At 38.6% G+C, this 130,682-nt stretch overlaps 1 protein-coding gene and 3 pseudogenes across 1 annotated transcript; 3 read left to right on the top strand and 1 right to left on the bottom strand.

Moving 5' to 3' along the window:
* The first annotated feature begins 9,145 nt into the window (after positions 1-9,145).
* On the top strand, positions 9,146-33,573 carry LOC141499436 (uncharacterized; annotated as a pseudogene).
* Positions 33,574-35,075: 1,502 nt separating this feature from the next.
* Positions 35,076-50,844, top strand: LOC141499435 (uncharacterized; annotated as a pseudogene).
* A 1,328-nt stretch (positions 50,845-52,172) lies between these two features.
* LOC141500085 (uncharacterized) lies at positions 52,173-101,566 on the top strand. The gene is given in 6 exon segments (XM_074202982.1): positions 52,173-52,301; positions 54,971-60,112; positions 64,890-65,016; positions 67,037-67,153; positions 70,310-71,919; positions 93,884-101,566. Coding segments are annotated over 5 exon segments (2,856 nt in total). The 5' UTR covers positions 52,173-52,301; positions 54,971-60,076; the 3' UTR covers positions 94,850-101,566.
* On the bottom strand, positions 57,860-58,734 carry LOC141499434 (small ribosomal subunit protein eS4-like; annotated as a pseudogene).
* Positions 101,567-130,682: the final 29,116 nt, after the last annotated feature.

Here is a 130,682-nt window from a genome sequence, read left to right as displayed (position 1 = left end):
GAGTTGAGAGCTCAAAGATAAATTGGAGAAAAGAAAGCACTTACGTGGGGGGGTGGGTGGTCAGGAAAGACCTCTTAGATTAAGGGATGGAGATAAGGGAAAATACCAAGAGCAACAATCAGAAAATGCCTGGAGTTGACAAATAGAGTGTCTTAAACAATAAAGAAGCCAGTGTCAATGAATCCTGGAGATTGTAGAGGGAGTAGATTGTAAAAAGACTGGAAAGATGGAGGTGGGAGTGGTATCAAGTTGTAAAGGACTTTGAATGCCAAACCAAAGATTTTATGTTTGATTCTGGAGGTGATAGGGAGTGATTGGAATTTATTCATTGGAGTAGGGTGACATGGTCAGATTTGTGGTTTTAGGAAAATTAATAGCTGAAGTGGGGGTATAGAATTGAAGTAGGGAGACCAATAAAATATTGCTGCAGTATAGGCTTGAAGCAAAAAGGACCTAGCAGTGTATGTGGTAGCAGTAACAGGAGAGCTATCAAGATAAAATTGGGGGCAGCTAGGTGGCACAGTGGATAGAGCACTGGCCCTGGAGTCAGGAGTACCTGAGTTCAAATCCTGCCTCAGACACTTAATAATTACCTAGCTGTGTAGCCTTGGGCAAGCCACTTAACCCCATTGCCTTGCAAAAAAAAAAAGATAAAATTGACTGGCCTTGGCAAACAGATTGGATATGATGAGAGTGAGAAGAGGAAAATACCTAGGTTTTGAGACTAGGTAAACTGAAAGAATGGTGCTAGACCCCAAGATAACCATGTCAGCCCAGACATTTCTTCTTTGTTAATAGAAATGGTTCAAAATCAAGGACTATTTTTCATTTTGTGTTTGTGTTCCTAGGGCTTAGAATAGTATCTGGCACACAGTAGACATAGCAAATACTTGCTGGATTGTAAGGAACTAGAGGCTAGGAAGACACTTAACGGTAATGAAGTAAAGAAGGCTCTTCCAGATTTATTAATTAGTTCTGAGAACCTTTTTTTGATTCTGAAGTTTTAGCCTTCAGCAAGATATAACAGTCAGCTGGGTATTGTATATCTAGAAAACCTTGCCAATGAAAAAATCAAATGAGTTAATTAAATAACTTTAGTAAAGTAACAGAAAATAACCAAGCCTCCCCCACCACCACCATCTGTATTTTAACCTATTAACAGTAGTAAGGGAAGTTAGAGCCAAGTATTTTCTTTTCCTATAGGCTTATCCTTAACATTTGGGTACCTCCCACCCAGGGTAAGACAAGAAGGGGGCATGGGGATAGAAAAGTCCCAAATACATGAGCCTTCCCCTTTCCCCACCCCTCACCCCCCAGGATGTGCCCTAGGTACTGGGGGAGGGACAGAAAGGACAGTTATCTAACTACCAATTGACGGGTTCACTAGTGGGGATTCTTCACTGTATCTCACTTAGGTCCTGGCTGTCCTGTAAAAAAAAAAATAAGATTTTTATGGGCAACCAGTTTGTTAGGCAGATGGAAGATGGAAGAGAGGGGAAATGGACCCGATTGAAAAAACGTTTCTTGGGTAAATAAAGGGGAGCCAGGATCCGAGATTGAATAGATCCTGCAGTTTAAATGTGTTTAAGTGATGACAGGGTCAGTTCAGTAGGTGGGTCCGCCATGAGCTCGCTAAGTCATGGGCCTGGATCTGCCCCACAAGTGCCAGCCGCTGTCCGTGGTCCTGCCCGGCCACAGAAAGGCGCAGCTTGTGCCAGGGCTGGGAAGAGTGCGCGGGACGGTGCCCAGGCGGACGCGCCTGCCCGCCCGCGTGGGAAGGGCCATCGGGTCCTGGGGGGCTTTGCTTGGTCCGGCGGGGTCCTTGACAGCGGCGCCAGGAGCACCGGGTGGGGTTCCCAACCATGAGAGGCTTCCCAAGGCGGACGGAGGCAGCGGGAGCCGGGCAGCCCCTCGTGGGACAGGCTGCAGAGGGGTTCGGGGTGCAGTCCCTGAGGAGCTATCAGCGGCTCGGGCTCCGCGACGCGGGGGGCCAGTGAGAGCCACGGGGGCCGATAGCTGTCAGCCTGGGACCCAAGTGAGGGGCGAGAACACGCACCGGCCTCCGCCCTCAGCAGCTGGGAGGAGCCCCGCCGCGAGGACCCCCTGGCACTAATGGTCTGTCTCGGGGCGCCAGGAGAAAGGCAGGGAGAGGAGGCTTCCCGGGAGCCGCAGAGGGGAGCTGGCGGGGGGCGGGGGTCCCGAGATCCCGCAGCCTCCCGGCGCCCTGGCACAGTCTCCCAGGACCAAGCCCGCGCGCCGCCCGTTTCCACGCGGCTCGCCCCAGTTGAACTGTGGGGACAACCAGAACTCCGCCCCCTCGCCCCCTCCCCGGACCCCGCGCGCCCCGAGTCGAGGGTGAGTCGGGGCCGGGGGCGCTCCGGGGGCCGCTCGGGCAGCGGGGAGAGGTCCCTAGGCTGGCAGGCAGCGACATCTCCGTCCGGACCCCGCAGCTCCACCACTGCGTGATCGGGAGGAGACCCCCCTCTTTGGGGCTCAGCGTCCCCTTCTGTAAAAGACCGGAGGGTCTCCCTGGGTGGTCTCTGAAGCTCCTCCCAGCCGGGCCCAAGGTTTGATTGTGGGGAGGGTGGTGGGGGACAAGGGGCCTCAGTGCTGGTCCTGGAGGCAGAAGACTCGGGTTCAAACCCGGCCCTTGACGGGGCTAGCACTATGGCCCTGGCAAGGCGAAAAGTCTGCTCTTGTAAAATAGGGATGATGATGTCCTCCGGGGACTGGGAGGCTCGGAGGAACTCATTTAGGCAGAGGGTTTCGCAACTTTGCAGCACTTCACTGACGTTATCTTCATCCCTGTATGCCTAACACGCTTCCTGGTACAAGTGGGAGTTGCAAATCCTACCACCAACCCTTGCTGCCTCCCTGGCAGAGGCCGAGGCAGTGCTGCTTACAGGCAGTCAACAAACATTTATTAAGCTAAATAAGACAACACAATAGGAGTGGATCAGTCCGTGCCTTTAAAGGAGCTTATATGTGGTCTCTATTAATAAACTGTCATTTCAGTGGTTAAAACATTTGCTAAGTATGACCCTGGAGGTCATATAAAGGAAAATAGATCCAGGACCTGCCCTTAAGGAGCTTGTAGTCTACTATAGGGAATAGGACAGGTACTCAGAAGACTATGAGGCAGGGTAGAATGTCTTAGAAGCAAAGGAAAGTTACGAAAATTTGAGTAGGGCGAGAGCACTCTTGGTTTGGGAATAGTATGTAAACATAAATTTTATGAAACAATTAGTATCTGAGCTGAGTCTTGAAAAGGACTTAAGCTGATCTTATGGTTCGCTGTGTGGTGCAGTGGATAGAGAGGGGCCTGGAATTAGTAAAACATGAGTTCAAATTAGGACTCAGACACCTACCTGCTGTGTGATCCTGGGTAATTCATTTAATCCTGTTTGCTTCAGTTCCTCATCTGTAAAATGAGCTGAGAGGGAACTAGCAAACTCCAGTATTTTTGGCATGAAAACCCCAAATGGGATCACAAAGAGTTGGATATGACTTGACAGTGTAATATACTGGACAAGTAGTTATATGATCTCTACTTGAAGACCTCCAAAGAAAGAGAATTCACCACCTCTCAAGGTAACCTATTCAACTTTTAGATAACTCTGTTAGTTTTTTCTTGACAACAAATCTAAATTTGCCTTAGTGGGACTTCTATTATTTCTAGTTCTTTCCATAGTGGTCAAATCTGATTACTCTTGCACATGACAACCCTTCAAGTACTTGAACAAAGCTATCATATTCTCCTAAACCTTCAAGCTAAACAAATTTCTTCAACTAATTCTCTGATGAATGAAAATGAGACCATTCACCTTCCTCCCTCATTGCTCTTCTTAGTATGCTTTCCAGAATTTTAGAAGACCCCCAAATGAACTCAGTACATCAGATAGGGTCTGACTGGGACAGATTACAGAGAAACTTTTCTTTTATTCCTATGCCTCCAGTAATACAACCCAAAATAGCCTTAGCTAGCATGCTGCCAACTGTTATTGAGCTTGTTCTTCTCTAAATCCCTTTTATAATTTTTGGATAAATTATTTTCTATCCATACCTTCTCTAGTTTATATTTGAGAAATTGATTTTTTGATCCTCAGTATAAGCATTTACATTTGTCTCCATTCAATTTCATCCAATCAGTCCAATGCTCTACAAATATGATGAACATGTCATTTTTGTCTTATTTCAGGGCATTAAAAATGTTATAACACAGGTGCATTCACATGTCCCTTTGGACACAGTTGGAGATGAAGAAACTGAGGCAGGAAGTGGTTAATTGAATTTCCCAGAGTCACCCAGTTGATAAATGTATGAGGCAAGATTCAAACCCTATTTTTCTTGACACCAGATCCAGCACTCTATCCACTCTGCTTCTACCATCCTGGCCCATAATTTTGTAAATGAGTTAATACATTAAAATAAATTGCCCTTGGCTGTAATGGCCTTGGCAAAGAAATCAAGTATTTCTTGGATGGACCAGTTTATGGGATCTTTTTTTTTCACTTCTACTCTGGGAATTAGTTCAAGAGTAAACAACTAGATTGGTATGTGATTTCTAGGAAAGTTGTCATATGGGAGATCTTATTCAAGATAAGAAGACTTAGAAGGATGAGGAGACTGGTTATTTAGACATCCTTCTGAGCTCTCTTTCTGCTCAAATCAGAGAAGCTACCAATTTAATGATGTGCTTTACTGATAACATTCTTTAAAAGGTGGATGAACCAACTAGGGGAAATTCTAAATGGGAGCTGATTCTTACTGACAGAGAGGAACTGGTTGGAGGCAAATAACTGTTCTATTCTAGAGTTTATTATTTTCTCTCAAGAAAGCAAAGTAGACCAAAATAGCAAAACTCTAAGAGGTAAGAGGAAGATAGGATAGATTAAATTGTATAGGAAAAGTCAGTTCAGGAGGGATGGAACATCTCTTGATAATAAAATTCTAGGGATATAAGAGAATAGTTCTAATGTGGGGGAAAAATGGAAGTTATCTGAAGAGATTAATGTAAATGCACAGGCCACTCATCTGGAAGCAAAGACAGGTTACAGAGAATGAGAAGAAAAACATTGCATTGTCTTGTAAAAATAGTATTAGGAGTTAAAGCTCAGAATGAGTTAAGGTGGATGAGAAAGCAAAGAGGACTTTAAAAATTTATTTATTAGAAGCTATATTGGGGGGAAAGGGTGGACCAAAGAAGGGATAGGACTGCTACTTAGGGTGAATAGGATGATGATGATTGAAAACAGAAAACAGAGTAGCTCAATTTTTATTTTGCTTCTCATTTACACCAAAAAAGAATACCCTTGCACTAGGAAAAACAATACAAATGAATAATGAGGAATTGATAACCCAAAGTAAGCAGAGAGATGACTTGAAAAATTCCAATCACCCAGATGAATTCAGTATCAAGATTACTGAAGCACTTTATTCCTTTTTTTTGGCAAGGCAAAGGGGTTAAGTGACTTGCCCAAGGTCATAAGGCTAGATAATTAAGTCTGAGCTCAAATTTGAATTCAGGTCCTCCTAACTCTAGGGCCAGTGCTCTATCCACTGCTCCTGAAGTATTTTCAGTAATAATTGAAAGATCTCTGAAAATGATGGAGATATTAAAGGACCCTTTATTCTTCCCTTTTGGAAAAAAACCCCTGTTTCTGTTCAGTTTTTGCAGATGAGGACTTTTCCCTGGGAGAATGGCTTTCCTAATTTCAAAGACAGAGATAGAATGAGATACCATCATCTTGTCTGTCTTTCCCACTGGTTAACCTTGTGGCATTTTCATGAAAAGATTCCTTTCTTGGAATCAAAGTTTCTTTGTCACAATTCACCTAGCTTGCTGATAGGTTTATAGTATTTATAACAAGAGGCTTTTAGAAATCATTTCATTCAACCTTTTCATTTTATAGTGAGGTAACAAAATTAGGGCAGTAAAAGGACTTGTTAAATGTTACAGAGGTGGAATTTGAAGAGCTTGGATTTAAACATAAGTTCTCTTAGGCCAAATTCAATATTTTTTCTATTTCACTATGCTAGCTCTCCTTTTTCTTTTTTGTTAGCATTCAATTTCATTTCTTTGATAATTCTTGTAGTCCTAAAAACAAAAACAGAACAATTCCCCAAAACCTAGCTTCTTAACAATATCAAATTTTTTCTTTTGAATATTTCAAATATATTCTAACAAAATAATAATATGGAATATAATAATTACCATTTAGATACCATTTTGAAGTTTTGCAAAGCATTTTACATTTGATATTTCATTCAGACTTCACAACAACAATAGGTGCTTTTTATATATGGGGAAATCAAGATTGAGAGGTTAAATGACTTGCTCAGGGTCAGCTTTTATAATCAGTTATTTCCTGAAATGAGGCAAACTCATACTGGCTATATATGATATATTCCTATTTCCATTCCCAGGTTTCCTATATCCATGACACAGGTTGTGAGACCTCTACAACTTAATAGATGGTTATGTAGAATTATTGTGATCAAAAATTTTATCACTTTGTGGTCAACATGGTGAAGATCTTAGACTGATCTAAGGCAAAAGACAAAAGCACTGTCTTGAAGCTTTTCTAGCTTTATAGGATCTGTTGGGGCTCCTGCTGAAATAGCCTCTGACAAGTCAGGATTGCCTGCAAGCCTGGTAAACCATAAGATTAATACTTTACTGCTGTCTTCAGTCATCATCATGCATTCTGCAATATAATATAGAAAGAGGTAAATCAGCCAGTAAGCATTTATTAAGTGTCTACTATGTGTCAGGCACTGTGTGGGGAAATAGAAAGATGGGAATACAAAAAGAGGCAAAAGTCACTTCCTGCCCTCAGCAAACTCACAACCATGCAAACAAATATGTACAAACAATATACATACAGGATAAATAGGAACTAATTTACAGAGTAAAGGCACTAGAATTAATAGGGATTAGGAATGGCTTTCTATAGATGGTGGGATTTGGTGTTTTACTTGAAGGAAGCAAGGTAATCTAGTAGGAAGAGATTCTAGACAAAGAGAAGTTTCTTCAATTCTAGACAAAGAGAATAGCTGAGGAAAATGCCTAGAGCCAGGAGATGGAAGGTCTTATTCGTGGAACAGCCAGGAGACCAGTGTCACTGGATCAAAGAAAATATGGTGGGGAGTAAGGTGTAAGAACATATAATAGAAGGTGGGGGGGGACTGTTTATGAAGGGCTTTGAACCTCAAACCATATTTTGTATTTGAGCTGAGAGCTGATAGGAAGTCAGTGGAATTTGAGTAAGAAGGTGATATGATTGAATCTACAATTGTGAAAAATCATTTGGTTGACTGAATAAAGAATAGATTAGCATGGGTAGAGACTTGAAGCATGCAGATCCCACCAGAAGACTATTCTAGTAGTTCATATGTGAATTGATGAGAGTCTGTATGTCAGAGGAGAGAAGTGGTTATATTCAAGAAATGTGTTGCAAAGGATAAATGATCATTAGGCTTCTACTAAAAATTTCTACTATGCCCAATCATAAGGGAAAAAACAACTTCTCCACAATGTTCTCTAGTGCTACCTTGGAGCTAGGCTGAGTTAGGAATAGGAACTGACCTCCTTTTCCCTATCTTAGCAGTCCTTTTTTCCTCACCTATACTTTATTTATTTTTTTAGGTTTTTGCAAAGCAAATGGGGTTAAGTGGCTTGCCCAAGGCCACACAACTAGGTCATTATTAAGTGTCTGAGGCTGGATTTGAACTCAAGTACTCCTGACTCCAGGGCTGGTGCTCTATCCACTGCGCCACCTAGCTGCCCCTCTCATCTATACTTAAAGAATAATAGAAACCTTTAGAAATCATCCTTTGACTTGCATGAATTGATGCATTGTACACATTGACAAAAATATGGGGTGATGATCAACCAGGATGGACTTGTTTATTTCAGCAGTACAATAATCAAAAGACAAATTTAAAGGCTTGTGAAGGAAGACTCGGAGTTTAAATGAAGACCAAAACTTCAATTTTTAAAAGTTGTCTTATGTATTGTCATTTTTTCTTCCCTAATGTTTTCTTTCTTCCATTTGGATCTGTCTTCTCTCACAACATGTTCAATATTGATCTGTTTAGCATGGTTATAAATATAGAATTTATATTAGATTGCTTTTTGTAAGGGGAAGGGAGGGAGGGAGAAAAAACTAAAACTCAAAACCTTGTCAAAAAAATGATTTGTAGAAACTACCATTGAATGTAGTTGGAAAAAAAAATAAAATATTTAAATTAAAAAAAGATTTGAGGGAAAGTTATACTCTGAAAGATATGCAGCAATGTAATTTGAGTTAGAAAAGGCTCAAATCTATAAATCAAAGATGAAAGGTTTCACTCAAGGAATTATATAACTCTCTTTTGTTAAAAAGAAAAAAAGAAAAGAAAAGAAAGAAATCATCCTGTGACAAATTTTTATCCAGCCTCTGATGAAATACTCTGGTGACAAAGAACTCATTACCTTATAAAGCATTATGTTTGATTTCTGTATAATTCAACTACTCCCGCATCAGATATTCTTATTTACCTACTCAGGCCATCTCATCACTGTCCATACCATCCATCACATAACTTAACTGAAAACTTATCTTATTACCCTCACACACACTGCTTATACCTCAAAATTTCTTGTTCCTTCCCAGTTCTCTCGCCCAAGCTGTTCTGCTGATCAAATTTTTACTGTCCTCAGCTGGTTCACTTTGTGTTCACTGTGCCCCATAGCTAGATTATACCTCTACTTAATTCATCCTGTTTCCTAGTTCCTAGGGTCTTTTTAGATTTTGTTAATTCTGACAATAAGTAAAGTCACATATAATGCTTATATAAAAGTATCAATGATGTTATTCCTATTCTAATAATTTTTCTCAGCATAAAGCACATCATATTTTCAATTTCTTGTTTCAGATAAGAAGGAACTGAAAATGAGCATTTAAATGAAAGAGGGGAAAATTTCAAAGGAATAGAGTCAAATGGAGAAACACTGGAAATAATCTTTAAGAATTTCTCCGTGGAACATGAGTTTGGAGAATATTTTGAGCCTGAGAGAAGCTTAAATATTTATCAGAGAAACTCTACAACAGTGATTTTGAGGAAATCCTCATCCTTCAAAAAAGATTTTAGTAAAGCCATGATGACTCACAAGAAAACTGCAATAGAGGACATTGCCAAAAAATGTAATGAACTTCGGGCAGAATCAACACTCACTGCACATCACAAAGGAATAAAAAAAAGAAAAAGTTCACGAATATGATAACGGTGGCAAAAACTTTGAGCAGAATTCAGAGCTTATTATACACCAAAGAATTCACACAGAGGCAAAATCACAAAAATGTAATGAATGTGGGAAAATTTTTAGTTGAAGTTCAAACTTGACAGAACATAAAAAAATTCATACGGGAGAAAAACCATATAAATGTAATAAATGTTCAAAAGCTTTCATTTGTAGCTCATGGCTTATTCAACATCAGTTAATTCACACTGAAGAAAAACCTTATAGGTGTGATAAATGTGGTAAAGATTTCAGTCTGAACTCACAAATTAACAGACATCAGAAAACTCATACAGGAGATAAACCATTTGAATGTAATGAATGTCAGAAAACATTTAGTCAGAGATCACACCTTATTCAACATCAAAGAATTCACACTGGAGAGAAACCTTATGGATGTGATAAATGTGGAAAAGCCTTTGGTCAGAATTCTTGACTTGTCTTACATCAAAGAATTCATACAGGAGAGAGGCCTCATGCATGTAATGAATGTGGAAAAACTTTCAATCAAAGATCACTACTTATGAGACATCAAAGAATCCATACTGGAGAGAGACCTTATAAATGTAATGAATATGGAGAATCATTTATTCAGAACTCACACCTTATTCTGCACCAGAGAATTCATACTGGTGAAAGACCCTACAAATGTAAGGAATGTGGGAAATCATTCAGTCAAAGTTCACCTCTTGATCAGCATCAGATAGTTCATACTGGAGTAAAACCATACAAATGTGATGAATGTGGGAAAGCCTTCAGCTGGAGCTCACATCTTTTTCAACATCAGTTAATACACACTGGAGAGAAACTGTATAAATGTAATAAATGTTCAAAAGCTTTCAGTTGCAGCTCAGGCCTTATCTTACATTAGAGAACTCATACTGGAGAGAAACCCTATAAATGTAATGAATGTGGTAAAGGCTTCATTCAGAGTTCACAACTTATTCAGCATCAAAGAATTCACACTGGAGAAAAACCTTATGGGTGTGATGAATGTGGGAAGGCCTTTAGTCAAAGTTCACAATTTACACCAGAGAATTCACACTGGAGAAAAGCCTCATAAATGTAGTGAACGTGGAAAAGCTTTTTGTCAGAGATCACAACTTAGACTACACTTGAGAATTCATACTGGAGAGAAACCTCACAAGTGTACTGAATGTGGGAAAGTCTTCACTCAAAGCTCACTTCTTATTAGGCACCAGAGAGTTCACACTGGTGAAAAGCCTTATGAATGCCATGAATGTGGGAAAGCTTTCAGTCAGAGTTCAACTCTTGTTCAGCATCAGATCATTCATACTGGAGTGAAGCTTTTCAAATGTAATGAATGTGGGAAAGCTTTTAGTAGGAGTTCTTACCTTATTCTGCATCAGATAATTCACACTTATGATAAATCTAACCAAAATTAATTAATATAAAGAAGTTTCTGTTATTACAAGCCATATAAAACTGCTTGGAAAGAAACTGAATGAATGTCATAAGAATAGGAAAGCCTCAGATTGTAATTCACACCTTAAACTACATTATAAAACCAATATTTGAAAAAAAATTATAAATGTCATGCATGCCAATAAGCCTGCAGTTGCAATATCCATCATTTAATTTATATCAGAATAGTCATATGACAAAAATCAATGAGATTGTTGGAATGGCTTTAGCAATTCCTTATTTTTAGATCTCACAGTTTTTCATAGATGAAAGGTCCTCAGAAGTCATCTTGTCTCAACCTGTAAACAAAAGGCATCTTTTCATAGTATCCCTGTCAAATGGTCATCCAATATCTGCTTGAAGATTTCCAATGATGGGGAGTCTCCTACCTCCTGAGGCAGCTTATTACCATTTTAGGCAATATTTTATAAGAAATTTGTGTGGAAATCTGCCTATTTATAATTTTAAACCATTGCTCCTAGTTTTGCTGTGGTTCCAAATTTAATCCCATTCCCTTATGAAGTATCCTTCATGATACTTTAGGACGACTATCATGTCTTTTCCAAAGTTTTAATTTAGCTATACCAATGGTTCTCAAAATGTGTTCCAGGACCTCTTTTTTGGAGGTTCCTCATAATAAAGTGTTTTAATTTTTAATAAGGTAACTATCAGTAGATATAATCTAAGTAAACAACACTTTTTGGCAGGAGTTGGTCCTAATCTTTTTTTTCATTTTTTATTTTATTTTAGGTTGTTTTGTTTTATTTTTTTTGCAAGGCAAATGAGGTTAAGTGGCTTGCCCAAGGTTACACAGCTAGGTAATTATTAAGTGTCTGAGGTGGGATTTGAACTCAGGTACTCCTGACTCTAGGGCCAGTGCTCTATCCAGTGCGCCACCTAGCTGCTCCTATCAGTAAAAACTTTTAAAAATAAGGTTGGACAGCCCTGGTGTAAAATATAATTATACTCTGTTCTAAGAAAGCTTGAATAGTCTTGTCTATACTGAGACAATGCTTACCATCACCATCCCAACAATCAAAACTCAACCCTTGGCCTTCTTCTTTCTCTTAATTCACCATTGGTGATCATATTTCCCATTAGTTAATTTATCTCTATGCAGATGAATCATAAACAAACACATATATAAATATGTGTGTGTATAAATATATATGTGTATGTGTATACATATATGAGCACAGTTTCTCCTGAATTCCCATCTGATGTCACCAGTTGCCTATTGGACATTTTGAATTTGATACCCCATAAATATTTGAACAGACTACTGTGTTTAAAGTCAGGAAGATCTGGATTCAAATCCCAGTTTAAGGAGTTATAAATCTAGGAACCAAAGATTCTAGTGACCTTCTTCTGAATCTTCCCTCTTTCCTTCAAAGACTTCTAACTCAGATTGACAACCTCAGTCAATTTATTGCCTCAGTCTGCCTCATCCAAATATCCAATCAGTTGCCAAGCGTATGACATCTCTCAAGTTTATTCCCCATCTCTTCATTGGTACTTCCCAAGTTTAGACCAATCACCTCTCACTGGGACTGTTTCTTTTGTTGGATTTTCCCTCTCCCCTTTTCATTTTCACCACATCTTCCAAAATGACATTCTTAAAACATTCTAAAATAGGTTTGACCATACCACTCCCCTACTCAATAAACACTATTGGCTCCATGTAATTTCTTTGGTATTTAAAGCTTGTTCATGATGACTTGACTCCAATCTCTGTCTTATGGCACATTGTCAAGACCAGACAGAATGACATTGCTGTTCCTCCACTTGACATTCCTCATCTTCCAGCTCTAAGTCAGCTTAGCATGCAGTTCTCACCTGTACCTCTTAGAATCCTCAGCACTTCTCAAAGCTCACACCAATGCCACCTCCTACATGAGGCCTTTCTTGAGTTCAAAATTGCATTGTATTGTTCATGTGGAAAGTTGATCTCCCTTGATGGAATGTAAACTCCTTGAAGACTTGGCCTGTTCTGTTTTTTCTTCATACTCTCAGTACTAAGCATATTGCCTGACATATGATTAGAAATTTAGTGAGTGCTTCTTAACTGATTACAAGGAGTTCAGTATCCACTTGGTCCAATACAAATCCTAAAAGTAATCCATACTATAACTTAGCTGACAAGTAGCAATACACTTGTTTGAAGACTCCTATTGAGAGGAAATCCATAACCTGATGCAGTCCTTTCTGCTTATGGAAAGCTGTTTTAAGTGTTCTTTATGTTGTCTCTTGGGAACTAACAGAAGAAGTCTAATCTCCTTTTCACATGCCAGCCCTTCCAGGACTTGAAGATATCTAGCAGGCTTTTCCAGGCTCAATGACTCAAACAAGCATTTATTAAGCACTTACTGTATGTCAAGCATTGTGTTAAGCACGAGGCAAAAAAAAAAAAAAAAAAGCAAAAACAGTCTCTTCAAGAAGCTGACATCCTAATTGGGGAGAGAGTCTGTATGTGAATGAGTATGTACAAGACAAATATGGAATGGATGTAAAGTGACTTAGTATGTGGCAGGGATTGGAAAAGGCCTCCTGCAGTAGGTAGGAGAAGATGAAACTCATGATGAATGTGCTCAATTTTTTTCACTGATGTTGAAGAGGTTCACAGCTGAAGGGATGGAAGGGAGGGAGAAGTGAAGGTTTAGTAAAGTTGTGAGTGGAATGGATAATTGGTTATAGGGAAACAGAACATCCCCAGTTGCTTCAGTCAGCAACCATTGATCAAATAAACAGGTGTTGGACATTGTAGCTACAAAGTCAAAAGATGAAATATCCTGCCATCAAGGAGTTTATGATCCTCATGTGACATGGAATTTTCAAGGAATTCCACCTTTCTCAGAATACTCTCTCTCAAGTTCATCTGAAGTCATCTCAATCTGTGCTGCCCAGGACTTGATGCTGTGTTCCAGATACAGTTTGACTATCACCTCCTTAGTACTAAAAAGCCCCAAGTCCTTAAATATTTTTGGCAGCCATATCACAATACTAATTTGGTGAGCTTCACTCCACTGAAATCTCCATAACTTTTATAGACAAACTCCTAACTGACCATGCTTTCTTTAACCCATAATTTTTTTAGGTTTTTGCAAGGCAAATGGAGTTAAGTGGCTTGCCCAAGGCCACACAGCTAGGTAATTATTAAGTGTCTGAGGCTAGATTTGAACTCGGGTACTCCTGACTCCAGGGCCGGAGGTCTATCCACTGCGCCACCTAGCCACCCCAACCTATACTTTAAAAAAATATATTTTGTCTTTCCAATGACATACAATGGTAGTTTTTACCAATCATTTTTTTAGGTTTTTTGCAAGATTTATCCACTGCACCACCTAGCCACCCCTTACGAATCATTTTTTAAACAAGGTTTTGAGTTTTATAATTTTTTCATCTCCCTCCCCCCCGACAGAAAGCAATCTGATATAAGCTCTATATTTATAACCTTACTAAACGTAGACTGATATTGAACGTATTGTGAGAGAAGAATTAGACTCAAACCAAAGAAAACATTAGAAAAAAAAGGAAATACATAAGACAGCTTTTAAAAATGGAAGATAATAAGCTTTGGTCTTCATTAAAACTCCACAGTTCCTTCTCTGGATATGGATGGTATTCATCTCACTCAGCATCAATTCATAGAAGTCTTTCCCAGCTTTTCTGAAACCTTGTCCCTCATGATTCCTTATAGAACAACAGTGTTCCTCCCATACATATACCACAATTTGTTCAGTCAATCCCCAATTGATGGACGTTCCCTCAATTTCCAATTCTTTGCCACTACAAAAAGAGCTGCTATGAATACTTTTGTACATGTGGGATTTTTAAGCCTTTTTCAAGATCTTTTCAGGATACAGATCCAGTAGTATTACTGGATCAAAGGATATGCACATTTTTATTGCCCTTTGGGCATAATTCCAAATTGCTCTCCCAAGAGGATAGATCAGTTCACAACTCCACCAACAATGCATTAGTGTCCCAGTTTTCCCACATCCCCTCCAACATGGATCATTTTTCTTTTTTAGTCATATTATTCCTTCATCTGAGAATTGCCTTTGACCATTTATCAATTGGGGAAATGACTTTTTTTTATAATTTTTTTTCTTAGGTTTTTGCAAGGCAAATGGGGTTAAGTGGCTTGCCCAAGGCCACACAGCTAGGTAATTATTAAATATCTGAGTCTGGATTTGAACTCAGCTATTCCTGACTCCAGGGCCAGTGCTCTATCCACTGTGCTACCTAACCACCCCTCTTTTATAAATTTGATTCACTTCTCCATATATTTTAGAAATGAGTCATTTGTCAGAAGCACTAGTTGTGAAAATTGTTTTCCAGCTTACTACATTCCTTTTAATCTTGATTAGAGTGGGGTTTTTTGGCATAAACTTTTTAAGTTAATGTAATCAAAATTATCCAGTTTGTTTTTTATAATTTTCTCTATCTGTTCTTTAATCATAAACTGCTCTCCTTTCCACAGATCTTGACAGGTATACCATTCCTTGTTCTCCTCATTGGTTTTTCCTGACCTGACCTACACTTTTGAAGTTGATTTTTTTAACCCAGGAGGAAGACTTTCTATTTATCCCTACTGTATTTCAACTTAGTAGATTCAGTCCAATATGCTAATGTGACAAGATTTTTTGTAGATCCTGATTCTATTGAGACTTCTTAAATTTGTTGAGCATGCTGTCTGTGCCTTCATCTAAGTCATGGATGAAAATATTATGTTGCATAGGACCAGACATATATCTCTAGAAAAGGATTTGAAGAATCTCCCTTCGTGGGCCTCACTTCAACTTCTCCAAACTTAAGAATTCTTCAGGCCAGGGGTGGAAGAGTGAGTATGTTCTCCTGCTTTGAAAACTGTACTATTTACTAAAGAAAAGAAGAGGTCTGAGACAGCCTTCCTGTTGCTACCTATGTACCTGCACAAAGATCCATAATCTCATCCCCTTCTCTTTAGTTCACAAATTTGATTCAACAGATATTTATTCAGGCCGACTATACAGAACCCTGGACTCCATGCTAATATTGCAAAGAAGAAGAGGAAAAACCATCTCCAAGGAATTTGTTATAGAGGAAGCTGAAACCTAAATACATTAATGTCAATGCAAGCTGTAATGAGAAAAATGCCTAAGAGAGATCAATCTGAGAGGTCTGAAAAATTTGTTGAAAGGAATCTCTCCCTATTCCTGTTTTATCCTCAGGTGGGCATCTTGCTGGACAATTATCCCAGTGACTATTTCAAATCTTTTTTTTTTCTTTCCTCTCACCATCATTCCTGTCCCCAAGTCCTTTTATTATAGCAGATGATCTATCCTGCCTCATTGAGTTTAAGACGATTCTTGGGGTGGCTAGGTGGCATAGTGGATAAAGCACTGGCCTTGGAGTCAGGAGTACCTGGGTTCAAATCCGGTCTCAGACACCTAATAATTACCTAGCTGTGTGGCCTTGGGCAAGCCAGTTAACCCCCAATTGCCTTGCAAAAAAGAAAAAACAAAACCTAAAAAAAAAGACCATTCTTTTATGAGTTTACTTAGTTATGTCTATATGAGAGATAGGGCAAATGGAAAATATGCTTGCTTTGTGGTCACACCTGGCCCTACCTAATGGGGTAACCTTGTGCAACATCTGTAAAGTGGGGGGTTGAACTTGATATCCTCTCAAAAATTCTGACAATTATCATCATCTTATGCTATAGTTTTTCTTCCCAGTAATGGGAAAAAAGAACATCCCTTCTAAAATCTTAAGACTAATACTCTACTTAGGTTCTTAACCCCATCCTTACCTATTTCCTATATTACCTGGGCGGCAATGCCTTTCTAACAGATCATGACAATGGAATTGAAAGTACTTTACATTCTATTATGTATCATGTTGGGGAGTATAAGGTCCTGGGAAAGGTTTTCTGAAGGAAGGACAATACCATTGATGACTTGAGTGATCTGAGTAGTCCTGTGGAGATTTTCCAAATTCCCAGAAAGACATCTAGAATTTTGTCTGCAGACCATTTCTGAAAAGCAGGCACTCTGGTATAATTTTGAGGATTGCATTTTTAAACTAAACTGTATTTACCTTTTGATCCAACAATACTGCTATTTAGCCATTATTCCAAAGAAATTAAATAAAGGGAAAATAGCTATATAGAAAAAAAGATTTCTTTTTGTATTGACAAATGTGTGGTATGTAGCCCACCCAATAAACCTTGGAGATCTCTCAAGGTATTTAAAGTTTTTATTCAATTTCTATGGAAGTGGACATCACCCCACTATGTGTATGGTAAAATGAGGCTCTGAGTACCAGCAGCAAAAGTAATACGTGATTCCTAATGCACCCCCCCACTGACCATCCTCCTTAGCCAAGAATGTAGTCTTTAAAATCTAAGCATGTAATTTTTAATTTTTAAAGCAAAGCACATGATTCAAACAAAAACATGTTTTTCTTCCTGCTCTGAGGAATGTATGGGTGTTTGGACTGAATAGATAGGGAGCAAAGTCAGTTTGCTCTTTACATTCTGGTCATGCCCCTCATTAAATTATGTATTTGCATAATAGGGGATGCATGAAGAGAAAGTAATAGAAGAAAGTTTGTAACCCAGAGGAGAGAGAGGCCAATCTAGCCCTTGGAAGGCAGGAGCTGCGGGCATTGCATCCTTCTAATCCTATAAAAGCTGCTTTATTCCTGAGGAGTTTCCGGTCAGAATCGTAGGATTTCTCTCCTTCGGATACTTCATGGGGTCGAGCTCTGAGCAGCCCTCACATCTTACCCATGAGAAAACCGAGGCGGGCAAGGCTCAAATGATTCGTCCGAGGTCAGCATTGGAACTCGGATCTTTTAAGTTTTTTTTAGGTTTTTGCAAGGCAGCGGGGCTAAGTGGCTTGCCCGAGGCCACCCAGCTAGGTGATTATGAAGTGTCTGAGGTCGGATTTGAACTCAGGCCCCCCTGACTCCAGGCCCGGTGCAGGCACCGCGCCACTAGCCGCCCCTGAACTCGGCTCTTTTTGACTCTAGTTCTGGGGCGCCACCCGTCGCAGCCCCTTAAGGAACCCCTGAGCGAGTTCTGGGCTTCGAGTCGGCGGAAGCTGGGGCCCTTCCTGGTTGGTCCAAGCGGCCGAGGGCTGCGGGCCTGGGGCTGGGTGCGAGTGTGTCTCACCTCCATCGAGGTTGGGGTCACGGCTGCAAAGGTGCCCGCGGCGCCGCCACTGCAGGCGCCGCTTCCGGGCCCGGGCCAGAGGGCGAGGCCTCCGCGAGGCGCTTCCGGCCGGCCCGGACGGTCCTAGCTTACTTCCGCGTGTGGGTGGGGGAGGGGAGTCGGCCCGGAAGGCGCTCCGGGGGCGGAGTCGCGGCGTCCCGGAACTCCCGGCCTCTGGGCCCCGTGACGTCAGCTCCTGCACCCATTGGCCCGTGGCGGCAGACTGAGCTGCTCTCCGCCCCGCCCCGCCTCCGGAGACCCGGGCGCGGGGCCGGAAGTGTCGCTCTCGGTGGAACGTGCTCCATCTACTTGAAGGTTGCCGCCACGACCTCCGGGGAAGCCGCTTCTACTTTTGGATACTTTTAATTATTAGTTTTAATTATTTTTTATTGAATTATTTTTAATTATTAGTTTTCTCTTATAACCAACTGCCTCCTCTCCATTTGTTTCTCTCCTACTCTGTGACCAAACAGGATAAGTCGGGTGCCTTTTCCATTTTACTCTTCATATACCTAAATACATCTCTCTTTTCCCCGATAATTCTTCCCTTTAATTCCTTCATCTCCAATGACACGAATTTAAGATTCTTCACCATCCTGATGACATACTCTATCATCTCTCTAGCTTCCTAGAGCTGACCACATTAGTCCTGATCAGGGCAGAGCACTTTCGAGCTTCTCCAGCCTTGGATGTTGTGGTTCTCTGAATGTGCCCCAAGGTTTCATGAGTTGTTTAGGTTGCCCAGTCATGCTGGTGATGGATTACTAAATCTAGGTTCAAAAAAAAATACCTAAGGTCAGTAATTTAATTCAATATTTCAAAAATCCCTACTATAATAAATGACAGCCCTTGTTTTCAGGGAGCTTTCAGTCTGGTGAGAGACATAGTTGATAGAATCCTAAATTTAGAATTAGCAGGCTTGGGCCTTGTATCCAAGGGCAAGTCAATGTCTCAGACTTTTGTTTCCTTGTCCGTAAAATGGCTGCAGGTAAAAGTCAAGTTGACAAACATTTATTAAGCATAATTAAGTAGAAATCACTGTGCTAAGTGCTAGGGATACAAAGAAAGGCACAATCCCTGTTTTCCAGGAGATCACAAACAGTTTTGTAAATTCAAGATATACTCTAGATAAATTGAAGGGTAATCTCTGGAGAACCTGAGCACTGAGGGGAACTGGGAAAGGTTCTTGTAGAAGGTGATATTTTAGTTCAGACTTGAAGGAGGTCTAGAGATAGAGAGGAACAGGGTAGCTAGGTGGCACAGTGGATAGAGCACCAGCCCTGGAGTCAAATCCAACCTCAGACATTTAATAATTGCCTAGCTGTGTGGCCTTGGGCAAGCCACTTAACCCCCATTGCCTTGCAAAAACTTTAAAGAGAGAGAGAGAGAGAGAGGAAGAAAGAGAGTATTCAGGCACAGGGACAGCCAGGAAAATGCCTGGAGGTAGGAGATGAGTATGTTCAAGGATCTGCAAGGAGTCTGGAAGTCCTGAGGTGAAAACCTGCCTCATACTGCCTCACACACATCCTGAAGTCAAAACCTGCCTCACACACGTCCTGAGCTGGGTGGCCCTGGGGAAAAAAATCACTTAATTATCCTCAATCTCAGGGGTGCTCATCTTTAAGATAGGGATGACATCAGCACCTACCTCCCAGAGTAGTTATGTGGTAAGGGCTTCACCAACACAAGGGTGGGTGCTATCATCATCATCATTGTTATCATCACAGTCACAGTTGTCATCTACATTGACCAGAAGGGAGATCATATAAAGGGCAATAATGGGAAAGCTTGGAATCCATACTTTGAGGGTTGTGAGTGCTAGGGTAAGCATTTATTTTAGAAAGAACAAGGAAACAGTTTCTGAGCCAGGGAGTGACAAAGACTATTTTGGCAGCTGAGTAAAGAGTCAGAATCAGCAATCTCTTATCAGTCACCTTTTATGTATCAGATATTATGCTGTTGAAAATTCAAAGAAAGGTCTGATAGTCCCTGCCTTCTAGGAATTCAGCAACCAAATGGGGGGAGATAACACTTAAAAATATGCTGAAAAATGGGCTGGGGGAAAAGCATGCCCCAAAATAGGGCAGGATGAAATCCTACTGCCAGGTGGAAAAAGATCTTAGGAGGTACAAGTTTCAGAGTTGATTTCATCTTGCAGATAGATGACTTTCTGAAAATGAAGTCTAGGAAAGCAGGCAAGTGGGAAATGCTGAGGTGAATTCTCTGGATACCATAGACTATTTTGGTAACTTTTGGAGACTAGGAAGAAGACCAGTTTGGAGTCTAACATTGGAATCTTTATTGAGTTGAATAAGGTAAAAGAGCAAGATTTATGGCCTATAGGGGTGATGAACCCCACCTCCATCATGAATGTGAGGAAGGGTCATAGAGATGAGAGGAACAGGATTGTCATCTTAATAGTCAATTTGACTTTATAGAGAAACTTGCAGCGGAAGCTGCCGCATGCTATAATAATGACAGTAATTTTAATAATAACCTTTATATAAGGTATTAAGGTTTGAAATCCATTTTATATATATTATTTAATCTGGTTCTCACAATAATCCTAGGAGGTAGGTACTATTAATTATCCCTGTTTTACAGATGAAGAAACAGAGACTGAGAGAGATTGACTTCAGATACCCAGTGTCTGAGGCTAGATTTGAACTCATGGCTTTCTTACTCCAGGTCTAGCACTCTATGCATGCACTATTTAGTTAACTCTGACCTTTAAGAGGTAAATATCATGGTAGATAAATAGGTTTACAGAAAAAACTTAGAGAAGAGTGACATTGCCTAGTATTACCATAGGTAATAAGAATATAACAGGTTCATCACCTAGGAGATTTTCTATTAGAATCAAGTGATGTGGCAAATGTGGACATTCCAGAAGTAGCACAAGAATAAGAAAGTGGAGCAGTGGAGGCAATAACTGGAAGTTTGTGTCAGAGAAAGTACTGGACAATATGTTCCAGTGCTTGGTTAACCAACATAGCTGAATAGCAAAGAGGAAAACAGATGGGAAAAGGTTATTTTTTAATTATTATTTTTTATTTTTGCAAGGCAATGGGATTAAGTGACTTGCCCAGGGTCACACAGCTAGGTAATTGTTAAATGTCTGAGACTGGATTTGAACTCGGGTCCTCCTCATTCTAGGGCTGTTCTATCTAGCTGCTCCAAAACGTTGTATTGATTTGAAGAGGGAGAAGTATTTGATGATAGGTGTGGATCATATGTGGGGCTAGGGTGGAGTCACTCTGGAAGGATTCTGAAATGGCTCTTCGAGGAATTCAGATTTTGAAAATAAACAACCCACACTTAGCTCCTGAGAAAAGAGGGAACAGCAGTGCTCAATTTGGATTCTTTTTTTTTTAAGGTTTTTGCAAGGAAAATGGGGTTATGTGGCTTGCCCAAGGCCACACAGCTAGGTAATTATTAAATGTCCGAGACCAGATTTGAACTCAGGTACTCCTGACTCCAGGGCTGGTGCCCTATCCACTGCACCACCTAGCCACCCCTCAATTTGGATTTTTCTTTTTTTTTTTTGCAAGGCAAATGGGGTTAAGTGACTTGCCCAAGGCCACACAGCTAGGTAATTATTAAGTGCCTGAGATCAGATTTGAACCCAGGTACTCCTGACTCCAGGCCCAGTGCTTTATCCACTACGTCACCTAACCACCCCATCAATTTGGATTCTTAAGTGGTGTTGTGAGTGTTGGGTGAAAGCAAGATAGAAAAGGGTCCAAGAAAATATGTGACTAAACGTCAGTGACAGAGGGGAGAAAATAGAGATCAATAATAAAGTTAAAAAACTGAGTGCAAGATGTTGGGCTACTGGAAAAGTAAATCAATAACTGTTTAGTCAGTGACATCAGAGTTGACTAGTTTGTGGCAGTAACAACTTCCTAATTCCTCCCTCAGAGCTCCTATTGGGGAGTTAACCCTCTTCCTTATATCTGTATCATCTTTGAATCTTTTTTTTATCACTTTCCCTGATTCCCTTTCTCACTCCTTGAAACTCTTGCCAACCCCAAACATACCTTCCTCATTCCCTTTTGATCACCCTTTGAAATTCCCATGCACATCTATGTTCTCCTAGCAGGTTATTCCTATAATAGTCTTCTTCCCTTCATTCTCTGACTACCCTTTTCTATGGGGGCCACTCCTTTCTCTTGTTTCACCTCATTCTCTTGTTTCAATTTGAACTACAACTGCCCCTTCTCCAGGTTCTAAAGGCAATTTTGAGATCTGTTAAAGTCTTATCTTAGAAACTAATATTAGTGTCTAACTGCAAAATACTATGTAAATGTGATCTATTTTTCTTTTTTTTCAATAATTCTTTTCATACACCAACAGTTTTTTTTTCCAGGTTAAGAGATAGATGACATTTTCTTATTTTTTCAGATTGTGAAAAAGGGACTGAGAATATGTGGTCATATGGAAAAGAAGAAGCTTCAGAAGCTGTACAATTGCAGACTCTGTTGCATGGAAGGCCATCAGAATTATTCCTAATGGATATTCCTCAGAATCATAATTTTGGAGAAGTTTGTAGATCTAACAGGTTAGGAAATCATCAGGGAAACCCTCCTGGGATGAATTTGAGGGAATCCCTTTCCCAAGAAAGGCAATTCAAGCCAATAAACATGATTGACAAAAAAATAGCTGAAGGAGAGAGAGCCCAGGAATATAAAGAGTTTGGGAGAAACTTTGACCTGAATCAAAAATGCATCCCACATCAGAGATGTTATAGGAAAAAGAGCCCATAACTGCTATACTTGTGCCAAAAGCTTCAAATATAATTCTGACCTTATTCTACATCAGAGAATTCATACAGGTGAGAAACCTGTATGATGTGATGTTTGTGGGAAAGGTTTCAGTTGGAGTTCACAACTTATTGGACATCAGAGGACTCACACTGGAGAGAAACCCTATAAATGTACTGAATGTTGGAAAACCTTTAGTCAAAGTTCAAATCTTAATCAACAACAATGAATTCATACAGGTGAGAAACCTTATATATGTAATGAATGTGGGAGAGTTTTCAGTTGGAGCTCACACCTAATTCAACACCAGAGAATTCACACTGGTGAGAAACCCTATAAATGTAAAGACTGTGGTAATGCATTTAGTCAGAGAACCAATCTTATTAAACATCAGATAATTCACACTGGAGAGAAACCTTTTGAATGTCAGGAATGTGCAAAAAACTTTAGTCAGAACTCTCGACTTAATTAGGCACCAAAGGACTCACATAAAAGAATTTACACTATGGGGTGGCTAGGTGTCGCAGTGGATAAAGTACTGGCCCTGGAGTCAGGAGTACCTGGTTCAAATCCAGTCTCAGACACTTAATAATCACCTAGCTGTGTGGCCTTGGGCAAGCCACTTAACCCCATTTGCCTTGCAAAAACCTAAAAAAAAAAAAAGAATTTACGTCAGAGTTAAAGACATAAATGTAGTAAACATTGAAAAGTTTTTATTTAGAGATTATATTATTCACAATTCACACTGGAGAGAATTCTATGAGTATAAGGAATGTTGGAATATGTTTGTTACAAGCTCAACTTTTATTTCATTTTTAAGAATATTCATAGAAAGAAAGTTGACCAGTGAATATAACAAGTGGGGATGACTTCAGTCAGGCTTGATGAACCTGTGCAGTATTGAAAGATCTCTTGGGTCAGGGCCTGTGTCTATGTTAGCAAAACTGTTAACTCTTGGTCATTTGCCAGGACTTTTGGGGGACTTGCTAAACAAAATTATTCATTGAAAATAGCATTTTTAAAAGATAATGTTTTTACCTGTTGTTGAATAATTTATCAATTATATTAGAAGGAACCATTATTAGTGGAACAGCTGACCCATTCTCTCTCTTTCTTTTTAGATTTTTGCAAGGCAAATGGGGTTAAATGGCTTGCCCAAGGCCACACAGCTAGGTGATTATTAAGTGCCTGAGGTTAGATTTGAACTCAGGTACTTCTGACTCCAGGGCTGGTGCTCTATCCATTGCTCCACCTAGCTACCCCCATTCTCTCTTTAAAGATACCTCAAGCATTGTGAACTGAAGGAACCAAGACACTATTTATGGGATATATTTCCCCTTTAGATCCTTTGTCTTCTGAGTTCCTGAGTTATATCTCTTTTGGGCATATATTTGGGAATAGGCATAAGGGAGATTTTCTGCCTGTTTTGATTGTCATGGCTTTGATGGCAGAATACTGTAGCTCTGAATGCTTTAGCATAGCTTCATCTCTTCCCCTTTCAACCCATAGTTTTGGACAGCCCAGTATCAGGGGCTGCATTGATCTCCTTGAGCTCACATTCCTCTGGCTCTAAGCAGAATTATGAAATAAGTGAAATTTGTCTTCTGGTTTCTTTACTTCCTTTGGTAACTGATGCTCTCACTCCTTTATCCCCAGTACCCAGGGATCTAAAGCTTTCTGATCTCCTTCCCCTAGCAAAACATTGATTCTTTTGAATGTGAGTTTTATTCATGTAAATGTCTCCTCTGTATTTGCACTTTACACCTAATTTGTGATACTGGGCATAGTTAGGAGTTAAAAAGGTGAACCATTCAATATAATAGGCTACAAATTAGGGTTATTTTCATAGCCAAACCCAATAATCATTTTTCCTCTTTTCAATTTTATAACTTTCCATATACTTTCTATTTCAGCTTCTCCTTGATCCCATGTATCAGAGAATCTTTATGAGTTTTACTTGAATATGATGGTAAAGTAGGATCAATTGTCAGAGTTGCTTATATAGCCCAAATTGATCACCGGTCCCCAGTTTTAAGGAATTAGAAGAGGCTTCTTCTGGGGTTTTCCTTGAAGAAACAGCCCCCTCAAATTTTCTGCAGCACTTTGGCTAAAGCTCACCTTCATCCTTAACTCCACTTCCCTTTGTAATATTTTGTTATATTAGGGTCTTTGCCCCACAAAAGTTCTGGAAAGCAGGCCTTTTCAAATCTATCCCTCCTATGCCTGGTTACAGACCTTGAAGAAGTAGATGCTTAAGTCTTTGTTGAAGCAAACGGAGTGGAAAAGATTGTTCGATCTGCAGCCGGGCATTGTTGTGACTGGAGAAGTCACTCAAGCTCTCTGAGCCTCCGTTTCTTTAGCTTTCTCTACTTTGCACTCCCTAGCTGTGCAGACTTGTGGGGAAAGAGCTTTGGGGCCATTAAGGCGCTTGCAGAAATGTGATTTTGTGTGATTATGAAAGCAGCTTTTTTTAACATGATCAGGAAGGCGACCCCGGGGCTTGGTACGAATTCTAAGAGCTGGGGCGGGGGGGCCTGGGCCTGGGCGGGCCTGGACAGCACCGCCGTTGGGTCACGCCCACTCTCCTCCTCCCTGAGCTGTCATTGGTGCGGGGCCGGGGCCGGGGCCACACTTCATTGGCTCCGAGAGGAAAGTGAGCCAATGACGGGGGCCCCGACACGGGCGGGGGTGCAATTCGAGGTAAGGCGCCCGAGCCAGTTCGGCCAGTCCCCGAGCCGAGCGCCCTCTGCCGCACGCCGGCCCCGGCCCCGGCCCCGGCCCCGGCCCCGGCCCCGGCGCTCCGCCGGCCTGCGGCTGCTCCCCTCCCGAGGGCCGCTCCTCGCCGCAGGGGGAACCTGGAGCTGCGGCCGCAGACCCCGGACCTCGAGCCGAGCGGGGCCGAGCCTCGGGCGCCCTCCGCTAAGGGTCGCGGGGCTCCGGGGACCCTGGAGCGGACCCGGCCGGGGCCGGCGGAAGTCGGGTTCCGGCTCTCGCGGCGGTGGGGGAGGGGAGGGCCCCGAAGGCCGGGGATTGCCGCGCCCGCGCGTTGTGCCGCCGCCACGTGTCTGTTAGCCCCCCCCCCCCCCGTGGGTCCGCCCGGCGCGTGGGGAGCTCAAAAGCGGCCCCACGGGCGAGACGGAAACCTCGGGAGCCGCCCCGGGCTGGGCTGGCGCGGGTCCTGCGGGCGGCGGGGGCCCCGCAGCGCCTTGTGGCCGGTCACGGCCCCCTTCTCCCGTAGGGACCCGTAGTGGCAGCTGCTTAAGGAAAACGTCTCAACCTTATACCCGCTCGTGGGCCCTGTCTCTGTCAGCTTTTACTGTTTGTAATCAGAGATTTGTAACCTGGGATTCGTGCGCATTTTTTAAAAAAATTTACTTTGATAACTGTATTTCAGTATAATTGTTTTCGTTATAATCATAGGCCTTTTACTTTGTGAATTTAAAAACCTTCTGCAAAAGGTCCACAAGCTTCACCAGACTAGGGACTACAAAGGGTTAACAGTCTTGTATCTGATGATGCCCCTTTGAGGGGCTGGGGAGAGTCCTGGCAGAGATGGGCCTCATGCTCTAAGGTGGGAAAAGTCCTACCCGGGTAAATTCAACAAAAAGGAAACGAGCCATTTCAACAGACGCCGACGTCTATATAGCAAAGCAATGTTGAGAATATTGAAGAAACGTGAAGGCCAATTTGTAGAGGGCTTTGACTACAAGGCTGCGAGATTTCTATTCAGTCTTAGAATCTCAGAATTAGGTCTTAAGATCCGGTTTGAGCAGCACGGCAGTGGACCGCTTTTGACATCTCTGCTGTACAGGAAGAAGGCACTGGAAACAGGGATGTATCCATTAGGAGGCATTTGAACATCATAGATAGAAATACTGATGATCTGGACCAGAGCCGCTTCGGTAGGAATGGAAAGAAAGGGTTATATTTAAAAATTACTTTAAAGGAAAGATTGGGCAGAGTGCCCTCCACGGGTGCCGTCCGCGAGGTTCGAGTCCCCCCCAGCCCTGAGGTCCCCTCCGAGGCCCGCTGCCTGACGCTGCGGGTCGTGCTGCCGAGGCCCGGCTCGGGCGAGGGCTGTGGGGAGCAGAACCGCAATTCGAACCCAGGCTCCAGAGCCGAGGCCGCCCTGCACACACAGAGCCAGCTCCTGGCCCTGGGGCCCACCTCCCCAGCCTCTCCTGGGCCCCGGCTGCGGTAGTGGTCTCTTGGGCCTCCCCTCTCTCCCTAGGGATATGAGTGCCCCCGAGCCTGGCCTAGAGACATGTGCTTCTCCTCTTCTGTCTACACAGCCTCTCTTCTCACTACTTTCCCCAATCCCCCCACCTACCTACTCTCCGTTCCCATATGTACGCAGCAGCCTTTCTACCTCCCAGATAGTTTCTGCCTCCGTCCTTAGCATTATCTTTGTTCTTCTTTCTTCTCATTTCACATTTTTTAGCACCATGTTCATTTGGTCAAGCTTCTTTCTCCCTTTTCATAATGGAATGGAAATAATAGTATTACTATCTCCTACTCTATACCCTCATTAAAGATTATTAAAACCATCTAGTTAGGTATTAATTTCAGTGATAATTTTTCTTTTCTGTTTTGATACATTAGATTCTAAAATGAAGACTGAGAACAAACAATCTAATGAAAAAGAGGAAATTTTAGAATATGAACAATCTCATGAAACAATCTTTAGAATTTCCCTAAGGGATATATCTCAGCAATCTGATTTTGTAGAAGATTGGGAATCTGAGAGATGACTGCAGAAACAGAAAGTGTATAGATATTTCAAAGAAATCCTTTGTCCAGGAGAGAGACTGGAAAATGATGATGATCCACAAAAACCCTCCTATAAGAGAACAGCCTCAGGAACATAAGGAATTTGGGAGAAATTTCCCTCTTAAACTTTCTTATACAAAAGAGCAGTACTATAGGAGATAGAATCCATAGATGTAATACTTGCGGGAAAAGCTTCAAAATACAATTCTGACTTCAACATCAGAAAATTCATACAGGAGGAAAATCTTATGTTTGTGATAAATGTGTAAAACCTTTAGTCATAGCTTACAGGTCCTTCAATATCAGAGAACTCATAAGCAGAAAAACCTTATAAATGTAATAAATGTTACAAAGATTTCAGTAGAACTCAACCCTTATTCAGTATCTGAGCTCATACTAGACAGAAACTATGAATGAAATGACTGTGGGAAAGGCTTCAATTGCAGCTCATGTGTTGCTCAGCATCAGAGAATCCATACAGGACAGAAACCTTACAGATATTATGAATGTGGGAAAGGCTTCAGTTTGAGCTCTCATCTTATTCTACACCAGAGAATTCATATTGGGGAGAAACCCTATGAATATAGTGAATGTGGGAAAGGCTTCATTTGTAGTTCACATCTTGCTCAAAATCAGAGAATTCATACAGGAGAAAAATCCTATGGTTGTGAAGAATGTGGTAAAACTTTTTGCTTAAATTCATGACTTATTCAACATCAAAGAACTCACAGTATTAGAGAGAAATTCTATAAATGTAATGAATGTGGCAAAGCCTTCAGTCAGAGCTCTCATTAAGCATCAGAGAATCTATACAGGAGAGAAACTTTATGGGTTATGATCAGTGTGGGAAACCCTTCAGTCAAAGCTCAAACCTTATTTGACATCAGACAACTCATTGGACTGAAACCCTGTAAAAGTCAACACTGTGGAAAAACTTTTATCCAAGCCTCTCTACTTAAAAACCTATCAGAGGGGGCAGCTAGGTGGCGCAGTGGATAGAGCACTGGCCCTGGAGTCAGGAGGACCTGAGTTCAAATTCGACCTCAGACAATGCTTACCTAGCTGTGTGGCCTTGGGCAAGCCACTTAACCCCATTTGCCTTGCAAAAAATTTAAAAAAAAAACCACCCAAAACAAAAAAAAACCTATCAGAGAATTCACATGCAAAACTTTATGGTAGTAAAAAACTTGAATCATAATGACTAAAAATATGTTAGAGCTTACTCTACTCAATATGAAAGAAGCAGCATGGTTTGGGAGAGAGTGTTGGACTTGGAGGCAGAAGAAATCTTGGCCTAATGCAACTGAGTTTGGGCAATTAGGTAATTGAATATTAACCCACACACCTCTTGTGATGATTGGAGTTCCTTAGCATATCATGCATTGTATGATGTGTGGGGGGGATCAAATTAGGGGCATGTCATGGAATGGGTGGACCTTTTAGATTGTAATTCAAACTCTGAGAGCCTATGAACATCCAAGAGGGAGGGGAAAGAGTTTCTGAAGACCATAAATTACCTGAGATTCCAAGACTAATTCGTGCCTCACCCCTAGGTGTGAGGTACCTGTACCTTGTAAGGTGTATCTTGCAAGGTTCGTCAATAAAATATACAATCTTCTCTCACTCTAGCAAGTTTTTCTTTTCATTCATTTATAATAGGTAGATAAAGGACAAAACTTTTCTTGAAGGGGAGGAACAAAGCAATGGCAAAAGCCACATTTTTTTCCCCTTGGGAACTGCTAGACCATGAAAATAGGAGGGTCTCCTTATCTATAAGGGTTCCTGATGCACAAGTAGTTTCTGGGCCTGGTACAGACAGCCAGCCTATCACCTGACTTGACTCCCAACTCAGGATGGGGGTTTTATTCTTGACACTTCATAAGCCCCTGCATACTGTTGAGTTCAGAATTTTTGAAAAATGTGGCAATTCAAAAAGACAAGTTCAAGGGACCTTTTAACATTCTTTAATTGTGATGAATTTCAATTGGCTACCTACTTCTTTGAGGCAGCTTTTGTCATTTGAAGTCTAATTGTAGAATGAATGACTGTCATCTCTTAAGGTCTTAGTCTTAGTATGTCAATAGGGAAAATTTTTGAGAACAGGGTACTTAATGAACCTAAAAATCATACTCCCTACTGGTAAGACCAGTGCTCAAGATAAATTTGTATCACTGATCTAGGATACCAAGGAGAGGGAAGAGGATAATCCAGTGGCTGAGCTAGCTGTAGCTGCTAGAGGCATCTTATCTGCAACTTTGGGGAATGGAGGAACAAACCTTCTCTACTAATTGCTCTGACTTGGCCCCATTTTTTCTCCTATAGTCCCATTCTTTCTCTTCTCCCTTTGAGCATCCTGAGCAACCATCAGCCTCAGATGAGCCTTCAGCAGGTCCTAATCATTTTGCATTTGGAGGATTCTTGTCTCAGTGTTGATGGCCACTGACTGGTCAGAAGGGTGGTTGCTGAAGATTGGGGTTACTCTGGATAATTTCTAAGACAGCAATGAAATTTATTGCCTAGACTCATTCCTCCTTTCACTTGAATGCTTAGAGGACATTGTAGGGTTATTAATTAGTGTACTTTCAATATTGTTGTGTCTTGCGGAATAGAGAGACCGAAGGAGAGGGAGAGAAACAATGACTGTCCAGTAGAGCAATTATTAAGTTCCCCATATTATAGGTGCAAAGGCAGCCCCAAAATAATTACAATGGTAACATCAAAGATCACTCACTGACTACAGATTACCATAATAGATATAATAATAATGACACAATTTGGAATGTTGTGAAAATTACCAAAATGTGACCCAGAGACATGATATAAGCACTTGATGTTCTTACTCAAAGCAGGGTTGCCATAAAACTTTGACTAACAACTAAAATTAAAGAGCACAATGAAGCAAACCATTATAAAACGAGGTTTGCCTGTACGTGATTTTAAGATTTTCTAAGGTTACTCATATGTTAACTCATTTGTTTCTCATAATAACCCTGGGAAGTGTTTTTTTTTATTCAGTCACTTTGGCGATTCCCTTTCTTCCTTCTACTTCATTTTCAGATTCCCTTTGTGGGTTGTCTTCCTCTCTTTTAAACTGTAAGCTCTCTGAAGGTAAGGACTCTCTTTTTGTATTTATATTACCAGCTTTTTAGCAGCATCTGGCCTATAGTAGGCACTTAACTTTTTTTTAATTTAAGGCAATAGGATTAAGTGACTTGCCCAAGGTCACACAGCTAGGCAATTATATGTCTGGGGTCAAATTTGAACTCAGATTCTCCTGACTCAAGGGCTGGTGCTCTATCCACTGTGCCACCTAGCTGCCCCCTATAGTAGGCACTTAATATTGGTTGATGTGGTTTGATAACTGACTGAATCTCCTTGTTGGAAGGGACCTTAGTCTAACTTAGGAATCCCTTCAGAGTCTTGAAAGGTTGTTTATACAGCCTCAGCTTTAACATTTCCACTGATGTCATCTCCACAGTGAACTCAATACATCTTCACTACTGAACAATTCTTATTGAACAAAACTTGTTAGGCAATTCAAGTTTATGTTGGGCTAAAATCTGTCTATTTCTCTGGTCCTGTCACTGATCTCTGGAGCAATGTGGAATCCATTTTCTCTTCCACATAAAACATCTTCAAAGTCAGAGTGATCATGTATTTTCTTTTTTCCACTTTAAATATACATGGCTCCCTCAGCATTCTGTATTTGAGTGACATTTATGGTTTCCAACCCCTTCCACATCCAGCCCCGGTGTCTGGTTCCCAGGTCATATTGCACAATAGAAAAGGTGTCATTTTAACAAAGAACATTTTCAATGTATAAAGGTCTTTCAAACAATCATTTTTATGTCCTGGACTGATAGCCAAAAATAATAATACTTTATCATTTTTAGTTTTAAAAACAACACAGTGCTCCAAGAGAGATGGTATTACAGTGTGAAAAGAAAACTGACTTCAGCATATAGACCAACCACAAGAAAGTCTTGGCTTCAATACACACTAGTCAGTGAATAAAATGGTATAATATATTATGAAGATGGAGTCACTGGGTGAAAAGAGAATATACTGGGAGAAAGAGAAAGGAGAGGTAGAATGAACTAAGATATTTCATGAAAAAAGAGTCAAGAAAAAGCTTTTGCAATGGAGTGGAAGGGGAATGAGTGAGCCTTAATTCTTATTGGAAATTGCTCAGAGAGGAAATAACATGCACACTCAATAAGGTATAGAAATCTATCTTATCCTAGAGAAAAAGGAGAGGAAGGGAATGGGAGAGAGGGACAGGGGGAGGGGATGAGGGTGACAAGAGAGAAGATCGTGGGACAGAGTAGTCAACACACTTTTGATGAGGGACTGGGTGAAAAGAGAGAATAGAATAAATGGGAGAGGGGAGGAATAGAATGGAGGGAAATACAGTTAACAATAGCAAGTGTGGGGGGGAAATATTGAAGCAACTTCTCTGTAGGACTTACGATAAAGAATGCAGCCCATCCCAGAGACAGAATGCAACCCATCCTAGAAAACCAATGGTATCTGAACAGAACACACACTTTTGTCTCGGACTTAATTTCCCTCGATGTTTCGCTATTTTTGTGGGGGAGGGTGATTTATTTACTTTCACAACAAAAGTATTGCAGCAATGTGAAAATAACTAAACCATTAAAAAAATACACACTAAAGCCTTTACGATTATGAAAGTGCCAGAGTGCTATGATTCAATTCAATAAACATTTAAATTTATGAAAATTTACCAAGTGACTAAACTTTTCCCATAGTCATATTCCCTGGATTACTCTCTGCTGTAATCACAGTGCTCCCGTGATTGAGATAATCAGTGAAGACTTGCCTGTATCCACTATATTCACAATAAATGAGGGGGCTGGACCAGGTGACTTCTAAGTGCCAGAAATCAGATTCTATGAAATCTTCCATCTTGTAACAATAATATTAACTGCTTGGTTGGCAGAGACTCTGGGGTGGCTTGCCATTTCCTTCTCCAGATCATTTTACAGATGTTGTGTCATATGTATTCCAGGCTAAGAGCTATGAAGGGTCAACACAGAAATAGTTATGTGCTTTAACCAGCAAGATGTACTTCAGAGCTTAGATAAGGGAGTAGCTGCATGTCTGAGCTAGGAGGTGTATTCCCAGGCTCAGATAGATAGCGCATTCTGAGATAATTACCTTCTGCACTTTGTTTATCAAATCACGGTTTGGTTCTCAAAACAATCTTCTCTCTGTTTAGCAGAACACTGTTTAGTTCTCAAAACAATCACCTAAGACATACACAAGGTATGCATGTGAAAAAAATGCTTGCTAAAACGCTTATGTAATTGGTTACGTAAATGTAGAGTATAAAAGTATGTATCCTGTGATCAATAAACGAACCAGCTTATGCATCATATTGATGTCGGCCTGAGTTCCCTCCTCCGGACTCGACATACAGATGAGGAAACTGAGGCAAATAGTTAAGTTGTTTCTGGTTTCACAGCCCCGGGTTGAATTTGAACTCGGGTCTTCCCGTTTTAAGGCCTGGCACTCTTACGGACTGTACCTGCTACCTGTTCGTTGTTGGGGGTAAAATTTACCTGGGAGCCCTTCCGGGTCCCTGAGCTGCCTGGACCCTGGCTGGCTGGTAAGGGAGGGGGCGGGCACGTGGGCGGAGCTTCAGCGATGGCCCCGCCCCAGGAAGGGACTATCGTGATGACGAGCCTTGGGGGGGCTTAAAGTGGCGCATGCGCACTCGGACGGGAGGGGAAGGCCTGCATCTCCGGGGCCTCGGGTGAGGATGGTTCCGCTTCCGGCCTGGATGCTCCGTCCCTCCCCTCCTCCTCCCCGCTTCCGGAGGTTCTTGGGATCCGCCCCGCCCCCTAGGCAGAGCGCCCCCTGCCACGGTGCTGGAGGAGCGGGTGCGGGCGCCCGACCCATGCCCGGCCGCCCGACCCATGCCCGGCCTCACCCAGGTGCGAGAAAGCTGGTGGACTGCGGGGAGAGCCCACCCTGACCTCGGGGAGGGCCAGGCCTGTGCCCCGGGGTGGCCTGTGGGGGCAGGGGTGCCCAAGATCTGGGCCTTTGCCCCTGTGTTCAGAGGGGATGAATTCCTTGCCATCTTCAGGCCTCAGGTTCCTCCTCTGTAAAAAGGGGATGACGCCTAGATTACCCGTCTTACAGGATAAGACTCAATTGAGATAATGTGTCTAAAAATAAAGCATTGCCCATTGAGCCCTCTTATTACACTTATTAACCATAAGTGACTTTCTCTTTTCTGACACCCAGCCTGGGGACCTTTGCCAGCTTTCTCTTTGTTTTTTCCTTTTTGTTTCCTGGCTTATTTTTTTTTTCTCAGGTTCCTCTGGCAACTAATGATACTCTAGAACTAGAGGCAAAACAAACAATTAAATATGTACCCAGAAAAATCATATACGGGATAGAAAGGAAAAAAGAGAGGGAAGGCACTAGACTTAAGGAGGTTTGGGAAAGGCGTCTTGTAAAAGATGGGGTTTTAGTTTAGTTGGGACTTAAAGGAAGTTAGGGAAGGCAGATAGAGATGAGGAAAGAGAACATTTTAGGCATGGGGGATCAGAGAAAATGTCCAGAGTCAAAGAGGTCAGTATATGGGAAAAAGTAAAGTTCACTAAGATTAGAAAAGGGTGGGGTGGGGAGGATATGGCCACTAGGTTATGAAGGACTCTGAACATCTGGAGGAAAAGGGAGCCACTGGAGTTTATTCAGTAAATGGCATAGTCTAACCTGTACTTTAGGAAAATTGTTTTGGTAGGATGGTAGAAATGCATGGAGGATGAACAGTAATGGGGAAGAGGCTTGAGGCAAGCAGATCCACTAGACCTGCACCATGGTGGAAGCAATGTCAAGAGGAGAGAAAGACAACAAAACTGGATATGGGGAAGGGGGGGAGAGAGAGAACTTGAGGTTAGGGACTGGGGGGGTGGGGGTGATGCTGTTCCCTTTGCAGTCATAGGGAAGGTAGGAGGGGAAAAGAATTGAGGGGACAAGTTGACATGTTAAGTTTAAGATGATTACTGGACATCCAATTCAAGATGCCTCAAAGGCAGTTGAAGATTCAAGATTAGAGATCAGAGGAGAGGTTAGGACAGAATACATAGATTTGAGAATCATTAGCATTGAGCATTGTTGATGAGCTTACCAAATGAAATAATAAAGAGGAAAAAGAGAAACCAGAACAGAATTCTGTGGGATACCTAATAGAGGATATCATCTGTTTGAGCATCCAGTCAAGAAGGAGCCATCAGAGAGGTAGGAGGAGAACCAGGAGACACTGGTGACTTCACACAGCCCCCCTCACTCAAATCCAATTCATGTGCTTGTCATGGCATCACCTCCTTGATATTGTGGTCTTCAAAAATGAAGGACATAATTATTATTAGTGCCCTGAAAACCTAGAAAAAAGGAAGAGAGGGTGATCAACAGTGTCAAAGATTATAAAGAGGTTAAGGAGAACGAAGCTGGAGAAAAAGAGAATGAAGTTGGTGATCATAGGATAATTAAGGTAATAGAGGATGACAGTTGAAAGAGATGGGAAGGAGTGGAATTATAAGAAGAATTCGTTTCTGTAAGGAATAAAGTCACATGTGAGACAGGTGTGGGAGGAGGAGGAGAAATGGCCGTAGGTATATGAGTAATATGAGATGAGAAAAAAAGAAGAGCAAATTCACTGTGAAGGGCCTTAATTTTTTCTGCAAAAAATGGGACAATATTCTCATCTGAAGGAATGAAAGAAGGTGCCAAGGGAGATTTGAGTAGAGATGAAAAGCTTTGGAAGAGCTGCTGTGAGAGAATGGGAAAAAAAATTGATGAAGATTTTTAATAGAATTGCCTAGTTGAGGTTGTGTAATAAAAATTTGTAGTGGAGGCTCAATAAGAACAGTTATATGATTTTCTCCATTTTCATTTAGTGTTTGTATAGGAGTGAAGGTGTCAGATGGTGGGAGTGATTCAAAGCTTAATAAAAATGTCTGGAACAAAACATATATATCAGGTGAATACAAAAAAAAACCCCTAGTCTTCACACTATCAGATGAAGAAAAATTGATTATACCTGGGTTTTTTTTCTTTGGTCATGACTTTCAGGTATTTGGGTGGTTCCTTCTGAAGTTGCTTTTTGTTCAGTATACATACCTAGGTCCCATTACCCCTCCTTACTCTGAACTCACTCCACAGCAAATCCCGTCCTCAACTTTGACTCTGTGACCCAGAACTGAATAGGATATGACAATGATACTTGGCACCTATTCCTGCAGCTTGCACAGTCAAATATCTCTGATATCTTGCCCCCATATAATTTCTTCTATGATGAATTGCTCTACCTGATTGTTCCTGGATGGACCCTATCACCAATGTCCACAGAACTTGTATCTATTTTTGTTCACCTGGGCTGGAAAAATGATGTATCATACTTTTTTCCCTTAGATTTACTAATTAGGACTCAACCTGGCACATTTTCTAAATCAAAATGGCAGAGTTGGGGAAGGACAGAGCTTAGGTGTACTTCATCTCGCATCTTGGCCACAGTTGACTTTTGATTTTAGTTCATGACTATAATATTGTCTTAGTATTAGTAAATAGTTCCAAATTAGAGTGAATAAGTTACTTTTTGAAAAAACTGCCACTAGAGAAACTCAAGACTTGTCAGGAGAGTAGGGGTTGCAGTCCAGCAAATAGACATATCAGTATGAAAACAGGGCTATTCTCTCAATGAGCTCCTGTTGGGTAGAGAAGTCTCTTCAAGTCTCTCAGAAGTGTTCGGTAGAATTAGGTTCAGATAGCCAAGAAAGGAGAGTTAGTCTTCTTCCTTCTTCTCAGGGGCAGGGTAAGGGGCATCTACAGTGAGTGCTAAGTCTCAACCATTCTTAGCTACCTATCATTACTATTTCCTTAACACTTTCTTCCTGTCATCCTTTAAAGTCCATCACTGTCAAACTCTGTCTTGCCTCCTTTGTGTTTGCTTATCCCTATCTCTTTCCTTCTTATTCCTCTAGCGAAACTTCTGAATTGATACAAATATCATTTCAGTTTCCTCCTTAGGCAGCCTTTTCCCCCTCTTTTCATTCTCTTTCTAGATTGAATGTAGCCTCAGACATTAATTTTAATTATCTGTGTCTATTGTGTTTACTTTATCCTACCACAGGAAACAATGTATTTTTGTTTACTATTTCAGATTCTATGATAAGGACTAAGAACAAAGTTTTATGGGGAAATATGACCTTTTAGAAGATTCATGAATCACAAGAAGGGACAGTGGATGTTCCTTAGGATTTGTTTTAAACAACATTGAAAAATAAAAGTTGTTGGGGGCCCTTCACAGCTATAACTTTGAGAAAGTTCCCTCTCGAGTGACTTTCATGTCTTGCAACCATGAACCACAAGAAAACCCTTAATGAAAAAAAGACCACAAATTTAATGAATTTGGGATAAACATCAGTTTTAACTCAAACTTTGCCATACACCAGACTGGAGACAGAGCCCATAAATGTAGTGTCTGTGAGAAAAATTTTAAATATAATTATGACCTTATTCAGCACCAGAAAATTCATACTGGAGAAAAACCTTACATGTGATAAATGTGGGAAAACTTCGGTTAGAGCTCACAACTTATCAGACATCAGAGAACTCATTCTGGAGAGAAACCTTATAAATGTAATCAATGTTTTAAAGAATTTTGTAGGAACTCAAATCTTATTCAACATAAGAGAACTCACTCTGGAAAAAAGCCCTATGAATGCAATGAGTTTGGTAAAGGTTTTATTCACAGTTCACAACTTATTCAACATCAAAGAATCCATACTGGAGAGAAAACATATAGATGTAATGAATGTAGGAAAGTTTTCAATTACAGTTCAAACCTTATTCAACACCAAGGAATTCACACTGGAGAGAAACCCTAAAGATGCAATGAATGTGGTAAAGCCTTCAGTCAGAGGACTCACACTGGAGAGAAACTTTATGAATGTAATGTATGTGGGAAATGTTTTAGCTGTAGCTCACATCTTGCTCATTATCAGAGAATTTATACTGTAGAAAAAACCTACAGATATAATGAATGTGGTAAAGTTTTCTGTTTGAATTCACATCTTATTCAACATCAGAGAACTCACTCTGGAAATAAACCTTATAAATGTAATGAATGTGGGAAAAGCTTCAGTCAGAGCTCACATCTTACCATCAGAGAATACATATAGGAGAAAAACACTACAGTTGTGTTGGATGTGGGAAAGCCTTTAGTCGAAGTTCAAGCCTTATTCAACATCACACATTGCACACCAGTGAGAAACCCTGTAAGTAAGTGTAAGGACTGTGCAAAGCCTTTATTCAGAACTCGCAACTTAATAAACATCATAAAATTCACATTCAAGACTTTACTAAGAGAAAAACATAAATGAAATCAATGTGGTGGTGCTTTCAGTGCTTTATTCAGCATAAGGAATTTCATATGAGGAATTTCAACTTGTGAATGTGGGAAACTCACATCTTGTCAATCAACCTTTATTCTATATCAGAGGTTTTATGCCAGAGACTAATCTAGAGAATGCAATAAATTTGAGGAAAAATTATTTGAATAATATTGTGGATAGTAAAAGGTCCTTGAGGGAAGAGTCATTATTTATTTGGAATTTGTTAAAAAAATTAAATGAATAAAATATAATTACCCTCTTCTCCATTCTAGAACATAGAAATAACTTTGTTAAAGATGAAGAATAAAAGGAACACAGTCTTAAAAATCAAGAGAGTTCAATTTTTGTCCTAGCTCCACCACTAGTTTTGTGACCTTAGGCAAGATGTAAATTCCTGTGGCTCAGTTTTCTCTTATGTAAAATGAGAGTATTTAGATGAAAACATCTCTAAAATTTTTTTCTAGCTCTACCCTCTATGTTACTCTCCAAGTGACCTTTGTTAACATGGAATTTTCATATGTCAAGGAACTTAAGATTAGTTAATTAGTGAAGATTGATTAATATCAATTAATAATGATTAGTAATGAACAGACTAATATTTTATCACCTAAAGTGAGAGATAAATGTTTAATTCTCACTCTGATTTGATCCAGATGTTTTTTTTAAACAAACGACAAGAGAAGTCCAATAAACCTGAGGAAAAGTGAATCAGACAAGTCACATAATGTCAACATTGCCCCCTTGTTCCGGAATCCTGGTTGGTCCATTTTCTCCCTTCCTTCCTTCCTTCCTTCCTTCCTTCCTTCCTTCCTTCCTTCCTTCCTTCCTTCCTTCCTTCCTTCCTTCCTTCCTTCCTTCCTTCCTTCGTGATGTTTTCGTGGACTTGGTAATTTAGTTGTTTTTTGGTGAGAATGTTAACTGAGGAGATCATAGAATATTTTTTTGGCTTCTCTTCCGCAATCAAGGAACAATTACCTCTAATTTTATTGTGGAACAACAGACCTACAAATGTCTTAAGGAAACCTAAAGTGTCTTAACTTCCCACTTATAATAAAAGTGACACAGGATGTCACTATCCTCTTTATTATATGCAGCTAGATTTTGAAGCCATGGGAAAATGGAAATTCTACAGTATTTTGGGGGGTGTCCTTTACAAATTGGAAATCACTTCGATTGTATGGAGATGCAAGAGTATATTGCACATGACTTGACTTGCTTATAAATTATCTTCTTTGGTATGCTTTGATACAAAACCTAGAAAAAATAAGATTAACTTCCCCCCCTTCTAAGGCCTTCATTTGTTGTGTACAGTATAATATACCTCTATATTCATTCTTGATAAACAATTCATAATCCAGCAAAAGGAGGTTGTGAATGTTTCCTAGCAACTTCATCCTTTCCTTTGTATTTCCCAATTTGACCCACAGCGCTACTGCATTCTTTTTTTTTTTTTTTTTGAGACTCAGTGTTCCTAACCCTCCTGGGCTACAAATGCAACAGTTGCTTCTGATATGCTCACAGCGTTAGAACTCGGGCAACTCACAAACCTCAGGCTCCACAGCTGTAGGGACTACAAGTAAGTACCATCATGCCTGGCACTACTTTATAATAAATTCTTTCAAAACTGGGTAAGAATTATTCCTTCTTAATGGATACCTATTATATAGAATTCACAGAATTTCAGAGTTGAAGGAGTCCTAAGAGTTCATCTACTCCAATCTGTATTTGAATAGGAACACTCTTTTTAACATCATCCAACCTTGCTAGAAGACTTTAAGTATCTCATTCCTCTTTTAGATAGATCTAATCATTGTTTTTTTTTACATTGATCCTAAACTTGACTTAGAAATTCTACCTCATTCTGCCTTTAGAGTCAAGTACAGCAACTCCAATCCCTCTTCTTATGTCATCCCTTCAAATAATTAAACTATTAAAATAGAATTATTATATCCCCCCCAAATCTTTGCTTCTTCAGATGAAACATCTTCAGTTGTTTCAATTGATCATCTTTTGGTAGCCTCAAGTCTCCTACCTGTCCTAATCATGCTCCAGCTTCTCAGTAATGTTTTTTCTTAGTCAGTGTGCAGAAGTAAGCATGGATCAGGTCTGACCAAGGAGAATATAATAGACTCATCACCTTCCTTGTAGTAGACATAGCACCTCTTTTAATAGGGCAAATTGAATTAGAGTGTGCTAGGGTTTTGTCTTTGGGGTTTGGGCTGGTTTGTTACCTCTTTAAACTGTATTCACACTGATGTTTCTGTTCTGATCTGATGTTTCCCATCAGAAAGACTTCCACAAGAAAGCATGTAGGGGAGATGTCTTTTACATTTTGAGGTAGATTAACTTTCCTAATTTCTTTGAAATCAGACCACCATTACTGGTATGGTCAAGGAAGTTTGTCATTTTAAAGTTTCTGAGCATAGAGTGATCAGAAAAAAAAACCCATTTATTCCCTCTAGACTATTCTAAACCAGGACATAAACCCACCCACTGGAGACTTCTTCTGGTCTCTGGATCTGCTGGGAGTATCAGAAATTTTTCTGGCTGTTTTCCTTTTCTTTTCCCTAGTCCCTCCCAGTATCTTCACCAGCCTATCTCAATGCTTTACCCAGTTCTAATCTTTTCATCTAATCCAGGATTCCCAGGGCTAAGATCTCAGAGACCTTTCTTGCCTTCATCAGCCTAGAAAGAAGAGCCTCTTCTTTCCATAGTTAGATTGAAGATAGATTCTACATAGCTTAGACTCTGCTACCTCCACCCTGCTGCACCTGGTCATCCAGTCCAGGAATCAGTGAGCAGTCTCATGTGCAAGATTCTTAATTAGAGCCTAGAATTCAAGAAGTTCTTGGGCTCAGCCTTAGAGGTAGAAGGCAGGAGCACTGGCTATTAAAGTCTAATTCTACTTTGAATTGTGCGTTCTGTGTGATAAGTGGTATCTGTTCTCAATGAAAATTGTTGACAGTTATCAAAAACAATGAAAAATGAACCAAGAAGAATCAGAGATTTATCAAGCACATAGCATTATGCTAAGTGTTAGGTACACAAATACAAAGAATAAAACTCTGCTTGTAATGATTTTGTAGTCTAATGGGGTGAACAACAAATATACATGAGAATATATATATATATATGTACATATATATATATATATAAAATGAGTACAAACATAAAATTTGCACACATTTATATGTACATGCAGACAAAGTAAATACAAGGTAGTTGAATAAGGAAAAATTTCAAGCAAAAGATTGTGCCTCAGCTACATCTTAAAGGGAGAGAGACTGAGGCAGAGGTAAGAGAGCATGCATTACAGTTGTGGGAGAAAGCCAGTACAAAGGGATGGAGGGGTGTGACAAAGTAGTCAGAGGCTGTGAGAAGGTCAATTTGGCTAAAGTGCAGAGTTTGGGAGCAGAAGGGGTCATGTCCAGTGAGACTAGAAAGGCAGGCTGGGGTCACTGATTTAAAACCTGAACAAAGGAGTTTGTATTTTAATCTAGTAGGGAGCCACTGGGATCAACTGAGTAAAAGAATCTCATAGATCTGTTGTTTATTTGTTTTTGACTTTTCATGACCCCTTTTAGGGCTTTCTTCACTGTGACACTGGTTTGTTGCTTCCTTTTCCAGCTCATTTTTTTCCTTTTTTTACAGATGAGGAAACTGAGGCAAACAGCGCTTAAGTAACTTCCCAGGGTTACATAGCTAGTAAGTGACTAAGATCAGATTTAAATTTAGGAAGGTGAACCTTCCTGGTTCAGCCTGGTATTCTATCCACTGTGCCACCTAACTGCCCCTGTCAGATTTGTGCTTAAGAAAAATTACTTTGGAAGATGGCTGAGAGAAGCCAGGCACTGTGCTAAGGGCTCCTGTTTTCCCCTCAGAAATAATATGAAAGAAACCTCTTAACAGAAATTCGGTTCACAAAACCCAGAAAAAGAAGCTAGGAGAAAAACACCTACCAAGAAGATCTGTCTCAGGGGACCAAGGGTGATCCAGGAACAGAGAGCAGAGAGCCAGCCTAGGATCAGCAGCAGGGTGAAGCCACTGAGGCTTTAGCTGTGGGAGCAGAAGTCTGGGGAGTCCCAGTGGGGCTGGAGGGTGAGTTCCAGCATAGAGAGTTGCAGGGAAAACTGCCCTGATATGGAACTAGAGAACAGGGGCAGCTAGGTGGTGCAGTGGATAGAGCACTGGCCTTGGAGTCAGGAGTACCTGAGTTCAAATCTGGCCTCAGACACTTAATAATTACCTAGCTGTGTGGCCTTGGGCAAGCCACTTAACCCCATTGCCTTGCCAAAAAAAAAAAAAAGGAAATTGATGGAACTAGAGGACAAAATAGTTATTGAAAGAATACATTGATCCCCTCTGGAAAGGGATCCTAAAATGAAAACACTAAGGAATATTGTGGCCAAATTCCAGAATTATCAGATAAAAAAGAAAATCCTGCAAGCTGGACAGTGATCCACTTAGCTCGGCTGGTCTAGAGGACCAAGGCCATGAGCTCCATACTTTCAGCAGAGTCCTTTACCGGGAGCAAACATGGTACCAGCCCCACCCCACCCCCCAGGCTCAGGCATAGGCAGCAGAGCTCCCTCAACTGAATAGGGAGATTAACTTCCTCACCCTAGCCCACATTGTTCAAGGTTAACAATATCCAGCTGGGTTTCACCCCCCCTCCCCAGGCCTAGGGAGAGGGCTTCAAAGTCACAGACACTCCAGAGACTATAATGAGCACCCCCTACTGGCTGGCCAACTTGGAGTTACTAAACCCAGTGAACAAAGCCTCTAGAGTTTTCAAAACCAAAAGTCTGTGAGCCAGCCCCCCCCAACACAATATCCTAGGAAAATGAAGGAAGGCTAGAGGAAAGGAGGCGGGCAATGAAAACTACTTTGAAGGTAAATATTCTAACCCAGAGAGATCTAGAACTTCTGAGGAGAATATGAATTGGTCTCCAGCCCAGAAAGAGTTCCTTGAAGAAATCAGAAAGGAGTTTAAAAATCAATTGGAAAAATTGGGAAAAGAACCTCAAGAGAAAATTAACACTTTGCAAGAGAAAATTAACATCTTGCAACAAGAAAACAAAACCTTGGAAAATACAATAAAAAGAAAATAATTCTCTCCAATTCTTAATTGGGCAAATGCAAAAAAGAAAATTCTCTCAAAACTACAATTGGGCAAATGGAAAACTCCAAAAATAGAATTGACTGATTGGAAAAGGAGTTGCAAAAGGTAAATGAAGAAAATTATTCTCTAAAAAAATGGAATCTGTGGAAACTAATGACTTCATGAGACAACAAGAATCTATTAAACAAAACAAAAAAATTGAAAAAAGAAGAAAATGTAAAATACCTCATTGGCAAAACAACTGCCTTCAAGAATAAATCCAGGAGAGACAACTTAAGGATCATTGGGCTTCCTGAAAACATTGAAGGGAAAAAAGCTCTAGACTTAATATTACAGTATTTAGTGATGGAAAACTGCCCTGATATCATGGAACTAGAGGACAAAATAGTCATTAAAAGAATACATTGATCCCCTCAAGAAAGGGATCCTAACATGAAAACACCAAGGAATATTGTGGCCAAATTCCAGAACCATTAAATAAAAGAGAAAATCCTGCAAGCAGCCAGAAAGAAACAATTTAGATACCAAGGAGCCACAGAAAGGATTACGTAGGACCTGGCTGCATCAACATTAGGGGATTGAAGGGCCTGGAATGCATTATTCTGAAGAACAAGGGAGCTTGGAATGCAGCCAAGGATTCACTGTCTGGAAAAATTGAACCTTCTCTTCCATGGAAAAAGATGGACATTTAACAAAAAAGCAGACTTCCAACTTTTCCTGATGAAAAGACAAGAGCCAAATAGAAAATTTGGACATCAACTAGGAGACTCAAGAGACACATGAAAAGATAAAAATATAAAAAAGAGTAAAGAAAAAAACTGCTATCCAATAAGATGAAGCTGGCTATATCCTCCACCTGGGAGAAAGATTCTCATAACTCAAGAACTGTAACTCTATTATAGAGAATATACTTAGCCAGAAGTGATAGACACTTATGACTTATCTGTGACTCTGATAGAATGATTTAAAAACCATTATCTCATTAAAAAGGGGATAATAAAGAGAGGGGAGGATGGAGGAGATTGAATGGGGTAAATCACATTACATAAAGAGGTACAAAGGACTTACTGCAATAGAGAGGAAGAAAGGAGGTGGTGAGGAATGCCTGAATCTTTTTCTCATCAGAAAAAAGAAAAGAGGAACTACAGAAGGGAGAAGGGGCAAAGAGAAAGGGGAAAGAAAGAGGAGAGAGGTTGGATACAAAGGGACAAACACACTGAAGGTGGTGATATTCAGAAACAAAATACTAGGGAATATGGATAAAGTGAAAAGGGAAAAATATAAACAGAGGGAAGATAGCATGGAGGGCAATAAAAAGTTAATAATTATAACTTTGAATGTGAATAGGATGAACTCTCCCATAAAACATAAGCAAATAATAGACTGAATTAACTAGAATCCTACAATATGCTGCTTACAAGAAACTCATTTGAAGCAGAGAGATATATATAGAGTAAAGGTAAAAGCTTGGAGCAAAATATTTTGCTTCAGCTGAAGTGAAAAAAGCAGGGGTAGCAATCCTTATCTCAGACAAAACAGTTGCAAAAATAGATCTCATTAAAAGAGTTGAGGAAGGAAACTATATCCTCCTAAAAGGTACCATAGACAATGAAGCAATTTCAAGACTAAATATGTATGCACCAAGTGGTATAGCATCCAAATTCTTAGAGGAGAAGTTGAATGAGTTACAGGAAGACATAGACAGCAAAACTGTCTATGTGGTGGGAGACCTCAACCTCCTGCTCTCAGATCTAGATAAATCTAACCAAAAATATACAAGAAGGAAGTTAAGGAGGTAAATAGAATGTTAGAAAATCTAAATGTGATGGACCTTTGGTTCTAAGTTGGATGGGGATAGAAAGGAATATACTTTTTTTTCTCCAGTATATGGCCCTTACACAAAAATTGACCATGTACTAGTGCACAAAAACCTAATAATCAAATACAGAAAGGCAGAAATAGGGAATGCATCTTTCTCAGATCATAATGCAATAAAAATCACATGCAATAATGGGCCAGGGAGATAGATCTAAAACTAATTGGAAACTAAATATCTTCATTTTAAGAATGAGTGGATCAAACCACAAATTATAGAAAGAATGATTTCATTCTAGATAATGACAATAATGAGACACCAAAACTTATGGGATACAGCCAAGGCAGTTGTCAGGGGATATATTATCTTTAAATGCTTACATGAATAAATTGGAGAAAGAAGAAATCAATGCAACTAAACATGCAACTAAAAAAAATTAGAGAAAAAATACTTTGACAGAAGTATGCTTAGGATGGACCTAATTTGGAGTGCAGATTAAATCAAGGAGACCATTTAGGAGACTAGGAAAGAGATGATGAGAGTCTTAAGTAAGATGATAGCTATGTAAATGGAAAGAAGGGGTTCAATGTGACAGGTGATGAGAAAATAAAAAAGGATTGGCAATTGATTGGTGATGTGGAACGAGAGTAAGGTATTGGAAGGATGATGGAATCTTTAATAGAAATAAGGTTTGGAAGAGGGAAGGTTTATAGGGAGAGATAATGGGTTCAGTTTTAGATGTGTTGAATTTAAAATTTCTCTGAGAAATCTCCAGTAGGAAATATCCAATAGCAAACTGGTGATGCTTGACTAAAGCATGGGACTGGATATATAGATTAAGGTGATATCTGCATAGAGATGATAGTTAAACCATGGGACCTGCTTAAGTCACCAAAAGACAGTATAGAGGACAAGAGACAGACTCAGGTCAGAACTGTGGGAAATGCCCATAGAGGCATAATTGGAATGATAAGCAAACAAAGGAGGTAGAGAAGAATCAGAGAGGTAGGAGGTGAACTAGGTAAGAGTAGTACAACAAACCTAGGGAATGAAGAGTCCAGGAGGAAAGAATGATCTCAGTATTTGACACTGAGAAATGATCAGGTCTGGCAATTAAGAGATCATTGGTAACTCTGAAGTGAGCAATTTTACTGATTAATATCAAAAGCTGGAATTCAAAAGACCAAGCTTTGAATGAGAGGAGAGGAAGTGGAGACAGCAAGAAGTAACAACTATTTTAGGAAGTTTGTTGACAAAGGAAGAAGGAATATAGAATATAGAATGATAGTGTAGGAAGGGGCAGAGTCTAGTGAAAAGGATGGGGGACTTGAATATGCTTGAAGGCACTAGGAAAATAGTTGGCAGGAAGAGTTTCAAGAGATGTTTAAAAAGGAGAGTGCTTGAGGAGTCAATCTACTATAGAAAAGGGTAGGGCAGGGGATCCAAGTGGACATGGAGATAGGTTGACCTCAGTGAGCAGAAAGGACCCTCTCTGTCAGTGCCTGGAGAAAAGGAAACAAATAGTTTTGAGATGAAGAGAAGGGGTAAAAGGTAGCTATCAATTTGCTTCAATTTTTTTTTACTCAAGAGATGTCTTTAGCTAAGGAGGATGTGAGGACTTTGAGGAGGGAAAAAATTGTTTTGAATAGTTTCTGTAGAAAAAGAAAAATTCAATTAGGGAGGAATAAAAGGACCTTGCTTCAGTGAGGGCCCAGTTGAAGTTGGGAAAATATGAATTTGTAATATACTCAGCACAATTGTAGAATATAACACTGGAGATGCTGTCCAAAGAATTCATCCTTCAGGCAGGGATTGCCTACTTAGATACCCTTTGAGGTGGGCAGCTAGGTGGTATAGTGGATAGAGCACTGACCTTGGAGTCAGGAGGATGAGTTTGAATCCAGTTTCAGACATTTTCCACTTATTAACTGTGTGACATTGGGTAAGTTACTTAATCATGATGGCCTCACATCCAGGGTCATCTCCAGTTGACCTGATTCATATCTGACCACAGGACCCAGTTCACTCTAGAGGAGCAAGTGAGACTGATGACCTAACATAGTAACTCCTCACTCAAATCCAATTCATGTGCTTGTCATGTCATCACCTCCCTAATGTCATGGGCTTCTTTAAGGATGAAGGACAAATATCACCCTTTGAGGTCCTACCTATCAAAAGAATTGTATAAATTTTGTTCCTCTGTATAATTGTTAAGGATCACCATCTCATTCTTTCAGTAAACATTGAGAATTAGTAGTACAAGGCATAATTTGTATGAACTGCTAACTCTTATACCTGTTTAATGAATTGTGGAGGGGAGAGGAGAGAAGACAAACAATGATTAATTGAGTCACTGTACTGTGAAAATATTATCTCACTTGATCTTAGCACTGTGATGTAGAGGCTATTCCTATTCCCATTTTATAGTTGAGGAAAACTGTGGCAGACAGCAGTTAAGTAAGTGAGGCCAAATTTGAACTTAGAATTCAAGAAGTTCTAACTACTGAATCACCAATATATGTTATATTTTTTTCTTGTAGCCAAATCAAGTTTATTTTGGAATGATTATTATTTTCTTTTTATTTGATTTTATTTTCTTTCAAGGAAAAAACATGCATTTTAGAGTACCTGTAAAAACATAAATAAGTTTGGATAACTTTATGAACTCAATATTTTTTTAAAATGTTGGAGATACTATGTTAGGTCCTATGTGGTTTGAGCAGTATAGATTGGCGAGCAGAGAGACTTGAGGTAGGAGGATCAATAAGGACAGTCCAGGTGACAGGTGATAAAGGCTTGAATTAGAGCATTGACTGTGTAGATACAAGGGGAGGAAACTGAGAATTCTCACCTTATATTTAAACATTACCCTTTAAATCTTTGCAGTACCAAGAGCCATGAGTAGAAATTGCAAACATGAAAGTTTAAACTTAATGTCATGAAAACAACCACCAATTAGAGCTGTCTCAAAGTGGAATGACCTACCTCAAGGGATCTATTTTCCCTCCTTGGAGGGACTGGACTACTGCTTGTTAGCTGTGTTCATATTTGGGATTCCTTGGGGCAACTAGCTAGTGCAGTAAGTCTGATAACTAACAGTAGTTAGGGGTTGTAATGTTTCATATTAAGAAGGGCAAAGTGGCTGGAGACTTTTTCAAAGGCACCAACCTAACATAAGCAGATTTTAGGCACTTCTTGAATACACAAATGATAAGTAACTAGAACCTGAGTTCATTGATTTTACATTCATTATCTACCTGTCCACTATCTTCCCTTTGGGAAAAGAGGCTAACCCTGTTTAGACTATAATACTAGGTTTTGTTTTTTAGTTTTAGGGACAGAAAAGTTTATTTAAGTATTGCTGTGATTAGCAGAAGCTAAGGAAAAGAAAGATTAAAGTAAGGTCAGGAAACCACTGATCCCTGAGCAGCCTAAACACCTAAGTACCTAACCATTATGACAGGTTTAGAAATAAGGAGACCAAGGGGCAGCTAGGTGGCATAGTGGATAAAGCACCGGCCCTGGAGTCAGGAGTACCTGGATTCAAATCTGGTCTCAGACACTTAATAATTACCTAGCTGTGTGGCCTTGGGCAAGCCACTTAACCCCGTTTGCCTTGCAAAAAAACCTAAAAAAAAAAAAAAAGAAATAAGGAGACCATAAGAGGAATCATGCTTCCCCCAGATTAGGCTGTCCCAAAGGAGGAGGGGCCATCAGGGTATAAGCAGTAAGAAAGGGTATAGGAGTATGAGAGGTTTTTTGGGAGATGATACTCCCCAAGAGTGGACTAGCTTCCCAAAGGAAAAAAAACCTAAACTATGATATTCTTTCCCTAGATTGATGAAATATATAATTGTATCACTTGTGCTCTTTTCAAGTAAATTGTAATGATTCTTTAAAAATTTGCTCCTTTATTCAAACAAGCATAAAACCCTCCCAACACAGAGACTTTCAATAAAATCAAAAAGTATGCCTAAAACATTAATATAGTCATTGTATTTGGTGTATCTCAGGAAAGATTATTACTAGAAATAATTTCAAAACTTCAGTCATTGCTATTTGACTTCCTTGGTTCCAATTTGGTCCCAGTTGGACTGGAAGAACTGTCTTATCTTTTAAGTAGGCAGTCTATGATGTTGCTGTGAGAGAAGTGGCCAGTTCATTAGAGAAAAGACTTAAGCAGTATTCTGTCATCTGGTCTTTCCCCACACTTTGGATTGTATACACATGCATTCTGGTCTTCCTTGTCCTGGAGAAAAAAACAGCATAACCCCCAAATTCTTGAGACCTAGTGCCAAATGTATGTTTATATCCCTGGTCAGCAGATTTCTCCAAATTTTTTACTCATTCATGAACTAGTTTTGCCTCTCTACATTAGTAGATATTTAATCTTTATGTAGCTATCTTCTGGTCATACCTCTCCTTGGTATCATGGTTATCCTATATATTGAGACTTAACTTCCATCATTTTAGGGTGCCTTCCATTTTCAACTTCAGTAAGCACAGGTATAGTTTGTCAAAATTAATAATCTTTCAAAACTATAATCTTGGTAAAAGATTGATTTCTTCAAAATGGTTACCTTGCCAAACTAGTAAGAAATGAAAGACACCTAGGAGAAATAATAGACTTAATCTATCATTAATTACAAACTCAGGAGGACAATGATCAAGATGCTGGAAGACTTGTCCTGCCAAGAAGAGAAAACAAGAGATCAGATAGTATTGTACAAAGATAATAGTCTTTGAGAAGCTTTGGGCAGAGATATTGTACAACTTTTATGGTTAGATAATAAAGGCAATTAATGATTTTCTAATTCTCTGTTTCTGTATAAAAAACACTTCTTTCCCAGTTGAAGGAGTGGTCATTTTTCTGAAATAGCCTTCACCTTAAGGTGTAGAGGTAAGACCTAAATAAAGAGAATAAAACTTAAAAATGTCTAACTTATATTTTCTGCCATTTCAGTTTAACCCTATATTTTTTTAAAAAAAATTTTTTATGCAGGGCAAATGGGGTTAAGTGGCTTGCCCAAGGCCTCACAGCCAGGTAATTATTAAGTGTCTGAGGCCGGATTTGAACCCAGGTACTCCTGACTCCAGGGCTGGTACTCTATCCACTGCACCACCTAGCTGCCCCAATCCTATATTTTTAAGATTCTTTCAGTTTTAGGGTTGACAAACTGTTTGCCATACACTTTTCATTTTCTATTTGGCATCATTCTTTTGGCCTCTATCATGCCCCTGTATATGTTTCCATTAGATTATGATCTCCTTGACTGCAAGCACTGTCTTTTTCATATTTGTATTCTCAGGATTTAGACCAATGTTTGATACCTAATAGGTACTCAATAAATGTTTATTGACTGATGGTCATCTCCCCTCATCCCTTCACTAGGGCACATGGAAGAGAGCTCACCATCCTCTTAAAGTATTCTGAATAACGATTAGAGAGTCCCCAAGGATAAGCAGAAATTTAGTCATTTATGTTATTCAGCCAAAACAATACATTTAGATATTCAGCCAGCCTCCTCTAGGTACTAAATGAATCAGAAGTTTCTTGGAGACCTGAAAGTGGCTTCTCAAGTCTCAGTTTCCCAGATAGTTTAGAACAAGCATAACAGGTCATCAAGAAGACTACTCAATTCCTGACTAAATCTTTTTTTTTTTTGACAAAAGAGAGTTCACTGAATTTATTGTCTTACTAAATGCTTAATAAAGGCTTGTTTATACAAAAAAATTGAAGAAATGTCAAAAGTGTATGAAAAGTCAGGTGTGTACAACTTCTTGTATTTATAGTGACAGGGAGACAGAAGCATCAGTGGCAGCAGCTACAGCTCTTGGCTCTGGGGCTTTTCAGATACAACTTTGGGCACATTTGGCACATCCTATTGGACAGCAGGAGCAGCGGCTTTTCTTGCAGGAAGCACATTGGCAGGATTTACATTTGCAGGAGATTGCACAGGTGCAAGAACCACCAGTCTTGGGGTCCATGGCTGGCAGATCGATGTCAGACACACAGTTCTCAGAGGAGGATGACTCTTAAAGTGCAGTAATGATTAAAATAGCCTTATAAAGCCTGATGCTTTAGCAGAAATTCCTCAATTTGGAATAGCCTGAAGGCTGTAGGGTAAGATACTGTGGGTTGGACCAGAATGTTGAAAACCTTGACCTGAAGCTATGATGCACTTTCTCTCTGTCGCCCCTCCCCTCCAGGGCCTTCTGCTTTGTAGAACCTAACCCTAACCTAACCTAACCCAATCTAACCTAACCTAACCTAACCCTAACCCTAACCTAACCTAACCCTAACCCTAACCCTAACCCCTAATCCTAACCCTTGTCCCAGACTCTTTGACTTAAAACACTCCCACAATCTGAATCCAATTTATTTTTCCCACATCTCTCACCACTTCCTTTCATGGGCTAGAGTCCAGCAAAACTGAACCTTTAGCTGATATCTTATTGTCTGATCCTGTTATCTCTTATTCTTTATGTTTCTTCCTTAAGGATATGATTTCTCTCTCATCACACTCAATTTGGATCAGTGTATACCATGGAAACAATGTAAAGATTGGCAAATTGCCTTCTGTGGGGGGTGGTGCGGGGAGGGAAGTAAGATTAGGGGAAAAATTGTAAAACTCAAAATAAATAAATCTTTTAAAAAAACCCAAACTGAACCTTTAGGTAGGTCTGCCTTCTTCCTCTGTGTAACGCACAGCCTGCCCTGGACCATTGTTCTCATCCTACCTTATTGAAGCCCAGTTACCACCTTCTCTAGGAAAACTCCAATACCTTCAACAGAACTTTCCTGGCACACTTTGGATCTTTCTTTTGGTTCTATTTTCTACTTTTTATCATTTGTGTTCCTATAGCTGCATTATTAGACCGCAAACAAATGGGGATCTGGGACTATGTGGATTTTCATCCTTGAAATCCCAGTTCTACAAAGCAGAAGGCCCTGGATCTGCCAGCACCTAATTGAAACAAAACAAAACAAAATGTTTAGATAATTGGACTGAATTGAAATGGATACCTAGCAGGGATGGGGTTTGTGGTTGACAATTGATGGGAGCAGCAACTTGGGGCTCATATTTGAGCCCAGACCAAGCCCTCCTTTATCTGCCCCCTCCACCTTCTTCCCAACTCGAGTCAGCAAGAAGTTGGACTCCTGGATGAGCATCCTCAGAGACTAGACTTCTTCCTCCCTTCCCCGTCAGAGCTCCACTGGCCTGGGAACTCAGAAAGTGAACCAGCGAGAGGATGAGTCCTCCCAGCGGCCTAGAGCAGGACCGGAAGTACTCCGGCCAGGAGCATTGGGAGGCTCTTGTTGCCAGGAGCTATTTGATTGGGGACCCACTTCCGGTCCTTGTTAGACTTTTAACTGACTTGCCTGGGTGAGTTGGGGCAAGGACAGGCATTTGTTTATGTATGCTTGTACCTTGGAAAAATGTATATGCATCCATGATGCCTGCTTATTCATGGGTTCGAAGGATGTGCAGACAGGTATATATATTTGTATTGGAAAGGTGTTCTGGCTGGCCTCTGTGTGTACTGACAGACTTGTAAACATGCATTTGTGTAAGTGTTGGAGGAGTATGTTGCATGCATATCTATGTGTTGGAAGAGTGTTCACGGAGGTATATGTGTATGTTGTTGGAAGGGTGTGCGTGCTTATTTGGGTGTATTGGAAAAGAGTAGATATATAAATATATTCACACATATGATATATATATATATGTGTGTGTGTGTGTGTGTGTGTGTGTGTGTGTGTATGTGTGTGTGTGTGTGTGTGTGTGCTCATATGAATATGTGTTTGTGTGGGATGTATGTCCATGCATGCATATATGTGTTGGAAGGGTGTGCATGCAGGTATACATATATATATATATATGTATGTATATATATTTGTGTGTGTGTGTGTGTGTGTGTGTGTGTGTGTGTGTGTGAGAGAGAGACAGAGAGAGAGAGAGTTGGCAGGATGTTTTACAAGGGAAGGGTGTGGGGAATTTGAAAACTGAGAGGGTCATGCTGTGGGATAGGGGAGCAGGGAGTAGTTCCACTGATTTGGGGGTAGATATTCCATTTAAAGGAGTGGGACATGTGAGTGGACCAAGGTTTGGCAGGAAGCTAGAATACTTGAAGGACACTAGTATAAGATAGAATGGGTTGGATCCAGAAGGTTAAGTGCCTTGAATGCCAGGCTAAAGAGGGCCTGGAAGGCTTGGGGGGAACTACTGAAGGTTTTTGAGCAAGGGGGAGTTGTGAATTAGGACCACACTTTAAGAACTGGCAGACTGTGAGGGAGAGAGAGAGAATGTCTGTCTGTCTTTTTGTAGAACAGGTAGAACAGAGTCAGGATCATTGAGAAATCAACAAACATTGGATTGGGGTCAGGATCTGGGTTTCAAACGTTGGATAATTAACTTTTGGGGGCTTAGGTTTCTCATCGGGACCTCAGAAGTTCAGCATAGTAGTGGGTTGGAAACTTGTAGCTAGAAAATTGAATAGTGAGAAGGTATTGAGGAAATGAGAGTAGAATGAGAGTAGAAAAGGGAAGTGATAGTTTGAGAGGATGGCAGGGTCAGATGAAGAATTTTTAAGGATGGGGAAGAACTAGGCATATTTGTGGAAAGCAGGTAAGGAATCAGTAGAAAGAAAAAGATGAAAGATGAGAAAGGGGGAATGATTTCTGGGGAAGAAAGCTCCTGGATGAAAAAAAAGTGGTGGGATAAGGGGTACCTGCTATATGTGAGGCTCCTAAGGATATAAAGAAAAGCAAAAACAGGCTGTACTTTTAAGGAGTTTCCAATCTAATGGTACAAACAGAGAGGTGAACATTTGATGAGAAAAATCACCTCTTTCTAGAGCAAAAGAGACAATAAAAGGTGAAGATTTACAGATGTGGAGGAAGGGAAGTAAAGTAAGTTTTCTTAATAAAGTGAGAGGTAAGGTCATCTGCTGAAATGAAAGAAAAAGGGAAGTGAGGGAGGTATAGAAGGTCAAAGAAAGAGAATGTTAAAACAGCTGTGAAGGGAACATTCTAGAGAATTATATATAATAATAGTTCCAGGTTCTTGTTAAGAATTTTATAATGCCTCACAAAAACTCTGGGAGAAAGGTGCTCTTATTATTCCCATTTTACATATGAGAAAACTGAGGGAACCAGGTCTGAGATTGGATTTTAACTCAAATCCTCCTGACTCCAGGTCCTTTGGAAAGATATAAAGATTGCTACTATATAGTAATGAGGGCCCTTTTAAGATAAGATAATATGAATTTGCAGTGGACTCAGCCAACACAATTGTAGGCTTTTCTCCATGGGTGCAGGAGCGAGAAGAGAGATGGGAAGTGGAAGAAAAGGAAATAAGAAGCATTTATTTAGAGCCTATTATATACCAGAAACCTTGCTAAATATTTTACAAATATTATCTCATTTGATCCTCTTGATAGCCTCAGAAGATAGTGCTATTATTATTCCCTTTTTACATTTGAAGAAACTGAGGTAGCAGACATTAAGTGACATGTCCAGGATCATACAGCTAGTAAATGTCTGAGGCTTGATTTGAACTCACGTCCTGACTCCAGATCCAGTGCTCTAGCCATCTAATTGACTCTGATGGGATGATGATGGGAATGAACAAGTATTGAGGCCTGACATACATGTCCTTGTGTTAGGACAAGAGGGCAAAGAACCCAGGTTTGAAGGGAATTGTGCAAGTGAACAAGTCAACTATAGATTTGAGACTGTGAGGTAAGAAAAATGAAGCCAAAGAAGGGATGATGGGTTGATAGGGTAGAAAGAAGTGGAAGGACTAGAGGTCATGGTGAAGATGTAGGATAATAGAGTTTTAGCAGGAGTAAAATAGAGGAAGAAATGGAAAATAAGAGATTATGATCAAAAAAGGGGCATTTTGGTTCAAGAACATGGAAATGACAGTTATCAATGATGGTGGAGTCTCATGTCTATGGATGTCAAAGAGATTGTTGAGCTTCATTGCTCAAAAGACTAAGGTGTTAGAAGAGACATTAGCATACATAGGATAAAGGGACCAGAGGAATGATTTTTGGTACAAGACAGGGAAAACCTAGTTGTCATAGTAACTGACACATATTAACAGACACTTTACCAACAATTTCTCAGTCCCACAACAACCCTATGAACTATTTTACAGCTGTCTCCATTTTACAGATGAAGAAACTGAGGCCCTGAGAGGTTTTGCCCATAGTAAGTGTTAGAGGTAGGATTGGAATTCAGGTTTTCATGACTCCAGGTGAGTGAAGAATTTTATTCTCTCTGTTACTCTGATGTTGCCTCTAAAGTTGGAGTCTTCTAGGAGTGGAATAGGCTGCCCTGACAGGTAGTGAGCCTTCTACCAGGTGTTCATATGGGAATTTGGATGGCCACTTGTCAGGAATGTTGCAGGAGGGATTCCTATTCACTTTTTGGACCAGAACTGATTTGTATCTCCTCATCAAATACAATCCCTTTCTCTGCTTGTACCCTTGGTACCATCTTCTCCTATCTCCTTCAGCAGATTCCCTATAGTTATTCTCACCTAATGGTTAATCTCTACTGGCCCCTACCCTGCTGACTACAAACTTCCAGGTCTCATTATCCTTAAAAACCCTCAAAAAAATTCCTTCCCTTTCACAGTCAGACTCCTAGGAAATAAAAAAAAAAGACCTTCTCCACTTGTTTTCTATTTTTTCTCCTCTGTTTTACCATCTGTCTTCTGACCTTATCATTCCACCGAAACTACTCTTTCCAGGGTTACCAATGATCCCTTAAAATGATTTTTTATTGATATCTTTTATTTTTACCTTGCCTAAATTTCCTCCTGTATTCTCTCCTCTCCCAGAAAGTTATCCTATATAGTAAAATTGGAATATGACATCACCAATGATCTTGTAATTGACAAATCCAATGGATCCTTCTCAGTCCTCATTCTTCTTCTTGACCTTTCTGAAGCCTTTGACACTCTTGACCATATATTTCTGGATACACTTTTTTTTGCAAGGCAAATGGGGTTAAGTGGCTTGCCCAAGGCCACACAGCTAGGTAATTATTAAGTGTCTGAGGTCGGATTTGAACTCAGTTACTCCTGACTCCAAGGCCGGTGCTCTATCCACTGCGCCACCTATCTTCTGTGTGTTTAAAAACATGTTTCTATCTCTTTTCTTTTTTCTTTCTTTCTTTTTTTTTTGCTACCAGCTCTGAACTGAGAGTCCTGTAGATCTCAAACTTCCTATATCCAAAATGTGAAATTCCCTATGTCCCTTTCCCCCTAAGATTTCTCCTCTCCCTAAATTCCTTATCTTTCAAGTATACCACTATCCGTGCAGTAATTCAAGTTCACTATCTCAGTCAGACTCCTCTACCCTTCTTTCACTCTACAGGTGGATTTTTAGTGTATATATTCCTAAAGCAAACACCTACATATCCAGTTGCCAAGTCTTGTTGTTTCTACCTCCACAATCCCTCTTACATTGATCCTTTCCACTCATCTTTATACCTGCCACCCTTGCATAGATTCTTATAGCCTAGACTATGGCAATGGTCTCTTACTTAGTCTCCTTATTAAAATTTCTCTCCTCTCTAAACTATCCTCTGCACAGCTGTTGTGATATTCTTAAAACACAGGTCTGACCTTATCATCACTTTCTTAGTGTAACTCTTTAGTATTCCAAGTATTAATTACAAACTCCACTGGCTTTGAAAGCACTTCAAAACTTGACCCAGTCTACCTTTCCAGGTTTATGATATATTACTTCCCTTTACACACACTTTTCAGTCTAGCCAAATTTATCTTGTTGCTGTTCTTCACAAAAGACACTTCCATGTCTTGTCTGCCCCCAATGCCTGGAATTTATTCCCTCCTCTCTTCTGCCTCTTAGCATCTCTTGTGCTATTATTCAGTCATGTCCAGTTCTTCCATGACACTATTTCACTATTTGGGGCATTTCTAGTCAAAGATACTGGAGGGCTTTTCTGTTTTCTTCTCCAGTTCATCTTACAGATGAGGAAACTGAGACAAATAATTAAGTGAATTCTTCAAGGTCACATAGCTAGTAATTGAATGAGGTTGGATTTGAACTCATGAAGATGAGTCTTTGTGATTCTAAGTCCAGAGATCTATTCACTGTGTCTCCTAACTGTCCTTTAGAATTACTAACTTTTTTCAAAGCTCGGTTCAAGCTTTATTTTCTTTTATTCTTTAATTTATTTTTCTAATTACATATAAAAACAATTTTTACCATTCAATTTTTAAATTTTGAGTTCCAAATTCTCTCCCTTCTTCCCTCCCCACCCCCTCATTGACAAGACAAGCACTTTGATATGTTATACATGTGTGTCATGTAAAGCCTTTTTCTATATTAATCATATTGTAAAAGAAAATCTTCAAGAAAAATAAAGTAAAAAAGTTTATTTCAATTTGTATTCTGATACCTTCAGTTTTTCCCCTCTGGGAATGGATAGCATTTTCATCATAAATTCTTTAGAGCTGTCTTGGATCATTGTATTGCTGAGAAGAACTAAGTCTTTCATAGATTGTAATATTGCTGTTACTGCATACAGTGTTTTCCTGGTGCTATCCATTTCACTTTATATCAGTTCATTTAAGTTTTTCCTGGTTTTTCCTGAGAGCATCTTGCTCATCAATTCTTATTGAACAATAGTAGTCCATTACAATCGTGTTTTATTAATGTCTTTTGTTTTAGTATCAGCCATTTTACAATATTCCTCTCCCCATCCTCCAATCACAGTGAGACTTTCCATGTAACAAAGAAGTTAAGCAAAACCAACAGAGGTATATCTTCCACACCATTTTATGCAACAGTCATATGCAAAGTACTCTAATTCAAGGAAAGAAGAGAAAGGCATTATGGCTTGTTCAATTTTGCTTTATAAAAATGAGCTGTTTAAGATTCTTATTTTTTGTTGTAATTTATATATTTGTAGGATAATCCTTTTAAAAACTGAATTTAAAATCTTAATTTGATTGAAAACCTACAAATTGTAAATTCTCTCATGATTTACGATCATTTAGCCACTGCTCTGCTTAGCTGCCAATCTCTTTATCTCTCTCCTCAGCAATTGTAAGATGGATACCCTTTCCTCTAGGAAGAGAGATCCAAGGCCTATTACCTTTGCCAATAACAAAAATGTTTGAAAGCCTAGTGGCAAAACTATTGCCATTGGCATCTTTTACATGAACAACATCAAAAGAGCCAGGTTGTTTCTTCCTATTTGTAATCACACCAATTCAACCAAAGTTGGCTCCACCGGTCACCATACATAGGTTTCCAGTATCAAACTTGATGAACTCAGTGATTTTTGCCAGCTTCTAAATCAATCTGAACTGTATCATTCACTTTGATGAGGGGATCTGGATAACAGATAGTACGGGCATCATGGGTCACCAGATGGGGAATACCCTTTGTACCCACAAAGATTTTTCTCACTTTGCATAACTTATACTTAGCCTCCTCAGCTGTGATACAATGAACAGCAAAGCATCCCTTTGTGTCATATACCAAATGGAAATGTTCCCCTGTCTTCTCAATGCTAATGACATCCATAAAACCAGCAGTTATATGTGATATCAGTGCAGACCTTGCCATCAATCTTGATGAATCACTTCATGCAGATCTTCTTTACTTCATCTCCAGTTAGGGCATACTTGAGCCTGTTTCTCAGGAAGATGATGATGGGAAGACATTCTCTCACCTTGTGGGGACCTGTAGATGGTCTTGGAGAAAATACTCCTGTTAACTTATCCAGCAATCAGTGCTTTGGAGCTGCTACACGTTTCAGATGTTTCTTGGGACCACAAGCCATGGCTACACTAAATCTGGGATAAAGCAGGAAATTTACTTGACTGCAGGTAGGGTCGGGGACTACTTAATGGCTGTGTTTGGCCACGTCACTTTAACCCTCTGGGCCTTGGCGTCTTTTCCAGAAGCACGACCGGTTGGTCCCAGGGCCGCATGGCAAGAGTCCATTACAATCATGGACTACAATTTCTATAAACATTCTTTAATTGATAGGTATCCCCTCAATTTCCAGGTCTTTGCCATCAGAAAGTCAAATTCCATTTTATGTGAGCTGTATAAAGATACTATTTTCTTTTCTTTTCTTTTTTTGTCTTAGATCCCAAGGCCTGGAACAAGATACATAGCAGGCACTTAATAAATACTTGTTGTTTGATTGATTGATGATCTTTTAAGGTCCTGTCCAACTTTGAGATTTCAGGTCTATGTGATTGTTATTCATGGGTCCATTTTTTCTGTCCTTGTAAGAGGAAGAAAGAATCCAAGGATTAAAGTTACATGAAAATTGGCTTTTCCTAACTTTGTTAGAACATCAGATAACAATCCCAAAAAAGAGTGGTAAGGTAAACACCTGATTAAAGACTTATTGTGTAGAGGGAACAGGTAAGAATGATGGTGTTTCCAAGTCTCTCTATCCTATACCCTAATCCAGCAGTCCTAAAGTATTTTGTATAGCCCTAGGTACCATTTTTTTTTTTTTTTTTTAGGAGAGATCTATGAAAATGAAAGGAAAGTGGCCAGGATGGGAAAAAGACAGAAAAGCTTTGGTTGAAGGAACTGGAAATGTCTAGAGAAGAGACAACTTAAAGGAAGTTTAATAGTTGTTTTCAAGTTTTCGAAATGTCACTGGCAGAAGGGATTAAACTTCCTCTGCTTGACTCCAGAGGGTAGAACTAGCACTATGGGAAGAAGTAACAGAAAGATAGATTTTTGGATCGATATAAGGGTAAACTTCCTAATAATTATAGCTATTCAGAAGTAGAATGGATCACTTGGAGAAGTTGGGGAACTTGCAGACAAAGTTAACCAATACTGGATTCCCTTTGAGATCCTATAATGTGATTCAGGACTGTGTGAATTTTTCAACTAAGTTATTAATATATGAATTGTTCACACTAGAGGAGGGAAAGAACTGGGAAATCCAAAATTCAGTTCTATGTAATCTACATGCCCATGATTCCTTCTACTGCTATGGTATCTCAGCATGTTAAAGTACTTTTTAGGGGTTCAGGTCATGGTGATTGGTGATGATTTGGTGAAAGAGAGGGTTTTAAGCAAACAGCTGTGTCTAGGACCCCTTCATTTCTGATAAAGAAGGAGAATTCTAGTGAGTCAGGGAACTTAAAAAAGGACTGGTCTCATTCATGGCTCCTCTGTTTTTCCTTAGCTCTGCCTGCTCCCCAAGTATCTGCCCTTTTCCCTAAGGGAGTCGAGGAGCCTTGGCAATGGCATCTGTGTTCCTGATACTGGCCAAGTCCCAGGTGAGCTGTCCTTCCAGAGGTCCTGCCACTTGTCTTCTTTATTCAGTTGTAGAGATGGCTGCTAGTTCCACCCTCTTTTTAACTCTTCCTTTCCCTCATATTCCCAGGATTATAGATGTAAACAGTATAGAGCCCATGGTCTATACTCTTTGAATCACAGGGGTATTTGGTCAGTTCTTGGCCCTATTTCTAGCTGGGGCTTAGAAGTTGTGGTCATGAGGTTCACACGTTCCAGGTGGGCCCTACTTTCTATAATTCTCTTTGGGATCTGCTGCCAAGTAGGGCCTTGTGTCCTTCCCTTCCAATGTGTCTTTTTTGCTCAACAAACTCCATTTAGAGCTCTAAACTAGACCCCCATTGAATATGACACTATAGGTATATAAGTATTATCTTGGCTCTTTTTTCCATGATTCCCTTTAGGGAAGATCTCTTCCCCGCCCCCCCCCCCCATCCTTTCCAGGAGTCATAGAAGTTATATGTGATGATTATATAACCCTTTCCTATCCTGACTGTCATCTCCACACTGCTTATTTACATCTTCTTAGTAGGTCAGTAAGATCAAAGCTGGATTCTTAGGGTCCTGTTCTTGAATTAGTTTGGACAGTGGTCCAAGACTCTTCTTGGCCCAAGTCCTTCTGTGTGGAAATGTTGGGGAATCCAGAGAATTTCCTTGACATGATCCAAATGAAGGAGGAATTTAGAACCTGTAACTCTATGCTCACATTAGATGGAATTCCCTCCTCTAGTTCTATATAAAACAAGCTCAGTCAAAGCTGTTTCATGTCTCATAGAAGTAATACTTGCAATTTGGTGGCTGTCACTAGGTGAACAATAGTTTACAAAAAAACAAAATTTACTTAATTTTATGTTTATCTAGTCAGAAAATATTTATTCATTGTCTACTCTGGGTAGGGATTATTTATACACTCCAGGGGATAATAATAACTAGCAATTATATAGTGCTTTAGGGTTTGGAAAGTGCTTGGAAAATGTATTATTTCATCTGATGCTCACAGTAATTTTGGGAGGTATGTGGCATTATTATTCCCATTTTATAGATAGGAAAACTGAGGCAAACAGTGGTTAAGTGACTTGTCCAGAGTCACACATCTAGTGATAGTCTGAGTCTGGATTTGAATTTAAATCTTCATGACTCCGAGTTCAGCACTCTACTTATTGACTGTCTAGAAGGCTGAGCTTCAGTCCCATATTGATTTTATATTTAATGCAGAAAGCACTGATGAAGAGCTTACAGTGTTTGGTTGGGTGATGGAAATGAATATGTGCAAGGAGAAAACAAAAAACCAGTCTTTGGTATCAAAGAGCTAAAATTCTACTAGGGGAATTTATGGAAGAGGGAAGGGAAGAGAGGAAAGAGAGGGAAGAGTACACAGATCAGAGGAGACTTTCCATAGAAGGTTACACCTGAGTTACGGTCTAAAAGAAGCAAATAATTCTAAGAGACTGAGGAGAAAGTATACCAGATAGATGGTCAGTGCAAAGCCTCAGAGACTGCAGATGGGATATCAGGTATAGGGAATAGGAAATAAAAGAGTCTGACAAGAACATAGAGTTAATGGGAAGGAATTACATACAACCAAGCTAGAAAGAGGGATTAGAAACCTTTAAATGCTAAGGGGAAGACTTTGTGTTTTATTCTAGTAACTATAGGGAGCCACCAGAGTTTCTTGAACAGGAGAGATACTGCTAGAAAATTATTTTAGGAAGATTACATTGGCAGGAGAGTGGTTGGGGAGAGACTGGAGGCTGTTCATGTTAAGGGAGATGAGGGTCTGAGGTTGTAAGGTGAGACTTTGGCCCAGAGAAGGGAATGGAAACAGGAGATGTTATGGACATGGAATCAACAAGTTATGGTGTCTTTGGTGATGGAGGTAGGGAGTGCAATGAGAGATAGGAAAGAGTAAAGGATAATTTTGAGGCTTGGAACCTGGGTAATTAGAGGAAGAATATTGGTATTTTCATCAGAATTAGTGAAATTTGGAGAAGAGGTTTTATTTAGGGGGAAAACAATGAGTTTTGTTTCAGACATTTAAGGTTAACATGTCTAGAGAATCATTTAGACAGAGAAGTCCGACAAACTTTTGGTGATTTGTTGCTGCCTCTTTTCTCCTTTCCTCAGCCTCAGATGGTTCTCTGTTCTTCCTTACTCCTCCAGTAGATAGAGAGATCCAGGAGTCATGTGCAGAGGAATGATAATTGAATCCATTGGAGTTGATGAGAATCACCATTTCACTTCAGCAGACATTTATTAAGTACTTATTTCTGCTAGGCCCTGGGGATACAAAGACAAAAAAACTATAGCCCCTGCCCTCAAGGTGCTTACATTTTCCTGAGACCATTGATATGTATAGAAGTACACAAACAGTAAATATATAACACTACAAAATTCCAGTGGAGAAAAAGTGCTAATAATGGGGGAGGAGGGGAGTGGAATCCAGGAAAGACCCTATGTAGAGAGTGGTTCCTGGTCTGTGCTTTGAAAAAAAAGCAAAGAGTCTGCAAAGCATTAGGAGTAACATGAAATGCAATAGAAGTAGATGGGATCCAGATTGAGGGATGGGGGTGGTGGTGGTAAGGGTGAGGTGAGGTTGTGTGGGGGGGGGTGGGAGGGAGGACTTTCAATACTAAGCTGAAGCATTTTGGGGTTATTCTAGAGAAAAAAGGAGAGACCAAAAGCTGAGGTTAAGTAAGAATTTATTGTATTAGTCTGAGGAGATGTTGAGGGTGTGAACTAGAATAGAGATGGTTTCTGTGAGATGGAGGCAAGACCTGGCCACTTTATGCCATAGATAAGTCTCCAGAAGAGGTATCAGTCTCAGATAGAAATGGGATCCCTGAAAGCTGTATATTGACTTAGAAAAACTCAAATTAGCATTATCATTGTGCTATTTTTTTCTATCTTTTTAAACATTTCTCAATCACATTTTCATCTGATTTCAGCCACACATGGCAATTCTACAGGAGAGTTTTGCTGGCTTGATGAATTTGTCATCTCTAGTGTAGAGACAGACCGTCCTAGATAGAGCCTGGGGAACATTCATCATTAGAGGGCAAGGTATGAATAAGAATCCAACAAGGAAAACTGAAAAGGAATGATCCGATGGGGAGGAGGAGAGGACCAGGAGAGAACAATATGATAATGACCCAGGGAGGACAGAATATCCAGGAAGAAAAGATAATTTTATATTAAATCCTAAAAAAGATCAAGAAAGATGAAAACTTTAAAGTGATAAGTATGAAAAGATTTAAAACAAATGAATATAGATTTTATCACATTGTAAAATCTTAGAAGGGATCTCAGATAACTTGGTATTTCAAAGACACTCCACTACTCAAGACTTTTCAGTGATTCCCTATTACTTCTAGGATAAAATCCAAATGTCGCACATTGGCCATTTGAACGTTTTCAACTTTCCTCTAGCCATATAATTTGTGTTCCAGCTGATCTGTCCTACTTGCTATTCTCCAAATTTGATATTCCATCTCCCACCTCCTTTATTTTTCATAAGCTGTCCTGTGTCTCTGGAATACACTTTTTTTTTGCCTTTACTTCTTAGAATCCTTTGTTTCTTCCAAAGTTCAACTTAAGTGTCATCCATAATAGGAAACCTTTCCTGTTTCCCTGATTTGCCATTAAATGATATTAGGGCTGACAGATCTAACAAAGTTATGCACCCACTCAAGAAGCTTTGATGACTCCCCATTACTTCTGGAATAAAATAGAAACTTTTCTGATTGGCACTTAAATGCTTCATGGTCTTTTCCAGGCTGATTACACATCAGTCCTTCTTACCAAACTCCCCACTCACCATCCTGACCAAATTAGTCTCTTTGCTCTTTTTATATGTGACCTTTTTATCTTCTGCTTATGGTCTTAATACACCTGTTTTCTCAAAATGTGGTTGTCTTCCTACCTCATTTCTGCCTCTTTTCACCCTAGTTCCCTTTAAAGCTCAACTGCAGGGCCAGCTCCTCCAGGAGGTCCATTTCCCCCATTTGCTAGTATCTTATGCCTCCCTTGAAAAATTATTTATATTTATCCTGTATTTACTTCTCTGTGAATATATTATATTTCTCCAGGAGAATGTAAACTTGAGGGCAGGAATTGTATTCTTTTTTTTCCTTTGTATCCAGTCTGTAGGAGTGATTGTGTCTACTTCTGAATGATTGATTATGTCTACTCATTTATAGAACACTTTTAGGGGAAGAAATGGAAGCCTTAGAGACTTTGGTTAAAAGGAGAAATTTCAATATTTGAGTCTGGAGGTCAAACAGTAAAATGGGATGGTAGCTGTGGAGTGTGCTCACCCCTGAAGGTCTTGACTGATGAACCCATGACTGGGAGAACTGGAAGGCTGGAGGCTTTTGAAGTCTCTACATAGAAGGACAGTGACTGAGCCAGGTACTGAGTTCCATGAGAAAGGAGGGAGAAATAAATACCTTGAAGAGTGATAGATCAATTGCAGCAATGTGGCTCTCAGCTGCGAGATTTAGACAGAATGGACTTTAGAGGGGAAGAGGGTGTTGCCACCTGGCTACAGATATTACAGGGATCCACTCCAGGAGAAATTAGTCAGCTTCTCTATAGTTAGCCTTGCTAACTCAGACCTATCAAGAAGTGGTATATGCTGACTGTATACATGCACAGAGGTCCCTTTCTGTCCCTCCAAAGCCTTTCCTCACTGGACCTTTGCTAGTCTCTCTGCCATAAAGGCCCGGGGATTGTCTCTGAGGAAGCAAGAATGTGTTGTTTTAGGAAACAGTGATGTTTGACGACGTGGCTGTGTATTTCACAAGAAAGGAGTGGATGTGCCTGAACTTTCTTCAGAGGGCTCTCTATAGGGACGTCATGCTGGAGAATTATGGGAACCTGCTCTGCCTGGGTAAGGTAACTCTTTTGAATCTGCCCCCTCCCCCTCGGGGTTTTTCTAGCTTTCCTCTTTATCATGCCTTGTAATTTGTTGAGTAGCTCTGCAAACTTGTGGCTCAGAGCTCTTATTCCTTTTGTACTCAGGGATGAAGGTTTTTAGCTTCCTGTGCTCAAGGACTAAGTCTGTTCCTTCCAAAGGGGCAAATAAGCAGCTTCCTTTTTCTGGGCCTGTGGTCCCCATTTTCTTGTCCTCTAAGCCCTCAGTAGAGGATCCTGTTCTTTAGGAAGCTCATATAACTTCCATCATGGGAAGGGGATAAACATTTAAGTAATGCTGAGTATGTGTTGGCCACTGTACTAAAACACTTTTCAAGTATTATCTCATTTGATCCTCACAAAATCCTGTGGGATAGGTGCTGCTATTTTCCTCATTTTATAGTTGAGGAAACTGAAGCAAACAGAAGTGACTTGTCCAGGGTCACACAGTAGGCATCGGAAACCAGATTGGCATTCAGTCTTTCCTGACTCTGGGTCAGGCTGTCCCATGTAGCTGCCACAAGTGTTAGACTTTTGTCAGAGCAAAATTTATTGGGTTTGGGGATAATGTTCTTTTTAGTGAAAATTTCCAGGGCAGTTGGACAGTGGATAGAGCACCAACCTTGGAATCAGGAATACTTGAGTTCAAATCGAGTCTCAGACACTTAGCATATTTTCCCATGTATAAGATGCATTTTAATTTGGGGGCCCAAAAATTTGAAAAAAAAAGTATTATATACAGTTACTGAATTCCAGTTTTATTCATCATAAAATTCATACAACTTCTCATCACTGTCCATTATCTTGTCCTCATCTGTGTTGGATGAGGAATCACTGCCTCAGAAGAGGCTCTGCCTGCTCTCCTGCCTGTGCTCTGATCTGTGGTTGACCACAAGCTCTCCCTGGTCAAGTCTGGTGCTTGGCCACATGTTAGTCCATTTTGTTTCATGAACCTGAAGCACCCATTGTGCCCTCCTTTAAAATCAGTCACTTCTTTTTCATCAGCAATTCTTCTTGCCACCTGCTGAATCATCTTTGTGGACACAGGAATTCTACTTGCCCTTCCATTTTTTTAATTCCCTTTCTAAACCTACTGGGATGTTTTCAGTAGGGTTTCTCCTTCCATTAGTCAGTCTTAGATTGTTTTCTCAGTTGGATGAGGGCCAAACTGGCATTCAGCGCATGATTTACATTCCCTTTTGCAAACTGGATCACTTTTTTTTTTCTTCTTAGATTTTTTGCAAGGCAATGGGATTAAGTGGCTTGCCCAAGGCCACACAGCTAGGTCATTATTAAGATTCTGAGGCTGGATTTGAACTCAGGTACTCCTGACTCCAGGGCTGGTGCTCTATCTACTGCGCCACCTAGCCTCCCCCAAACTGGATCACTTTTGACTTGAATTCAGCAATGTATGAAAATTTTTTCTGAGCCATATCTGGGCAGAATGTAGCAAAATGTAACCTAATATACTGGTAGCAAATGCAAAATAATGAGTGCAAAGACAAGCAAGAAAAAGTGGGAAATGCAAGTAAAACTATAACAATGAGCAAAAACAAGTATGAAAAAGTGGAAAATGCAAGTAAAAAAAAATCTACAGCCACTGTATAAGACATTCCCAGTTTTTAGACCCCAAATTTTTTTAAAAAGATGCATCTTATACATGGAGAAATATGGTAATAATTGCCTAGCTGTGTTACTTTATGCAAGTCACTTAACCTCCCATTGCCTTGCAACAAAAAAAAAGGGGGAAAAAAAAGAAAATTTCCTATTCTCTCAGTATGTGGGAACCAGCAGTTCTTATCTTTTCTCTGTACCCAAATTCTTCACTAGTTCTACCCTCCTGGGTTTATTTTCTCTTCTGAAAACTTAGATTTGCTGTCTTTTCATCATAGCTTCTTTTGACATTCACTTGTTGATCAGGGTACTAGGGAGCCTTGAGAATTCTTTTGAGTTTCCATAGTATGAACCAACCTATCCCTTTCCTTTATCACAAACAGGATTCCCAGTTTCCAAACCAGACCTGATTGTCCATTTGGAACGAGGAGAAGATCCATGGCACCTGGAGCTGCAGGGTGTTGAGGAAAGAGATGACACCAGGAAAAACTTGAAAAGAGGTGAGAGGAAAAAAAGAAAAGAAAAGAAGAGAGAGAGAGAGAGAGAGAGAGAGAGAGAGAGAGAGGTGTCATCATCCTTCAAAATAGAAATTGGAAAAAGTCTTTGGGGAAAAAAATCAAGGGGTAAAAGAAAATCAAAGTGACCTTAAATAGTTATAGACATGCATAATAGATACATAAAAAGACATTCAAGTATCCAGAGAATTTAGAGGAAATTTCACAAAAGAATCATACAGACCAGAAATGCACAAATTAAAAGTAATTTATTACAGTATGTTTTAGCTCACAGAAAGAAACTCAAGACTGAAAATGAAAGTTGACTACTGGAGAATGGAAGATGAAGGGTAACAAAGGGAAGGATATATAACCAATGTAGTATTGGGACACTGGGTAGGTTAGTCTTTGGATAATGAACTGATGAGTGAGAGCATCTCTGTGTTAGTTCTTCAGGAAGCCTTCTTTTGGTTTGGCATACCTTTCTCCACTGAGTTCTCCAGGACTTCTATTTGGTACGAGGACTCCTGGATTATAGTGCTTTTCTGTCAAGATGGCTCAATGAGATAGCTGAAGGTAATGGGAAAGGAGGGAGTTCTTACTCAGGTGAGTCCACTCGGTTTTTTTGTCTTTAGTATTACAGGCAGGGAACTGATAGGTACTGGGGAATGCAAGAGACCCTAGCTGAATCAAAAAAAGAGAATATAAGCATTAGAATATGAAAATTTCCAGGAAAGGGGGCAGAGTGTTAGGTAGGAGTTATCCAGCCTGCTGCAAGTATGTTTCATGGATCTCCTAGAGAAGCCTGTAAGCTCTAGGATTTGGGGGCCAGCACTCTGTAGTACTTAGAAGCAGCTAGATGGCTCAGTAAAAAGAGTTCTGGGCCTAAAAATCAGGAGACCTGAGTTCAAATATAGCCTCTGTGTGACCCTGGGCAAGTCACTTAACCTCTGTTTACCTTAATCCATTGGAGAAAGAAATGGCAGCCACTAGAGTATCTGCTGTGTAGTCCATGGGGTTGTGAAGAGTTTGACTAAAATGACTTAACAACAACAACATTACAAAAGACTTTAGCCATTGAATCACAGACATGATAGGAATAGAGATTATTCAATCCAATTCTTTCATTTTATTCCTGAAGAAATGGAGTACCTGCTATATACAAAGCTCTATGATAGTCACTTGAGGGGTAAACAGAATTTAGGTAAGACAGTTCCTGCCCTCACGGAGTTCATAGTCTTTTAGTAGTGGGTTAAAGTACATAAGGCATAGTATACTGAGTGCAGAGAGAGATGTGAAACAAAATACTAGGTGAAGTTCAAGCAGAAAAGTAGATGTTGTTGACTAGGAGATCAGGAAGGGTTTAATGAAGGAAGTAGCATTGGAGTTGGGTTTGATAGTGTTAGTAGAAATTTAGCAGGTTAAATAGAACCAGAGGGACATTTTTAGGTTGAGGGAACATTATGAACAAAGGAACAGATATGGAAAAGCTCAAGACATGTCTGTGGAATAGAGGATAATCTAGTATGCTTAGGGGGAAATACTCTGAATTCCTGTTGGAAAGATAGGCATTAGATTGTGGAGGATCATCAAAGACAAACAAAGGAGTTAGAAAATACTGAATCAGTGCCTACTACGTGCACACTGGAAAACAGCATAGTGTAGTGGAGAAAAGGATAACTTTGGAATCAAGAGGATTTAGATTCAAGTACATGTTGGACATATCAATAAATCAAACAAACATTTATTAAGTGCCTGCTATGTGCCAAACACTACTCTTCAGTGCCCCAGGTAACTCTCTAAGAAAGTGATGGCAAAGGAACATGTGGTCAAAGAAAAAAAAATATTTTTTTTTAAATTTTGTTTTGTTTGGTTTTTTTGCAAGGCAATGGGGTTAAGTGATTTCCCCAAGGTCACACAGCTAGGTAATTATTAAGTGTCTTAGGCCAGATTTGACCTCAGGATCTCCTGACTCCAGGGCCAGTGCTCCATCCACTGAGCCACTTAGCTGCCCCAAAACAATTATATTTTTTAGGATTATGCTAAGAAGAATAAAGAGTCAAAGACAAAACTGTAGAGAGCTCCTGCTCTTAAAGAGGGTGGCTTCTAAAAAATCTCTTGGACTGGGATAGGAGGTAAATATTTGAGACCCTTTCTAAGGAGCTTAGGTCAGAAATGTTGCTGAGAAATAAGTCCTGAGTATTAGTATCAGTAGCACTTGAGTAATAAAGAAGATGTGAAAGTGAAAGAGTCATTTGGAATTGTCAGGAAACATTTGGTGACTGTAAGAAATGTAGTGTTCTTTATGTTATGTTATACGTCACATTGGGGAGACTCCAAGAGAAGACTTTAAGAGGAGAAAAAATTATAGCAAATGCTGGTTAGAAGTGAACTGCTATATCTGGGTAAGGAAGAGTGTAACATGGTGGAAAGAAATGGCTCTGAGCACCAACAGAGGCCCTACTCCCATAGTCAGTGACATGAAAAAAATTAATATGACTAGGGAAAGGTCTACTTTGTCGTTGTTTTTCCTTCAAGGGCTTCTATTAGACTGAGAAGTTGACATGACATGTCTCAGGATTACCGAGGTGATATGCACTATAGGACCAGTTAGAAGGCGCTCTTTACATTGAGTTTAACTCTTGCTACCCACAGTGTAATAGAAAAAAGTAGTTTCTCTGCCTCAGTTTGTCATTTATGCCTATCTCCTCAGAATGTCACTTCTTTATCTCCTCAACATTTGCCAATCCCCTACTCTCTAAATATCCCTAGCACCATTTTTCCTTTTATTCATCTAGCTCAATCACCAAGCTTCTTGCTTATCATGAGCTCCTTTGCCTTATTTTCCTTTGCTTGAACCTCCCACTCTTCTCAACTGGCTCCCCTTATCTATTTTCTTGCCTCTTGCATAGATTAGATTAAAGCATTTAGTAAATATTTTCAATGTGTCTGGCACTATGGAAAGTATAGATTACTTTCCCCAAGATTTCATTCTTCTATTTCATCCATCCCTTTTTTTTTTTATCATTTCCTTTCTCTTTCTAGCTTTCCTAGCCAATATTGAGGGTTATCAAAGTCATCTTAGACCTTAATTTCAATGATTATATTCTTCTGGAGTTTCCTTTCTCCCAGTACAGAAAACTTTTTTGTTTATTGTTTCAGATTCTGAGATAGGGACTGTGAACAAGACATCTTATAAAAAAGAGGATATATCAGAAGATATAGAATCACCTGGAGGAGGGACTTCAGAAATACCTTTAAAAGATGATCCTCGGGAACCTGTTTCCGGAGAAGTTTGTGTATTTGGGGGAAAGTTAGAAAGTGATCAGGGAAATTCTGCTGAGGTGATACTGGAGAGATCTTTTATCCAGGAGAAAGATTTCAGTAAAGTGACTATAAATCATAACAAAACCTCCATTGGAGAAAAAAATCAGGGATGCAGTGAACTTGGGAGGAACTTTGGTCTGAATCCAGGTCTCATTTTACACCAGAGTGATACTATGGGAGAACAAGTCCATGGATGTGATGCCTGTGGCAAAGATTTCAAATACAATTCAGATCTTATTCGACACCAGAGAATTCATACTGGAGAGAAACCTTATAGGTGTGATGAATGTGGGAAAGTCTTTAATCTCAATTCAGAACTTATTCGACACCAGAGAATTCACACTGGAGAGAAACCTTATAAATGTAAGGATTGCTGGAAAGGCTTCAGTCAGAGTTCCAATCTTATTCGACATCAAAGAATTCATACTGGAGAAAAACCCTATGAGTGTAATGAATGTGGGAAAGGATTTGTCTGTAGCTCAGGACTTATGCAACATCAGAGCATTCACACTGGAGAGAAACCTTATGGATGTGATGAATGCGGGAAAGCCTTCAGTCTGAACTCACGACTCATTCGACATCAGAGGACTCATACTGGAGAGAAACCATATAAATGTAGTGAATGTGGTAATGCTTTCAATTTAAATTCAGAACTTATTCGACATCAGAGAACTCACACAGGAGAGAAACCATATAAATGCAATGAATGTTTCAAGGCTTTCAGTCAGAGGGCAAATCTTATTCAACATCAAAGAATACATACTGGAGAGAAACCCTATGAGTGTCTTGAATGTGGGAAAAGCTTTAGCTGCAGCTCACACCTAATTCAGCATCAGAGAATTCATACTGGAGAGAAACCATATGAGTGTGATAAATGTGGTAAAGCTTTCAGTCAAAGCTCACACCTTATTTTACACCAGAGAGCTCATAATGGAGAGAAACCTTATAAATGCCATGAATGTGGGAAAGACTTCAGTTGGAGCTCACAACTTATTCAGCACCAGAGAGCTCATACTGGAGAAAAACCCTATGGGTGTGATGAATGTGGTAAAGCCTTCAGTGTAAATTCACAACTTATTCGTCATCATAGAACTCATACTGGAGAGAAACCCTATAAATGTAATGTTTGTGAGAAAGCTTTCACTCAGAGTTCCCACCTTATTCAACATCAAAGTATTCACATGGAAGAGAAACCTTATGAATGTGTTGAATGTGGGAAAGGTTTTAGTCAGAGCTCACAACTAACTGTCCACCAGAGAATTCATACTGGAGAAAAACTCTTTGAATGTGTTGAATGTGGAAAAGCTTTCAGTAGGAGTTCATCTCTTATTCAACATGAGAAAATTCATACTGGAGAAAAACCTTATAGTTGTCAGGAATGTGGAAAAGTCTTCAGTCAGAGTTCACAGCTTACAAAACATCAGAAAATTCACACTTGAGAGAAAGTGATTATGAAATTTAATTGTAGTTTACATATTCAAAAGCAGAACATTCCTATAGAAGAAGAAATTTTATGGATATGACATATATGGCAGAGACTATGGTGTCCCTTATTTAATGTATTTTTTCACCAGTCATCATCCAGTGAATATCCATTTCAGAAGGTCACAAATTTGAAATATATAAAAGATGTAGGAATGGCAGGGCTTGGCAATTAGTTAGATACAGGTGACAAGGGAGAAGCAACAATCCTGGATGTTTGGAAGAATGATGGTATCCTCAACAGAAATAGGGGAAATTTATAGGAGGGATGGGTTTGTGGAGAAAGATAATTGAGATCTGTATTGGAAATGCTAAGTTTTACTTGCCTAAGGGATATCTAATTGGAAATGTCCAATACGCAGTTAGCTGTTGGTTCAAGACTAGAACTCAGTAGAGAGATTAGGGCTATATGTGTAGAGCTGAAAATCACTTGCATAGAGATGATAATTGAATCAATGATAGCTGATGAGAATTCAACAAATATTTATTAATATCTACAATGAACAAGGTATTGACTAAATAAACCTCAAGGAAATCATCTGCCAAAATGGAGGCATACAGCATGTATACAGTATTCAAGATAATATTAAGAGAGATTGAACACCAAGAACTGGATCGAGAAAGGTTTCATTAGCAACAAGGCATCTTAGTCAAACCTTAGAGAAAGGCAAAGATTCAAAGAAAAGAGGGAGGATAAGGAGGGTGTTTGTCTTAAGTATGGTAAATGGCCTGTGGCTTCCTTCTCTGCCAGAAAGAAAGGAAACCTATGGAATAGAAGGTACCAATGCCCCTGACTTAGAATTGTCCACCCTTAGGGCCTAATAAAGTTTATTTCTCTAGGATGAAAGGAAAAAAAAGATGGGAGATGAAGTATCTGTCTGAGGAATGGTTAGTGATAGTTAATGATTGTAAGGAAAATTTTACTCAGACATAATGAATCTAAGAGTGTAAGGCCTTTACAACTCAGGACTACATCTCTTCAGAATTTTTTAAGATCAGATTAATAAAGTATTATTACTCTGGGGCTACCTGCAAGGAACTGAAACAGCTTTGAGGAGGAGAAAATATTCACATTTGAAATCATCATTGTTTAGATGAAATTTTTACCTGTTGTGGAATTAATTCAATTCTAAATATTTTGTTAGACTCCTATTCCCAGTTGTAGCACCTAAAGATGAAACACAGTTAATCTCCCCTCTCTATAATGAATTAACAGTTTCAAGGAGATGTCCAGAACTCATTGAAGAATTGTGTCTACCACTTCCTAGCTACCACTTGCCTTCACCTTTCTCCAAAACTTGATTTGCATGATGCTAGAGAGCAGAATTGTAATAGGAGAACGCTCAAATTTTAGCTCAAGGAAAAACTCCCAAAAGATCAGGGCCTCCCAAAAGTGGAATATAGTACTTGGGAGACAGTGAATTGCCCTTTGTTCAAGGTTTCCAAGAGGAAGTTGGAGACCTGCTTGTTGGAGATAGTGTAACAGATCGTTTCTATCAGGTACAGATTGGAGACAATATTGTCTGAGGTCCTTTCCAACTTTATTTCTCTGAAACTCCTCAATCTTTTCCTTAGTTGTTTTTTATAAGGAGTTTCATTAGACTTTCTTGGCATGGCTCATTGGCATGGTTAAGGTGCAGAGATTGTCTGCCTTCTTAGTCCCCCCAGTGAGGCAGCAGAACCTATCTAAGAAGAAAACTCAGATTCCTAACTTGTTAGTGAAACTCTCTCATCTTAGTGATCATCCAGTTAAACCATTTACTTTACAACTGGGAAGCTGTGGGCTCAGGAAAACACTGGCTAAAATGTCAAGGCTGCCCCCAAAAATACTTGCTTGAAGAGCTTCTAATTTCCAGGTAAAGTAAAAAGGGTCAACCTCAGCAAAAGTATGAAGAATAACTCCTATCTCTCTAACACTTTAAGAATCACATAAGGAATCCAAGAATCTTTATTCTTTATTTTTTTTTAATAGATGAGGAAACTATAGCTTGAAGAGGTCAAGTGAACTTAGATTTAGATGATATCCCTAGACCCCCATGAGATCTGGCATTTTTTATATTCTCATAGTCATTCAACTATATGAATAGAAAAGCTGATATAAAACTCAGAACTCCTGACCTCAAAGTCCAGAAATTTTTCCTATTCAGAAACTTTCCTTAAAACTTTCTCTTGGATGCTATCTTTGCCTTGTGTGGGGCTCCTTTCCTTTTCTTCAGTTTCTTCATTGGACAAATATATATTTGTAATCTGGGTGCTCTGGAGAACACAGAGATGAATTATATATATAGTTCCTACTTTTTAGTAGCTTGTAGTCTAAAAGGGAGACAAGACCTATATGCAGCTTTCTAGCTAATTGATTACAAAATGAATGTATTGTTGAATACATGCCACTTTGTTTTAGTGGGTCATATTGCTCCAAGTTTTTAATAGATAACTGACCATTTGTAGAACAGTTTCTTTAGAAGAGATATACCAATCAATAGAGAAAGAGAAAATTTTTTTTTCCATGCTTGTGAATGACTTATTTGGAGGGGTTCAGGCTTTCCTGATCAAAACTGGAACATCTTTTGGTGGCTGAAACAAGGAAGAGAATCAGCATCTGCTAAGTCTGTTCATGACCTCTTGCTCAAGGGTGAATGGAGACACTTTATTAAGTGGCATTCAGTAAATCTATTATGAACTAGTTGTGATCTTCTAGGGTAGAATCCTCCAGATTTTCTATGGTGATGAAGTACTTTTCATTTATTTCCCAGAGACTTTAAGATTATTGGGGAGGGTAAAGTACCTGGGAATAAGTTGTTGACAGGAAATTCTGTGAAGGAGGGAACAAGGGCAGGATTGATTCAGGCTTGCAGGTTGAGGGTTGCACCTTTTTTACTGGAAACATGCCCTGTATTCGCAAAATTTTGCTTGGAATGTTCATCCTTCTTATGTTTCTCACAGCATCCTAGATTTCAGGATGGAATAAAACTAAAATCATCTAGTTCAACCCCTTTGCCCAAGGTCACAAGGTAGTAAATGTATGATTCAAATGCCTGACTCCATATCCAATCTTTCCACTGTATTCCAAGTTACTTGGAAGTAGGGCCCAGGAACTCAGAGACTGGGAGATAAGTTATTATCTGAAAAATGTATTTGTCTCTCTCCTTGCCATATTAGTATGAAGCTCCTTTATTTTTCTTCAGAACTATGAATGATCCTGGCTCCCTGGCTAGATGCAGAGACAGTAAAAATTCACAGTAATTCTCCATATTCATTTTTGTAAAATTAAATTTTTCCCTCCCCAATGAATGAAAACCTATCTTCTTTCTATTTCATTTCCCCTTCCCTCCTCCATTATTAACAAAGAAAATAAACCCTCGTTTGGCCAAATTAAGAAAATATGCATCCTTCTGCACCCTGGGTCCTACACCTCTCTATTATGAAGTGGGTAGCATTCCCTGTTTCATCATTAGTCCTCTGGAATCTTGGTTAGTCATTATACTGATCAACATTCCTAAGTCTTTCAAAGTTACCTTTACAATATTGTTGTCTTCTTATAAATTGTTCTCCTGGTTCTTCTCATTTCACTCTTTATGTGTTCACACAAGTCTTCCCAGATTTCTCTGAAATTATTGCTTTCCTCATTTCTTCAGGAGAATAGTATTCTATCACATTGATATAACTTGTTCAAACATTCCTCACTTGATAAGAACTTTCAATTCCCAGTTGACACTGCAAAAAAGAGTTGTCATAAATATTTTCATATATACTTAGAGAGATTGTTTTGCTTAGGTTAATCCCTCTCTTTGTCATTTTCTTTCCTTTCCTTACTTTTTCTTTATGAGTGAAATTTATTTCTGGTGTGTGTGTGTGTGTGTGTGTGTGTATTTTCTTTCTTTTTTTGGCCAGTTCAAATAAGAGGTTCAGGTATATTCCTCTTCCCTTCCCTTTCCATTTTTTTAATATCATCAAGATTTAACAGAATCACTTTCAGTCCCTCTGTCTAATCCCTTTGCCTGTTCATAATAGTAGGGTTGAGGGAATGTACATTCATCACCTTTCCATATTAGAATATAAACAATTTATCCTTGTTATTCCTTTAGGATTGTTCATGTTTACTATATTATATTTCTCTTAACTTCTAGAAGTTTGAACTTCTCAATTTTTATGCAGTTCTTGCCTTTTTATCAGGAATAGTTAGAAACCCTCTATTTCATTAAAGATTCATTTTTCACCTTGAAGGAATATATTCAGTTGTGCCGGATATGTTATTCTTGGTTATAAATGTAGATTTATTTCACATTTTTGAATATCATATCTCAAGTTCTTTATTTCTTTTGATTAGTGGTTCCTAAGTCATGTATGATAGTGACCATGGCTCTTTAGTACTTGAATTCTTTCTGATTCCTTGCAGTATTTTTTTCCTTTGAGTTGGAAGCTCTGGATTTTGGCTATGATTTTCTTAGTAGTTTTTATTCTGGTGTTTCTTTCAGGAAGTAGCCATTTTTTTTCTATTTCCATTTTGTCCTCTAGTTCTACGAGATCTGAGCACATTTCGTAATTTCCTATAATGTCAATCTTCCAAAGTACACTCAGTACCTGAACAAGATACAAGATGTATAGGGTTTTTTTAGTCATGACATTCAGGTACTTCATTGATTCTTAAATTATATCTCTTTGATCTGCTTTTAAAATTAGTTGTTTTTGCCATGAGATATCTTCTATTCACTTTTGCCTTTCAGTCATTTGACTTCATTTTAATATTTCTCATTGTCTCATGAGCCATTGTTTTCTCTTTGGTCCACTCTGATTTTTTAGGGAGTGTGTTACTTGGATAAGGTTTTGTACCTCTTGTACCAAACTATTAATTCCCTTTCCTCTATAACTCTGTAGATCTCACTTGTCTAATTTTTTTCTCTGGTACTCTCATTTCATTGATTAAAAATATCAAACCTCTTTACACTTTTTTTGGGCAAGGCAATAGGGCTAAGTGACTTGTCCAAGGTCACACAGATAAATTAAGTTTTAAGCATCTGAGGTTGGATTTGAACTCAAGTCCTGACTTCAGGGCTGGTGCTCTATCCATGGTGCTACCTAACTGCCCTCAAACTTCTTTACTCTTACAAAAAAATTACTTCAACAGTATTTCTAGTTTAATTTGTATCTAAGCTGCGTATATCTTTGAGGCCTTGCTTGTAATGTTTTGGAGTTATTCTCTTCTTCAGTTTATGGCCTGAACATCCTTATCATCATAATTGTGTTGGGTTTTTTTTATGTTTTTGCAAGGCAATGGGGTTAAGTGGCTTGCCCAAGGCCACACAGCCAGGTAATTATTAAGTGTCTGAGACGGGATTTGAACCCAGGTACTCCTGACTCCAGGGCCGGTGCTTTTTCTACTGCGCCACCTAGCCGCCCCATAATTGTTTTTTAATAGTGGAATTCTCCCCCTCTCCAATTTTTCTAATATACTTCTTGACTTTGAATTTTATGTTAGGATTGAACTCTCCATATTTTTGGAGGAACTGTCTGGGTTCTGCTTATGTCCTCTAGGATCATTTTGTTGCTTTCTAAGGGTTTTGAATGCTTGTGTTATTCCAAGATTTCAGGCTGAGATTTGCTAGCTTTTTTTTTTTGTTCCAAATCCTTTTGTTGCTCTTCTAGCTTGAGTTCTGGATCTAAGTATCACACCTGTGGACTTCCCCTTGGATGGATTTCTAGTAGACTGCTTCTGACTTCAGCCACTATTAGCTCATTGGCTAGCCCTGCAGATTCACAATGACAGCACTGTAAGCTTCATTTTGGTCTGGGGGTTTTTTCCCTAGTTATTTCACTATAAAATTCAGCTTACATTGCAGGCTAGAACTAAGACCCTGCTCTGTTCTTTGACCACAACCTTTTCTTTATTAACTTCTCAATCTGCTTGCTAAATCTATTCTTTTTTTTTCCACTATAACTTCCAATTCCTATACAACTATCTATTCTCAGATTTCACTTCCTTCTTTTCAAAGTTTTGATGAGTACAATTATAGTATTGGTTTTTTAAAAAATATAGTTTAATTTTTTTTCCCCAATTACATACAAAGGTAGTTTTTAAATTCATCCCTTTGCAGGTTAAGTTCCATATTTTTCTACTACCCTCCCTTCCCTCCCCTTTCCCCATGGCAGCCAACAATCTGATAAAAGTTGTACATGCACAATTATGTTTAACATATTTCCACATTAGTCATGTTATGAAAGTGGGGGGGGGGAATCATAAGAAAGAAATAACATAAAAGAAATTTTTAAAAGTTAAAATAGTATGCTACATTCAGGTCTTGTAGATTTCTTTTCTCCATTTCCATTGGATTCAGTGAAATGTCTTTTAAAGTTTACCTATATTGCCTTTTTCTGATTCATAAAAGGTACTTCTGTGTCCTAAAGAGATCATCTTTCAAGTTCACCACATCTTTTACAGTTGAACACCTCTGCTCCTTTTCCATGATTACAATTTCAGCTTTCAGGGATCACTGTCTTACACTAAAAAAAAAGAAAGGGGGTATGTGGCTATGTGGCACAGTGGATAAATCACTGGCCCTGGAGTCAGGAGTACCTGGGTTCAAATCCGGTCTCAAACACTTAATAATTACCTAGCTGTGTGGCCTTGGGCAAGCCACTTAACCCCATTTTCCTTGGAAAAACCAACAAAACAAAAAACAAAACAAAAAACCCCAAACTCAAAGAATAGGTATAAAAATAATTTTTTTAAAATTTTTATTAAGAAATATCTAAATTCAAAAGCCAATATTATATACAAAATAATCAGAGTTAAGATTAGCATGCTCCTTTTTCCTACAATCATTTGATATAATTCTAGAAATACTAGCAATAACAATAAGAAAAAATTAAAAATGTAAATATGTAAAGAGGAGACTGAACTAACCTTGTCAGCAAATGACATTTTTGTTTATTCAGAAAATCCTCAGGAATAAGCTAAAATAAAATATCTTTAGTAAAATGGTAGACACCAAAATACTCCTCCCACTCCCCACAACCCCCCCCACGATATTTCTATTTATCAATAACAAAATCTGGAAGATAATAATAAAAATAGAAGTTCAATTCAAAATAATTACAAAATGCATGTGATTGTACCAAAATACTTTTAGTACTTACATAGATAAAATTTTTAAGAACTACTCCTTCAAGGGGTGGCTAGGTGGCACAGTGGATAGAGCACCAGCCCTGGAGTCAGGAATACCTGAGTTCAAATCTGCCTCAGATACTTAATAATTACCTAGCTGTGTGGCCTTGGGCAAGCCACTTAACCCCATTGCCTTGCAAAAAAACCCTAAAATAAATAAAAAGAACTATTTCTTCAAAAAATATACAACAATAAAAATTACTGGAGGTATATTCAGTGCTTGTGCCTGGGCAGTGTCAATATAATAAAAATGACAATACCACTAAATTTAGTTTTCAGGTTTAGTGTTCTCCCACTTAAACTATTAAAAGGAGCTTCACAAAATGATAATAAAGCCCATTTTGAGGGGGGAGAGATCTAGAAAATCAAGGGAAATAATGAAAAAGGTAGGAATGAAAGTCCTCAAACTATATTAGAAAACTATAATCATCAATATCATTTGACACTTAAAAAGATAAAAGTAGATCATGAAAGCAGACTAGAAAAGGAACAATAATTAGATACAATAATGTCCAATAAAGTTGAAAGTAATTACAAAAGAACTTATTTGACAAAAATTGCTAGGAAACTGAAAAACAATATAGCAGAAATCAGGTCTAGACCAATCTGGTATACCATATATTATAAAAAAATTCAATGTAAATACATGACCTGACTATTAAAGATAATAGTTAAAATAATTACAAGTTAATCAAGTTCTCCATAGTCTTTTTTTAAACTGTAGAGTGAATTCTTCAAATACAAGAAAAAGGCAATTATAAAAGATAAATAGTTAATTTTGCTTACGTGAAACTGAAAAGCTATTTTTGAACAAAATTAATACAGGGATAAGAAAGGAAATAGTCAATTGGAATTTTTATCAGATATCTAATAAAGGTTTGAAGTTCAGGATATTGTAGCTATCATTTTTATAAAATTTTAAGTTTTGCAAAGTTTTCTATACATACACATATATGTGCAATCTCATTTGATCTTCACAACAACCCTTGGAGATAGGTGTTATTATCATCATCCCCATTTTGTAGATGAGGAAACCAAAGCAGAAAGAGGTAAAATGACTTGCTAAAAGTAGTACAATTGGAAAGTGTCTGAGGTCAAACTTGAACTCAGGTCTTCCTGATTCCAGACCCAGTAGTCAATCCCTTATAGCTATCTCTATAAAGACCTATTAGAATTTAAGGACCCAAGACCATTTCTGAGTAGATAAGAAGTCAAAGGATGTGAGAAAATAGTTCTCAAACTAATTATAAACTATTAACAATCATAAGAAAGACCATTGAAAATCACCAATAGAAGAAATATAAAACAATATAAAACAAACACCTTGAAGTTTTTGTGTATCACTATGGGTAAACTGACAAAGATCGCAGAAGAAAATAATTATCAATGTTCAAGGGAATTCAGAAAGTCAGACACAATAGTGCCATGTTGCTGCATCTATAAATTTAGTCAAACCTTCTGGAAAAATATTTTGAATAAGCCAAAAAAAATTACTAAAATATACATAGCCTTTGACCCAGTGCCTTCTAGGCATATACCATTCCCCCCCTTTCTCTCTCTGCTGCAGAAGTCATTGACAAAAGTGATGGTCTCAAATGCACCAAAATCTTTGCAGTAACGCTTTTTTTGTGGTATCAAAGAACTGAAAATAAATTAGATGAACATTGATTGGGAAGGGCTAAATATAGTAAGTGAATAAAACTGTGCTATAAGAAATGATGGGGATAATTAATGTAGAGAAGTATAGAAAGACTAATTTGATTTGATATAAAATGAAGTGAGCAGAACCAGCAAAACAATAAGCACAATAATTATAGTAATATAAATGAAAAAGAATAACAAAAAATTACTACAAAATTGGAATAATCATCCTTGGTCCCAAGGAAGAAATATGAAAAAATTCTTCTTCTTCTTCTTTGAAAAGGTAAGGGACCATAGTTTAGACAACTGCATACATAATAATGTCTGACTTTTTTTGATATGTTATTTCGAGTACTAATTTTTTTCCTTTTTCAAAAAATTCTTTATTATAAAAGATGGCCTTCTGCAGAGTGGAGAAAAAGAGATAGTGAGAAATATAGGTAACAAAAGGATAAGACAATATAAAAATTTAAATAAAAATTTAAGTTAAATATATGTAAAAATAATACTTTAAAAAAGCTTCATTGCTATCTTTTCTTTATACTGGTTTTGACTTTATCAACACTCCTAACAAAGTGAGTCTTCCCTTATAAGAGAGGAAAACCAATTTTTACAATAACATAGTCTGAAAATGTTTGCAACATTCTGCACATATGATATTCACTTCTTTCTTTTCTTTTTTGTTGTTGAGGGAATTTGGATTCAGTTACTTGTCCTCTGCCCTGCAGCTAATAAGTATCTGAGATAGGATTTGAACTCAGGTTCTCCTCACTCCAGAGCCAGTGCTCTATCCACTGTGCCATCTTGCTGTCACTTGCTCATTTCTTTAGTTGCTCTATTAACAAATAAATTAAAGTACGATGTATCAGGAATTAATGCTATGTATTGGACAAGAAGATTCAAATATGATGATAAAACATTTCTTATTTACCAGAAATTTACATTCCAGGCCAAGATTAGGCATTTGTAATATTTGCTGTTTTATGACAGTATTCTGTTTGTAATCTGCATCTTTCTCCTAATGTTTTGCAAATGTATTTGTCATCTAAATTGGCATTCCATGTTTTTTACTTTTCTAAGACTTTAGGAGCTGGTACTTTCTAGACCATGTTGTCCTCCTCACTAATGTAACTATAAGTTAAACTACTATTGATATTTTTACCCATATTCACTGATCATTTTTTGTTTTTACAAGGTGATGGTGTTAAGTGACATCACTTCCTGACTCCAGGGCTTGTGTACCCAAGTGATCACTTTTTAGAATCAATACCTTATTTGAATAGTTCAAGCTGAAGCTGTTAAAACTTCACAATGTCTTACCATTATCCTTTTTTCTGCCTTTGATTTGATTTTCTCTTTTGCTCTAACTGGTTAACTGTCTAACTAAAAAAAATAGCTGATTCCTAAATTACTATCTCATAGGTAACTTTTCTTATGTTGTTTGGTATTATGTTTGAAGTTATCTTCATCAGTCTCAAGTAATATTCAAGATTATAGACATGAAGCTTATGAGTAATCTGTAGGTCTTCCACTTCTGATTCTTAATCGAATCATATTTTCTTCTTAAAAAAATTATATGTATATGCATGTCTACATATGTATGTATGTATATGTATGTTTATATGTGTATGCATATATGTATACATATATATAATATATATGTAGGGGGACAGCCAGGTAGCACAATGGTTAGAGTACTGGCCTGGAGTCAGGAGGATTTCAGTTCAAATCCAACCTCAGACACTTAATAATTACGTAGCTGTGTGACTTTGGGCAAGTCATTTAACCCCGTTGCTTTGCCAACCCCCCCAAAAAATATATAATTGATGACTTATTTTTCTATCAATCGTTTCACCCTTCCTACAAAAATGAACCCTCCTCTGTAACAAAGTATTATAACCTTCATAGTGTTTTTGTTTATATTATTGTAACCATTGTGTAATTATTTTCCTTGTTCAGTTTATTTCACCATACATTCATTAGTTCATGCAAGTCTTTCCATATTTTTCTGATTTTTTTCATATTTCTTATTCCCAAAGATAAGATTTCCTAATTTGTTCAGTTATTCTCCAACTAGCATTTTGCTATAGCAAAAAGAACTATGAAAATTCTGATGTTTGGGATCTTCCTTGTAGTCTTGTGCTTAGCATTCCAAATTGATTTCTAAACTATTTGGATCATTCACAGTTCCAACATCAGTTTTTTCTGGTTTTCCCTTCAAAGCTCTTTCTGCCTCTTATATTTTGCTGGTTTGCTGGGTGTAAGGTGGCGCCTCAGAGGTATTTAATTTTTCCATTTCTCTTTTGTTGATTATCTGGAGCAATCTTTCATATCACTGCTGCTGGTTAGCCACGCTGTGAAAATTGCTCCTTTCGCTACTTACCCAACGTCAAAAGGAGTTCAGTTGCTAAGTGCAATTTCAAATAGTACTAAGCCTGTAATAGGTACTTTATAAATAACGCTTGTTAACTCGCTGATTAAATGGCTTTTGGGGGCTTCAGAAGCTGAGTATAGAGTTAAAAAAATTAAAAAAAAAGATATGGGGGAGGCTAGGTGGCGTAGTGGACAAAGCACCGGCCCTGGAGTCAGGAGTACCTGGGTTCAAATCCGACCTCGGACACTTAATAATGACCTAGCTGTGTAGCCTTGGGCAAGCCACTTAACCCTGTTTGCCTTGCAAAAACCTAAAAAAAAAAAAAAAAAAGATATGAAAGTCTTTGGCAATGGCAGGGCTGGAAGCGAGGCCGGGGGCCAGGGCTGCCTGGTGCCTGGAGGAGGTTTTAGGATGAGCGTTTAGGCCAGGTTCGCGGCTAACGGAAGTGCCCGCCTCAATCCTGGAGTCACGTGGGGTGGGCGGAGCCTCTCTGACACTGGCTGCGGTGGGCGGGGCTCCATTGCAGTCGCGCCCGAATCTGGAGTGGGAGAGGGGGAGCAACCACCGAGAGGGAAGTCCTCCCGCTTCCTAGAGCGGGCCCGGAAGTGCCCCGGCAGTGCCCCGGAAGTCGGGCGCGGGTGACCGTTGGGTGCTGGGCCTGGGTCCATGTTGCCCCGCCCCCCTCGCAGGGCCATTGTAACGGCCATTCCCAGGGCCGCAGCCGAGGGTGAGTCCTGCTCGGGAGGGATAAAGGGGTGAGCGAGGCAGAGTCCGCCCCTCCGCGGCCTCAGTTCCCTCCTGTCATCCCACGGACTCGGGAGCCCCCGCTAGCAGCCAGCCCCGTGCCGGGCGCCGTGAGGCTGTGGAGACCCGAACACGGAAGCAAACTCAAATAGACACAAATGAATTTACCTGTAAACGCTAACAGAAAAATTGCGCCGGGCTCCTGTTGAAGGTGGCACGTGGGTAAGGTGGGGTTTGGGGAAGCCGAGGATCCGAGAGCTGGAGATGAGGGGGGAGAGCCAAGGCGAAGACCTTCCTCATTTGTAAAGTTAATTAGCACGTCGGGAGTCCCTGAGTTCATATTCGGCCTCAGGCACTTAGTAATGACCCAGCTGTGTGGCCTCGGGCAAGCCACTTAACCCCACTGCCTAGGAAAAACAAAACAAAACAAAACAAAAAAACTGGTTCCTGCTCTCAGTCTGATGGAAGAGACAGCTGGCCAGCAACCATGTGTAATAAAGCAAGAACAGAAGCACGAAATGGCATGTCTTGTGCGAGGAACAGAAGGCCAATTGGTAGAGCTGGTAGAGCTCTTGATGGAAAATAAATAAGATGGACTTGAAAAGATAAGCTGGAAGTTGAAATGCTAAATAGAAGAGTTTGTATTATATTTTTTATCCCGGAGCCAGTTGGGAGCCCCTAGCAAAATGGATTCTGAGATTTAGAAATTTAGCAGCTTTGTAGAGGATGGATTGGAGAGGGGAGAGATTTAAGGCAGGGAAACCACTCAAGCCATTATGATGGTTCAGGGTAGAAGTGGTCAGAATCTGAACCAGGACAGTAGTTGTGTGAGAGGAGGGAAGGGAAAGCTTTAGAGAGATGTGGAGGAGAGATAGAAAAGACTTCCACCAGTTGGAGATGAGAGAAGTGTGTGGGATAGATTTTCCCTAAAAGAAATTTTCAGACTGGGTCCCATCAAAAGGAAGTTTTATTTTATTCTCCAGAGAGAGGGGGCACTCAAGTTGGAGAGTAAGTTTGGGTTTTAAAGAGTTTCCCCTTCTGCCTAACTCTCCTCCCCTTTAACCCATTGGCTGGGCTTCTGGGGGTAAATGTATTCACTGAAATTTACTCCAACAACAGACAGAAAGAAAAGATGAAATGTTTTCATGATATTTTCCCCACTAGATGGTTAGGTAATTTAGTACCTTCATAATTATCTCAACGAAAATGAAGTAATATCAGAATATGCTCCCAGTTTGCAAAAACAGGCTTATCATAAAGCAGGTGGTTCTGAGCTTTTTCTGTAATGCAAGCTTTTTTTTTTTGTAGTTTAGATTTTTTTTTTTTTGCAAGGCAAATTGGGTTAAGTGGCTTGCCCTAGGCCACACAGCTAGGTAATTATTAAGTATCTGAGGTCGAATTTGAACTCAGGTCCCCCTGACTCCAGGGCCGGTGCTCTATCCACTTCGCCACCTAGCTGTCCCGCAAGTATTTCTTGACAAAAACATTTCTTAACCCTGAGAAGACCCCACCAGGAACTTTCCCACACAGACTAATTGGGAGATAACAGAAGTAGAGATGATTTCCAAAATTGTGAATCTGAATGATTGGAAAGGAAGAGGTTGCAAAAAATTTTAAAATTTAAAAGGATGTTGTGCAACCTATGTATTAGTTGGTTTTGCTGAACTTTTTTTTTCTCAGTATTGCTATGTAATCTTTGATAAATCCTTTACCCTATCTGGCTTCAGATTCTCAACCTGTAAAATAAAATGGTTGACTCTGAGGTCTCTTGCAGCTAAGAAGTTCTTTAATTTTTGGAGTTGGCTTCCATTAGTAGGATGTTGAATTTAGAACACAGAATGTCTGAACCAAATGGAACACAGAGACCAACTAATCCAAACTTCTTTAACTCAAAACTTTCCTTTGGTGTCTTCTTTGAGCAACAATCTAGTCTCTGCTTGAAAACCTCTACTAGTAGCAGATATTCCTAAAGCAATACTTTCCAATTTGGGACATCCTTAATTGCTGAGAACTTTTTCCTTATATCTGTCTAAAATCTGTTGTGATATCCCAAAAATCTGGTTCCTTTGTGAGATCAGTAATTCATGTTTCTGGTTGTCTTTGTTCAGAAACTGAATATCTCACTTTCATAACATTTCACCTCTTTTCTGAAAATTTCCCATGTTCATGTTCCCTCTTGGTTTTGGACAGAAGTTTATAACCACTCAACACTATAGAAGCTTGGGCTGTTCAGTTAACTCAGTTAACTCAGTTAAACAAATATTTATTACACAGGTACTTTTTGTAATATATTGAAAAGCAAAACCCACCCTATTCTCAAGGAGTTTACATTTAAAATATGTACAAAGAAAGTAAATAATAGATGATTTGAAGAAATAGAGAGTACAAGAACGCAAATGTCCTGAATGGGGTTTTGCTAGTCAGAAAATACATCTGGTGGATTCTGTTCTAGAAGAACACCCCTGACCTGAACCTTAAGGGAAGTTAAGGATCCTAAAGGATTGAGGTTTGGAGATAAGTTTGAGGGGACTCTGTGTAAAGACATGGATTTGAGAGATGGAATGTTGTGCTCTCAGAAGTTTGGCTGAAATAGTAAATGACCATAAGAATAATATAAAAATAAGCTTGTAAAAATAGGTTGGAGTTTCAGACCCTGATGGAGATAGTGTCCCATTTTCATTCTCAATCATTTCTACTCTTCCAAGAAAAAAGGGGACACTGAAATTCTTAGCAGGTTTATGGATAAAAGTTTTGGTCAGATCCAGGTAGGTTGTTCAGTGTATATAGAATTGAACTTGGAGTCAGGAAAATTTGAGTTTGAAGTCTTCCTTGGTAGCTTTGGGATTCCAGTCTCATCACTTAACCTCTCTTAGATTCTATTTCCTCATCTGCAGAATCAGGAAAATAATAGTACCTAGTTTATAAGCATACTTGACTGAAGAATGGAGGAAAAGTTGGAGGGATGACACTGATCTTTGATTTACTAGAAAACCTTACATAAGACATTGTATAGTTGGGTGGATGGGAATGAAATAGAAATCCCTTTCCTGAAGATACAGTTTAGTTGAGAATATAAAATAGGTAGAAAACCTATCATGAAAGGCAAAAATGAAATAATAAAACTGGGTTGAAACACAATACTGTGAGAGTTTAGAAGAAGCACTTTTATTTGGAGTGATTGAGAAACCCTTTGTGGAAAAGGTAGCATTTCAGCCAAACCTTGAAGGATTTAAACAGGTGAAATGGAGGAAGGGCTGATATTTTACCCAAAAAAGTACTATGAACAAAGTCATGGAAGTAGGAATCCACCAGATGTTTTTGGGGATGGTAAGACATCCATTTGCTTGAAGCAACAGGTATATACAGTTCTCTGCTTCCATGCCTTTGTCTTTGAGTCAATCTCTAAACGATTGATAAGCATTCAGCAAGTTGGGTATGGCTGTGTGAAGACCCATATGGGCACAGGGAACTCTATGGAGGCCTCAACACCTTGGAAATGAATATGTGATGAGAAATATAATTTGAAATGAGACTGGAAAGATAGAGTTGAGACAATGTGGAGTATACCTGGATTACTAGGCCCAGATGTTTGAACTTGACTCTGGAAACAATAATTGGAAAGATTTAGTGTAGAGCAGAGACATGACTGTATCTATACATAAGGAGTGTTCTTTTCATACCATAAAAGATGGATTAGGAGGGGAGAGGGTATGTCCTAAACTATTAGCATTTAAGAAAATGAATCTGAATTTTTTATTTATCTGTCTTAATAGGAAGCCTCTTTCAGCTCTATTCTAATTTCATCCATCTTACAGTTGGCCTGTTGACCTCTTCAAACTATAATAAATTTTCTTTGATGCCTATAATTTAGCTTTTCTTCCTCTGTCCTAATATTTTTCATGTACTTTTCTCCTCTTTCTCTCCTGCCCTCTTCCCTTCTACAAATATAGTGGGAACTTATATAGAATCAGAGGACTTCAATCATATCTTTTCCCCATTCCCAAGGCTGTCTGGTCTCTCCATCACACCAGGCAGAGCACAGTTGTGGCATTCTCTCTGGAACTGCAGGGGCGTGTTATTTCAGGAGGCAGTGTCATTCCAGAATTTGGCTTTTATATTTCTTGAGGAAAAAATGGACACATCTGGATCCTGATCAGAAGACCCTCTACAGGGATGTGATGCTAGAGAATTACGGGAATGTGGGGTGTCTTGGTAAGGATTCTACAGATTCATTTCTGTGATACCTCATGTTAAAAGCTGTAGAGCACTTGGAAGAGCTAATTAAATTAAATTAAATCAGGGCCCGGAGCCTCCTCAATTCTTTGGATCTCAGAGACAATATATTTTTGCTTCCTATTGTGAGCTGACAGGTCTGATCTCTGGTGTCAGGACAGCTACTCTCAGGAGTAAGCCCTTATTAATGGAGTTTCCTATAGAAAACTACCTTTGAACTCTTCTATGTGTGAGCGTTTCCTGCCTTCCCGATAGGGCTGAACCAAATGAGCTTGTCACCTCTGAGCTCAAATCTTTTAACTCCTTTAATTCATTACCCATTCCTTCCTTTCCCTATCCTATAGTCTCAGCTTTTGAAACTGCATTCCTTTTCAGAGGACCTACCCACTCTCTGAATGTGGTTTTTCACTATGTTAGCTAAACATTTCCTTTCTTTCACAGGTCACCCATTCCCCCCTTCCTGAGGAGACTGAGATTGTATTCTAGTTCCAAGCACAAATCAACACATCCTGTTTCCTTCTCCATGAGCAGTATCTACAGAGAACTCAGAAAAGACAAGCGATACTGAGAGACTTAGTAGAAGTGAGTGAGAGGGACCAAGTAAATAATTGTCATTTCTGATCAACCCTGGAAATACTCAGATATTCCAGGCACTGCTGTAGAGAAGGCATGAAGGTGGGAGATGGGAATGGGTATAGAATATTCTGAGTAAACCAGACAGAGAGAATTGGCAGGTATGATGAGGACAAAGGAACTGAGAGTGTATTGAGGACCCTGTGCTGAAAACTTTGAAGACACACCATCAGAACTTCGAATTTGGTAGGATGTGAGAAAATATGATATCAGTATCTAAGTTAAAGTAGGGAAGAATGACTGCACCAGGACCATAGGCTGAGACATTGAATGAGAAAGCAGATGGTAGGAGTTGTACTTTTTATTTTTCTTGATAATTTTTGTATTAATGAAAGGCTATCCAAAAAACCAAATTTTTAAAGCCCTTTAAAAAGTTTGGAAAGCAGTGTAAAAAAGTGTAGGAGTGGTTGTACAAGGACTTTTTTTCCCAACAAACATTTATCCACTATGTGCCAGATAAATTCCTTGTATACTCTTTGGGGATACAATCACAAAAATTGCAGTCTCTGTCTTCAGTGAATTTATATCCTGTTGGGGGGGAAGGATGAACTACATGAACACAGAAGAATAAATAAATAACAAAATACATACAAAGGAAATTATGAGGGTGGAGAAAATTGGGGAGCAGAGTGCTTCCTGTAGGAGTTGGCAAATTGACCCTTTTCCTGGGCTTTGGAGGAAAAGGTATTTTAATAGGTGAAGATGGCAAAGGAGTAAATTTTGGGGGGTGAGGATGGTCTGTGAAAAAGGACTGGGAAGTAGAATGTCTTGTAGAGAGAGCAACAAAATAGACCATTTGAACTGGAAAATATATGAAGCCTGAGAAAGTAGGCTGAAGCCAAATATTGAATGACTTTAAATGCTAAATATAAGAATTTGTAGTTTTATTTATCTCAGAGATAATTAGGAGCTTCTGGGGCTTTTTTTTACAAGGCAGCAGGGTTAAGTGACTTGCCCAAGGTCACACAGGTAAGTATTCTATGTCTGAGGCTGGATTTGAACTCAGGTCCTCCTGACTCCAGGGCCAGTGTTCTATCCACTGTGCCCCTTCGGAGCTTCTTAAGAGGGGAATTGACATGTACTTTTAGGACTTTCAATTTGGTAACTCCTCTGTGGACAGGTTTTTGAGAAGAGAAAGATTAGAAGCAGGCAGACTAGTTAGAAATGTTGAGGGCCTGCACCAGGGTGATAGTTTTGTGAGTGGAGAGAAGGGTTATGTGGGATGGGTGCAAGAGAAACCATGGATGTCACTGAGATCATGAGCCAAGTTAATGATGTCCTTGACAATAATAGGGAAATTTTGGAGAGGAGAGGTTTTTTTGGGGGAAAGAAATGTTTCTTTTTGAACATGTTGAGTTTTGAGGTGTTTATAGGTTTTTTTTTTAGGTTTTTGCAAGGCAAATGGGGTTAAGTGGCTTGCCCAGGGCCACACAGCTAGGTAATTATTAAGTGTCTGATCGGATTTGAACCCAGGTACTCCTGACTCCAAGGCCAGTGCTTTATCCACTACACAACCTAGCTGCCCCCTTTGAGATGTTTATAGTGCATCCCATTCAAGATGTCTAGATGGTGGTTTAAGAGCTCAGGAAAGAGATTAGGGAAGTTGATCTGGGAATCATTTGCATAGAGATGAAAGTCTCTCTATTCTTTTTTATACCCTTATCAAGGGCACCTTGATATAAATATATTATTCTAATACACAATTAAAGAGCTGGAAAAGGAGGAACACAGATGCATAGTTTTGGTCATTTTTTCCTTTTGTATTCTTAGTCATTTACTTTCTGGCTATTTTCTCTTTGCTAGTGGTATACCTCTACTACTTGTATATCATGCTTATGGAGTTGGAGGATAAAAGGTTGGTCAGTTTGGCTCCCTGTCCTGACTGCCCTATGGGAGGGATTAGACTTCATTTCAGTCTCCTGCAGCCCAACTGGACTAAGTCACTTATTTCTAATTTAGGCCTGTGTTCCAATCAAAAGGCAGCACATTGTTATTTATTTGTTTGTTTTATTGTTTTTTGAATTTTACAATTTTCCCCCCATCTTGCTTCCTTCCCCAACCTCCCACAGAAGGTAGTCAGTAGTCTTTACATTATTTCCATGCTATACATTGATCAAAATTGAATGTCTTGAGAGAGAAATCATATCCTTAAGGAAAAAAATAAAATATAAAAGAGCAAAATTTCATAATAAGATAACTTTTTTAAAAAAATTTAAGGTAATAGTCTTTGGTCTTTGTTTAAACTCCACAATTCTTTCTTTGGATATAGATGGTATTCTCCTAAAATTGTCCCTGATTGTTGCACTGATGAAATGAGCAAGTCCATTAAGACTGATCATCAACCCCATGTCACTGTTATGATGTACAATGTTCTGGTTTTGTTCATCTTGCTCAGCATCAGTTCATGCAAATCCTCCCAGGCTTCTCTGAATTCCCATCCCTCCTTGGTTTCTAATAGAACAATAATGTTTCATAACATACATATGCCACAATTTGTTCAGCCATTCCCCAGTTGATGAACATTAACTCCATTTCCAATTCCTTGCCACCACAAATAGGGCTGCTATGAATATTTTTGTACAAGTGATGGTTTTACCCTTTTTCCATGATTTTTTTTTAGGGTATAGGCTCCAGTAGTAGTATTACTGGATTAAAAGGTATGCACATTCTTATTGCCTTTTGGGCGTAATTCCAAATTAGGCAGCATGTTTTTAATCTAGCCTTCATCTTTCACTTCAGCTTGTGGTTAGGGAGAGTCAGTGTTTGCTGTTTCTTGAATTATAGGAGGATGAAGGATCATTCTTGCAATATTTCTTTAGTATATGCAACCATAGGGAACTTGTGTATTACCTTGCATACCTGCTGCTGACCTATGGAGGCTTTCAGTTGGGGCAAGATGGGGTCCTGAGTGATCTTTAAATATTAATATTCTCGGGAATTAGTACATTAAGCTTTTTCTTTAATAGTATTCTATTCTTGCTGCAATGTCTGATATGTTCTTTTTCTTTTGGAGGGTGGAAGAATTGAGGTGGTTTAGAGAAAATAAGTAATCATCACCTTGCTGGTCATGTGACTATCAACTCTGGATCCATCAATGTAAATATTTATTGTCTGCCCTTTTTTTTTAGTCTTGAGGTCAGGGATTTTCCCTACATGTTTGCTATTCTTTCCAGATATTTTGAGAATTTTAGTTACCTTTTTTTTGGAGGGGGGGGGTTGTTTTTTTGTCAGGCATTGGGATTAAGTGACTCGCCCAGTGTCACACAGCTAGGTAATTTTTAAGTGTCTGAGATTGGAATTTGAACTCAGGCTCTTCCAACTCCAGAGCTGGTGCTCTATCTATTGTTCAACCTAGCTGCCCCAAATTTAGATACTTTAATGATTTCCAAATCAGATGTCCTTCAGGAAGAACTCCTCTATATATTTGATCTAGTTTAGTTATTTTCAATCTTTGGTTTCCTTGATGCCATCTCTACTTTATCATACGGTATTTTTGGATAAATGTTCCTGGAGTGAGAAAAGTTATTAAAAAAATCATTACAGGTCTTTCATGTTTTTCATCCTTTATGGTTTCATCCTTTAATATTCTCAAAATGACTTTACTCAGCCAGAGCTTTTCATAAGCTTCATTTGAACTTTTTTCCTTCTTTTCCTTCTTTTGCTTCTTATGAACTTCCATCTTTTTCCTCCATAATATTTTCTTATTTAATGTTCTAAATAAGTGTTGCTCTTGGCTATCATATATATTTCTTAGCAAGGAGAATCAGTCTCATGAGTCAGAGTAGATAATGAGATTCCCATAGATGTTGGAGATTATAGCTAATGTATGAGGAAGTTGGGATTCACACTTGGGTCTTCTGGATTTGTGCTTCTCCATAGTACAGGATATTGCTCTTTGCTATTAGTGACATTGGAAAAAGTGGATGATATAGTAAATTGAGGGCTGGATTTGTGGATGGAATGTGAACCCTGCTTTGGATACCTATTAATCCTGTGACCCTGGGTTAGGTATTTAATCTCTCTCATCCTCAATTTCCTTTTCCATAAAAATTGGGATAATAATAAGTATAGTACTTAACAAACAGAAATGAAATACTTTATATGAAATGCTTTACAAACCTTATAGTGTTACCTAAATGTCACTTACATAGGGTGGACTGACTGGTGTTGGAGAGGGCTTTTGAAGTGTTCACCCTCCCTGCCTGAAAAAAGTTGTTATTGGATGAAAAATCCTCCTCACTGAGTAAAAATGGGGTACACATTTGGGGCAAGAACACCATTCTTTTCCTTTCCCTGTGACAACATATCTTTATCACACGCGACATTTACTTTGCTTCACTCATTGTCACATAACTACCTCTCTAATCTGATACCACTCCCCACCATCGTCATGAACTCCTTTATTTTCTTCAGCCTAGTTCAACTACTTATTCTCTGTCTAGCTTGTCTTCAGTTACTCTCCATAGCTCTGTTCAGTCTTCATTCCCTTTCTTACCTAATCTCTATTTCTCCCCTCTGTCCTTTATCTAGGACTATTTTGATTACTTTCAAAACCTTTACTCCTTTTAGACATATATTTCCATTATCTTTTTACTCTTGTGATTTCCTTTTTTTTTTTTTTTTTTTTAGTAAGGCAATGGGGTTAAGTGGCTTGCCCAAGGCCACACAGCTAGGTAATTATTAAGTGTCTGAGGCCAGATTTGAATTCAGGTACTCCTGACTCCAGGACTGATGCTCTATCCACTACACCACCTAGCTGCCCCTTGTGATTTCCTTTTAGCACAGATAACAGATAACATTTTTATTTGTTTCAGATTCTGAGATAAGGACTGAGAACAAGACATCCTATCAAGAAGAGGATATGTCAGAAGACAGAAGATTATATGGAAGGATATCAGAAATACTTCTAAGGGTCATCCCTAAGAAATTTGGTTTTGAAGAAGCTTGTGAATCAGAAAGAAATTTAGTGAACCATCAGGGAAACTCTGTAGAGTTGATTTTTAGGGAATCTGTTTCCCTCAAAAAACATTTCAAACCAGTAACTATGACTCATAAGCAGAATTCCATGGAGGAAAGAAGCCTGGAATATAAGGAATTTTGGAAAGGCTCCATTACAAATTCAGACCTTGATATACATCAGGGCAATACTGTAGGAGAGCAACCCCATAAATGTAATATCTGTATCCAGAACTTCAAATACTTTTCTGAATTTATTCAGCACCAGAGAATTCACATTAGGGAGAAACCTTATAGGTGTGATGAATGTGGAAAAGGCTTTAGAAAAAGCTCACAACTTATTCAGCATCATAGGATCCATACTGGAGAGAAGCCTTATAGTTGTGAGGAATGTGGCAAAGCCTTTAGTCAAAGCTCTCAACTTATTCGACATCAGAGAACTCATACAGGAGAAAAACCATATAAATGTAGTGAATGTTGGAAAGACTTTAGTCAGAGAGCAAATCTTATTCAACATCAGAGCATTCACACTGGTGAGAAACCTTATGAATGTGATGAATGTAGTAAAGCTTTCAGTTTGAACTCACAACTCATTCGACATCAACGAACTCACACTGGAGAGAAACCCCACAAATGTAATGAATGTGGGAAAGCTTTCAGCCAGAGAGGAAATCTTATTCAGCATCAGATAACTCATACTGGAGAGAAACCACATGAATGTAATGAATGTGGAAAAGGCTTCAGTCAGAGAGCGAATCTTATTCAACATCAGAGAACTCATAGTGGAGAGAAACCTTATGAATGTAATATATGTGGGAAAGGCTTTAGTTGGAGTTCTCGACTTATTCGACATCAGAGAACCCATACTGGTGAAAAACCCTTTGGATGTGAGGAATGTGGTAAAACTTTCAGTGTGAACTCAGAACTTATGTTACATCAGAGAAGTCATACTGGAGAAAATCCTTATAAATGTAATGAATGTGGGAAGGATTTCAGTAGAAGTTCAAATCTTATTCAGCATCAAAGAATTCATACTGGAGAGAAACCTTTTATGTGTAATGAATGTGGTAAGGCCTTTAGTCAAAGAGCAAACCTTCTTAAACATCAGATAATTCACTCTGGAGAAAATTCATACAAGTGTAATGAATGAGCAAAAGGCTTCTATAAAGACTTTTTTTTGACCATTAATAGGTTAGGACGGGGCTGTCCAAAATGTGGGTTGTGGGCTACATGCAACTTGCAGGGAGATGTTACATGGCTAGTCTCTGGATTTACTAAATGCTTTACTAAACAAATCTGAGCTACTGTAGAGCTCTCATTAAAATGGCAAATCAAAATATATTGTCTATTGTTTCAATAAAAACTTTTAAAAGTAAGATTAGACAGCCCTGGGTTAGATAAGAGAATAGCAGTTCTCGGAAATCATTTTAAACTTATTAATGTCTCAGCCCGCATTGAGAAAAATAATTTATTTGTCAGAAGTGTGGAAAAAACCCTTTCATCAGTGCTCACAACTGAATTTCAGGAAATTCAAATAAAAAGAGAAAAATATTATTGTAATGACTGGAAATATGTTACATTGTACCCATGTTTTAACATCAGAAATTTGGTATAAGAGAGATCTCACTGCCAATATGGGAGTCTTGGAGTTAGTTCAGCCTTTATTTATGAATAGAATATTCCTGATATTTTAGAATAGAATATTAATTGAAAAGAGAACGAGTCAGTGGAGAAGGCTGCAGAAAGATTCATTGAATTTATCCCAAATCCTAAGATCTTTTAGGGCAAAGCTATATGAAAGTCTAAAAGTTATTGCAATCTCATTAGAAAAGATTTGTTAATTTTCTGAATTACCTACTAGAATTTGGATGTATCTTTGAAAATTGTCTTTTTTAAGGTGAGAATGAGGATTTGAGATACCTTGGAACAAGGGCAGCTTTAGACCCGAGTGTACAATAATCCTGACTGCTGGAATGTCAAGTCTAGGGTATTTGTCATTTAAGATTCGTGAGAATTAAACTACCTGGTGTTAGGGAAGACTATCAAAATTGATATTAATTATTCATAGTGGAAAAATAATAGAAAACAATGAAAAATTGGGTTTCATCTTAGAAGTAATATTAATTGCATAATTTATGTGAATTGTTTATCAGGTATGCTTAGTTTATAAGCATTACAGTACTGATTATGGAGAATATACTTTTCAGATTGATATTAGTATTGATTATATTTGAGAATGCAACTATGAATGTTGATCATGGGTGAATATGTTTGCTGTGTAATCTGTTGCAACTTAAAACTGTTGGAGAAAGTAAAAGAAACTCACTTTTATATTAGTATTTTAAAGTTTACAAAGTGCTTTATTCGCAACATTGTATGGTTGTCGATGTATTGTATGGAATTTTTCCTTGTGATAAATTCCTTGTAAAACAGATCATCAAAGCCCACTTGCCATGAGCCATCTCTCTGTAGAATGAGGGGTTTTTTTTTTAGGTTTTTGAAGGCAAATGGGGTTAAGTGGCTTGCCCAAGTACACACAGGTAGGTAATTATTAAGTGTCTGACATTGGATTTGAACCCAGGTACTCCTGACTCCCAGGCCGGTGCTTTATCCACTACACCACCTAAACACCCCAAGAATGAGTTTTTTGATAATAACAGTAATGACCAACATTTTTATAGTGTTTGGAGGTTTATAAGATACATTACTAATAAAGTAGTTGGCATTTGTCCTCTGTTCTTGAAGAGGACCATGACATAAGGGAGGTGATGCCATGACTTGCATGTGAATTGGATTTAAGTGAGGTAACTTAAGTGCAAAGTTACCAACCTGACTTTCTCTTTCAGAGCCATCAGTGTCTAGTGACCAGATATAGATCTGGAAGACTAAAGATGGCCTTGTCTGCAGTGGGAGACCTTGGACCTTTTTAACAGATCTCATCTTAACTGAAACAATGTTTATTCAGTGATCTAAGGCTAGTTGAGAAAGAAATGAAGCAAAGACTAACTTCTTTTACCCAGTTTAAAAAGGGAAAAAAAATCAGTTTGGCCAAGCTTTCTGGCCAAAACAGAAACAATTGCTGTTTACATTTACTGTGAACCAATCTTGACCCAAACAATAACTAATGGTTTACCTGTGGCCTGTTACTGGCCAGTGAATGAGATAGGTAGTAAAAGTTTTATTTCTAATGTACAAATGAAGAAAAAAGCCCAGAGAAGTGAATAATGATAATTGATGATTTACATGGTGCTTTAAAATTTGCAAAGCACTTTATCCAGATTATTGTATTTGAGTCTTGTAATAACTAGGTAAATTATGTCTGCAATCATTTTTATCCCCATTTTACAGGTTGGAAACCAAGTCTGAGCAATTAAATAATTTGCCTATGGTCACATAGCTAATCTCGACTGGAATTTGAACTTGGGTCTTCTGACTCCAGTTCTGGTGTTCTTTTCAGTAGATTGTACCATCTCTAAGGAAGAATTAAAATGCTTTTTATTTTCAGAAAGATATTTACTGTCTCTCTTTCCTATTACATTTCCTTCTCTCCTTCCAGTTGAGAAAAGCAAGAAAACTGAACTTGTTAAACATGTAGAATCAAGAACAACAAATTACCCTGTTAACCATGCCTGGAAAGAAGAAAATATATTTCCTTCAATTTGCACTCTGAGATCATCGGTTCTATCAGGAAGTAGATAGCATATTTTATCATGAGCCCTTTGGTTGATTATTTTCTGGATCAGAGTTTTTCAACTTTTTTTTTTCTTTAAGATGTATAATTGTTCTTACTCTGCTTACCTCACAGTGCATCAATTTATACAATTCTCTTCAGGTTTCTCTGTAACTAACTCATTATTTCATATAACAATAGTATTCCATTCCACAATAACTTGTTCAACCATTTCTTTGTCCCCACAAAAAGGGCACTATAAATATTTTTACACATGTAGCTCCTTTTCCCCTTTGATTTTTTTTTGGGGGGGGAGTTTAGACCTAATAATATCACTAAGTCAAAATGCAGTTAACTTTTGAGGCACATGTCTGAATTACTTTCTAGAATGACTGAATCCATTTATAATTCCTCCAACAGTGCATTAATGTTTCTTTTTTTCTGTAACTCCTCCAGTGTTTGTCTTTTTCGCCTTTGTAACCTGCTACAAATGATGTGGAACCTTAGAGTTGTTTTAATTTGCATTTCTCTAGTTTAAAACAATTTTTTAATGTGATTTAATAGCTTGATGTCTTCCTCTGAAAACTTCTTGTTCATATCCTTTGAGCATTTATTGATTGTGGAATGGCTCTTACTTTCTAAGAAGCACTCTTGGAATGGTATATTGGAGTGGGATTTTAACTGTTCTATTTTTATCAGTTGCATTTTGAGCCTCCAATTGGGAGAACAGTCCCTGAGATCAATGTTTCACTGTCTCAGTTTGCTTCAGAGCCAATAATAGTTGTCTATAGATAACAGGGAGAGGGTTTAAATAGTTTTCATATACATGATATGACAGCCCTCACTGTCCTGCTCACATACTGTACCCACACATTTGCTTGTTATGAGCAGAATTTGTTGATGAAGATGGGGGATACTATGTACATGGGCTTTTAAGAGACATGGAATGGTGAGATGTATGGGAGGACAATAGACCTAATTGGAATTTTATATAAATTTGGGCCAGTTATTTTGCTGTGAATAGCCTGCTGATAATTGTGTATTGCTGTTGTCAGAAGTCAGTTGAACCTGGGTAGCTTTCAGGGTTCATCAATATGCCTAACCTCATATTTGGGATCCTGAAACAGTAGAAATGAAAGGAAAGTTAAGACCTGACCTTGACCAGCATAGACCCTAGAGAATATTCAGTGATTTTTTTCCCTTTGGAGAAGAATACAAGTAAGTGCATCTTCTCTTTTCAGGGAATAATACCAACCAGTTCACATTTTTAAAGTACGTTCCTGTCAGATGGACTCACAGGATATAGAGAAAAGTTGGTGTGCTTTGCTAGGAAGGAAGGAAACTGTAATGGGTTTATATAAAAATTGGAGGGCCCTGATCACCTCATACTTCAATTATTGCAATAACCTGCTGGTTCATCTCACTGCTTCAAGCCTCTCTATTTGGGTCCATCCTCCACTCAGCTGCCAGTGATCTTCCTAAAGTCTGTCCATGTCATCCTCTATAGACTAGGAACTCCCTGTCACTTCCAGGATGACATACAAAATCCTCTGATTTTAAAAAGCTTTCATAACCTACTGACTTCCTTCCTTCTCAGGTCTTCTTACATCTTATTTCAGTGTACTCTGATACAACGACATTCCCTTCTTATTCTTTGTATCAGATACCCATCTCCTGACTACAGACGTTGATAGGTATATTGTAGCTAGAATTCTTTACTTATCTCTACCTCTTGACTTCGCTGCCTTCAAATCTGAGCTAAAATTTTACTTATTTATGAGAAGTATTTCCTAATCCCCCTTAATGTTGGTACTTTCTCCCTATTGAGTATCTCTAATTGATCTCCCATATGGCTTGTTTGTATATAATTGTTTTAGACTGTGAGCTCCCTGAGAGTAGGAATTGTCTTTTGCCTTTGCATTCGTATCACTTAATATCACACCTGACATATATAAGTGCTTTATAGATACCTTTTGACTATTAGATCATTTTCAAATACTACTGTTTTTGCAACATACATCTCAGTTCCTATCTTTGTACAGACTTTCATTACACCAATCTGGATTAATGCAATAGTCTCCTAATAGGATTTACACTCTCTAATCTTTTTTTTGTTGGGTTTTTTTTTTTAGTTTTTGCAAGGCAAGGGGGTTAAGTGGCTTGCCCAAGGCCACACAACTAGGTAATTATTAAGTGTCTGAGGTCAGATTTGAACTCAGGTACTCCTGACTCCAAGGCCCGTGCTCTATCCACTTTGCCACCTAGCCGCCCCTCTAATCTAATCTTAATGCCATTGCCAAAATCCCTTTTAAGTATAAATCTGATTATGTGGCTTCCATATTCAAAAATCTTCAGTGACTCCCTGTAGCATATTGTCAAAAATTTAGATTCTTTCATTGCATTCATGACCCTATAAAGTCTCCAAATAAATTTTTGACCAGATTGAGACAATATTAATGCAAATCCAAAAATGACTTCCCAATTTTTCCTTTTTGTATAAAAAAAAGTTTCAACTGTGACATGTTAGAGGTGCTCCCTCCTTTGTGAAGTAGGATTCCTGGATGATCATTAGTGAGACAAAGTGCCATCTGCTACTTCCTCTTCTTGATCCAAGCTTTGAGATCTTTTGAGTGCAGTATCTAGTTGAAGGGAAATGAGAATGTGAAAGTTGAAGGTTCTCTGATTTGTCAAGTTAGCTTAAGAGGGATATGGAGCATCTAGGTGGTACAGTGAATTGATAGCTGGCCTGGAGGCAGAAAGACTTTTCTTCCTGAGTTCAAATCTGGCTTCACATTCATTGTGTGATCTTGGGCAAGTCACTTAGGCCTTTTTGCCTCAGTTTCCTCATCTGTAAAAGGAGCTGGAGAAGGAAATGGCAAACCAGTATCTTTGCTGAGAAAATTCCAAATGGGATCATGGAGGAAATATATGGCAAATTTGGAAACCATGCTAAAAAAGCAGAAATATCACCTGGCCAACAAAAGTTGAGTCAAAGCTATTGATTTTTGAGTAGCAATGTATAACTGTGAGAGCTGAACTATAAGGAAAGCTGAGTGCCACAAAATCAATGCTTTCAAATTGTGTTGAAGACTTTGAGAGTACCTTGGAAGCAAGGGGATCAAAGAAAATTCATATTCTTCACAGGAAAGTTAAATCTTGAAGTTGAAGCTTAACTATTTTGGTCATGTGAGAAGATAGGACTCATTTGAAAAGATTGATCCTGAGAAAGTTTGAAGGTAAAAGGAAAAGGAGATGGCAGAAAATGCAATGGATAGATTGTGTCATGGAAGTGATGAACATGAACTTGGATAGACTGGGAGATATTGGAGGATAGAAGGGCCTGGGGTGATATGGTCAATAGGGTCGTGAAGAGTGGGACATGACTAAACAACAGCAACAATTGACATCTAAGGAGATTAGTAGATAATCTGTGATGACAGCTACTAGAAGAGAAAACCTTTGCAAAAGTAAAAAGCACTAGATAACAATTAGAAGTTAGCTATAATTATCTAGGTAAGTACCAGGTGAATGACCTTAGGTTAGTCTCTTATGAAGGAACAAAGTCATCAGAAGAACTTAGGGTTGTTTTTCCCCACCTTGGGATTCTGCATGTAATGTGCTGACTCAGAATTCATAGTGGGAAGGAAACAATTTCTTATACCCAAAGATCTTAACAAGGGAACAAATTGATTAATATGCTATTCTTGTAGAAAAGATAGCAAGTTATAAAATAACACAGATGGGTTCATTATCATTTGCTTAGCTATTCTTATGGGGTGGGAAGACCTTGGCTAATGGTTTGGTATCTCCTTTAGATTTCTGTACAGATCTGTATTTTCTTCTGTGCTTAACATTTTTATCTGTGACTTAACAAATGAAATGCTTCTCGGGTCTGAAGATGACACAAAGGTGAGAGAGATATACTGGCTGACAGGCAAGAATCTAATAAGGCTGAATCTAATAAGAGAATTCGATGGGGATAAATACAAAATTTATTCTTTAGTACCACAATAAAATAAAACCATCATGTATCCAAGATGGAGGATGCATAGTTAGAACATTATGAAAAAGATCTTGGAGTGTAAGTGAACCATAGGTTCAATTTACATGGTGTCCAGGTTTTGCAAAGTGGTTTATATAGCATCTTGTTTGCTCTTGTGAGGTGGGTGTGACAAGTATTCCCATTCTGCAACTGAATTTGAAGGTCAGGTATCTATGATCATATAGTCAATAAATGTTATAGGCAGACTAGGAAACTAGACCTTCCTGAGTCCAAGTTGAGTACTCCTTTCCCTAGAATAGGCTGCTCTAAATAATGTATTTCACTTCCTAAGTATGCCAGTTTATCCATTGTTGGACAGAGATCAGACATTTAGAATAACTCGTTAGTGTTTATAGATGGTCCAAAATTCCATTGTTTGCTACATTTCCTGATGTTTCATCATCATTACAAAAGGGGAAAGGGGGCACATAAGAGAGTCATTTTGTGTTTTTCTTTTTTGGATTATCGTGAAAAAGACTTCATCATCCATTGGCCAGCCTCTTGGTGATGACTTCCTCCATATTTAACTATTGATAACCTTTCCAACTTGGTTTCCCAAGTCCCTTAATACACCCAGGGTCTTCTTTATTCAATAATGAGACATCAGAGTAGGATTTTCATTAAGGCAGCACTATTGTGTTAACCAAAAAAAATCAGGGTAATCTTGGACTGCATTAAAGGGAGGCAGACCATATAGAATATGGAAGTGCTGGTGCCACTATCACTCTTCCTTTGCCATCCCTCTTTTGTTCTGAATGCTATGATTTGAGGGGATATTGATCTGCTGGAGAGGAAGGCAATCTGCATGGTTTCCTTAACAGGGTCACACAGTATCAGAATTCAGATTTGAACTCGTGTCCTCCTGATTCCAAGGGCACTTTATCCATTGCACCATGAAACTTGGAGGTTCAAAGACAATTAGATAATAGTTCCAACTGAAAACAATGCCAACTAGCCATCCAGTGGTGTTATTTCCATGACCCACCAGACAACTTGTGGAAAGCCAAAATCTTTGGTTTTTGGGAGGTGGGTGGGTGGAGTATAGTTGCAGAACTGAATAGAACAACTCAATCACCTACAGATGATTAGACCATCATGAAACAGGTCAGCTATACTGCATTGTCAAAAATTATAAATGTACCATGATTAGACCATTAGAGACAGGTTTGTTGATGTTCTGCCTGGAGTGCTGAAACATGATGCCTTGCTGATATGGGAGGGAATCATATCCTAAAGGTGAAGGACTACCACAGTATTCAGCCCATCACCAGAAGTCCTGTTTCCTACTAGAGCAAGCCATGGGGGTGATGACATTTCTGGAAAAGGCAGTGAAAATGTTCTCTTTGCATGACTTTCCCCCTCACTATAATCAATATAATGTGCATGTCATATCATTAATTTAGTGTCATGGTTTTTGATTATAAAGGACCACAGCAGGAAGTGTGGTTTCCTGTCTTCCTTCCATGTCTTATTAGGAGAACCAGGAGTGGGCTAAATGCAGAGAGGATAAAAACATCTGGGAGGAGAGGGTGGTTAATGTTAAATGAAGTACATGGATTAAGAAAGATGAGAATCAAGAGGCTTCAGAATGTCTTTTTCTTTAAAAAATGTTATTTTCCACTTTAAAGTTTAAAAAAATTAACAAAAAATTTTGAGCTCCAAAATCTCTCCCTACTTCAAACCTATTCTCTACCCACTGAGAAGGCAAGCAATAGGATATCAGTTACACATGTAAAATCATGCAAAACATATTTCTATATTAGCCCTGTTACAAAAAAAAACCAGGAAAAGTAAAGTGAGAAAATTTTACTTTGATTTGCTCTCAGAATTCATCAATTCCCTTTCTAGGTGGATAGCATTTTTCATTATGAGTTCTGAGTTGGTTAGTTATTCTTGTTTGTAATTCTATCTCCTTTAACTCCTAGAACTTTTCTTTTAATGTGGAAGCTGCTAAATCTTGTGTGATCTTGATTGTGACTCCAAAATATCTGAATTTTTTCTTTCTGGCTATTTGCAATATTTTCTCCTTTAATTATCATATCTTTAATATATAGATATCTAAATATATATAGTATTTATCTATGATAGATATTTATAATCTTTCTGGCACCTTTTATTTTGCAGGCTCTTCAGGAGATGATTTGTGAATTTTTTCTGGATCTAAGATTTCAGGGCACTTTTTCCTTTATAATTTCCTAAAATATTATGCATTGGCTTCATTTTTTATAATGACTTCAAGTTAGTCCAAAAACTCTTTACTTATCTCTACTCAGTCTAATTTCCAATTCAGTTTTTTCTGATATTTCACATTTTCTTTTTTTTTCTTTTTTGTGGCTTATTTTTTTTATGTTTCATATAATCATTAGTTTCCACTTCCAATTTTTAAGAAATTCTATAGCTTATTTTGTTTGGTAAGATTTTATATCTCCTTTTCCGTTTGGTCTATTTTTTTAAGGTTTTTTGCAAGTCAATACCCTAATAAAATAGGCTACCTTGATGTTATTTATTTTTAGATTTTTTTTTTTGAAAGGCAAATGGGGAATGGGGTTAAGTGGCTTGCCCAAGGCCACACAGCTAGGTAATTATTAGGTGTCTGAGGCAAGATTTGAACTCAGGTACTCCTGACTCCAGGGCCAGTGCTCTAGCCAGTGCTCTAGCCACTGTACCACCTAGCCACCTCTATTCTCCTTTTTAAGGAATTCTTTTTTTCCCACTGTATTTTTTTATGCCTTTTTACCATTTGGCAATTCTGTTTTTTAGTATGCTATTTTCTTCACTATTTTTGGTGCCTCTTTTACCAAGCTGTTAATTAACTTTTCATATTTTTCTTGCATCACTGTTATTTCTTTCCTTGTTTTTTTTAACCCCTCTACCCCTCATCTCTTTCTTTAGCTCTTTTAAGAATTCTTTTGGGTTTTGTGTCCAGTTAGTAATAATTTTTTCCTTTGAAGTTTTGCTTTTAGCTGTTTTCTCATTGTTGTCTTTTTCTGAATTTGTTTCTTGGGCTTCTTTGCCTCCATAATGGAATTTTATGGTTATTTTTATTATTTTTTTTGCTAATTTTTTAATTTTATGATTTTGAGTTTTATGGTAAAGTTGTATCTTCTTACCTGGAATTGGGGAGACATTATTCTAAGCTACAAACTTTTTCAAGCTATTTCTGGGAAGATGCAAGTTTTTACTGCTTCCTCAGTGGTATTTTCTTGTTTTTGTTTTTGTTTTTTTTGCAAGGCAATGGGGTTAAGTGACTTGCCCAAGTTTACAAAACTAGGTAATTATTAAGTGTCTGAGGTTGGATTTGAACTTGGGTCCTCCTGACTCCAGGGCTGGTGCTCTGTCCACTGTGCCACCTAGCTGCCCCCTCAGTGGTATTTTCTAGGGAGTGATGTGGTCACTGCTCTCCTGGTCTGTGGTCTGGTGGGAAGGGCCTTTGCTTATCTGTAACCATAGATGCTAGAGTTCCTCTCAGTTCTGGGACTGTGATCAGGTTCTCTGCTCTCCTGCTGCTGCAAGCAGTGGTGCTCCCCTCTGCCTTGGAACTGTAGCCAGGGCCCTTGCTCCCTTAACTGACCACAAGCACTCTTTTCTGTCCTAGAACTGCCACCCAGAATTGTGAATGGGAAATAAAGTTGCCAGAGATCACCAGGCTGCCAGCAATGGGTTCCTTATAATCTCTTGCTGACCAGTTGTCCTACCCCCTTACCATCTCTGTGCCGAGAGTTCCTAAAGATGCTGCTACTGCTGCTATGACTATGCTTATGGCTCAGTGCTGGTGCTACCACTGGGTACCCTGTTCTTATGTCATAAACCTCTCCTGATGACTTCTTAAATTTTCTTAAGCTGGGAAAAAATGACTCAACCTGACCTTTTCTTGATTCTGCTGCTCTACGATTCAATTTGAAGCATTATTTTAAAATATAATTTAATATAAAATATATTTTATATAATTAAATATAAAATATATTTTATATATATTTATAAAATATAATTTCAAAAACTTTACTTTGTTCAATTTATATTATTTAGGCTTCAGTCTTGAAAGCAGAGACTTTCTTGAAACAGTATTCCACCTATAAAATCTGTTCAGTCACTACTATATTTTATATGAGGTAATCTAAAATAAACCCTTAGATTTTCTTCCCTCTCCCCTTTTAATATCCTATTAAGGATCAGGATTTTTATTCCCTGTTACTATCCCTCCACAAGATTAACATCCCTTCTAATCTCCCATCTTCCCATTCGTACTTGTTTCTCTGTTGAATTTGATATATGTCTACATCACATGGTTCATGTTTAATGTTCCTTTATCCATTACAGAGGAGAATAAAGTTTATTCTTCTTGAAAAATTAAATTATAAATTAAATTATAAAAAATAGCAGGTTCCATGTGAAGAAGGTATTTTCCCTCCTTCAGTAATGTGGGATTCACTATCTCATGTGTGGGGAAACAGAATTTTCAAACTAGGGAATAAGTTCAATGTTACAATGTAAAAAGAACTTCATTTAATGAAAGTAAATTTTCTCCTGGTAATCACCTCTCATGCATTCCCAGTCTTTATGCCAATAATAGTAACAAATGATTTGAGGGACACAAAAGGTAAGTCTCTTCCCATTCCAATCCATCTTTTTTTTTGGCTATCCATTGTTTTTATTCCTTTTCTCAACTGTTTTTTATAGCATTTTATAGTATTTCTTCCCAATTACATGTCAAGATAATTTTTAGCATTCATTTTTACAAAAGTTTGAGTTTCAAATTTTTCTTCTTCCCTCTCCTCTTACTAAAATGCTAGGCAATTTGATATAGGTTATACATACTATCATGTAAAACAGGGCTGTCTAAACTTACTTTTAAAAAGTTTTTATTGAAACAATTGACAATAAATTTTGATTTTCCATTTTAGCTCTTTGGTAGCTCAGCTTTGTTTACTAAAGCATTTAGTATACCCACAGGCCACATTTTGAACAACCTTGATGTAAAACATTTATTAGTCACATTGTGAAAGAAGAAACACATAAAAAGGGAAAAAACACAAAAAAGAATAAAGTGAAAAAACTATGCTCTCATCTGCATTCGGAGTCCATCACTTCTTTATCTGGATAGCATTTACCATAGTCAATCCTTTGTACTTGTCTTGGATCATTGCGTTGCAAAGAAGAGCTAAGTCATTCAGAGTTTATTATTGTATAATGTTGCTGAATCTATGTATTCTATTTTTCTGGTTCTGCTGATTTCACTTTGCCTTCAGTTTATACAAGTCTTTCTGAAATCTATCTTTTCCTATCATACAATGGTATTCTATTATATTCATATACCACAGCTTGTTCAGCTCCTCTGCAATATTTATCATTTTCCTTTTTTCTTCCTATTAACCAATCTGAAAGGTGTGAGATTTGTTTTTATTTGCATTACTCCAGCCAAAAGTGATTTAGAGCACTTCTTCATATACCTGTAGATGCTGTGATTTCTTCATCTGAAAACTGATCACTTATCAATTGAGAAAAGGCTTGTATTCTTATAAATTTAACTCAGATCTCTATATATTTAGAAATGAGACCTTTATCAGAGACACTAGCTATAAAGATGTTTCTGTTTTCTGTTTCCCTACTAATATTGGTTACATTGGTTTTGTTTGTGCAAAGCCTTTTTAAATTAATATAATCAAAATTACCTATTTTATATTTCTTAATGTTCTCTATCTCTTGTTTGGTCATGAACCATCTTCTCTTTTAAGAATTTGGATGTTATACTACTTGGTAAATATATGTTTAGTATTAGTATTACTTATCTATTGTACCTTTTAGCAAGATGTAGATCCTTCCTTCTCTCTTTTAATTAAATTTACTTTTGCTTTTACTTTGTCTAAGATTGGGATTTCTTTTTCTACTTAATTTTTTAACTTCTGCTAAATCATGGTAGATTCTGTTCCAGCCCCTTGACTTTACTCTGTGTATATTTCTGTTTCATATGTGTTTCTTATAAACAAATTGTAAATTATGGTTTTTGATCCACTCTGCTATCCATTTCTTTTTTTATGGGAGAGTTCATCCCATTCACATTCACAATTAGGATTTCACTTTTCTCCTCCTCAACAGCATCTACTGCTATCTCTCCTGTCTGCCCTCTCTTTTGTTGTCTCCCTTGTTCTCCTTTCCCTCCCTCCCTCCTCCCCCGGCCTTTACTTAGTCTTCTCCCTTCCTACTTTTTTTGTCTGGTAAGATAGATTTTTATTGTCAACTTATTGTGTATAGTATTCACTCTTTGAGCCAGTACTGATGAGAGTAAGGTTCAAGTGATATCCATTACTCATCCTTCCATCTTCTCCTCCACTCTAAACGGTCTTTTGCATTTTTTCATATGAAATAATTCTATCCCTCCCCCTTCCTTCTGAATCCAGTGTACTCCTCTTTCTCATCCCTTAATTATTTTTTATGTCATTCCTTCATATTTACCTTATACTCATACTTTCTGTGTATATGTGTATATATATATATATATATATATATTCTAACTGTATTATTAGTGGTATATTTTTAAGAATTACAAATAGGGGCATCAAGGTGGTACAACTGATAGAACACTGGCCCTGTAGTCAGGAGGACCTGAGTTTAAATCCAGCCTCAGACACTTAATAATTATCTAGCTGTGTGGCTTTGAATAAGTCACTTAATCCTACTGCCTTGCAACCCCCCCCCCCCAAAAAAAAAGAATTACAAATAAAATCTTCCTATGTAGGGATATAAAGAGTTCAGCTCCATTGAATTCCTTATGCTTTCTTTTCCCTTTTTCCCTTGTTTAGTTTCTCTTGGGTCTTGAGATTGAAGATCAATTTTTTTTGTTAAATTCTTATCTTTTCCTTATGAAAGCTTGAAATCCTTCTATTTCATTGAATGACCATATTTTTTACCTTGGAGTATCATAGCTAATTTTGCTGTGTGGATGATTCTTGCTGGTAGGCCTTGCTCCTTTGCTTTCTGGAATATCATGTTCCATGACTTCTAATCCTTTAATTTTGCAACTGCTAAGTCTTGTGCAGTTCTCATTGTGGTTCCCTGATATTTGAATATTTGAAAAATACTTGCAGTTTTTTTTCTTGATCTGAGAGTTCTTGAATTATGCTATAATATTCTTTTTTATTTTGGGATCTCTTTCCTGACATGATTGGTAGATTCTTTCAATGCCTATTTTACCATCTGATTCCAGGATATTAAGGCAATTTTCCTTGAAAATTTTTTGAGAGATGTTATACAAATCTTCCTTTTGATTATGGCTTTCAGGTGGTTCAGTGATTCTGACATTGTCTCTCTAAGATCTACTTTCTAAGTTAGTTGTTTTTCCAATGAGATATGTTACATTTTTTCTCTTTTTTTATTCTTTTGAATTATTTGATTCTTGATGTCTTCATAGAGTCATTAGCTTCCATTTGAAACTTTCATTTGCCAAATTATAACTTTTAAGGAGTTGTTTTCCTTAGTTAACTTTTATATTTCCTTTTCCCTCTAGCCAATTGTAATTTTTAGAATCATTTTCTTCAGTGGATTTTTTGTCTCTTCTAATTTGGTTAATTTTACTTTTTCAGTAGTTATTTTCTTTTTCCAGGCTATTGACTCTCTTTTCATAATTTTCTTGCATCACTCTTAATTCTTTTTTCAATTTTTCTTCTACTTCTCTTATATGATTTTTAAAAATTTTATTTATTTTTGAATTTTGCAATTTCCCCCCTCCCCCACTCCCCACAGAAGGCAGTCTGTTAGTCTTTACATTGTTTCTATGCTATGCATTGATCTAAGTTGAAGGTGTTGAGAGAGAAATCATATCCTTAAGGAAAAAATAAAATATAAGAGATAGCAAAATTACATAATAAGATTACTTTTTTTTTTAAATGAAAGGGAATAGTCCTTGGTCTTTGTTCAAACTCCACAATTCTTTCTCAGAATACAGATGGTATTCACCATTACAGATACTCCAGAATTGTCCCTGATTTTGCACTGATGGAATGAGCAAGTCCATCAAGATTGATCATCACCCCCAAGTTGCTGTTATGGTGTACAGTGTTCATCTGGTTCTGCTTATCTTGCTCATCATCAGTTCATGCAAATCCTTCCAGGCTTCTCTGAATTCCCACCCCTCCTGGTTTCTAATAGAACAATAGTATTCCATAATTTACATATACCACAATTTGTTCAGTCACTCCCCAATTGATGGACATTTACTCAATTTCCAATTCTTTGCCATCACAAACAGGGCTGCTATGAATATTTTTGTACAAGTGATGTTTTTACCCATTTTCATAATCTCTTCAGGGTATAGACCCAATAGTGGTATTGCTGGATTAAAAGGTATGCACATTTTTATTGCCCTTTGGGCATAATTCTAAATTGCTCTCCGGAAAGGTTGGATGAGTTTACAGCTCCACCAACAATGCATGTGTCCCAGATTTCCCACATCCCTTCCAACATTGATCATTGTCTTTTCTGGTTATATTGGCCAGTCTGAGAGGTATGAAGTGGTACCTCAGAGATGCTTTAATTTACATTTCTCTAATAAGTAATGATTTAGAGCCATTTTTCATATGACTATGGATTGCTTTGATTTCCTCATCTTTAAATTGCTTCCGCATATCCTTTGACCATTTGCCAATTGAGGGATGGCTTTTTTTTTTATAAATTTGACTCAGTTCTCTATATATCTTATAAATGAGTCTTTACCAGTTGTAAAAATTGTTTCCCAATTTACTACATTTCTTTTGATCTTGGTTACAATGGTTTTGCCTGTACAAAAGCTTTTTAATTTAATGTAATCAAAATTATCTAATTTTTTTTTAGATTCTTACAAGGCAAATGGGATTAAGTGGCTTGCCCAAGGCCACACAGCTATGTAATTATTAAGTGTCTGAGACCGGATTTGAACCCAGGTACTCCTGACTCCAAGGCCAGTGCTTTATCCACTACGCCACCTAGCAGCCCCTAGTTTGTTTTTAATGATGTTCTCCATCTCTTCCTTGTTCATAACATGCTTCCCTTTCTATAGATCTGACAGATAAACTATTCCTTAATCTCCTAGTTTGCTTATAATATTGTCTTTTTTTGTCTAAATCCTGTATTCATTTTGATCTTATCTTGGTATAGGGTATGAGGTGCTGGTCTAATCCAAGTTTCTGCCATACTAACTTCCACTTTTCCCAACAGTTTTTATTGAAGAGAGTTTTTATCCCAAAAGCTGGATTCTTTGGGTCTCTCTTATATGATGGTAAAGCTCCTTTTAGAACTCTTCCAGGAGTTCTTCCTGGCTTGAGATCACTTCCTGTTTTTCTTTGGGGTTTTACCCATAGATGTTTTGGCTTTGTCCTCTTCTGAGTTTGTGTCTTGAGCTTCCTGGTCACCATAATAACTTTCTGATATCAGGTTCCTTTTTTGTTGCGTTTGCTCATCATTTTGGGGGCCTTTTTGTTTTTTTTAAATTTGAGCTCTGCTCCCAGGGTGGAAGGAGCAGTGTCTCAGGATTCTTGCCCAAAGGGCACCCTTGTATCTGGTGCTGTACTGAGGGGGTGAGGTAGGAGGTGGTTGGTACTGCTGGAGGCCATGGGGGTCTGGCAGTTTACCTGACCCTGAACTGCAGTCTTAATGTGTCTGCAGCTGATACCAGTGGGTGTTTCTGCATTTCTCCAGGGTTACTCTGAAGCACATGGAGGTCTGCCCTCTGGAGCCTGCCTATGTGCCTGGGGCTATACTAAAGCAGTTCTTGTATCTGGAGTCTTCTGGAGCCTGGCTATGCTGAGGCAAGTGGGGGGAGGGTGGTCCTGATGTTGCTCTTTGCTCTGCATCACACTAGGGCTCAGGATCTCCTGCTGCCTTTCTGTCCTGGGCTGTGCTCCCCATTTACTCAAATGAAACAGACCTTTCTTGCCAATTTTCCAAATTTCTTGGGCTAAAATTTTGTTTCACCCTTTTTTCTGGTTTTGCTGTTCCAGGATTTGTTTTAGAGAGCTATTTTATGGGGGGTTTTTTAGATGAATATGGGAGAGTTATGTGATTTAATGCTTATTCTGCTATCTTGCCTTCCGGTGTGAACTGGCTGATTCTCACCACTGGTCTTAGCTAGTTAGTGACCACTGAGAATAAAGAAAGACGCTTTACCAGTCTCCTACTTGAGAGGTTAGATAGATAGCTGATGCTCACCCATGGCTCAGGATGGTTTGCAAGTTTTGCTTTCCCGAGTGCTTAGAATGAGACCTTCCCATACTAGACATCAAGCACTATGAACATGTTGCCTGGTGGGATGTTGAGGGAATATTCTATGCAAATCGAGAACTCTTTTTGTTAAAACTCCAGATTTCACCTGAGGGGAAGGGGTGACTCCCTCACAGCACCTAACCTAATTCAGTTCTCTCACCTGCCAGATGAAGAAATGAGGCTCTGAAGCTGTCCAAAGGTCATACCAGTAGCTGATAGTACAGTTTAGATACACACCCACCAGTTCCTCTGCCCACTGGCCCTAGAACATAGAGGATGCAGGTTGTACATTTGGGATGATCATTGGAGATCCACCAATCTTGGTTGTCAATGGAACTGGGTCTTCTGACTCCTCTGACTTTTTTTTCACTTCCACCAACCCCAGGCTTTAAATTCACCAATCAAAAAGTAGGTCGGACACTACATACATTGATTCAAATCTAGGTCCTTTCCTTGAAAGGAATCTAATACCTCTCCCTTTGACTCCCTTGGTCCTCACCTTTGTCTAAATCTGATATTCTTTAATGTAAAATTAATATTTCTGATAAATTGTTCTCTCAGTCTCTAGTTGAGATTTGTAAGTTTGGAATGTTGGTCTCTGCCCTCCACAGGGTAGATCTCTATTGTTATAAATTTGAAGGCAAGCTCTAGTTGTGTGAAACAACTTAGGCTCACTTTAATTGCATATGCAAGTTTTACTTTTGTGTGGGGTATTGAAACCCTAACCCAAAATGACTACTTGGAGCCTTCTCAAAGTGGCAGCAAAGAGTTAAAATTTAATTCGATTCTTGCAAGAAGCAGGGAAGTTCCTAACTCTCTATGAGAGAGAGAGAGAGAGAGAGAGAGAGAGAGAGAGAGAGAGAGAGAGAGGAGAGTGGGAAAAGCCAAATTACAGAAGTTGTAGCAGGGTTAAAAAACCACAAAAACCACAACCCCCTTCCCCTCCTCTTTTCTGCTGACCTTTACAACAATTGGTCAAACTTGATGGTCAGAAGAGAAGGGGGGTTTGCCTGTCTTTGTTTACACCTTATATAGTTAGGGTGACAATTTTTCTAGCTAGAGATCCGGGTTCTCATGCTCACCTGATTCTTGAGAAATAGAAACTGAGGCCTATGGTTTAAACTAATTTAGCAGTATAATTCTGAAAAGTTACTTTCAAGTTGTGCAAACAGAGTGAAAGACCAGTGAAAAGGCAGGAAACTGCCCTGTTTATCTAGAAAAGAATCTGAAAATTCTTTATCATACATAATAACAATATAAACTAACAAGAGGAGAAGTAGTCCTTGTGCTAATTGGATCTTTGACAGTTCTGACATGGAACAGACCTTATAGATGGGTTAGAGAATCATAAAGTAATCAAAGACATCTTTATGCTCAAAGGTGTAAACTGATTGGTTGGCTGCCAAAATTTTATGGTTGTTTAAATTCTATAAATATTGATTATTCATTTACTTGTATTGGCATAAGGATGCCAGCCACCCATGGGTTTCTTGGTAAGATCCTAGAGAATATAAAATTTATAAAACTAACTTTGTTATTTTGTTTTTAGCCAAAGAAATTATATTTAACAACTTTAATTTCCTCCAGAAACTGCTCAGCCAATCAACTACCCCAACAAAGCAGGGTTTTGGAACACAGAACCCAGGCTTCTTTTGAAACTCAAAATGCCTAGTGCTTTGTGGTGAGTGCTCTTTTTTCCAGTTGCCTACTCAAGTAGGGATTTGCTCAGACTGTGTTCTCAGGCTGAAGAAGTGGTCCTAGCACTCAAGTCTGCAGACTATTGAAACCGGCTTTAGCTACTTAGTGAGGGTTCAATAGAGAAAGACCCTTCCCCAGTCCTGGACTTTGTCTAGTTTCTGTGAGGAGCAAGGCAACTTTGGAATCTCCAGAGTTTTTTGAGACCCTAGACAAAAGATTCATTAGCTCTTTGTAACAAGACATTTAGGACCTACTTGGACATCATTCATTCCATCAAGTAACTCTGTATCTAGAGGGGGAAAAGCCTCAGGTCAATCAAATGTCTTGATTCCAATCTTCTAGTAGCTAAATCTCAATGATTTAGGATCAATTCTTTTTTCTCCTCTAAGGTCCCAGGCAACCCTACACCATCCCCTATGTCTTCACATACCTATTTCTGAAGTTTATAAGGAAAGGTCTGGTGGAGGCTTGGGGTTTCTGAGCCAGCCCTTTGTCTGACTGGCATCATCTGAGGCAATGGACCCCATCCCCACCATGGCTCCCAGATTTTCCGAGTCAGGAAGGACCTCAGGGCAAATAAAGTGCAACCCCATCCCTGAAGAAGACTCTCCCTCTTGATGCAGAGGAAATGAAGTAGAGAATTGTGAACTAGCAGAAACAAAATCTTTCAAATGTGTGGAGGTCCCTGCTCTTGAGATTCTACCTCCCTTGAACACTGTTGATTGTATCCTGTCTCCCTTTGACCCTGTTGTATCTTATCCTCCATTTCCACCTTGACTTAACTTTGGCCTGGACAGGAAATGACATTAGAATTGGACCTCAAGTACCTTGAGACAGGAGGGACCAGCATATAGATTGCCATTGAAAGTTACTTGACTCTGAGGTGAAAGACCATATCACAAGTACCACGTCTGTTCAGTCTACAGTGGAGGGGTACTTAACAGGAAAAGCCTCCCCTTTGAGCTCTCTTACTTTTTCTGTCCTCCCATCCAGAAGGATGGGCTTTTCTCCAGCTCTTCATTAAAACATGTGGAGCTCCATGGGCTTTACCATGTGGCCTGGTTTATCTGGGTGACCTTGAACAGGTCACTAACTCCATTGCCTTGCAAAAACAAAAAAACAAAAAACAAGAAAAACAAAACAAGAATAAGCAGATTAAACAAGAAATCATAGAAATAATTTTGTCTAAGACAATGACAATAAGGAGACAACATATCAAATCTTGTGGGATACAGTCAAAGCAGTTATTAGGGGAAATTTTATATCTCTAAAAGTTTACATGAATAAAATAGAGTAAGAGGAGATCAATGAATTGGGCATGCAACTAAAAAGGTTAGAGAAAGAACAAATTAAATATTTCCAATTAAATACCTAATTAGGAAATTCTAAAAATCAAAGAAGAGATTAATAAAATTAAAAGTAAGAAAACTATTAAACTAATAAATAAAACTAAGAATTGATTTTATGAAAAATAAATAAAATAGATAACACTTTAGTTTTATTAAAAAAATAGAAGAAAACTAAATTATCAGTATCAAAAATAAAAAGTGAATTCACCATCAATGAGAGAAATTAAAGCAATAATTTGGAACTATTTTGCTCAACTGTATGTCAACACATATGACAATCTAAGTGGAATGGATGAATATTTACAAAAATATAAATTGCTCAGTTTAACAGAAGAGGAAATTAAATACTTAAATAATCTCATTTCAGAAAACGAAATTGAACAAACCAGCTAATATAATAAAAAATGATAGTAAATTAAAATACTTATTCTATGCCATGCAAATCACACCTACAAACAATTTATTGAGCTAGGAAAAAATAGTAACAAAATTCATATAGATTAACAAAGGGAAAATGTCAAGGAAATTAATGGAAAAAATGCAAAAGAAGATGGTCTATCTGTACCAGATCTAAAGTTATATCATAAAACAGCCATCAAAACTGGTACTGTCTAAGGAATAGAGTGGTAGATAAGTATAATAGAATAGATTAGTACAAAAGAAATCTGTTTGATAAACCCAAAGACTCCTTCTAGAGCATTTGCTCTAGCTTCTAAGAAAAGAACTTACTCTGATAAAAAACTACTGGGAAAACTGGCAAATAGAATGGTGAAACTAAATATAGATAAGTATTTCATACCCTATACCAAGATAAGATTGGAATGGGTACAGGATATAAACATAAAAGATGACATCAAAAGCCAATGAGGAAAATAAGGAATAGTCTATCTGTCAGTCAAATTCAGCCTCAGACACTTAATAGTTATTAGGTGTTTGACCTTGGGCAAGTCACTTAACCCCATTGCCTCCTACAATTGAAAATTTGTTTCTAAAATATGTGTTCATTTCACTTTATTAAGTGCCTTATTAAGTGCTTCATGGTGTTGGGGACACCACTTCCCCATTCTTTCTTCTGAATCTCAGTTGTGATTCCAGTCCCCAGCTCAACTCAAATAACCATATGTAGATTATGGTCCTTATTCAAAAGTGAAGACAGGTCCTATCTTCAAACAGCTTATATTCTTATAGAAGATGGGCAAGGAGGAGTATTTTGGTTGGGAAAATTAAAACAGGGACAATGCATAAGAGCCATAAGAGTATAAGTTGACATGCTTTTTCCAGTAGTGACTGAAAGTATAGACTTGATTGTGGTTAGTGTAGATTCTAATGTTGAATGAGAATTCAGGGAGAGAAGGTAGGAAAATGGAGAGGAGCGTTTGGGATTTTACCCTAACAGAACTTGTGGTGAGAGCCAGTTAAGAGAATTGTAACCAAAGGGAATCAACTAGGACCTTGCCAGCTAGAGGCTTCACTGCAAGGGTAGACCTCAGGAACACTCTTATTTGCTCTAGGTCCTAGAGGGGAAGCTTAGAGACATTCCACTTATGGTTTCCTTTCCTTGAATGGTGCATGGGGAAGAGAAGACATTAGCTCTTTTGGTGCATGAGAGTTGAAACAAATACACGTTTTCTTCATGTTATTTAGTTGCTTTAGTTCATTTAAAAGGTAGTTAGGAAAAACTAATATAAACTGCAATTACAATTGATCTCTTGTGAAATTCTTATTTTGGCTCAAATTTAGCACTATTATACACTGGTACAAAAGAAAAAAAAATTCATCACTGAAAGAGACAGGAAATGGGGAAAAGAGGGGCTCCTCCCAGACTTAAGTGGGCAAAGATTCCCCAAACTAACCCCCTTTAGCCCTTAGCCAGTCTCAGAGCTTTCTGGGAAGTGAGACTACCAGGTGAGCCCAAGGGAAAGGAAAAGTTGTGTGGCTACCATAGAGACCTGTCTAGAGTGGCTCCAGAAGTCCTGCTCCAGTATGGACATGCTTCTTGTATTTCCCATCTCTTTTGAGTCTCTGAGCTCTGTTTTTTTCTCTTCAGACTCTGTATACTAGAATCTAGGGGTCTGCCAGGACCTGCACCTGGGCCTCAGGAGAACCCCATCACCTCTTTGGCTCTCAGTTTTCTCATGTTAAGCTGGAAATTGAACAGATTTCATTCATTTATTCATTCATTCATTCATCCAACACTTTCATTGAATGTCAGTGGGTGAAGTGAAAAGTGATTTGAGAACCATAATTATATACAAATTCAACTTCTTAGTAGCTTCCAGAGGACCCAATCATTTAAATCAATAAATATTAAGTACCTACTTCTTACCAGCACAGTCCCTGACCTCAAGGAGCATTTAATCTACTATGGGGGGACTACGACAAGAAAGGAACAAATATATACAAAGTAAGCTATATACAGGATAAAAAAAGAAATAATAGCGGGAAGATACTGGAATTCAATAGGGTTCGGGAAGGCATCTTTTAGAAGATAGAATTTTAGTTGGGACTTAAAGGAAGCCATGTAAATCAGTAGATTAGAGAAGAGAGCATTCCAGGTGAAGACAGTCAGTGAGAATGCAAGAGGCCAATTTTACCAAATTAAAGAATATATGACAGTGTAAGAAGACTGAGTTAAAAGGATCTTTAAATGCCTGGCAGAGCAGTTTGTATTTATTCCAGAAGGCAAAAGAGAGCCAGTGTAGTTTTTTTAGTTAGGGTGGAGAGAGGGGTGGAATATGTCAAAGTTTAATGTCTATAATGCTATATTTCTGATCAAAATTGATTTCTCAGTCACTAGAGTTTATAAGTCTGAATATTAACTTTTGCCCTCCTCAAAATTTGTCTCTACAATTATAAATCTGAAGGCAAGCTCTTTTCTATTCTGGACAACTTGTTCTCCCTGATTTGCAGATGCAAACTTGCAAGTTTAGCTTCACAGCTGAATCGGCTATAAAGATCATCCCAAGGAAGCAAGAATTGGTCTAGTTATCCAGAATAGGAGACAACAGTCTTCCTTCTAACCAAATCCTAATCAGTTTTCTTACAAAACCTTGTGAACAGGATAGAGAAATTAGAAATCAGAGTAGTGACACCTTTTATGTACTAATAACCTGATTGGAGTGGCTGCCAAAACTTTTATGTCTGTTTCTTCTGTATAAATATGCCCCCAAACTTTGTATCAGGTTGATACCTATAGGGTTTAATGAGATTCTAGAGAATAACTAAAATTTCATTTAGCCTAGGGAAATTATATTTAATGTAATGACTGGGATGGACAGAAATTCAAAGAGGAATGGTGTCTTACTTTCCCTCATTGGGAGGAAGGAGTCTAGAACTTTTCAACTCCCTACCTAACTTTGGTTTGCTGGGATGCTTAGTAAATGATGCAAAGATGAATACTAGCTCCTAACAACTGTGCATAAAGGGCCCAGAACCAGGACAGAGACAGGGAAAAGTTCTGTTGGACTTGGAAATGGTGAGTCTGCCATTTTTCACTCAATTGCTCTAGTTTTGAACTTTGGTATGGGTTAAAATCAAAATATTCTCTAGTTTTTCTTGATTTCTGAAATGTTTGCCTCCCTAAGAATTTCCCTGATTAAGGCCATTGGGTAGCCCACTGGTTTTTCTGGTGCCTCTGGGTTGGTTTTGGAGTGTCCTGGTGTTAATTGTGTTTTATCTCTGGGTGCCCCAGTGTGAGAGCAAAGTGGGTTCCCCTGTTTTTGTCTTTGGTCAGATTGTTTGATTTAGTTGTGACTCGGGATTCTCTAGCCTGAGAGCAAAGTGGATTTCCCCTGTGTTTTTAGCTGATGTCTTTTGTTTAATTATTATTTTTTGCAAGATAATGGGGTAAGTCACTTAACTCTATTATCTTGCCCCCCAAAAAAAAACCCAAAATAATTAAAGAAGGTCACACAGCTAGGTAATTATTAAGTGTCTGAGGCCAGATTTGAATTCGGGTACAACATAGAAACAATATAAAGACTGACAAATTTCTTTCTGTGGGGGGTGGGGGGAAGGAAGTAAGATTGTGGGAAAAATTGTAAAACTCAAAGTAAATAAAATCTTTAATTACATTTGAATTCAGATCTTCCTGACTCCAGTGCTGTATCCACTGCTTCATCTACCTTTTTTTGTTTTATCTTAAAAAAAAATTACTAACGAATAAATCACAATCTAAGATTGAAGCTCCAGCAAGTGCAACAGCAGTTTTCCCCCTTAACCTTAGGGGCTTCTCAGCCCTTCCTCCTCCTCCTCTGGTTTAGACTGTGATCAAAGAGGTCAGATTAACAGCCGCCAACCCCCTCCATCACAAAACCTGAGATGCTACAAGAAGAGCACCAACCCGAGGTTTCTCAGCCCCAGAAGTTTCTTTTCTCGCTCTTTTTTGCAAGGCAAATTGGGTTAAGTGGCTTGCCCAAGGCCACACAGCTAGGTAATTATTATTATTATTAGTTTAGGGTTTTGTTTTGTTTTTTGCAAGGCGGTGGGGTGAAGTGGCTTGCCCAAGGCCACACAGCTAGGTAATTATCATCATCATCATCATCATTATTATTATTATTATTATCATTAGGGTTTTTTTTTGCAAGGCAGTGGGGTGAAATGGCTTGCCCAAGGCCACGCAGCTGGGTCATTAAGAAGTGTCTGAGGCGGATTTGCACCCAGGCCCTGCCCGCCGCGGATCCCCTCCCCTCAGGCTCCGCGGCCCCCGCCCTGCGCGGCCACCCGGCGCCTCTCCCTCCGGTGACAGCTCCGCGGCGGTGGGGGTGGGGTGGGGCGGGGGCGTGTTCTTCCGGCTTTTTCCTTTCTCACCCAATGGAATGCCTCCCTCCCGCGTGGGGATTTGTCCTTGTTCCTGATTGGCTCCTTCCGCTGCCTGTCTTCTCAGCTGTTTTTCACAGAGAATGGAATCATTTCTTGTCAAAAGCTCAAGATTTAGCACCCACCCGGGATTCCCTGGAAGTAGGAGTTTTTGAAGGAAACAAAGATCTGTTCTCTCATTCCTTATTTTTAAAACTCTGCTCTGGCCCGTTCTGCCATCCGGGGCTGAAAAACGTCAGCCTTCCCGCCTTCTCATTCTCTGTGTCTTGATTGGCTGTTTTGTACTATTATGGACCTTACATTACCATATTTCTCGGCATCCCTAGATCCCAAAGATGTCATTCCCCCCCCCCCCTTTTACTCATCATCAACCTAAATCTTTTTTTTTATTTTCTGTAGATGACACTTGAGTATATTTGATCAAAGTAGGGGAAACTGCCAAAGTTTAATGTCTTTTATCCTGTTTCTGATCAAAAATTGATTTCTCAGCCCCTGATAAGGATTTGTAAGTCTGAATGTTAACCTCTGACCTTTACAAGTTCTGTGTGTCTACGACTATACGTCTGAAGGCCTCCTGATGCCAGCTCTGAATGGTCAAGAAACTGCCCCTGTGCAAAGGGAAAGTGAGACAGCATTGGATGTCAGGTGGTCAGTTGGTAAGTATTTATTAAGGGTTACTGTGTGAAATGCATTATGATAAATACAAAGAAAGGCAAAAATAGCCCTTTCTCTAGAAGAACTTACAGGCTAATTAGGGTGAGGGTGGAGAGGGCACATAAAAGGAAACTAAAAGAAGGGGAGGAAAGAGGGAGAAGAGTGAAAGGACATATTGAATTCCAGAGGAATGTAGTTGGATGGGAAGTCAAGTACAAATGACAAAACAGGCATAGAGTTTAATTCTCTCTGTCTGATGTCATTTAGCCTTTCTTTCCCAGTGTAATTGCCTTAGGAACCTATATACCATTCCTCCTTCTTTTTCATCCTGAACATGGTGCCAGAATATTTTTCTTAAAGCATATTTATGACCATTACATATATGCAGAAAAGCCTTTACCTCCAAGTACCCCCACCCCTACCCCACACTGCTATCGCTAGCTATCCCATTTAATGCCACTCTTCAATACTCATCCTAGATATTTATTTACTTTATGAGTTTCTTTATCCACATTGATCACCTAGTCCGTATCCTAGAGCTATCTACTGATCAGCAAGTTATGCTCCTTCTTACTCCCAAACCTTCCCTCACAATAGGAAATTTCAGCAAATATGTGGATGTATCCTCAACTATGTAACTTCCCAATTCAACAATCATTTCAACTCCCATGAGCTACTTTTTCAATGCACCTCAGCTCCATACAAGGATTTAAGGATTTTGCCATTATCTACGTGTTCCATTTACAACATCCTGAACTCTGAAAATTCTTTTATCTCAATAAATATTTTAAGATTTTATTTTATTTTGAGTTTTACAATTTTTCCCCCAATCCTACTTCCCTCCCCACACCCCCCACAGAACTGTCAGTGTCCACATTGCCTCCATGGCATACATTGATCTAAAATGAATGCTATGAGAGACATCATATCCCCAAGGAAGAAACATAAAGTACAAGAGATAGCAAGATCAGACAATAAGATACCAGTTTTTTTCCCCCTAAATTAAAGGTAATAGTCCTTTGTCTTTGCTCAGACTCCACAGTTCTTTCTCTGGATACAGATGGTATTCTCCTTTGCAGACAGCCCCAAATTGTCTGATTGTTGCACTGATGGAATGAGTGAGTCTTTCAAGGTTGATCATCGCCCCCATGTTGCTTTTAGGGTGTACAATGTTTTTCTGGTTCTGCTCATCTCACTCAGCATCAGTTCATGCAAATTCCTCCAGGCTTCCCTGAATTCTCATCCCTCCTGGTTTCTAATAGAACAATAGTGTTCCATGGCATACATAAACCACAGCTTGCTAAGCCATTCCCCAACTGAAGGATATTCACTTGATTTCCAATTCTTTGCCACCATAAACAGGGCTGCTATGAATATTTTTGTACAAGTGATGTTTTTACCCTTTTTCATCATCTCTTCAGGTTATAGACCCAGTAGTGGTTCAATAAACATTTCTTAAGCACCACAATTTCTTAAGTGCTAGGGGAAAAAAAGAGGCAAAAGAGAGTTGTCATAATAATTTTATCAATCCATCTTTCCCTTTCCCTTGCTGTTCCTAAATTCATTTTTTAAAATTTTCGCCATGATCTCAAATAAATACTTTTCCCCTTGAGTATTTTGATTCCCCCAAAATCCTTGCTCTGATTATACTCCCTTCTATCCCAAGTCTCAACCGATTTGTAAACAAGTTTCAAATCTACAGCATTTTTATGCTTGAGTTCTCTTTTCCTCTTTTCTCACTGTAAAACATAACATCAGAAGTCAGCCCTTGGATATTCTTAAAATTTTCTTCAAGTCCTACTTAATTGTTGTACAATAGAGCTGGAGCAACTCCTGAAATTGTGCTTTGTCCATTGTAAATTTTTGCTCACTAATCTCTCAACTGGAACTTCAGTGGAGTAATTGATTCTCTAACCTATATTGTATTCCTCAAGGCATGATCTCCCTTCTTCACTGCCTTGAGTGATGATCGATCTCTTTCTCTCTCTCTCTCTCTCTCTCTCTCTCTCTCTCACACACACACACACACACACACACACACACACACACAAACACAGATATCATTGAGAAAAAATTTAGGTCAAATGCTAAAAACTTAATCTCACCTCTTTCCTATCTTTTATCACTTAAACATCTTCCTCCACTATTTTACTATTTCTTCATTCCAGTCTTTAAGAAAGGGGTAGCTCTACTCCTTGTCAAATTTTTCCCATGAACTCTTGATTTCAAACCCTCCCTCAGTTTCTCCATCAAATTGCACCACCTCCAGCATGCCCTTCTCTCTTATGTGCAATTCTTTTCTATCTGATGTTTCTTTCTTTATTGCCTGTACACGTACCCAATTTTCCTTCAACCTTAAAAATTAAAAAATTCTTCTCTTTCTAACCTATCATGCCTGAAAACTCTGGTTAATTCTACTCTTTGACAAAATTATTTGTGTCTTTACCTCTTTCCTCTTACTATCTTCTTAGCTATCTGACTTCCAACTTCATTATTCAAGTGAAGCTTTTCTCTACAATATTACCAATTAATTCTTATTTTAAAAAAGGTGGGGTGCCTAGGTGGTACAGTGGATAGAGCACTGGCTCTGGAGTCAGGAAGACCTGAGTTCAAATCCAACCTCAAACACTTAATAATTACCTAGCTGTGTGACCTCGGGCAAGCCACTTAACCCCATTTCCTTGCAAAAACAAAAAAAATTGACATTTTTGTTTTCATAAATTAGTTTCCTTCTCTCTCTTTTTATCTGCTTCCCAAAAATCATTTCATATAACAAAGAATTTTTAATGGGAAAAAATATCAACACAATCTATTTATCTGTCAATCTATCCACAGGTGAGAAAGTCTGATATTGTATCCAAAGTCCCACAGCTGTGGTCATAATAGTATGGAATTACTTTTATTATATCTTTTGTGGGCAATGTAAATATTTTGTGCTTTTATAACTTTTTTCTTCAATTTTCTTTGATGGTTCTATTTACTTTGTGGTAGTCACATAAAAGGGTTTTATTTCATTTATCTTGGCTCCTCATTTTATTTTGTAACAATTCATGAAGATTCTCCATGCTTTTCTATATTCATGGTATTCATTGGTTCCTTCAACTTAGCATATTTCATCACATTAATATAACTCAATTTGTTTACTCATTGCCCAAGAAATGGACACCTACCTTATTTCTGCCCCCAAAAGCACTTCTCTAAGTACAAGTGGTTCCCACTACACTTAGTGCAAAAGAACTTAAAAGTTCAGCAAGGCTTTGGATATATTATATTTTGATGTGTACAAGTCACCCTCCTCTTTTCTTGATAAATCAGTGATCTTCCTGAGGTATACGCTTCACAGTAGAATCTCTGGGTCAAAGAATAGGGTCACTTTAGCCACTTCTCAGAATTCAGAATTGCTTTTCCAAATGGTTGTAATAATCCATGACTCCTTTCTATCTCACCCCAAATTGTTCAACATGGCCTGATCTCTCATCATCTCACTTGATTTTCTAAGTGTGAGGTGAAATCTTGGAGTTGTTTTCATTTTTACTTTATCATTAGTGATTTGGAGAATTTTTTCATAGAGTTGTTGGTCATTTGCAAATCTTTTGACCATTTGTTCATATCTTGTGACTATTTATCTAATAATGACTTAATCCTCAAGTTCAATGTTGATTACTTCCTGTTTACTATCTCTTCTCTGAGTTTTCATAACATACCTCTCTTAGTTTTACTTTAACTTATCAGATCATTGAGGGCAGCTAGATGGCACAATGAATACTGTGCTTTACCTGGATCGAGTAAGACTTGAGTTCAAATGTTGACCTCACTTTTCTCATTTATAAATGAGCTGGAGAAGGAAATAGCAAACTTCTTCAGTATCTTCATTCATATTATAAAAAAATTTCCACAAAATTATTGACTTCTTTGTTCTTCGAAACTAATTTTGTCATTGTTTTTTTTTGATTTATAAAATAAGTTTTTGATAGTAAGAAAAATAATTTCTCATTAATTAATTAAAAAATCAATTTTATATATGGGACCCAAAGATCCTCTGATTGTTTACTCATTTAAAGCCCAGTCTCTCAAGCATATTTCTAACCTTGCCCAAAAGTTCACCCTCTCAGACCCTTTTATCTAGGTGGAAATTTTATTTTAACCTCACCTTTGTTCAACTTTGATAGAACTGGGCAGAGAATGGATACTTTTGTATAGATTTGTTGGAGCTGGAATTATTTGGGAAAATGCTAACATGATCAAAGTCACATTCTTATGCCTTTTATTAGAAAAAGCCAACCTCTAGTTATAGTATTCATTCTATCATTACTTGTTAACCAATCAGGATTGATCTTAGCTTGTCAGGAACATCCACTTTTCCAAAGTTATTTAAAGCATTCAGCATTTACACTAGTTATTTTTTCTTATGAAGTAACTGACTACAATTTATCAATTATTTGCTAATCACTAAATTAGAAAATTTAGAATTGTCATTTTTATTATATTGGCTTAAACTTCCTATGTACAATTAATATTTTTCCAGTTGTTAAGATCTGAATTTATGTGAAAACCATTTTGTAACTAATTGTGTTCATATAGTTTTCTGGGTTTGTCATGACAGGTAGACTCCCAAATATTTTGTATGATCCTCAGTTAATTTAAATGGAATTTAATCTTTCTGCTTCTTCCTGCAGGATTTGGTTTGCAATAATATGGAAATCCTGATTTTTTTTATGTGGGTTCATTTTATATCCTGAGACTTTGCTAAAGTTGTTAATTATTTTAAGCTTTTAGTTTTCCAGTTGATTCTCTGGGATTCTCCAAGTATAATATCATATAATTTGTCCCCCCCCTTGACTATTCTAATTCCTTCAAATTTCTCTTTCTTCTCTTATTGGTTTAACTAGTATTTCTAGGACAATATTGAATTAGTTGTAGTGATATTGAACACAGTTGCTTCTCTCCTCATATTATTGGGAAGGCTTCTAGTGAAGTACAATATCAATATTTGTGTAATCCCTGTATAGAAGTAGTCCTTGACACTGTTCTGGGCCCTGAGAAACTCCTCAGAAATATAACTTTGGCTAGGTGCCTTTGGTTCTTAAAAATAATATGACAGGACCTAAATGCTTGACTCTGGAATTTATCTTTCTGTGTGTGTGATGTTGGGAATATATTGCTATAATCTCCTCACTAGTATTTTTATCAATATTCATTAGATAAGTTGGTCTAAGGTTTTCTTTCTGTTTTGTTCTTTTGGTTTAATTATCACCACCTTATTTGTATCATAAATTGAATTTGATAGGGCTCATGTTTTGCTTATTTTTTCAAGTAATTTTTATAGTATTGAAATTAATTGTTCTTTACATGTTTGGGAGAATTCATTTGTAAATCCATCTGCTCTTGAGGATTTTTTCTTAGGATTTTTTCTTAGTCCTTGTTCATTTTTTTCTAAGATTATTATTAAGATGGTTATTTTAGTATTCTTTGTCCTCTGGGCAATTTATATTTTTGTAAATATTCATTAATTTCACTTAGATTGTCAGCTTTATTGGCATATAGCTGTGCAAAATGGCTCCTAGTAATTGCATTCATTTCTTCTTCTTTCAGACTTTTCATTTTTGTACTAGTAATTTAGTTTTCCCTTTTTTATTTTTATTTTTTTCCAGAGTAATTAAAATGATTTTTTTATTGAGATATCTCAACAAAATGGCACACCTCTCTCATGGTAGGAGAGAGGGACGGGGAAATCCCAACATAAAAGGTCTTTTATGCGCTTTGAAAGACTTTGTTCCTACCTCATTCATGCCAATCATAGGCTGGGGTCACAAATCTAATTGGTTCCTATATGTTTCCCCACCCTGTTCATTATACTAATGAGCAAGAACAGATCTCTTTGAGCTTGTGCGAAGGAGAAAGTCAAGACTAGGTTACTCTTGACCAGTTAAGGACTAGTTACTTCTAATTTAGTTTGTCATCTTTGGAATGGGATTAGGAGAACTCTCCCAGTTTTGTGATTGACAGGGGCCATTCCCCCTTTGTAATGTATTTCAAAGAGGCCCCCTTCCACACACTGTGAAAGCCAACACCCCCCCCCCCTTTTTTTAAAGAACTACTTGGTCTTCACACTTCACCAGCAATGTCTTCCTCAAATTATTTCATAATCCTCATCTTAGATAGCACTACTGCCTTTTTCTATCAATATTTTTACCTCTTCATTATCATAGCCATACATCAGTCCTAATTTGCTGATAGAATTTTGTACTATTTGAGTTATTAACTGGATCACACTCGGGAGACACACATGGCTAATAGGATTATCCCACTTAGGGCCAATAGTAACATAGCCAGTAACTGTTTCCACCATGAACCAGGAAACCCATTCATCCAAAGAGGTACTAAAGGGGCTTGTCCAGGTTTGGACTGGCACATGTGCCAACTTTCTGATATCCCTGGTTATCTCCTTTACCACCTTCCCATGGCCATCTATCTTTAGACAACAATTTAATAAGTTCAGTTACCACAGACTCTTCCTTCTTCAGCCAAAAGGTAGTCTAGTACCAATCTATGTTGAATAATCACCTCTTTTGTTAGCAAGGCTTGATCAGTTAGTAAGTCCAAGGCCTTAGCTGTGTGATTGGAAAAATTTCCACTACAGCTTGGAATCTTATTAGTCTATTCAGGACATAAACTGGGGTTCCATAGCCCCAATTCCCATCCTGTGCCCAGGTAGTAGGTAGGCCCTAAAGTCTAGATAACAATTCCCTGACCAACTCTTTGGACAACTGGGTGCAGGCAATAGTCCTACAAATCCAATAATGTCCTTCTAGTGCTAGTTGGTCTTCCAGGAATATAGTTTCCAACAAATGAATAATACTGTTCCTCTTTACGTCCAAGGGGCCCTCTTAAATAGGCCATATAATCATCATGATAATAGGAACATTTCCAAAGTTGCTCTACCTCCTTCCACTGCAAGTTTTTATACCAAATGTTTTCAGAAAGGTCTCCCTGGCTCCAAAACTAATCAAACTAAATTCCTGATTTTGTGCCATTGGATCAACCCCAAGAATAGGTAATATACCTACTGATATTCCTTAAATTATCTTTCTTGCAAATGGCCATTTCAGCACTTTACTTGCAAGTCCATACTAACTCATAATCAGTTTCCCTTACGAAATGCCCCAGTTTGGGCATCTTTACAAGGGATCCAGTTACCATCATTCATCTCACATGAGTCTGAGGCCACCTGTCTCTAAGTTGTACAGTCTTGAATATATGTACCCTGCTTCTGGACATCTCCAGACAGTTAGTACATCCCAGGCAAATATCCTGGCCAGTCAGTTATAAACAAGTCACCTTGAACTGACTCAGTCACATGCCACTGGTTTCTCTCCCCTCTGGATCAGAATCCTGTGCCACAGTGTACCTCTGATCAGGGACTGAGAATCTAGGCTAGACCCAAGGGTACCATCACCCAAAGCCAATTCTCAAACTGCTGTGAACTATTAAAAGTCCAACAATTAGCCACACCAAAAGACAGGGCATTGACTTCTGCCAGCTAGATTCTCCTTCCTACTTTACTAACATCAGGTTGTCTAAATCAGAGATTGGACTCCCTCTCTAGATAGGACATACAGACTCATGTAGATATAATAATACCACCCAATAATCTCCCTCTTTTTCCTCTCAATGGAGAACATTTTCACCCTGTCTCCCATGCTCCTTTTCATAAGGAGAAGGGCATAAGTAGGGGTGTCACACTTATAAAGTCAAGGGGAAGTTACAGAAAAACAATGTACACCTAGGTGAAAGATGGTGGAGATAATTGGTCCGGTGTCTCTCCTCCCTTCTTCTCTTTTCTTCTCCCTTGGAGGCATTCAATGTCCTTCAGCATCTTCTCAATCTGTTCCAAAAACTCCTCTCTAGCTCTGGTGGCTAGTTGAGACCTTGTCTTATGGTAGAGAAACTGCTTAACATCTTATTCAGATCAAAACACGTTTCCATCACAAAACAATGAGATTCTGGAGCTTATTACAATTTATATTTTGCCTTATTGTCATCTTGACACACATACTTTACTTTTAACACAGACTTACATTAGTATTTTACTACATGAGCAAACTCCCAATGAGAATGATCACATTGATTCAAGCTTATAACACATACATTCAACAGTTCTCTTTGTTCTAAGAATACCCAGCATCTGGTTTAAAATAAAACAATTTTAACCTTTGTTCTCATTACATCCTTAAACATCCTTAAACTAAAATGAATTTTTCCCCAAATATTCCCATATTTTCCTTTTCCGAGTGTACTTATCTAACTCCATTCCTTTTAGAACATGAAAGTGTAATTATCCTAAGAATTTCCCATTCTTCTTACCTAAATATCCTCTACCATCTAACACAAAAATGAAGGAAACATACTTCCCACTTTAACATGGAGCTGATAGCAGATGTCAAAGCCAGACACCTAACCCAGCTCTGGCTATTAGATCCAATTTACCTAAAACTTCTATTTCTGGTTTGCTTAGTAATAATAAAGATCCAGGATAGTAAAAGAAAATTCCTTTATAGATATAAGTATTGAATGTCAGTATCCAGGCAGGTCAGGTGGGTAAGTCAAATGTCTTAGGCCAGATTTATTCTTCCAGGTGAGACATTATCCAAATATCATTTTGGGAAAATCAAGTCAAAGGGGTCCATCCTCAGCCATACTGAGAAGCTGCCCCTTGGGCTGAACCTCCCTGTCACCTACCATCTTTAGCCCATTGGCTTCCTTGGCTTCAAGAACATGACATTTACACAATAGAATTTCCTTTTGTTGACTATCCTTATATCTGACATAAGAGAAAATTAATTAAAAGTCCCATGATCTAAAATAGATGTTTCACCTAATTAGAACTTCCAGTGAATACAATTCACTAATTTCCAATCATAATCTTAATGGAGTCCCAATTAATGAAACCCCTACCTAAAGCTCTGAGTATCCTTCCTGGGTCTTTCTAACTATGACTGGCCCCACAGACCTCATCTATTTCTTACTAGAGACATCCCTTTGTCTGAAATAATACCCACTCCATCTCTATATAAAGATGGCATATCAGATTCCCCTTGGCTAAAGAAACCTCCTTCTAGCCTGTTGTATCTTACAACAACAAAAAAAAATGCCTCATTTATCCAGAAGATTGCACAGGGAAATCTCAAATTATCTTGTGTTTATCATTTTCATATTGCATGCTTTTGCTTCAAAGCAAACAAGCACAGCCTGGAATATACATATAGATCTAAAATATTCCCAATTCACATATATAGTTAGAAACTTCTATATGTAAACTTGTTTACCTGCTAGCCATCCTCAACATACAAGTGGTTATTTTTATTTGGCAAGGCAATTGGGGTTAAGTGACTTGCCCAAGGTCACACAGCTAGATAATCATTAAGTGAAGCCTGATTTGAACTTAAGTCTCCTAAATCCAGGGCTGGTGCTCTATCCACTGCATTACTTAGCTGCCCCCTAGCATAGGAATTACTTTTCAGAATTCTTTTTTTTTTTTTGCAAGGCAATGGGGTTAAGTGGCTTGCCCAAGGCCATACAGTGAGGTAATTATGAAGTGTCTGAAACCGGATTTGAACTCAGGTACTCCTGACTTCAGGCCTGGTGTATCCACTTCACCACCTAGCTACCCCCCATAATTCTTTAAAACCATTAGAAGTTTAAAAATCCCAAACCACTTAATGCCTTGAAAAAGTTACAATGGAGTTAAAATAGTTCATAATCCCAAACTAATTCAACAGTCTAGGTTATCTAATTCCTCCCATTCTGTAGAAATTTTGTCAGTATGTTACAACAGTAGTATCCCTCTTTAAAAACCCTCAGCTGCTTTCTAAAACTTTTTAGTTCAGAAACTTTGAAAACAATGAATCATCACTCAGGCCACATGACCAGCAGATATACATTAAATATGATATCCTTTCAATAAAGAAGTCTCTTAACCCCTGGATCATATATATATATATATATATATATGTATACATATATTTTTTTTTCTTTCCCAATCATATATCCCACCTGTGGAGGGTTCTCTTTCCCTTTAGGGCTTAAGTACTTGAGCTCTCCAGTCTACCCCCCCTCACCTTCTTTGGGGTACCCTATCCTCCCATTTTGGGATAACTCTCCCACATGGAGGCATTCTCAGCCAGTCCAGGTTGGTTCTGGCCACCCTGGAAATTGCCCCTTTGCTGTAGTTCTACTTGCAGAACATTTTAATCACTCTTGGTTCTAAACCCAGGCCAATCTTCCCAGGAATCTCTGACATATTTCCCCAGCAAAGAACACCAAGAAAGTGGGCTTGAAGTCAGGCCATTTACATGCATTATTTTCGTGTGTTCCTCCTGGAAAATACCAGGAAAAAAGATTTCCATTAGTATCTTGAGATAAGCCCCCAAATTGTTCTGCATGGCTTGAGAATACTTAGTCCAGAGTGATTAAAATGGTTTCTATTAAGATATTTAACAAAATGGTACACCTCTGTCATGGT

Source organism: Macrotis lagotis, chromosome X, assembly GCF_037893015.1.
Source record: "Macrotis lagotis isolate mMagLag1 chromosome X, bilby.v1.9.chrom.fasta, whole genome shotgun sequence".
NCBI classification, from domain to species: domain Eukaryota; kingdom Metazoa; phylum Chordata; class Mammalia; order Peramelemorphia; family Peramelidae; genus Macrotis; species Macrotis lagotis.
The sequence above is the reverse complement of the archived record's forward strand: the minus strand, read 5'-3'. Positions and strand labels throughout refer to the sequence as shown.